Genomic DNA, 144,179 nt, shown 5'->3' with positions numbered 1-144,179 from the left:
AGAATAAAAAAAAAATGTAGATTTTATTATGAATGACTTATCAGGATATTATAGTTTGTGGTGTAGGTTTGAGACAACAACAGATTCAATAGTGGAGGATATCCGATGTTGTAGAGTCGGGGTCTTCACTTGGCGATTTCGCTAGTCATCGAGGAAGATTTGTATCGTCCCTTTCATGTGATTAAGTGCCGAATTCAGTGAAAGTGTGAAACTACAATTTCTATTGTACCTACTTTGCTGTGTAAGTACGTAATACTCATATTATAGGCCCACGCAGAAATTTGACTAAGGGGTGTGGCAAAAGTTTGTTTATACATAATAATACATCAAGTATATTTTTTGTATTTTGTAGGTACAATACAATGTCATGTAAGTCCTAATATAGTAGGTACTATAATTTTTAAATATTGATATAAATAAATAAACTACATATATGCTTTTATGTATAAACAAATAAAATGTTACCATGAAACAATGATAACCAAATATCAGTCCTCAGCAATACAAATATTATTCATAAGCATCACACCAATCTTAAATAAATATTTTAAAAATACGATCATAGTAAAATTGTAATACCACTGGACAATATCAGATTATAAATTAATTTAAATGTTCAACGTCTAAGATACAAATTTTAGGTTGAAAATAAAAATAAAATAAAACACTTGATTATTTAACACAACAAATTCCTATTCATGTTCATAAAACCACACATAATATTGTAGGTATATAAATTGTATTCTTTATATTATTGATTAGGCATACCTTTCGATACCTACATAAATATTATGTACACTTCACTATAACGAATAATCCCCATTTATATTTCTTGTTAACCATTATTTTACTAACTTGAATCCTTGATTGACCTATTTTTCTCTCCAAGTCTAACGTCTCATCATATTATAGAGGTATGTTGAATAAATCCACTCGTCGTAGGTATATAGTCGTATATCTTCAGTTCCTTACATCCTGTCCATCACCTTATTCATTGTGATTGCTGCTTCCTTCGTAATGTTTTTTTAAAAATCTTTTAAGTTTTCCTATTATTTATTACGAATCTATCTACTACTTTCTCTATAAAAATGGTAAATTTGAACAACTACGTAGGTATAAAATAAAATATTGGCGGGCTGTAGCTACTAGCTCTACGAAGCTATACAATAAAATATAAACTAATTAAATGTGGTTAAACCAAGGATGTTCACTCCCTCGTGTATCTTTTTTTAATATTGCATTTATTGAAGTTCTGATTTTTGGAATTATAAGCACCTATGCTTAAAGAACATATAAGAAATTCTTTGATTTGTTATATCGTTTAAGTTATTTAAGAATTATTCTGTAGCTATATAAACAATACCATAATACGAGTACTAAACTCATTTGGTTGACAAAATTGTGTTGCCATAACTGCATATAAATACAATGGCTAGAATTCAATGTCACATTTTAATAGTTTCAGTAATTTAATATTGCGGTTATTCACTTGGCCAAATGGTTTGGTAATTTTTTTATTGTGATTTATATCATAAAATAGACTATTAGTATAGTAGATACATAATCAACTATATATTTTTTTTTAGGTTAATCATGCCCAACTATCTATATCAATTCGACTAAATAATATATTTATTCATTAATTTATCTAGGAATGGGCGAATTTAGAAGGGCGGATATGAATTCACCCCCCCCCCCCCCTTAAAAAGTCCTCGAATTACCTTAGCACACCTTCTAGAAAAAATGTTAATACATGAACAATACATTCAATAAATAAAAAATAGTGTGACGTTATTATAATTTATATTAATTAATCGAACAATATAGGTTAAGACGGTAAGTACACAACAATTTAATATTTTCATAAAATGTATTTATATCAAATATCTATACATATTTTGTAAGTATCTATTTATAGTTGCATAGCGAAATAGTATGTAATTTGTTGACAACAATGATAAAAAAAATGTAAGCTAAAGAAATAAATATTTAATACGATTAACGTGAATTACGAAATATTCAAACATCACCTGAAGGCTGAAATACCTTCTATAAACGCTCATTCTAACATAATTTCAAAATACCGCAATCCACCCGCATCCGATACAAGTGACTCCAGAACTCCAGAAGACGTGACGTCATGGAAATGTTGTCGTGACCCAGAAGGGTGACTAAAACAACCCCTAATTCCGCATTAAAGTATCCATCAATGAATTGTTTTTTCACTCGACATTCCTGGATGTAATAATATGATATTATAATTCATCACTTGTGTTTAAATTAACCGGTAACAAATTGTATATTTTACGCATTATAACAAAATAATGTTAAACAAAAAAATATTATTTTATACACCTAAATTTTGCACCAAATTTCTGTATTACAACCGGCTCTTTCAAAATGTACCACACATACATAATATATTATTTAATATCATATTATTATCATTATAAACGGTTATTGATCATGGATTGAAATTGTTTGCACATTTTTTTTATTACTATATTATGTATAAAATGGTAAAATAAAATATAATATAGTATGACTATGGTTAGTACTATAGAGACTATAGATATTCTGTATTCATAACAACATTTGAAAAATGAAACATACTTTTTATTGGTATTTCGATTAATATTAATATTCCCTTTTGAAGTCTTTGACGTATAATACAAATGTAACACAATCGTATAGGTATGTGTATAAATTGTATTATATATTTACATAATACTTGTGCAGGCTCGTCGGTCATTCAACATAACTAATAACACGCTGTAATACACAAAAAAACCATAATTTATAGATTTATATATTCAATATTCCTCGATGTAAATGTAAAATTGTATAATTAAATTAATTACCATAACTGAATATATATGCATGTTGTCTAGTGTTGGGTGTCAAAAAAGAATTTGTGGAACTGTACTTATATAGTTTTTTTTTTTTTATATAAATCTACTCGGAGTCATTTTTTTAATAGATATACCGGCTACTATTCTTGAACGGATTAATAATAATTAAAACCTTTAATGGTGGTGTTGTTATTTGTACCTATACATTTATGTAGGACGTGGGTATACAAAAAATGCATTCGTCATACAGATATTTCATGTTTCCATTGGCTTAAGTATTTTTCAGTGGTATTCCAAGAGCTAAAATTAATTAACGTTAAGACATAAATATTAGTGCACATAACTTCGTAAGTGAAACAACAGTATTTTATAAATTAAATCAAAATTAAAATATATCAGTCATTTATTGTATGTGTTTTTAAAGAAAATGAATTTTAATTTATGAAGATAAAATAATGTGCTTATTTATTAATTTTATATTACTCATCATGATTCAGGATAAACAGAAGTATTTTTTATTAGTATAATCCACATATTTTCAACAACATAAAAATAAATATTTAATTGTAATTCTGTAAATTCGTGAAACGCAATAGAAGCGAAATAAAGGTCAACTATAAAAAACAGTTGTATATAATAAAATAATACTTAGTAATATTGTTGTTTTAATTTGACATAAAGTTCATATACTTTTAGGTTTTAAGAGTTAACATTTAAACACAATAATACGCAGCTTATATTACTACCTACCCACGTATATGCTATAACTGTATACAACACAATTTATTAAAACAATATAAAGCAATATTATTGTTGCAAAGGTGTTAATCTCACATTCTCACCACAATTTAATATTTTATGTTTCACTAATTACATTTATCATTTTACATTTATATGATCATACAAAGTTAGTTGTACCTACGTACTATATTATTATATACACTCGTTCGACATTTAGGTAATTAGGTTCACCGTGTTCATATTATCGATGTTATAACGTTATACTTTGTGTATGACATTTTTGATAAAAGTACATCGAAGAATGATACTGTTATAATTTATAACATGAGCGTAAAATTGAGTACTGTTGATAATATTGATACTACTATAATGAACTGTATGCGATGTTATGTTACAAACAATAAAATAATAATTACAAAACTTTTTATGTCGTACGGCATAATTGTAAATTTGTAAACAAATAATAATATTATTATTATTTTAGTTTGATTTGACGAAGACTTAGAAAACTTCAAAGTTCGATTGTTTGCTAAGAAACTGTGTTAATATATGTGGGTAACTATACTGCAGGTCGGTGTATGCAATATAATTTTATTGCTTTTTCTTAAAGCTGGGCAAGTTACCTATTATTTTTTTTTCATTTTAACTTGCAAAGTTAAATAGAAAAAAAAGTAACTTATTTAGGCTAAAAATTAGTTACATTTTTTTAAAAAAACTAAAAATGATTTACTATATTATCCAATAAATAAATAAAATAAATAAAATTGACAACAATGTATACATACAAAAACAAAAATATACCTATTATAGGTACCTAACTACAAAATAAAAATAATACTTAATATTAAAGAACCTAATTAACAGAAAAAATAACAAAACGGCACTATAATGATAGACTTTACTAACAGATAAGTTATTAATTAGCATGGTTTAAACCGTTTAATGTTTGGTGAGTTCATTTTTAAGAGATCACGATTCACGACGTCAACTGCAATCATTAAACGTCAGTGTTATATCTGGTACAGTGCGAATTTTGGTAATCCATTAGAAAACTCAGATTGGTAGTACTATTGTTGAGAGATTTGAAAGTAATGTGTTCGGGGAGAATACAATATTTTCAATGGATCAGTTGTATACTTGTATTTATAAATACCTAGTTAGGTTAGTTTGATCCCTATTGATATCCAGAAATAGTCCATTCAATACTTCGACAGTCTACAAATTAGTATTTTCAATATAATATTATATGTAATATTATGAAACATAATACATATTTCTGATTTTTTTTCTAAAAAAACAAAAATAATTTGTACGAAATAAAATATAATTTTAATTTACGGGGTTCACGTTGGGGAAACAAATCAACTTACCGTGACTATAAAATGTATGAACTGTATATTATCATGGAAAAATTGTAGTTCGCTGAGTTAGAAGGTACTAACATTACTCCTTAAGTAACTTAACTTCAACTTTTTGTCTGATTACCAGTCTTGCTTTTTTAGGTTTGATTTACATTATTGGTTACACTTCATCACTTGAAATACAATATTTATTTACACTATAGTAATAATATGTCGTTTAGTATATAACATTAAAAATATATATAATCCCACCACTAATGTTTGCTTATTTCCTGAGTGTTGTGTGAACACTTTACTTGGCTACTTGTACAGGCGAAATGCGTTCGAATGCATATTTGTCAAATGCATACAAGTCGTGATTGGGGGTCCACCTCAAGAGAATTATGGTGGAGGCGTATTATAATACTTCAATGTTCATGGTTTCTGTTCGTGTCAAATCGAATAGACCATAACACAATACTAATACGGCTAATACGATTCGACTTGTCCAAATATTTACATTGTTATTATTTTGTTAAATTATGCCGAAGCTGAAGGCTTTTATTAAAACGTTTTTATTTAGGTATAATGTCTATAGATAATGATTACAAAATCTAACATGAAAAAATCGGGTAAGTGGTGCTCTTGCAAGTAACGTTCAGCCATACATTAGACACCTAGCGTAGAGAAGTTACTGCCGTAATGGATATGTTAAATTTGAATTAAATTATACAAGATCATTGTAAACGAAAAAGTATTCTGAACGAAGACGGTATGTCAGCCTATAATATTACTACTTACTAGATAAGTATATTTTATGATGTCATTGTGATTAAAGTAATTTATTTTACTACCAGGCCTACTACAGAAGGTTAAATTATTTTTTGCTGAAAAAATTGCATTTTAAAATTTTATTGTGTGTATAAGTTCCAAGTATAATACTACGAATGATATTTTTAAATTACAACAAAATAACTAAAATCGTTGTTCTTCGTTTTAATATATAATTTTGTTCAAGTTTGAACTGAAAATATCTGTGAATATAAAAACTGCATTAAAATATATTTCTAAAATTTTTTTTGGTTACAGTATAAAATACTAATGTGTAACTTTGTTTTACATTTTAAATCCTTACCAATAAAATTCAAATACTTTATAAATTTTCAACTACAAAATAATTAGCAAATTTTCAATTTGAAACATTTTATCAACATTTGAACTTTATAAATGCTTATAAATACGAATAGTGCATAATGTATTTATAACATTTTTAAACTACTAATGTAACAATCTATGAGGGGCCTTGAATTACATTTTCAAGCGTTTGATCCAATACGAATAGAATTTTATTGACATTTATAGAAAAAAAATTTCAAACTTCAAATGTCTTTATCTTCAATTGCTATTTACGTACAATACGCGAATTCAGCCAATGCGAGCAAGGGCTGCAATGATATACGTAAACCCTCATCTGGTTACAGCTGAAGGTTAAATGATTCTAGTTACGTACCTATAATACCGTCGGGTGGGGATGATTATGACATTTTATTATTATACAAATAACATGGTGAACATAAGGCATTATGTTGGCTGCACCAAACATACTATAATATACGAACACAATAATAGTGAACGGTCATAGAAACGACGGTACCTATATAGAAGATATTTTAATTAACTTCAGGTCGGTAATAACCGAAGATAACTTACTATTATAGCACAGTAACAGTGCCACAATGCAAGTATCGTATTAAAGACTACCGCCACAAAATATAATAATATCATACGTTAAAAAAAAAAAAAAAAAATAAAATCACTAACGTGGTATTGGTAACGGGGTAAGGACGTAACCACGGTAACGGAATTCAGACGGGGTAGTCTACGTGCACTGATATCAATATACAACCGAGAACGTTCCGATAATCAGCTGCAGTATATAGTAGTGGAAAATGATCATCACGAAAATGATTGGTGTTATTACGGGAACATTTCAATCAACCAGTTTAAATACAGATGAGTGATCAAACACCAAAGGTTTCAAGACATTCGACTTCGATCATAATGCCTATTGGCCGAGCACAATATTCAGAGTGACTTATTTATTATGAAACCGATATAAATGATGCGTTTACACGAATTGATTAAAATTCCATTAATAATATATTATTATAATAACTGTTTCGCGTATTCGGCGATGTTACGATACATTTTCCCTCAGAATTTCAAATAAAAGTAATATGATACCTATTATGAATGAACTTCGATGCACAGCCACACACAGGTTTAACATTATACAAAACAGTATAGTTTTATGGTTAGTATGATTTATATTTTGTTTTTTTAAGAAAAAAATAATATTTGTTGAACCATACAAAATGTTACTGAATAAATCGGAAAACTGTTGAAATGGATTATTTCTTAGTCCTTTGTGTTTCTCTTTTGGTCATATTGTACCTACTGTATTATTAGAGAACAACGAAACTACGTTCAAGCTTATTGTTTTTAATACAACTTTTATTTACCTAAATTATAAGTTTTAACTATCATAAAAATATTAAAATAGGTATACGGATAATTTAAAATAGTTTGAAATTTAATTATGATCGTTTTAACTTGTACAATATACCTATACACCTATATATAGTATTTAACGAGAAAGAGATTACGGAAAGAAAATAATAATTGGAAAGTACTTTAAACTTATTATTTCAATCTTGGGTTGAACGAAAAGTTTATTTACTATATTAATATTATGATTATTTTTAATATTTGTTTATTTATAATTAACTATAAGAGATTGTATTATGGTATGATTATATTACATAACAATTAAATTCAATTATACAGTTATATAATTCAACGGTATTTCAAAGATAGATATAGAGTCCTGTTGGCATACGATAACAATATAATATTATATTATACCTACATGAACTATTGTCATGAACATTTAAAAAAAAAAAATAAAATAAACAATTTGTAATTATTGATATACCTACTAATCTAGCTCAATTTTACCCAGAAAATTTAATTTTCAACTGTCGATATTCAGTTTTTTGGTTATTCAGAATAAACTCATTATTATTTGGACCATAAAAGTAAAAAGTGAACATATTACAACATAATGACACACTAATTGTTATTATTATAGGGAGTGGATTTTTATGGAAATACATAATTTTATTGAACGCAAATTTTGGAATTCTGATTAAAATTTAGCACGTTTTATAACACATTGACTAAAATAAAAAAGTATTTAATTTTCCGTCTTATTAATTAATATTTTTGTTAAATTTTTTTTTACCATTTTCGTATATTTTGTTGTAAATTAATACTCTTTAATATTTTAATCAATAAGTGAATAATGTTTTGTCAAATATTTCGTATTTGTATACGAGCTAGTAATTTTTCTGGTTCGTTTGTTTGCTCATCTATAAAGTATTTTCTTTTTATCTATAATTTTAAAAATGAATGTTAAACAAACACTTTTTTGTTGAATACCTATTTCATGTTTTGATATTTTAATTACATAAAAATCCACGGCCCAACCATTATTAAAGTGTAATAATATATTATGTGTAAGTTATCACTTATCTATTATAACATAAGATACACAATGTTATCTTAGATAAGTGATAACTTATAACCATCCTCTAATGTTTACTTGTGTTGCATTTGTGTTCATGTCCAAACATTTCAGATTTCAAAACCAAATTCCTTAACAAGTGCCTTTTATTTTTTTTTTATTTATCGAGTCCAAATGTAATTCAGTAGGTAAGTACTACCAAAGATAATGAAAACAATTATACAAGGCACAAAAACGTACATCACTTACATCACTTACACTGGCAATTTATTTCTATTTTGTCTCGGAGTAATTTACTTTACCTTTCACGAAACACGGACTTAAAAGTATCCGAACAAATAGATACTCTGTAATGTTTTTTTTTTTTTTTAAGTACGCAGTCAATTCTATTTACGTTTGTCAATTCATGGCTAGTATTTAATGGAAATATTTTATGTGTCATGATTTATAAAATTACTCCCGAGACTACTCCCGGGGTTCACAATAACGTATGACATCACACCTCGTTGATACAATATAACATAATATTATTGTAGGGAAGGTATATTATTATGAAACATTTCTTTTCCAGTTTTCTTCATCGGTACGAATCCAACAATTATAGCTGATAAAATTATAATTTATAATTTATTAAAAAACATAATATTTAATATACCACAAAATAATGGGAAAAACATATGAATACAACTACAGTATGCCAAGAGATGAATATTTCAGAGTTTTGGACATTAAAAGCAGCGTAAGCAATATATTTTATTTGAATGCCAAGCCGAGAATAACCAAGTGGTTTTCCAATTATGATTTTCCACGACGTGAGAGAATGTTCAAAACCTTATGGCTATTTGTTTGACGTCCCATCGATATTATGGTAGCCCGTAAACGTGCTAGGGAGAGTGGATTGGTCTTTAAGTTAATGTGACATAAGCCATTTTAACGACCCTTCAGAATTTTCGGACCAGAAGATTATCATATGATTCAGGGGAATACACGTTCGGCTAATGATTAGTATTCAAACTAAGGGATATTGGAATTTGGAATCGTTTAACGAGATACACAATATTATATTTATTATGTTTGAGTTCCTTCAATCATTTGCATAACGCCAAATTCTAAATATTTATTATTATTTTTTATTGTTTTTTTTTTCATGAACAAGAAGAGAACAATAGTGTGTGCGTGCGTGCGTGTGGGGTGTTTCAATTTTTACGTTGAATAATTTAGTAAATTAAAAATAGTCAATGAGGATCAACGTACTCATAAAATAATATACTTTTGATGTAATTAAAATAGCGAGACTACTATAAAACGCTCAATATGCAAGGGCTTTTTAAATACTTACCTATACCTACTTATATTATCTAACAGAAAATTTTAACCACATTTTTGAAGAAAATGTTCTATATATGTGAATATATTAGTTAAAACTTATTTTTAAAAATATTTTCTGTGTTAAAAAGTAAAAAATTTAAAATTTACTTACTTTTTTTATTGGTAAACGTTGAATATGACATTAAAACGTTGGAACCTATTCTGTTTGGCTGATAATGTGTTATAATTAATAGGTATTTGTAATATGAGATGCAAATGGCATTATGAACAGCAACTCTCGTATTACGTATATTTTAATTAGTCGTAATTATTATTCTGGATTCTGATAAAAATTCGTATGTATTGATTTTGTTCTGGTGTTTTATTTTATATTTTAATCATATTTCGTGTTTGATATATTGAAGTACAGTGTCCTAAAAGCTTAAACCCAGTATATTTGAAACTTTAAACAAGTAGTTTATCGGTTTTATTAGTACCTAGATTTTCTATCAGCAAGGAAAAGATAAAATATGACTATAAGTATACAGCTCTATTATAATGTAGAAACGAAAACATTTTAGCAATTTTGGATTTTGAGCAATCGCGACTATTAATACATTCAAATCTGATATTATTACAAATTTATGACACAAGGCGTGTAACACACCAATCCAAATTCTATAAATAACTCACCAAACTTTTATATTATGAATTATTTTCCCTTATAATTTGTAAACAAACCGGGACGATTTTGCTTGTGTTAAGCCATCGGTACAATGGCATCGGTATAAACATATAGTACCTTATTTTTTAGAAAGTTGGATCAAGATGGTACTTTAGAGAGATCATTTTTCGATTTTATCAATAATTATTTAATGCCACGGGAAAAAACTACTGACGAATTACAAAAAACGCTTAAAATTGGATTTTAATTTCTAACGATTTGTTTATCACCGTAGCAAAGAATAAAACATTATAATATTATATTATTCATTTTACTTAAAGACTCTAATAAATAAAAAAAAATTTAAAAATTCCGACTGATAAACCGTCTCCGCTCAGAATCGTATTTCGTATGCAATGATATTATTTCATTGAATTCAAGTTTAATACAATCCATTATACATTGTCCCACTTGTAACCTACTGTACAGCATATCGACATCCACTTACCCAATTTTTGAAAATGTGTCTTTATGATCTTTTAAATGTCTACATTTATATTATGCCTATACATATCCAGTAAAGCCAATCCATTTAGCCATTCTTGATCTTACCCATGTTTTAAATCTACATAAAATAAGTGAAGTAAACTACAAAATAAGTATGAAAGATAATGTTCTTTTGGAAAAAAATCTGTAAAATATATAAGAATTTTTGAAAAAAATATATTACCTATATTACCTATATATATATAAATATATGAAAAGAAAAAATTAATTTGAGGAGATGCCTTCTCTAGAAGGCACTGGAACCTTTTGAATATATCGGTATTGGTTTTTCAAAAATAAAATAACGGTTCCGGTTCGGTTCTGGTTCTTTCACAAAAAAATAAAGGTACCAGTTCCAAATAATTTTGGTTCCGGTTACAGATAATTTCGGTACCATAAAGTATAATAATTTTAAATACTTATCCGGAATGCGCGTTTAATTCATAGTATGAGAAATATTAGAAAACTCATAATATGATCATATACATAGATTAAACAAAACAGTAAAACCTTTAAAGTATGATAAACACAATTATTTTATTTTTGAATGAAAAGTACCTTTTAATTAAAAATTCCGGTTTGGTTCTGGTACTTTATTTATTAAAATAAAGGTTTCATTTCTGGTTTTGGTTCTTAATATTTTAAAGGTTCTGGTTCCCGAACCGGTTCTTTTAGGTTAGGTTCCAGTCCCTAACTTGACTGACATTCAATTTTTTTTTAATATTTTATTTTGTTGTTGTTGTTGTTGTTGTTGCTGCTATTGATGTTGGATTGAGTCCCTAAAATTATGTCTTTTATAGGTGGATGGGAAGACGATAGAAACTATAAAAATGTTATTCGTGTAATGAATTGTTTTATGATTTTATGAAAAATTCATTAGATCTACAAATTTGAAATTATCTTTGAATTGAATACATACATTTTCATCATATTCATCTAGTTTATTAGGTTAGGACACATACAATAACAAAATGCTATCAACAAAAAATTAACTTTTTTGTGATACGACTAAGCTAAAACTAATCTAAACATGTCATCATAAAATTCCTATGCCACTGGTTAATAATGACTAAAAACCTATACTCTGGATACTAAATTTGTTTTTCTAATTTGAAAGAAAAGTGGGTTGAAATAAATACATTTATTTGATTGCGAGAATAATGTTTAGGAATTATACTACCCACCAATAATATTATATACGATTTCTTAATCATTGGAACGCTGTGCGTTATTCTATATAATATGAACAACAAAAGCCATCTTATTCAAATATTTGTGAATACGTCTGCGCGCGCCATTTAGCAGTGCAACTATGGCGCCTTAAATATTTATTGTCATAGAAACTTGAAAATTTGCGGTTAACTAGCAAAAAGGAAAAGATCATTTCAACCGTCTAGTTCGTTATTTTTAACGAGATCACTGCAGTAAAATACACGAAATGGCGTAGTGTGTCTTGCAATCCAGTAAGGTTGAGATAATGAGACAACAATATAATATATATATATATTATATATTATTATTATGAGATAACAAATAATTTGAAAAAAATTCTTTGGTGTTAGTTCTTATGACATTTTACGATGCATTTGTGTCGACTTTTAATTAATAAAGTCAGATGTATCAGTAAATTTCTTGTTTTTACGCACTAAAAGATAAAAATTATCGATTTAGGTACGTATTATATACACATATCTCCGTATTTTATGTCAAAAGATATATTTAAATACTATTAAACGAAGAAAAAATTATAACTCAATTTCATATAAGCTGTTAAAAATATTTAGTTTTGTTACTTCATCGGATATATTTATTTATAAACACTGTAGCTATATAGTTACGAGTAGTTGCTTAACGAGTTAAGTGTTTCGGAATTCGTAAAAAACTAGCCTAGAACACAGTTACACATTATAACCATAAATTGTCGTTTCTAACGAACTTTGTCACAGAAAAATCACGGTGATTAAATTAATAAAAAAAAGCACATTTATTCACCCACAGTTATGGTCCTACTTCTTATAATATGAGACATTATTCATTACCCTATCGCTGTGACTTATTTGGCGCACAGGATAATTATTACACCACTGGCACACGTTTTTAATTGGTACCAAATGTCCGTGTGACCAGAGATACACGTGCCGGAAATGTATGTTTTTTTTTTGAAAGTAAATAAATCATCATAATTGTTGTCATTCTGCTCGGTTGTGTGATAAGACTTATTATTACCAGTTGAATTCAACCACTATTCGTTTTTCTTTTTAAAGTTCAATTATTAAAATCAAAATATTTTGATAATATAGACTACTTAAATAATAACAATACGATAAAGAAGTATATAAATCGCCGATTTAGAACATAAAAAAATAAAATATATTATTTTGGAATCAGTTAAATCATTGTCATTATTGGTTCATAATAATATTACTGCACTGTTCAAACAACAAACTTTTATGTAATATTATTTTACCTTAGGATACGAACACTGAATAGTCAAATTAATTTTGGCATTTCGGTTCATAGTAAATAATAATTGTTATCTTGAAATGATTTATAAATCTCTCGGTTAGCCCATTTTATATCTTAACACCGAGTAGTACATATTTTCTCAATAACATCAAATAATCATATAGGTAGCCATTTTTCAAGGTGTGTACTTAACGAGTTAATGTTAAAGTTAAAGTTAAGTTGCATTTTTTTTTATAAGTTTCTTCTAACATCTAACTTAAAGAGTAATTTTTTTCTATTTTACGCACCCAGTAACTTAAGAGTTAATTATTTTTTTTCCTTCTATAAAACCCCATAGATTTAATAGATATTTTGTTTTGTACATTTTTATCTTAGAAAAATAAAAATTAATAATCGAAAATATCAAATATTATAAATAAATTATAATGTTATGTCTACTAAATATTCTAAATAATTACTTAAATTGTTCAGTCAAAGTGTTTCACCCTATTTCTGGAGTCGGGGGACTCTTAAATAGTGATAAAAATAACATATATAAATATAAATGTATACAATTTATGTAAATAAGGTTAGATTAGTATAATATACAATATTGTATTATATTATAATGTGTACTATAAAGTTATAAGTACTTAATAAATAATAATGTATAGTAATAGTGTAATTGCATATTCACCGAATACAATATTACAAAATATAAATACATAATCGATATTAATCAATACGTTTATAGGGCTAACCATTGTTGAGAAAAGGAAGATTTAACTCTTTTACTCAGTATCTCATAATTATATACACGTTCGTAAAATCATTATTAAATAATATTTATTATTATAATTATATTACTAAAATTAATAAAATTCATATAATTATTATTAATTATTATATCAAAAATAAGTAACTGATTTTTAACTTAGTTCACTTACTTTTAACTTTAACTTACATTTTCATATTAACTTAACTTAACGAGTCAAAAAACGAAGTTAATTTGCCCAGCTTCGTTTGTTTGTATATTATGACTATCTTTTTCAGTGCACGTTGCATTTTAAATTCTGAGCGGAGTGATATCGTATTTCTAATATACTTATTATTAATTGTAGCTATCACGTTCATTTACTATAGTATTGTCTATTATTTCGATTTTATTTATTATACGAATAAAAGTATAAATCATGTGTTTTATCTTCGCTCAATATTATACGCCTAAATAAATTATTATTTTTTTTTGTATATCTATGCAACAGACCAGTCCGGTGTCCACACGCATTCACAATCAAAATCAATGGGAATTGCACTATGTATTATGATATATTGTTACAATTGAATATAAGTATTATAATTGAAATTTATAATTATATTATTGTAAGTACTATGTTATTTGAATATTTTGAATCATTTTATCTACAAACATACACATTGTTTGTGCCATCAAAATCACTTGTTAATGTGGATATCTGAATTCATCGATAAATTACGTTTTAACTAAATAACAATATACGGATTCATATAAAGTATAGCCTTTTATCGTTTCATAGCTGCAATATAGTCGACGTCAATATAGAATATTATTAATTATTGTGTTTTTGAATTGTATAGGTTCATTGCATATAAAATGTAAATGTAAATGTTTAATTAAAATGTAAAGTCAATAGGTATAATTTTATATTGTTTCAACTACTATATTAAAAAGTCAACACGAACGCGGAGTTAATGTAACAAATACATGTACGATAATATTATTGCATAATATAAGGTGTGCAATAATTATTGCAAATTATCCTTATATATTTTATACCTAACCGTTTTCGGATCAAACAGTGTATGTTGCACTTGGAGCTCATGTTCCACGAAAATGGTTTAAAAAATCAACTTAAACTCACATTTCGTAACATTGTCGGGAAATTGATAATTCAAAACACCATCTGCGTCTGATTCCCAATTTTCATGTCTATTATTATATGAAACATTTAAAGCAAATGATAAGAAAATATAATAATATTTTAAATGTACTCGCGTGTTACGTTTCACATATAAGTGGCGTGGTAGGTATCCACTCAAAATTGTTCCACGCGGTGGTTCTTAATAAATTCGAGCAACAGTAAATTTATTTCCGCACATTGAACTCTAAGCCGTAACAACGCACTGAAATTCCCATCATTATCAATGGACCGTTCAAATACCCAGCATTTCTGTGTATAGGTACTCTGAGAGAGAAAGACCCTACCTTACGTAACAAATTAAAGTCTCAATAATGGGCGATTACTTAGCACCGCGGTTAATATCTTTAATGTTTTGTAGTTGAATCCAATTGAACCGTCAAGTGAATTTTTTTTTTCGACTACTAGAACTAATCTGTGATCAGACAACGAAATAGACACATTTTGTGATGATGTTAATGTCTATCAATGTTTATTAAAATTTATGAAAAACATCACGACGCTTAAAAAATATATCAATTGAATAATTCATTGATAATTCAAATTTACTAAAATAGTTTTAAATTTTAAAGCGTATAAGATTCAAAAAATTCAGATTCTGGATGGTATTGATGGCTCTATAATCTACAATGACATGGTTTGGTTTTTGTACCTAACCAAACATTTTGGGGTAAGAATAAATTTCAACCTTGAGGGTTACTTCTAGTTAAACGTTTGATCTAGGTGGATAATGTTGTGGGTAAAATTTAGAAGACTTCCAGTACTTTTGAATAATTGAAAATAAAATAGTAAATAATAATTTACCCAGCACCTGTTTTTGACAAAATCGACTATGGTTTTTTGTTGTAATTAAAAAAAGAATATCGGTAATTTTGTGACATATTCACCAAATACTATATTATGGTATATTATATTGGTACTTAAGCAATTTCTAGTCATGTAATTTAAAAAACATTTTAGTTATTATAGGTTATAACTTATAATATATTAACACTTAAAAACTATTTACTTTTTAGATTCTGAGTGGAGTGAGGAAGCTAGTGGTTTTACAATGGTGTTTATTTTTTTTTTTTATATCCTATATTCAAAATTTTTACCAGAAGGAATGCTTCGATTACGACATATAGTATCTTATCTTTTAGCAAATCGGATCAAGATGGTACTTTAGAGAGGTTATTTTTCGATTTTATGAATAGATATTTAATGCCACGGGAAAAACAATCGAAAAATTACAAAAAACCGCTAAAAATGGGATTTTAATTTATCACCATAGAAACGAATAAAAAATTATAATATTATAATATTAATTCAACTTACATGATATTATAATAAATAATAACAATATAAAATATCCAGACTGACAAACCGTCTCCGTTCTTTTGTTTTTCTTATACAATGATATTATATCATTGAATTCAAGTTTAATACAATCCATTATACAATGTCCCACTTGTAACCTACTGTAAAGCAGAGCGACATCCATTTACCCGCTTTTTTTATTTTTCAATTTATATTTTTAAACTATCTACTCTTTTTAGTATTTTTTCAATTTAATATGATGGTATCATTTTTGATTTTTGTATCTAGGTGAAAAAACTTCTAAATCTAATACAATATAAGTTTTTTTTTTTAAAGATGGGACCTAACTATTAATGATTAGGTATGTTATCCCCTCATATGAGGTGGTCAAACTGAAAAAAAAGTTTATTTTATAAAAATCCAAAAATATTAAAAATACACAAACCGTTTTTTTATGGGGCATTAATTGTTAACAGTATGGGAAAAATTTGATATTTAAACGAATTATAAATTCATCACAATATTATTCCTTTAATATTTTTAGTCATTTTGTTTAAATTATTAAAAATAATTAATCGCGAAGACTTGAAATTGTTGACCATTTCGTATATTATTGTTTTCTAAAAACAAAATAATTGTTTCAATATTTCGACAAAATATGTTAACCTCTATTCATATCACCAATTTTTTCACACTACTATTTGGTACATCGGCATTGACTTATAATTTTATAATTTTATAACAATAATATATGAATAGTTGAGTAATTTATAGTACAATTGTTGCGATGTTTTTGACAAAGATACAAAGGTATTGTTAATAGAAAAATAAATGACTTATATAAATATAGGTAAATTATAACATATTATATTGTACTGAGAAATAGGCTGATAGAAAGTCTCCAATCGAAATCGTTTATTGTATACAATTACTTACCATTTAATTCAAATTTAACACATTTATTACGGTGACATTCTCAATGACGAGGTACACTAGAACACCAGTTCAGCGAGTTCCTTACCGATTTTTAAACCTTTGATAAACTCAAGTTCGACATAAACGTTTGACGTGTATGTAGAATGTAGATAAATCAAGATAATTAAATTGTACAAAGTTAGAGTAATACAATTTGACAAATGTTGATTAGGTTGTCGGAAAACATTGTTAAACAGATCGCCATAATTCGTAAGGTTTACATCAAAAGATGCAATTTTGTTACTATTAGTACCTATATTGACGTGATTTCCTAAACCTGTAGCAATTGTACACTTTTGTTTTTGAGGTTGAAACGATGGCACAAGGATTTAATAAGGAGGACTAAATGGGGTACAGTGACATTAAAAAAATTAAAGGAAATTAGTAACTATACTGTAGGGTGAAAAATGTGGAGTCTTAACTCAGAGGCAATAACCCATATCTTATAAGCTTAGATACGTAATTTATTAAAAATGTTTGTATCAAAACAAATATATTTTAGTTAAACAAAGTGAACCAAACATTTATTTGGTGTATTACAGTGTCATCCTAATGTCACAAATTTAATTTGTTGAGAAATATATATTCGATATTTATAATTTATCTAAATAAAAATCGTTAGTTTACACTTACTATCGATTTATGGTTAGTTTTCAAAAGACGTAGATGAAAGAATACATTTTTATTAACTATTTTACTTTTATTCAATAATAAGAATGAAAAAAAACCCCCCAGTGCAAAATGTTTGTACAGCGTTTTGAATACAAGTATAATCGACGTCTAGGAAAGTACCTACTTACTTGTGTAAATAAAAAAAAATTCGTTCAAATAACGTTTATACATGTTATTTTTGTTTTGATGTACCATTACTAAAATTTTTTCTTACAATAAATTGCAGTTTTTTGCAGTACAAACTACAAAGCTAAAAAAACATAGTAAAGATAAAACATTCACACTTTTTCACTTTATTGAGGCACGTACCTTTTTTTTTGATTCAATCTTTTAGTATTAATTCCTGAAATTTAAATTCGATTAAATCACAACATCGCAGGTGATTTTTTATTTTTTGCGGTGTTATTAGCGTATTAGGACACGTTTGCACAATAAATGGTTATTCTAAGCGAAACGCTGAATGTATTGATTTTACAGTGATGTGTGTTTTTTTTATAAACAAAAATTAGTCGAAAAAAGTTAAATTTTTACCTTTGGGTATGGTTTTGGATTACATATAGGATATTTTTGGTACTTTTGAGAGGACAATATTCAAAATTAATTTTAGTTTTTAATAGCGTTATAAAAAACAAATAATTAAGAAAAAATGTACACAAAACAAATTTTTGACAACCTTTATTTTTTTTTTTGTAGTACCTACCTAAAACAATTAACTGTATATTACGTAAGTACTTAAAATTTTTACCAAATGTTGAAGTTTTCATATAATATAAATTGTTTTAAATACTTTGACTGTTTTTGAGCTAATTTTCAATAAATGTTGACAAAACTATCAGCAGAACGACACCCACTTGCCAGCCTTTTAATCTTTCGTATTATTATCACACAGCTTATAATGTTTTCGTAACATATTATTATATTATTATAGTAATAAATTATTGTTTTTTGTTCTTTTATTAAAGTGACACTAATAAGGTGACTATAATATTATATTATGCCGGCAGATGATGATCGGCCATCGTACCCGAAGTGCAATATAAACAATAATATAAAATATGTTTTATTTATATGTATAGGTAACTACCGGTTAAACATATATTATAATCTAACAATCATAAATTAACGTGAAGTATAGACTGGATGATATACGACGAGTCACGAGAAGTGCCGTTATTCAGTATACAAACACATAACAAAGATAAAAAAAACATCCAAACTGTTTCACATTATTGAGGCATATACTTTTCCATCTTTTAGCATTAATTTCTGAATTTCAAATTCGATTAAATCACAACGTTACAGATGGCTTCGATTTCTTTGCGATGTTAGTTATATGCGTTCGTAATAGAAGCGTTGTCACGAACAATAGGCGTTACATTTTTTATTGTTTCATAAATATTATTGTCACACAGGTAATAGTGTTGTACAGCACATGATTGGTTTTTGTTCTCTTATATATATTTGTAGTATTATGTAGTGATCGGACGCGTGTAATTCTTTTCGGCGACTATAATATTATTCTGGCAGATGATGGCCGGCCGCCGCCGTACCCGCGGTGAAATATAAATAATAACATTATAAATGTTTTATTTCTATATAATACCGATAAAACATAATATTATAATCTTGAAATCATGAGTCGTATAATAACGACGTGAAGTTGACTGGATGATTATGCAACGAGTCACGAGAAGTGCACGTGTCCCCTTGCTGTGTGTACACACGTGACTAGTAAAACGGCTGCAGATTAATATCGTACATAAATCATCGTGCAGATCCGGACAATTGATTTCAGCGGTTTTCCAACGGACAATCTGCCGTATATTATGGAGAAAATTTGGGGAAAAAACACAGCTATTGCGGCAGTTTACGCGATTCTTGCAGCGACCGGTGCCCGCCTTCCCTCTATAATTCCGTTATAGTAGGATTATTTACACGACCGTCTCTCGTGGCACCCATTCACCAGCATTATTAATGGATACTTTATTCACATGGGGTTTTAGTTATTGTCTGGTTTAAAGTGTGTGTGTGTGTGTGAGTGGATGTGTGTTTTTTGGTAGACTAAACTTCCAAAAATCATTTTTATATTACGAATATAGTATAATAATAACAATATTACACGCATTACTTGAAACAATAGATTGTTTACGTATTGTGTATTATACCTACAGGAGAAACAACTGAATAGCAGTTTAGTCTTCTCGGAATATTTATGGATTTAAATGTAATAACAATTAGTACATAGTTTTAGTTTTAGCTTGATTGATATCGATTCGAGATAATAGTTGTTGTTATAACTGTTATTGCTGCAGTAGATATGATGTCGAAAGAACATTATTCATCTTTGTTACGGTTATTTAGACAGTTATTATTTTCAAAGAACGTGTCAAAGGAGCATGTATATGTTATAGATTAAAGAGCCCAAAGTGCAATATTATACGTATAGAAATATTTAGTAAAATGTCACTTGAAAAAAAGTTATCATATTTTACTATCTTAAAACTTTTTAGTAAAAAGTACTATCAAGTGAAAAAAAAAATCTCACAATCTATAACCAATATTTATTCTTATGCAGAACATAATTTAAAAAAACATAGTCCGTGTTTTATTGTCTACAACAGTTGTCTAATTCATAAATCATAATACAAATTAATTTTATTTTTTTTGTTAAAGCCAAAAGTTTTCTTTCTTATCGCAAACTTAAGGAACTATATTATATTTCGTTTTCATTATATTATATATATATATTATTTAAACGTATTGTTATCAAAATTGTATTTTTGTTGGATTTTTAGTTTATTGTTTTAAAATAATTGTGTATCACATCGTCTAATATTACATTTTCTAAGAAAACACAAAAATCCGACAAATGTGTTGTGCGCACATTGAATTTTCCATACGGCGGCGCCTCTGTTTCAACTCTTCTTTGTCGAAGAGTTTTCCGTTGTGAACCAAAGTTTTTTTATTCTCAGATTTATACGTATTTTGACGGTTCACCGAGCAGAAGAGCAAAAAAAAAAAACACATACACACACGTATATGTAGAAACTTTTTCTCCGACCAAGGGACTCAACCCGAATGGTCATTTTTTTTCTCCGTAACAATGTGGAAAAGTAAAATATGCATACATACATACACACTTACATACTTGGATGTCTTCTTCTTCGGACCCCTATCAGCGGGACACCTATAATATTTCCCAATAAAAAGTAAATATTATAATGCACATTTATTTTATTATTCGACGGGTATATTTCTTTCTGTTCGAGTTGGTACGAGATCGTCCGGGTTTAAAACTACAAATAAAATAAATAATATTATTGTGTTGGGAACACTCTGTTTTGTCGTAAATATGTCAAGTGAAAAAGGCACCCTTCGAATATTTTATACTACGCTCCGTACGACCGTACATGGACATTTACATTTTCCCTCTCAATCTTAGCTTATCTGTAAAGCGTCATGCATAAATATTAATAATTCATTTTTTTTCGTTTTGGTATTTTGGATTAAAATAATATTATTTTCGTTCAGATGTTTTATTCACTTACAAGCTATAACGGAGATTTTTATTCAACCAATTGTAATTGCTGTATTAAACTATTTTAGGTATGCCTATCGTTTTATCGTTGCACGCATCAGTGTTAATTATAAAGGCGAATCATTTTATAAAAATTAAACATATTTTTATAAAATATATATAGTTTATAGTCAAAATAAATAATCTCTATTTCTTTGTTTATTATACAATATTTTCGTCATCAAATTAGATCCTTCACAAGTTTGGTGTGCTGACGGCATAAACATTTTCAACAACCTTCATACTAATAATTACAATTTATTATAATGCATGGTTACGTCTTACATCCATGATACGATCACAGAACACTAAAAGCATTTTTAAAATTTCTCGGAATTTCTCCTTTTAGCTACGCCACTTAGTACATGCCATTCAGATATACTAAACTATATTCTAAAAGTATAAATTGCATAAGTTTACTAAGCTTGCAATGAATTTGGATTTACGTTATTCGTCTATAGTAATATAATAGTGAATGGTAAAGACACTTCTTCGTTTCTTTATCGGGATAATATCTAAAATCTGATGGTTTAAAATAGAATTAAATTATTACCGTTGTCTAAACTTATTCAATGTTATTTGATTCATAATTTATTCAATGTTTTTTCGTTTTGTGGACAAAATATTGTCCTATAGTATAGTTGATTCTCATTTAATTTCATTACAAAGCGATTATATATATTATTATGAGATCCTTTGACATATTGTAATATTATCTCTGTTATTATTAATTCAAAGTTCAAACATAATAATATATTAACATAATATTGAGAATAATAATTTACAACAACATAATTATATAACATTAATCTATATATTTTTATAAAAATTCAAAATGTTTGTACAAAGGTCGTACTGATGATTTCATTTTCGTGTTTTAACTGGTTGCCTACTGCCTACTATATACCTACATACACTACTACCCATGTTAATTATAATATATTATAATATATACTATTATAATATACTATTATGGTGGTACATTCACACCGTGCATTATAAACATCTAAGTCGAATGCAAATGGACTCTGAATTTATATCGAATACATAATTGCAGTATTAGTAGACGTCATATTATTATCTTAAGTATTTTATGTTGCTATGCGGAGGTGTTACGAAGTTCTACAAAAGGTGAATTTTCTTTTAATAACCTATACGGTGAACAAAATGTAGTCCTAATAACATTTTTATCCATTGTCATCGTCGTAATGACAAAGCGGTATTTGTTTTGGCGTATATATATATTGTCTTGTAAATTAACATTGTATATAGTATAAATACGAACGCACAACGTCAACCCCTTCTGGAACTAATCGCGTAATGTGTTGTGTAGGGTGCACCGACGCGAATATTGGGTCGTAAAAATAAATCACAGATTTGTACGATTTTTCGGTTAATCTTTTTCTTCGATTTCATTCGTGCTTAAAAAGGGTGGATTCCAATTTGCCAGCCGCTGATTTCGTGGCAGCCACCGAATTCCCTTTGTCAAAATCTCTAGATTATGCAAATGAATCTGGAGCAAGACAAGTTTAATAAAATACGCGTAGAATTCGAAAAAAGTCAAATATGATTCGAGTTGATTTTCATTGCTAGACCGTTAAATAAAGCAAAAACATATTTTGTAATGATATTAATATTATTATTCATAAACCGTACAACTGCGTCATTAGTTTATTATTTTTTATTCGTATGGAATGTCTCGTAACACGTCGTCTCTATACTCCTCCAATAAAACACAGACATAAGAATCCATAGAAGTATTTATTATCTTATAGCGCTTTCACAGCTATAAATAATAATTTGCGTATTGTCGTTTTACATAATTGTGAAATGCTCGAGTTATGGTTCTATTTTAATTCCACATAAAACGTTGCGCAATGTACGAAAATATGTATAAAATAATAATACAACAATGTATAATTAATGTAACAGACATTTCATTATTTATTTATTTATTTACTACTCACTGTTAGCTCGAAGGGTGAATCTCAAATGCGTTAAATTAGAGTAATCGAAATTTAATTCTGTGGAAAATAATTCCTCGTGAACCTAATTAATGGAATTTTTTTTACTGATTACGTGAATCATGTATTAATCAACACGCAGAAACCTTGAAACTACCGGAAAAATTTCGGAAACAAAAGGCTTTAGTGCGTTATAAACGCTTATCTTGATTTTCCAACTATTTTTCGTGCTGTACCTACCTAACTGCGTGTAATTGGCAACTAATGTTAATATTGAAATTTAAGCACATAAAGGTACCTATTTAATGTAACAATTATGTTTTCTTTTACTTATGAATTAAGTGGGTCAGGTGAGTCGTCTGGTGTGACTTAATTTTAATTTATAATTTCAATTCAACAAAGGCACAGAATGAGTATTATTTACAAACGTATCCATCAAATTATTATAAGAAATAAAATATATTTAATATTATTGACAAGGTAAACTACTGATGTATATAACTTGACAATTGTACCTACCTATAATACATATATTTAAATTTCGCTGTGGACGTAGACGCATTTATAATATTTTTTTATATTTTATTTATACGTCTTACACGTATGCACAACGACTTGTTTTAAGTGTTATGTGTGTTTTTACTTTTTCATATAACTCTCAGTATACACATAGCAAAATAATACGTTTTCTCGTGTTCAATTTAGTGTTAACGGAAAAAAAATATTAATAATCACTATACAGTAGGTATAGCTTCTACTTTATTTAAGTATAAATTTTAATTTTGACAACATTGCTGAATATTATTATTGGGAAATGGTCTGAATAAAAAAACAATAAATGATCTATATTCACATTTCCAGAGTTTTATCGAAAATATTTCTCTACTAAATTATCATCGGTTAAAATAACACGTTAGTATCACAAATCAAGAGGGGTTTTGTACATTTTTAGTAGCAAATAAGTTAGTAACCGGAACACTTAGCAAGGCGACATCCGTGATAAATTAAGGTAATAACTAATAATTAAGTTTTTACACGTGACTTGTAATCTCCTCTCTGAGTGGTTGCTTTTTGATATAGTATATTGTATACATTATACATTATACATAATACATTTACATTATACATAGGTGCTTATATATTACAATTATTATACACATATGTATTGTGTTTTACACAATAATACACAATGACAACACTATCGTAATGATTAATTATTAATTAATGATAATAAAAATTCGCTCTTTTCGAGTTACTCATTTCGGTTTATTATATTATGTACCTAATTGATTTTAAAACATAAAAAAGCATTTACGGCTTCCTATTATCTATATTCGATTCTAATACTGAAATGTTTAATATGTTTTTATAACATTTAACTTTCTGAAAAATTAACAAGTCAAAAGTCATTTTTGTCAAAACGACCAAGATAGGTCAGCAAGCCGTTTGAATGACGTGCCAGAAAAGTTTCTAAATTGTACACAGACATAACTAAAAAAGACTATCATTAAAAACACCAATAGCTAAATCATTTTTTTTATTTTTACCCCAAACTGATAAATGTATAAGTCAAAGTTAGACCCTCATATAAAAAGCATTGTTGTTAATGTATTTTAGTTTGACGGTCGTCTAATCGTTCTTCTTCTGCTCGCATTCAATAAATCATAATATTTTACGATCAATATAACTTATTTAAAATTCACTGTTCCCCCGTTTTACTTTTTTTTTAATATTTTATTTTCATATTAGGGTGAAAAAGTAAAGAAAGTTTCCAAGTGTAGAACGACATTTCGATGTCCCCCATGATACACTGACACCAAATACACATCCGTCGTGCTTCCGGAACTGTATAATAAATAATGGGGGGTTTTTTTTTGCTGCGATATGTTTAATAGATTTCCTCAGGTCTCTTTGCCAACAAATATTACCATTGACTAACACCATAATAGTATATTCAAAATTCAATGAACAAAGAGATAACTCTCACAATAACTTGTGTATTGTTATCGTGTTTCTATGTAAGTAACATAAAATAATTAATGAACAATTATTTTTAATCAACAGCCGGACATGAGATTTTATAATAAAATTAAAATATCACAATATTTTAGATGTCTCGAAACTGAATCATTGGCAAGTTTTTCTAACAATAAATGTGGAATATAGAAATATCGTTTTATTAACAACTAATAAACTGTTGAAACTTTGTCAGCTCACAAAACGAGATGATTTTTAATAAATTTTTTTCTATGTAAGGAAAGTTGAAGTATAATTATTATATATTTTATAATGTTTTTATTCTAATTAAAATAACATAGCCATGAATACAGAGACATGCCATTTTAATTTGATATACTTGCAGTTTTATAAATTAGTTGTACTTGGATTTTGATGTAAACTGAAACGATAAAAAACAGTTTATTTTGACGAGAATAATTGATATATTTTTCATTATTTTCACTAAAATATCTAGCTTATATTAAATTCTGTCATTTTTTTTTTTGTTCAAATATATAATGAATATGGAAGCCAGGATGTACCATCAATGGAATTGTATTAAAATTCTCTTTTGAAACCAGATACAAATTATTATTATTTTGGATATTCCTCAGATATAAATTATTATTAGTGTCATTAATATTGTTTTACAAATTATTATACAATTATCAATATCGTATTATTTGGTCCTAAATACTTTTAGAAAATAGTTACTTATCCCGACAAATCCCTCTAAAAAATCAAAAAATGTTAGAAATCTAAAAAAAGGCCTTGTAGAAAGAAAATTATATTAGAAATAAGTAATAACAGATATCATTTGATACCCTATTGATTTCAATATCTCAAATTAAATTAATAGTGGATCTTAATTTATATTTATAGTTTCTTAAGTATTATTTACGTATTTAATCATAAATATCTATACTATATTATAGTTACACCATTAACTTATACCCGCACATGTTACTGTTTCTTATACAATTTTTAATATTTAAAATTATACCATTGTAAAACTGTTTAAATATACTATATGCAATGTAAATATTATGTACTTTTATTTGGATAATACATTATCATCTGTGTGTTAATTATAACGTATTATTAAATAAGGTAACGATCAAACAGAAATCGTCGTTCACCAACTACACATCACCGTCACCCATATTATCGTCCTCTCGTTCACTATATTATAGCTAACAACAATAGGCACATGATTTACAATATTTTACGATGACCCTTCTCGTTTATATGTTTAAAAATGTATCAAATTTAAATATATTAAAAAAATAATAACATAATAAAATATTATAATATTCTTTGTCAAATATATAAATATGCATAGTATTATTGTGTTGTGAATCCCTACACGAGCTGTGGTTAATGTTTACTCAGCAGGGTTTCGACAATTGATTAATGATTATTATCAATGTTTGTGATACCTAATTATTCGTAAAAAAATAAATTATATGACTGGACATCTTTTTTTTAGACATATAACTCATATAAGTCATCACAATATTATAGGTCGGTTCTTTTATACTTAAAACCAAATTAAATACCTTGTTCTATGCATATTAATTACCTACTAAGAAAACCGTGATTAAGAAAATAATATATCGCGACATTGCCTATTCAAGGACCTATTCTATGTCTTGAAGGATTTGAAAATAATTATTTAAATTTAAAAAAAAAAAAAAGTTGATAATCATGGTGTAATTATTAATAAACAACAAGTTACATTAAAATGTCAAGTTAAATTAACAATAGTTAAAATGTTTACTGCGATACAAGTTTAAAAGTAATACATTTATGCGTTATTATAAAAGTTGGACAGGTATCTGATATGCATAAAAGTAATGGCTAGCTTTTTAAATTAGATTTACAATTTTGATATTAGGATATTCTGCAGTTAATAATAATATTGTTTTTAACCTTAAGCGTTTTACTATCGATAGGTATGCATTTAGAATCACTGTGTTCATAAAATAATTTATTTTAAGTAAAAATCCATTTAATTTAGAGTTTGTCTATTTTTTTAAGTTAATAATTGTTTGGTACAATTATATTATTGTTTAAACACCAAAATGTTACAAACTTTTCCTTATTTTGTATAGATGAATGTTGGGAATATTGTCCTCATTTTTAACTCGACCAAAATAATATTGAGCTTAAGATCTAATCGATCGAATATGTACAGAACGCAAAACATTATACTATAAATGCTGGCACTACTCTATAAAAGAATTACAAAAAAAAAATAGTAAATCTCATTAAAGCGAAACTCGTAGCTTCTTTTGTATAATAAACAAGTATGGAGAGACTTCTGTTTTAAATATTGGTGGTGTCCGTATTCGATTTATCAGTTACGACGTAAATAAATACAATAATTTAAGTTTATTACCTATACTATAAAACTGAGATTTGGTCAACATAAATCATTTTTTTTTATCATTACTACGATGGTCAGATTGGTAAAATTAATATGAATTAAATTATATTAAATATTTTAAAACATATTATAATATTAAATATTTAATATGATAAAATGTACTTACCATATACAAATTCAAAATGGCGTGATGAAAATCGTACGGACTTGAGTGCCTAAATAATTCTATACGGTATAATTTGTTTTCAAAAGTCATCACCGTTATAAAACACGAATATTAACTATAAAATGTTAACAGTTAAAATATCTAAAAAGTAACCTAACTTACGATAACCAACCAAAATCGATATTATTAAAAACGACTGTGTTGTAAATTTATTTCTACTTTCTTTGGTTTTTTTTTATTTTAATAATATCAGCTACCAAGAAAAGATACTGAGAAAAAAATACCTCTTAAGCAGAAAATATGTTCAATTTCCAATTTTTAAATAGAGCTAAATAAAACTTTAGAACTGCATAAAAAAGTGTTCACTGTGAGAAAAAAAATCCGTTTTCATAATAAACCATCACTTAGAACCTTTGAACAACTCAGAATGTTATGGTCCATTATGATTAAACCTTTAAATACTTATTTTTTTTTTAAATGTATTTATCAGATTTCAAAAATGTAATATATATATTTTATAATGCTAATAAAAGTACTTATATATCAAGATATTAAATTTAGAATATGGTAGGTAGGTATGTACTGTACCTACAGAGAATATCATGATAAGTAATATCTTACATATGAAAGTGAACCTTTTGTATATGGATGAACTGAACATACTTCTTAATAATGTAATAAATATGTTTAATATAGCCAATCAAATACATTACGTTCCATATTATTATAAATTTGATGTAGGTAATGTATGAGATTATTTTCACCCTGATAACCACCGATGTGAAATATATCGTAAGTACCTAATGGTGAAATAAGAGTGTTAAATTTTAAATAATGTAATCGTATAATATTAAAATAATCGCATCAATTTAACAACCAAAATAATATAATCACGAATATTATTATACTAATATATTAAGCTAAATTTAATACTACCTACATGTCGATTCATGATTTCAATGTTGAGTTTTTCATTTGTCTTCTCTTCGAAAACATCACCTTGACAATACCAATCACTATAAATAATTAAATTATACAATATCAGTGTACCGTATTATTAATATTTAACATTTTAAAAATTATAAAAAATAAACCACTCGACTCAGATAAATGTTTTTAGAGTCAAACATTTACTAAAAACCAGAATTACCAATTGGAATTAAAAAAATAAAAATTTAATCAGATTTCAAATGTTTATTTTCAGTATTTAAAAATGAAAAAAAAATATATTATACGTGTAACTCACAAGTAAACAAATTATATGGAAAAAAATAAAAACATATTGATTAGAACAAAAGATTTATTTGCCAGGTCTTCCTGTTACACTCTGTATAATATGTCAAATTACTATCTAGCTAGTGTTAAGTATTATTAAGAATTTTTAGAGCAACGTCACTATATAAAATAAAAATAATATTTTTGTTTACAGATCAATATCATAATAAACTTTAGTTGGAAAATGATTTTTTCGCTAAGTTCAGAACCTAAAATCAAAAGTATTAATTAATATAAATGTACTATAATTTATCAAATCAGAAAATATATATTTACTGTAGTTCTGATTTAAAATATCCTTAAATTTTACTATATGTTATGTTTAAAGTTGTCGTTTTGTTACCGTGTCTTTTTTTAAAAATTCATAAAGAATAATCCACTTAACTTCAATAAATGTTTTTAAAATCAAGTTTTCTAAAAACTAAGTTTACGAGTTAGCTATTTTGAATTTTTCAAAATAAATGTAATTTATTTTTTTTGGTATTAAAAAATAAAAATAAAAATATCATATACATGTAGCGTAAATTTCAATAAATTATGTGTATAAAAAAAATTAAAAAATATTGATTAGAATAAAATTTGTTTCTTATTGTCAGGTATTCCTGTTCCACTCTGTATATGGAATTGGACATTGGTAACTGCAGTAAGTCTGTAACAGCGAAAGTTTCTATATGAGTAGACAACACGGTGGGACATGTATCTTATACTGCACTCATTTTGCACATTAGAATTATACACCAACACCACATACCGTATCTACCACAATAGACCCGCTCATATTGTCATAAATACTAAATAGACAAATAACTTTTATATCATATGGCAATGTTTCGTCTGCTATTAGTTATTTGGAAGTATACAGAAAAATGTGTGCCAACGATGTAATAAATCTGATGGTTGAAGAAAATACACGAGAATTTATCATCGCGAATTTACATTGTTCGAAAATTAAACGTAGCTACATCGATATCCGTGAAAGTTTAATCATTAGTTTGGGAATTTTTTTCGTGGATTTTGATACGATATGCTTCAAGTTTACTATTCGTCATCGACTGGGTCATAATAGTTACTTGTAACGCTCGTACAGAAAATAAAGTTCACGTAAAATATAAATGTGTAGAACATTACATTTAACTCATTCTCAAGAGACAAGAATCCTGAATACATATTATTATATAAACATACTTTAAAATAAACCAAAGCACAATATAGGTTCATGTTAGGAACGGTAAGAGATATTGCCTATACCTATTATTATTATGATTTTTTTGATATATTATACAATTATTAATATACACGTCGTTGTGTATAATATTTATAATTGTATGCCTGTAACAGCGAAAGTTTCTATACGAGCAGACAACGAGGCGGGACATGAATATTGTATAATATACTACACTAATTTTTACGTTGGAATCGTACACCACATACCGTGTACTACCATGATAGTAGACCTCATAATATTGGTAAATAGCCAAATGAACTTTTAGGTCATGTAGGATTATGGTAATGTTTCGTCTGCTATTAGTCGTTTGGGAATTGTACAGAAAAACGTGTGCAAATAATGTATTAAATCTGGTGACAGAAGAAAATACACCAGAATTTATCGTCGTGAATTTACACTGTTCGAAAATTAAACGTAGCTACATCGATATCCGTGCACGTTTATTCATTAATTTGTGCAGTTTTTTTTTATTTTTTTCCCAAAGAATTTCTATTGTAGGTACCTGTATTTAAAATAATAAAACCTTCAATGTTTGTGTAGGCAACATATATAATATGGTTGCGCTCACCAACGGTCAAATAACAACTGATGTATATAAAACTTCAATAATACAGAGTTGTGAAATATACTAAAAGAACAAACTCTGCTCGTTGACGACAATGGTCTTGAATTATGCTATTTGTCGGGAAAACGTTACACAAAACAGAGAATTTATACTAAACCGTAAGGTATTATTCCGATGTGTACAATAGTTAAGACGTATGCAGTCTACAACACTGTATATGACGTACGGTATACATTTTTGTACACGAATTGAATAGTTTCAAATAAAATATTTTCTTATATTTTAAGTCCCTAAATTAATTTTTGATTTATTTTATAAAAATGTTGTTTGCGCACAATTCTAGTAACTCTTTTGTCGAATACCTCGGTTGTAGGAACACTTAAATAATTTCTATTCGAAACGAAATTGAATTTTATGCTATGTCGTTTGACAACCAGGACAATCAGTTTGCAGGGGTTTCCTCTCTTTTTAATACATTTTTTTCTCTGATACATTTCAAACGTCCATTATGTAGTAATACACGTTTTATTTGCAAAGTTTTGTTGTTTTATTCGACCAAATTCCAATTAAAACACAACTAGGAATGAAATGTTATTGTTATAATTTATACGAATTATTTATTGCAACTGACTTTTTAGCAAATATAACTTAAACTCAATATTTTTCGACATTTTGACATTTTCAAGTATAAATTTATTATAGTAGGTGTAAATATAAAATATGTGTTAACATTATACGCTTATCACACAGTAGAAATAGTTGTAGAACTTTATGATGTTATTATATTTGATATTATTGAGATATTTTGTTATCTTTGAAGACTACTTAGGTACATATTGTTGACTATTGTCTGTCGCATTATTTATATACTTTTTTGTCTCATTAGGTTAGTCGGGTAATGATTTCACATTTTCACCAACGGATACAATAAACATCGATAATTGCTAGTGGGTAGTCTTTTTACGAGTTATTTTAAATACTGATTTAGAATATTAATTATGTAAGCAGATAATTGTTTTCTTATGATATTTTTATCTATTCAATTATTGTCATACAAATATTAAATATTCTGCATAATAATTACATCTACACATATACATTGGAAATTGTACAAAGGTTTCTCTGCTACTACGCGTTATTGTAACTATTGAATATTTTATTATGTGTTTAATCCCAAAATGAGCCACCTAGAATTCGATAGACCATAAAACGTTATTTTTCCAGAGCATTAAAAATTAACATCAGTTTTATAATTTTAACACAAATATTAAATATGACTAATAATGATTAATTTTATTTAATTGATTTTCACCATTCTCATAAGTAATAAATTATGATTTATTCTAACCGTTAATGAAACAATAAATAAATATGTATGTTTTGTAACTGATAAGCCAATTCTCCAATCCAGCAAAACAAATATAAAGTAATTTTCCTTCCCTTCAAACACAGTTTGTAAGTCTTAGATTGTAAGCCTTAGTTTTCAAATCAGTAGACAGTTTAAACTGTATCTAAAATTAACAACAGCTGATTTTATATTATATATTTTTCTTCTTTAGAAGTTTAAAAAAAAATTCTATTAAGTTTAATAATTCAACCCCCCGGTTAATAAATTACCCACAATACTAGCCTAAAAGAAACAATTTAAATATTTTTAGATCAACTGATAATATTCCTCCATAGTAAGGGTGACATCTCACCGGCCTACTGAGAGGTAGTTTTTATATCATACCAATTCATAAAAATATAATATGGGAGGGTGAAATTAAAGTGTAATTGAGGGGTGACATCTCACTACCTCCCTTCCTTCATTATATTTATAATCATTAAATTACCAGTAGAAAATAAATGGTAGTGTTATGTTGGTCATACAAATGGCGTATAGGTATACTAAATGTTGTATACAAAACACTATACATTCTCATATTAGGTGAGATACTGGGGTGGTGTGTTGTTTTTCAATCATTTAGATGTTAAGAGGACATTTTGATCAAAAAGTTACCTCACCAAGATCCTCTTTATTTGAGTTGATAATATTTTGTCATTATAAACCAAAATAAAATATATTTAAATGATGTAAGTATAATGTATATTGATTTTATAGAAATGTATTTTACTATTAGTGATAGTGGTGCTAGGTAGAATTTATGTTCACCAAAAGTATTACATTCATAAAATTATTAAAAACTAGCTAATACCGTGCGCTAAAATATGACAATACTCTTAAACAAATTGTCATTGGTCAACTCCTTTTGGGTGTAACTCGTTGTAAGTGCGACTCAGCCACTCTTGTAGTCAATCCGACTACGTCAGGTTGAGGATAATGTGCGACAGCATAGTTTCAAGTTGGCAATCCACCTGCGGTTGATTGCGGACACGGCCTAAGTGGCTATAAGTACAACTAACACTAACCTTGGTAGGCAATGTGCGAACATTTTATTTGACGCTTGCTTGGCCTAATCAATCTTGTAACCTGCCCGATTAATCAATGGCAAACGTTTCAATTTCACCGTCAGTATCAATTCTCAAATGCATTGTTTGAACTCCTCTAATTTACCTTTTTAATTTTTCTCAACAAATCTATCTACCAAATGTCATCGAAATCGGTTCAGTGGTTTAGGGCTCTAAATCGTAACAGACAGACTGATAGACATACTCTCGCATTTATATATTAGTAGGGATAAGGATTATATTTTATTATATTATTTTTATTAACTATCGAGTCAATACTGACTTGTAGAACGGTGTGAATAGGTTTGTGGTAAAAAAATGACAATAGTATAAAATAAATCTAAATGTTTTTAAAATGCTATTATAAGTTTATAAAATATTGTAATAATATAGAAAGTACCCACTAATAATATTTTTGAATTATAATAAAATAACTAAAATCATTCTTCTTCATTTAAATATCAAATATCGTCAAACTTCAATTGATGTCTAAAAAAAAGTTGTGTAAAAATATTATTTTTAGTTTTTTTGGTTTCAGAAAGAACTTTTTATAAGGAACCTTGTTGTAAATTTTAGTCTGACCTATAGATATTGAAAATTTTATTAATGTTTAACTACAAAATTGTTTGCACATTTTTGTTATTTTGACGAATGTTGTCATCATTTAAACTTTAAATACTTACAAAACCTTAGTGCATGATATATATTATTGATATTTTTAATATCTATAATAACAACTTACGAGGAATCTAAAATTACATTTTCAAGCTTTTAGACTGAGCACAAAAATCGATATTTATAGAAAAATACATAAAAAATATAACCTAACCTAAAAAATATGAAAAGTGTATAAATAGCTCAAAAAGATTCAAATATATTGAAAGTTATACCATTTACGAAAAATGCTAATACAAATATTTGGTAAAAATGTATTTACGGTTATTCAATTTCAACAAAATAAAAAAACCTATTTTGTGGAAAATTGATTTTGCGTACAAATTCCGGTTTTCCCCGAATTTGTTTTTCGTTTTTTCCAATTATTAAGTAAAGTACTGGGAATTTTTTTAACCGGGGACTATATTATTAGGTACTTATATAAGGTATATTGCTTATTGTTTAGATTATTGATAACTATGTACCGGGAAAACTGTTTGTCTATTTTTTCTCAAGAAAAATGTGTTAACAGCTAATAATATTATAACAATGCATTGGAATAGTATATTGTGTGGCAAGGGCGGGAAGTGAGCTATTTCAGTCGCGGGCAACGTGTGCGGCACGGGCCGCATTTCACCCAAGACTGAAATTGCCTTCCTGCACGAGCCACACATACTATTTGTTGTCACGCCTCTGCATTCACCAATCACCGCAAAGGTAATGCAGGGATGTATGCAACAACTAGACTATAATTCACGACAACAATATTTCATGAAAGAACGATTTGGTATTATTTATTTTAAGCGTTACGCACGGAGGTTATAATATGATTATGAGATGTAACCAAATGTTTATGTTTTGTAAGAACCATGGTATAGATTTCAGTGTCTGTTTGTGCTGGGTATACGCACGTTAAATGTTCACGCAGCACTTTCGGGCATTTCCACTTTACCACCCGGCACTTTTGGGGATTTCCACTTTACCACCGGCACTCTTAGGGATTCCCACTTTACCGCCCACTGAACGGAAAAAGGACGCTTTCCAACGCTTCAACCGCTATCAAAAACCAAACTTTCGGTGCAGGCGTGACAAAAAAAATATTGTAATACCAAAGCATATGAGATACTTAATTTTCTTAAATGTCCTAAGTAATTTTGGGTGGGGGGAGGTTGGACGTTACAGAAACCAGCTCCCACCACCACCACACTAAATGCGTCCTTGCGCGGGTTGGTCTCGCATGCCCTATCGTTAGTATGTCGATAAGTGTTTTCGTTCTTATTCAATGGATATGGTTATTAGGCCAGTGTAGAATAATAGGTTTCATTAAATTGTTCGGTTTGGTTGTCAATCATTCAATGATATAAATAACTTATAACTCCGCTTATAACTGTAATAAGTATAGCTATTGATTAGTAATTAATAATTATACAACCAAAGATGATGATATGACCAAGCCGGTACGTTACACACTTAATGAATCTATCTGGATACGCCCTATAATATGGTTTCCAATAGCTGTTTAAAAATTTAATTTAATTTAATGAATATTTTTAAACGAGTCATGAGTTGAAGTATGTAGCATTGTTTTGGATTAAACAAACAGCATAGGTAGTTATTTGAGAAAAAAAAATTGTAGGTATGGATTTAATTCGTTATAATTTATTTTTATGTTTCATTATTATTTTTATTGTGAAGGTACAAATTTGATTTTCACAAAAAATAGCAAAACACTAAAAAACCTACTAGGAATTAAACAATAATTATTGTATTATGACAAAGTAAAATTCTGTACTATATTCAGTTTTACGTATACATAGAATATAAAAAAATCCACATACACGGAATTTGTAATAATTTAATTTTAAATTTACACCATAGAACATCTAATATGTAAACCATATTTTAGTAATGTTAACACTAAATCATACGGGTCAACATATTTAAATAATTAAAACGCTGGTAACCCCACAACACCCACAAAAATATACTCATGTACTTCCAAGAAGTTTATAGTACCTATACTGATTTAAATAATTGAAAACAAGTAACGTAAATATGTATGATACAATTTTACTCACTAACCAGAACTACTACAGTAACGAGAGTTTAAAAATTAATTTTACTTTATAATAACGTTCAACACCAACAATAAAACGTATTTGACTTTTATGAGATAAAATATGAAAAAATTATATTATTTTATCTTATAAACAATTTGTTTTTTTTCTTACAAGCAACTGTATTTATAAAAATTTGTAAACAATAATGTCATTTTTTATAGTTTTCAGTTAGTAGTATACAACCATAACTGTGTTATTATAACGTATACAATAACAACAAGGCAGTAAATGGTTAAGTAATCTTGATGAAGTGATCACTATTAAAACAAACTGTAATGATAGGTAGGTGGTATTTAAAACATTTTTTTTTTCTAAAATTCTCAGAATTTACTTGTGTTTGAAATATTTTTTAATGTATAATATCAACAAAGTTTAATATACATTTTTCTTCTTAAATAATTAGAACACAATCGTCTACTTGCTTTACTTATCATTCACCATGAAAGCTTATCTATATGATTTTTAAATGGCAAACTCGATATATTTTTAATTGCAGAATGTTTTTTTTTTATTAAAAATATAATATGAGCATTTAATTAATAATAATGGAATGGTGTACCGCTCATTTCGAGCTGTACCATACTTTTAAATATTATACATTTTCTTCACACATTTTATCTAAAATATTTAAATTTAGTAGTAGATTGAGATTAAATATATACAATTATTAATACTAATTTACTAACCTACTATAGATCATCACATAAAAATCAAAATTAAAGTGTTGTTTAGCCACATATAATCGTTAGGGTAAGAAATAAAGGCAATGTCAACTATCATAATAATTGCGTGTTATCTAAATTTTCCATATAACAGTAGTTGATACCTTTTGAAATAATCAAAGAATAATCATGCTTTATGCTTATCTATATTGTGGTGAAAAAATAGAAATTAAAATCAAACCCCATATGGTACAGTAGTAGCTTATAGGACAGTGTGCAAGAGCGCACCCCCCCCCCCCCCTCCCCATGAATTTTTTTCACAACCTTGGTGACATAGAGTAACAGGCGATAAGTATAATTCTAGTTGTATAAAAACCATGATATAGAGAAAAAAATTAATCGTCATCTTCAAAAATAAAATTTTCAGGTAAAATACAGTATTGGTTCTATATAGGTATGCTACATATTTTCGAGTGGAAGTTGTCTGCGATTAAATATCAGTTGTAACTATATTTTGCAGTGACGTCAGTGCTATTGATGGAAATAGGAAAAGAAATTAAACCGCTACCATACGAAATTAATTCGTAAAATAATAATAATAATAATAATAGAAGCTACATCCGCATAAGCGATAGCGATCCCATATAGCTGCAAGCCCACGTTTCTCGGTATATTAGAACAACGCGATTCCCCGCGGATGACGGCGTATCATAATAATAATTTATTATTATCGCCGCGAATCGAAACGCGTATATGATCGTTTTATGTATAGGTAACGTACCTAGGTATGGAGTTTTAATAACAACGAAACTTACACGATGTATATATATATATAGACGCCGTTCGTCTACTCGCGGAGCATGTTGTATTAGATTGTTATAAAATATCTAAGAGAATAATATTATAATATCTAACAACTCGGAAGTCCCGTCGTACAACACCGCGGCAAATTTTCCCGGAAGTGCAGACTTTGGCTCCTCCCCCCACCCTTACACACACACACACACACACGCTTGCAGGAACCCTCGCCCCGTCAAACGTATACCCTGCGAATAATCCCACGCACCTACCTCGTATCCCAATGTTTTTGATCGACGTATTACGTATTATATAATTATTCGGCGAGTGTGTCTGGCTTAAGGTGCGGGGATGCGTAGGTACACTCGAGTCGGTGCACGACGTAGTATGACAGGTAATACAGTTAATTAAACACCGGAGGATATTATACTATTATATAATAACCGTTATAATATATACCGCGACGCATGCGCCGCAGCGTGCATGTGAGGGCGGATGTGTGTGTGTGTGAAAGAGAGAGAGAGAGAGACAAGTTTAGAAACAGAGAGACATAGATACAGAGATAGAGTGAGAGGTGCATGCTGTGGCGTTAAGACGATACGGTGCTGCGGTAAGAGGGTGGAAAAGGAAAAGCCGAGTGAGTCGTGTGTGAGAGGGAAGGGGAGAGAAATCAACGCCAAACTACTGCCGCTGCGGCCCAGCTATATACCCTGCCCGCTGTTCGAGTGACTTCTCTCGTCAAATTACATTCTTAACTATTTACCCTCGGGATGCTGCTGATAATAGACGTTTAATAAAACTTTTACCACACGCGCACGCAGTGAGAATATATACGCTAATTATTATTACGACATGTCTGAATGTACGCTAATTATTATTACAGAGCGAGACGTCTCGGTTTCTGCGGCGACGGCAGTGGCGTCGCGCCGTCACATCAAAGAGATGATCAACAAACTTCAAAGTTTTAATGGCACGACGAAAACCGTGCCACTTATATTATACGCGAAAGCCGAAGTTAAATATTCGTGGGATTGTGGAGGAAGTGGTGGAGGTGGTAGTGGTGTGACGGCGGCTTGAAATCTGACCGGGTCCTATACGCATCCTAATCACATTGAAATAATAATAACAATAGTATTATAATAATAATAATATTGTCATCGTCCGATCCGGCTGCGATGCGGTCGCGTCTTAAAACGACCGAAACACTCTCTCGATATGTACGCAAAGATATCCGTTCCGTGGTTGAAGTATAATAATATCAAACGCCAAATAACTACCCAGTGACGCAAACTTCACGGATGCAAATATAATTAATGTTTTCAATTAAAAATAATTACATTTTTTTTCCCATTCCATTCCGTCGAATTTCATACGGATCGTCCGATCTTTCGCGCATAGTGAACACAATTTTTTTTAAATTGTTGCTATATCTATACAGTTATTGTAAGTGTCAAGCAGGGACTGGAACCTTTTGAATTTATCGGTATCGGTTCCGGTACAGGTTCTTCAAAAATAAAATAATTGTTCCAGTTCGGTTCTGGTTTAAAAAAAAATAAGGGTATCGGTTCCAGATAATTTAGGTACTGAAAAGTTTAATCATTTTAAATACTTATCCGGAATACGGGTTTAGTTAATAGTATGAGAAATATTAGAAAACTCATATGATCGTACATAGTTTGTACACACTACACAATACAGTAATACATTAAATTATAATAAATTATAATAAATATAATTATTGTATATTTTTGAACCTAAAAGAACCTATTTAATTTAAAAATTTCGGTTCGGTCCTGGTACATTATTTATTAAACTAAAGGTTTAGGTTCCGGTTCCGGTTCTTAATATTTTAAAGGTTTCGGTTCCAGAACCGGTTTTTTTAGGTACGGTTCCAGTCCCTGGTTTCGAGTATACCTCGTCATTGATAAGTCACTGCGTAATGTATGTGTTAAATTTGAACTCGATAATCAATTATTGCATGTGTACGCAAAACGATTTTGATCGAAGACGGTCTGATTAATGATTAGGTACTTACAATTAAACAATAATTATCAAGTATTTATTACCTATTTATAATATATTTTTTTTATTGAACAATGTCCATTTCAACAACAAGAGTTATTAGCGTATAAACGTGTTTACATTTTTTTTTTCATTAAAATTCCTATATATTTAAATGTTTTACTATATTAAGTAGTTTATATAATGCTGAATGTTTTAAAAATGTTATTACATTGTTTGTTGTTTCTGTTGGAGGCCCTAGGACTCCGGAAATGTGCTCGGGTAAACTATTTTCTTTTCCTTCATTTTCGCATATCTGCAAAAATATGTTTATGGTGATTTAAGTTCCGCATTTGGTGCATATTGGAAGATCGTGGGTTTCCGTTGCATGGCCTATTCTTAGTTTGTTTAAAACAGATTCGTTTTATAATTTATTTTATTATTAGTAATATGGCAGGTTGAATTAATTTTTCCGGAAACATTGCAATTAAAAATATCATTCTGTAAATCAAATATAGGTAGTAATATATTTACGTTAAAAGCAACCACAAAATACGTATTATCTAACTAAAATCGTTAATTTTCGTTAAAATATCTAAATTTGTCCAAATTATAATTTAAAATATCTAATTAAAGGTTGTGTTAATATGCATATTTTATTAGATTATTTGGTAACAATATGAACTACTTATGACTTATGAGGATCTTGTATCAAATATTTTAAAATTATTTCACAATTAAAAATGTATAACATTTTAAATTGTTATAGTTAAGGCTTGAACATAAAATACTAGGAGCTCCATAAGTGGTTCTTGCTGAAACCATAATGTTGAAAATATAATATAATAAGAACACATTTTTTATGAACATTAGAAATTTGTATGTAATTGGATATTTTAAAGGAATGTTCTATTTTAGTAGGTAGGTTTTCAAAAATATTATTTTTGAGACGTTTTTAAATATTTTTTTTTTGTATCTATAATCTTCTATTTGACTAGTTGAGCTTCTTCAGTATTCAATTATGAGGTTGGTTTCTCAAGAAAATTAGAACGAGTTGATACTTTTTATTGGAGAGGAGGGGGTAAAAAGTATAAAATTCTCGGTATCTGTCACAATAAAAACTGGAAATTTCTTTGCAACATCAGTTTTCGACAAAATCAATTTTGCCTTTTGGTGTTAGTCAAAAACGAATAAGTGGAAATACTTGAATTTTAATAACACTTTATGATTGTATATGGTACGCCCCTACCACCTCCAAGCTTATATGGGTAGGTATTTCGTAATGCGGGCGTATTTTTCTTTAAATTAATACAACTATTAGTAATAACTGTACAAATTGTTTAAACCTAAAAAAAATTAGACATATAACATGTACTTGCATTTTTTTTATATTTTACAGAGAAAAATGTACGTAAATTCTGTAATTTTTGTAATTTTGATATTTTTGTTATGCTACCACAAGACACCCTTAGGAACTCGTCTCTGCCTCTTTTTCATGAACTCATAATTACGCTTATTTTTATTATTTACTGTGAATAGAAGGGTATTTATGGTATCATAATAATGTAAGCTTTATATAATGTAAACATTATAAGTACCATTCACTATATTACTTGGTGTAATATTGACTTTTACATATATTTCAAATTATTATTTTATGTGAGCATACTTATTCAAATTTTACCAATAGAATAAATTGCAATTTAATCAAACCAGATTCATTAGGTACCTACTTATAACATCAACAACTAGCCATTTTACTATCGTAGACCATTGTTATAGACGGTGGACCACAATGTCGATAATATCAAATTTATTTATTCATTTGGTGGTAATTAATAGTGAAAATCATTGGTACTATATATGTATGGTATATATTTTTTTAGTTCATATTATGTTTTTTATTTAAACTGTAACAAAAAAAAAGAACAATAAGAACAATTGATGGTTTATAGGTTAAAATAAATAAATATAAAAAGGATAGACAGACTGTAGAGGCCTCCAAGCGGAGGTACTACGACATGAGTAAATATGGTATATTTACACGGACCATTTTTGTTTTACGTTTTATATCATAGCTATTCTATTCTATTGATATATTGTGAATATTCACTTCGTTAATACGTTCAATTTTAGTTGTTACAAGCTAATAAGTTTTTCGTTAAAAATAATTATTGGTAAAAATGTAGGTACATCTCTTCAAAAAATACATTTTAAATAAATCTTTCCATTAAATGTCTGTATTGTATTCTAACCAGAATTTATAAATTTTGAATAATTTAGTTATATTTATGTATCTTGCTCATATACTTAGTGGTTGTTATGAGAACATTTACTGTAGTAAGAATAATATGATTAACACAAATTGTGAAACAGTAAACTACAAATAAACAATGATTAAGTCTACAGCAGTATTATTGAGAGTTATCATTATTGTTTTAAAGTTTGTATTAAGACTTTAAAAGTAGAATATTTAATAGATAGGTTATACATTAATGACAAGTAATACCATACATGTAACCATTAGATTAGATTGGAAAAAACGGATCGAAAATAAATAAATGTATACAGGTTCAATGGTTCATAATAGGTATACATTTAGTTATTTGGACACTAAATCAATGATAAGTAAAAACTTATATATTATTGTTAAATTTTAAATAAAACTGTAAAATGATAATAATCATATTTATAATGAACGTCGTATATTTGAATTAAATATTTCTATATTTCTATAATTGTAAAAAAAATGGTAATGCATATTATTAAACACTTTATGTGGTCTATGTTATACAGATAAAATAAGAAATCGATTCTTTGTATTGGTTTTACTGTCTTAAGAAGACTAAACTGTATTTTAATAAAATAATAAAGTATAGGTACAATGTACATAGATGCCAAATACGTAATAAATAGTTTTATTATTTTAAAATAAATGTATACATTACCAGATAAACGTAAAATAAATTTAATATTATAGGTAGGTATATTATATAAAAAAATACCTTAAGCATTTTGATATTCAACATGTTATAACGGGATTTGGTAAGTAATTTTTTGAAACAATAATATTTGATGATAGGATAAAACTGAAGCAATTCCGATTATATGAGATTTGTTGTTCCCAGTAGATTTATTAAATCCGCAGGTACTTTTTCATTTTTTAAATAACCAAAAACTCTTTGGGTTCTACAAATGCATGAATGTCCATAGAACCATAATCTAACCGTCCAATTGGAACCCATGGGAAATATTCAGGATTCAAATGCAACGTGTAGTCCGACTTAACTTACTGTTCTTTTGCGCACTTGGGAATGTGTCACTTTATTTGAAAATTTATAAATAGGGAAAATTGTAATTTCTTGTAGTTTCACATATAGGTGATATAATTCACATATTATTATATACATTTAGTATGTCTGTGACCTGTGGTAACCTCTTTAATATTATAATTTTCCTGATCTTAGGACCAGGGAAGACAGCTAATCATTAAGGCATTTATTATATTAGTTGATAAAATATTAAAATAAATTGCAACTAAACCAAATGTACTCATTTAATATTTATAACAATTAAAAATAATTATTTGAAAATAATTCCATAGCTATAAATTATGAAATGAAACTGTCACAGTCTATTGTCAAAATGTTAAATATAATTTTTTTGGGCCAAAAGTAAACTCTAGAGATCATTGTACATAGTATATTATTCTGCAATTAGAATCTAAGTGCATTAAGCAAATAAAATACTAACAAAACAAATAAATCGTAGTTAAAATATTGTGTATTTAGGTAGCAAAAAAATACAATTTTAATTATAATGAGTACCTACTTAAAACCATATCTCGTTAAAAATGTAAAAATATAATTTATTTAGGATACGATTTTGTAGAACTTTGTTGATAGTTAATTATTTTCAACAACAAGATACTTTGATAATCACGAATATTTGATATTTATTTAAATAATTTAAATCAGCTTCGAAATGAAACGTTTATTTGTCTGCATATTTTTTTATTCAAACTCAATATTGTATTAGTAAGATCATCTATTTTAAAATCCATATTCTTCAAATTTATTGATTTCACTATAATCTGGCATATTTCTAATACAAAAAAGTGGTATGTCACTCTGCCCATTGACGTATACATAATTTTTGTATGAGTGGGGGGAGGGGATCAGAAAAAAAAATTAAACTGCAGGTATCTGCACATAAAAATAATAAATAACAACATATAAGTAACATAACATTTTAATTAAAAAACACAAACAATTAAACCAGGGGCGTCATTTGAGTTTATTTGCTAAATATTATACACTATTTATATTGTACATATTATAATGTAATTCAGAATTTCTGGGCTCCCACACGAGTTCTCTCAGTGGGGAATCAGTATTTTGGAATATAAAATACAATTTTCTTTGGGACAATAGTGTTTATAATTACTCATATAATTTAAGTACAACTTAGTAGGTATACAATATTTGTAATAATATACTAGATAATTATATGGAAAATACAAAGATCCTAAGTTTCGAGTGTAGCGAGAAAACATTTTTTTTTTGTAATAACTATAGTACCTACAATATAATATATTGGCCTGCTGAAAATTTTTTTGACTATCCTAGTTGTTAGCATACATTTAACAAATTTAAATTACACCACTGAATTACACAATTATTATAGTATGAGTTTAAGTTTAATTTTTTTATCATCAATTACTTCTTCAGAACTAATAGGCATATGTATTTTATAGGTATGGCCTTTGTTCATAGTAATACAAAATTGATAATATTTTGGTATCAAACCAACCCGAGCATTATAATATTATTATTTCTTAAAACTTTTTCTAATGTAGAAAAATGTACTTCTAGCCGCACGGACATGCGGGCGTCGTCGTTGCAGAGTTTTTCCATTAACAAAAACTTGTGAGGAACCTTGTAAGTATTAATTTTTTGTATTTATAGAAAACATTTTTGTCGGCAATGAACGGTGGTCCATACACACCAAATAATGTATGAAAAAACGTAATATAAACATCCGATAAACATTTTAACTATTTACGGTTATTAGTTTTTTAGTAACACCAAACACACTAAATCAATTGTTTTTTTTTTTGTAAAAATTTAAAATCCTCGTTTTTCTTTAATCTTTTATTCGTTTTTCCTGATACTTTTGAAAACTAGGTTGTGTGTATTTTCAAATTTGACCTCTCTATAAAGAATTAACTAAATTCGCTTTTCCATCAGAATAGATAAAGTTGATAATCAAAGCATTATTTCTACTAGAAAACTTATTTTTTTAGTAACTACCTACTAATAATGTAAACAAATATATTATTATTATTTTCATTCGTTTACTATACACCCCTTGTATAATATTTGAATTATAAAACAATAGTATAATAAGTAACATTACCCACTATTTGTTCATATTAAAATTGCAGGATTATTGTTTTTTATACAATTCATAGTTTTATAATAAGTAGGTATTATGAACATGAAAACACTTATATTCTCAAAAAAATTCTAAAATTACTTTATGAAAAAACACGTATTATATATTTTAAATGTATACAACCGCAGACGTCTCTTAATAATTTCGTGAAGGATAGTATATCTAATGACCATTTATGTTTTTTTTTTACTTTTTAAACAACGCCCACTAAGCAACCAGTAATTTCAACAGACCAAATGAAATCCAAAAAAAAACCAAGTTCATGTAATCACTGTTTTATACGTGAGAAAATAATTTAAGATGACTTTTTCTTAGAGTTTGATTGAAAAATAAAAAAAAAAACTATTAGTTGTGTCGTGGTGCAGTTAAAATTTAGCAGTAAATTTTTTTACTCATGAACTCGCATAAATATTAAAAGAATAATATTTATTAAATAGTTGTTGATGGTTACTGATTATGTGTTAACACGTCCTAATAATAAGGCGTACTAACAAAAAGTATGTCTGTCGGAGTTCAGTATTATTTTATTTTTATTTACCATAAATAGTCGATGCATGAAATAACATTATTACTAATTAGTCCTTGCACTATCGAAAGCAATTTTTTTTTAACATTTACGACTTTAATAAATCATATTATAATATATTAATATGTACTAGTTTACTGTTTTGTACAGTTTAATATTAAAGAAAGGGAGCCCTTCATGGCGGGTGCGTAGGTGTCCATGTCCATTATTTTCTCGTTAAATCTATCACTGATGTTCATGCAATAGAAGTTTGTGAAAGAGATCGTTCAGTCACACAAAGCAGAGAACATGTGTGCGAAGAGGTTATATATACCTATCTCAATTGCATTAATTCTTGTGCATGCTAATCCTATATAGTAGAAATAAGTTTTCATATTAAGATATCAGATGCGTGTTATTTCGAATGAATAAACCACATTTTCAGTGAACAAACAACTATTTGTGAATTGCATTTAAGTGGTGAAAATACAACAAAACGAAGAACCTCGGAATGATGTCTGGCAACGTCATGGAGCCATGGAAATTAACTGACAATCGAGTTAATACTGATTCATATAATGTGAACAAAAATTCGTATCATGAATGTGAAGTGACTTTAGTCGGTTACACACGATGGCAGTCAAATGCGTTAGTTGCTATCGTGATAGTCTTATTGTAGGGATATAGTAAGTAATAATATAGTTGTAGTGCTGTACATTATACAAGATATTTTATTAAGTAGCTGAAACAATTGAGTGCTACAACAATTTTGGCAACGTAATATTGTGCATGATATCATAAAAAATAGACTCACTGAATAGGAACTTGTAGGTAGTATAAGGTTAATTTATGTTTTACAGAATACAAAGTCTTATTAATTCCTAGATTATAATTATTTGATATCTAACATTATAAGTTTATATTTTGTATTTGTTATTACAGTAAACTCTCGTTATGTCGAAACTCAAAAGACACAAATTAAAGTTCGAGATATTATCGAAATTTATTGTAATGATAATTATTTCGAGGGAATTTCAATTTAGTTTGACATTACGTAATATTCAATGTATCGACGTTCGACTTAACAAGAATCTACTGTATTATATAATATTTGTATTATCCACTTTAGTTGAAAAAGATTTTAAAATAATTTAAAATTGATATAACATATTCTATTTTATTATATTATTTTAAATTATATTATATTACTTGTAATTTATAGTAAATAATGATATAATATTATAAGGTTTCCATTATTTTGAAAATATGATAAATAATATTAATGATAAAATCCGTGTTGAATATGTTACGTTTAACTATTGAACATGTCATGATACCTAACAAAATAAATTGTATAGACAAAATACCAACTAAATTTTATCTCATGCCCTATAATTGGTCTAGTAAAACTTAAGAAAATTATTTTTTTACTTAAATTTCCAAAAAATGTTATACGACCATGAATATGTTTGGTCATCATGGGTCACAAAAGTCATGGGGGGGGGGGGGGGTTTATCCCGTTGAAGTTTTACTTAACACTATTTATGTTGTTTAATAACAAAACTAGACTCAACATAAAACTCAAAATAGTTTTAGAATTTTAGATTCAGTGCATAAAACGGTGACGGAGTGTGGTATAAGCGGTTAGGAATGAATACACGATAATATACGATGGTGTAATACTATAATAAAGTGATGAATTGATATATCACCGGTCCTATGAGAAAAAAACATGTTGTGTCCCACGATTAGGTTAAACTACATAATGTGAAAAAAATTAGATATTATTAGAGTTAGGATGTTGATGACCTAAAAAACACACAAAATGCCCTAAAAAAAATGCAAAAAAGCCCTAAAAAAAGTGCGAAAATGCCCTAAAAACTTCAAAAAATGACCTTAAAAATTATCTAAAATACTAATTAAGTAAGTGAAAAAACTTATTTATAAATAATAATTTTTATTAGAGTAATGGGTATAAATAAATTTCAATATTAAAAATAAATTAAAAAGTAAAATATAAATAAAAAAAAATGATATAAATTTTTACTAATAGTCCAAATCCAAAGTTAGATTTTAATAAATTAAATTTGTTTCCAAACTTGGATGTAACATTTGCCCTAAAATCTATAATTTGTGAAAAAATGCCCCACATTGTATAAAAAGTACGAAAAATGCCCTAAAAGATGAAAAAATGACTTGAAAATGTTGAAAATTGACGTTAAAAAACAAAAAAAAAAATGCATTTATAGCTAAAAATGCAAAAAATGCAAAAAAAATGCAAAATAAAATTAGAATATTCTGCATCAAGGGAGCATGAAACAAATTTTTAGCTAGGATAGCATTGTACAGAATAAAAGGAAAAAAAATGCAAAAGTCATCAACATCCTAACTCTAGATATTATTATTACTCACTCATGAGCTTGAATGTAGGTTCATTACAAAGTGTTGGAGTGACTTTGTGTTAAATTATTAAAATATCTAATTACCTATCACACTACTATAGCCGTTAAACAAAAATGTATTTTGATGAATATTTTGTTTAATATTAAACTGTAGATATTAAATTAAAACATATTATCACGATGATAAATAAGATTATTATAGATGTAGAGAGATTTTGAATCTTCTAATATTAAATTATAATAATCGATACAGATTTGATTAATACGAGATAATAAATAGTAAATACTGTCAATTGGTAAATTTGTATTTTATGATGATAACTGTTTATTGATATGAGATTATGCAAATCTAAGACATGCATGATACATAATACATAATATCATTGACAAGGTGGTATAGATATTGCACCGTGATCTTGTTAAATGTCTATAACAGTATTTGGTAGAAGGTGTATTAAAAAATATATAATTTAGATATTAGGACTAGAACAAATAATCAGTTATACAACCATAATATGTGCATTTGTTTATCTTATTTTGTTTGAAAAAACTTTTTCAATGAGATTTGGTGTTCGAAAAGCCTTTTACATAAACACTGACCATTAAAACTAATTAATATTGATGACATTAACTCAAATCGTAATTCAAATTTTACATATCTATTAACATATAATTTCGGTATATCGTGTAGGTAGCTGTAATAACAAATTATAATAATACGTTTTAATTTTTTTGACATTCTTCAACTACTTGCCAGAATCCATGATATTGAATCTCAAAATATTTATTGTAACCATGAATATTATAATGTATATCCAAAGAATCATTAATATTGTTCAACGTATTCCCGACTGATGTATTTTTTTCTCATCGCGAGCACCCCTGCCGTGCAGGTCACGTTAGAGAATTCCCAACAGTAAGCGTGCCACAACTTCGGGACACTGATAATGATAGTCCGACATATCGAAATCAAATATTGTAATCAGTTTGGTATTATAAATGATGATATATAGGTACCGTGTACATTAATAAACTGAAAAAAAATATCAACGGATTGGCAAACCACGGAAAGCTGCTCCGTAGCAACATATCCATACATAAATTATTTTCAACTAAATAGTTAAACATACAACTTTAACCCATTAATTTTAAAATGTCCTTCTCTTGAGGTCAACTACTGATCGCTGGGTTTTAGAACTATAGTGTTGACCCTATCCTTATCAGACGATGATAGTACGACATATTATAAAAATCAAATATTTTAATCAATTTGGTATTATAAAATATGATATAATCAGTGTACATCGATAAACTGAAAACATTTAAATGGATTGTCAAACCACGGAAAGCTGCTCTGTAGCCATATATCGACAAATATATATATATTTTTTTTAAACTAAATACCTAGTTAAACATATTATGGTAAATATCAATAGCTATTTGTCTGTATTTGTTTTTAAGGAAACGATTTATGTCGGTACATTGGTACAATTATTATACATAATTTTACAGTATAATATGTACTGTACCATAATATTATACACACAGTATTTTATTATTGTAAACTTGAGTAAATAAGTATACATGTATTTTTTTTGTATAATTTTTTATATTTTTTATACTTTTAAATGAATCTATATGTGTGTGCGGGGAACACATAATATCATGTAATATCAGGTGTGGGCTACAGCCCCCCCTCAACATCGTAGCCTTAGTTGCACAACTGTACTGAACAGTGATTTCTTCAACGACAAGGCACACTCAAAATGTACTGTTCAGCAGAATGGTTTTTTCACTCGAAAATATTTTACCATTTATATAAAAAAGAGCCAGGCATATACATATAAGACTTAAAACAACTTTAGTTTGGCTAAAATCCACCACAATGGTACCTACTTTTATATAAAGGATAGTTCAATTACAAAAATGTTATATATTTTACTAGGTATATAATCATTTCACTTCCTATATTGATGATCGTACAATTAATTACATTTTTTGTTCCTATAGTTGTTTATGCAGTCTAAAATCGCATATATTAATTGTAATCAGAAGTCAAAATGGATGATTACTATTTGCACAGTCTGATAGATTCTAACGACCATAAAGGGCTATGAATTTCATTAACATTGTCCTGTCACAAGTACTCACAACTATCGGTCTTGTGGCTAATATTTGAATACAAAGACCGAATACTATACGGTATCAAAATGAACAATTCTCCACGTAGTATAATTAGACAAATTCTCTGGCACAGGTCTCGTGGTAATCAACAAGATCAGTAGATCTATGTTTATTTATATTGAAGTAATACTGAATAAACAATCTTCGAAGGCTGATTAGCACTATAATGGAAATGCAAAATAGCTATATATATCTTAATAATATATACAGCATTTTAATAAAAGCACCAGATAGTATGTACCTACCCGGTAGGGGGATCTTCCGAGTTTGTCCCAAAATTATACCTAGATAATGTGTTCCGATGGGTGTTGAGCACTTGCCTTCAGGGCTTGTTTTTGGCATTTAAAATTTATACCAGTTAATCTAAACCGAAATATTGGTCTATATTTTAGAATATTATGGCCTTCAACGTTAAAATAGCGTGTAAGGCTCAAAAAGCGGAACTCGTTAAAATTCGTAATATTTTGCTACAGAATCAAATTCAATTTTTCGTTAACGAAATATTTGAGTACCTACTGTGTAAAATTGTTAACAATATACTGTGTTAAAAATTAATATTTTAATATTCTTTTAATATTTTCATTATTACCTAGCAAATCATCAATAATGTAAGAATTACTATTTAATATTTCAAAAGAACGATGCCCTAATTTTGGACTTGAATTCAATCCGTAAATATAAACTTCTTACTTATCTGATACCAAACAAAGTATTCGTGTAGCTTCCAAAGTCATTTGTCCGCAATTTCAATTGTGTAATGTAGATTTCATGGTGTCTAGATTTCACTCACTATGGTGGAAACACATACAGGGTTTAAGATTTAGGTCAATTTTGATGAATCCTAATTCACTTAATTTTTGGTCTTTTATTATTACCGTCTAGAAAAGTAGACGATGGATTGACATTTTTTTAACCACCGTGAACAACGCAATCACAGTTAATTTAATTCACCTACTATTCTTATACCACATAATATAATCACATACGCAATGAATATGAATTTTGTGCTTGTACCTTTTTATGAGCCATTTGCATGAATTTGTGTTTTTTTTTTATAATTATCAATGCAATTTTAACATTATAGTATAATATAATTTGTATTTGAATTTTGCATTAATGAGTCCACTACTTATATAGTACAAAAAAAAAAACTTCAACGACTTTGAGTTTTCTAAAATAAGTGGTTTTGTTTTAAAGGCTAAAATATATGCCTTAGGTAGTTTTTAAAATTGTGGATTTAAAACCACGATTTTGATGAGAGGGTGGCCAGAGGTAGTTTTGTCAGTGTGCGTTTAAATGCCTATCTTGTCGTATGCACTCGAGACGTTGATAGTTATTTACAATAAATTTCAGATAAGATTATCAATGTACCTACCTATGTGCTGTACTTTGTGTATCATCATCCATCCATTGTGAGTTTTTTTTTGTTATACAAACATTATATGTTGGCAGAAGAATTTCACACTATTACTCATATTGAAGAATCGGTAACTAATTATTTTATAATCAGGAAAAATCTCTAAACTGATTTTGAAAACGTGCTATTATTTGTTCAAAAACAAAGTAAACATTGAAAAAAAAAAGAGAGAAGGAATAGAAAGACAATTATTGAAGTATGAAAGAAAATGCTGTAAAACCATCCAAAGTATAAGGTAAAAACATATTTTTATGATGTTCCATTTCAATTGTACTTTTAGTAGTAAAATATAAATTACAAGTATTGTAACTTCAACTGGTATCTAGACCAGATCATACATAATTGTTATATAATAAGTAATAGTAAAAACAAAAAAAAAATTATTATATAATCTTCAATGTATACAGAATAAATCCATTTAATTGTGAAATTACTACGAAACGAACTCTGTTCAGCCAAAAAACATTTTATCACAAGACAATGTTGTTCGCCACTCCATGTTTAATAAATGGTTTATTATTTTTTTTGTAACTAATAATATTTGGTGAGCATTCTTATCTTAACTCATTATCACGAATATCTATTTTAATCCATATTACGTGACTCGATGAACTTGTGCAGCAATGTACCTATGATAATCTTTCAAAATAATGCTAAAATTGAAATATTGGGCACTCAATATCCAGTACTTATAGTGTTTGAAGTTGATAATTAATAAATACCTATCGAGTAGAATCGAGCATTTAAGTAAGTACTCTAGACTATAGCTATATTTAAAACGCGTGCAAATATTATATTCTTCAATTTTATTTTAGGTCAACTCCACCTTGCATGTTTTACCTGCTGAGAATCTTGTCTCAGGCCAACGAGGAAAAGTTTATCCTAGGAGCTAGATACTATGGAAACCGGATTATTTATATGCTTGATGGTCCATGGGTGTTCAACTTGTGTAACAAGAGCGAAAGAAGGTATCTGTTGTCCAAAAAAGGGATTAGTCCACATTTCCCGAAATTATACAGAGAGAGGTCATGTATAGTTGTGTATAGCTACGATACACTCAGATCAGTGGTGAGGCCGTGAGTGTACAATGGGATTTGGGAACATGTTCTTACATACATATCGCTGTAACCCATAGCGAACATTTCATGGATCCAGGGTAAAATGCACATACTCAGTAATTAGAATGTTTGTGGAGTTGTTTAATGTTGAAAGTTGAAATATATGTGTGGTGCAAATTCTGAAATACTTCCAAGGTTAATCAATAAGAATATTATAATAGCTATATAGTTTAACAGAATATACATCAAATATCTATATTATATTATTATATTAACTATTAAAGATATACCTATTATCGTATAGAAAAGTGGTGGAGAGGACTTAATAAAATTGACATATTATATTAATTATATTTTTAAGGGTCATGGCGCCAGTTTTTTTATATTTAAACATAATATTTTATACTTTATGTTCTATGTTTAAATTATAATTTTTGGATAAAATATTATTTACTGACGGAAATTATGATCAGACTATACTGCGATAGTTAGTATCTATTACTGTTAATATTGTTAATGTGATTTATATTTCGGTGTATTCGTATCGTAGAATCGTATAAGAATTATAAAATATAAGTATTTTAATTATGAATTGAGCACGTTTCGATTGTTTCGAGGTAAAGCGCATATTGCAATCACAACGTTGATGGTAGAGAGTTATGCTAAGATAGCCTTTAAAACTTATCATGCAAAGTAACATACAAAATAATAACAGGGAAAAATTCGAATTTTTTGTATGGTGAAAGAATGACACCCGCCCGATCTTTATACCACATGTCCACATTCATCAATCAGAAATAGTTTTGAAAACTAAGGTTTAAAAGTCATCGCAAACAATTCGGAGATATTTAAATGAGCCGAGTGTGAAATTAACATTTTTATGAGGGAGTTGGTGGGGTAACTTTTGCCAGCCCATCGTCTTTATTTTTTTTATATTACTCAATTACAAATAAAAGTTATTATAACCAACGAGCCATAGAAATGCATACTAATAGTTATAACTATACAGTTATTTCAAGCCATACCGACTTCTGTATGAATTATATTCTGAAAATCATGTATTCTTATAACTATTCATTTTTGAAATATTTGCATACCTAGTAATGTACAAACATCCCAAACAAATTATTTAAATATTTTTCCTAAATATAGTCAGTATTATCATTTATGTATATGACTCGTCGTGTGAACTTTTTTACCTATTTTTTCGCATGAAATATTCAGCGACGGCTGCACCAAAAAACATAAGACCAAAGTAATATTAATTGTTATTCCAGTCCGCAATTAACGTTAATTCTGTCGTTGCAAAATTCATGAAGCTCTCACACCGTTTGCATATTTGAATACTACAGTGACAGCGCACAGTTTATGTAAAAATTATTATTATCATCATCTTTCCTACTGGCGTCCCATTTGTAGTGATTATAATGCGTATATACCTATACGTTAGACGTGTTGTAGTTAGACAGTAGAAGTATCATTATATCCGCACACTTTTATATATATATATATCTAGTATCTACCTATATCGTTCCCGGTGACGTTACCGCATGGGTACCACAGCTTTGTTCGGATAACTTTTATATGCATGTATTATTGAAATGTGTACCTACCTATATGCGTTTAACAAAGCTGAATGCGAAGAGCTTTGAAAAGTTTAAGTTATTCCCACAACGTTCAAATTATAATAACAATAATCAGTTACGGTAAGAACACGCGAAAAGTGCAGTTTCGCCATGAAAACTTGTGGGATTAATATTTCATAATAATAATAATAAATGCGAATCTGACCCGAAATTATATTATTATATTATCATATACGTCGCGAGATAATAAATACCTTCGCATTGTTTACATATTATTATTATATTCAAGTTTCCGCATACGAATATATCGTATATATTATAATGTCAAATGTATTCTATGGTATAGACTATACCTAAATACACACAAGCGCGCACCTACACATGTCAAAAATCCGTAAATTGAACGGCGGAAGGCGGTTGCTGCAGTTGTGCTCCGATGCACATTTTGTTTGTTTTCGCATATTTGCGCATTTCCGATGTAAAATGGTTTCCGTACGTGATGTATATCCACACCGCAGCGTTAGATGCAGCTGATTGACGTGAGCACACTGATCGGAATGCGTTTTTCACCTGATTGAAATTGTTCATCAACGAAACGTGTACAGTTGAGCAGGCGGTGCACTGCTTATTTAGTAGCTAAATTTATTGTAAATTCCGTTCACCCTCACAAATGTTTGACGTTTCATTAAAAACGGGTTTAGCTACGCCGGAGTCCTATAATTTTTTTTAACGTCAACAAACGATCTGCCCCCACAATCATCATTTGATTTTAAATTCATATATAGTGCATTTTTTTTTGTTATTATTCCAACCGTTCAACATGTCCGAAAAGAAAAAAAACGTATCTTTATAGGTGTTGATAAGTGAGACGAATAGTATATAGGTTTTACAATGATGTGGGTGTGTGTAATTTTAGTCTCTCGTCATGTTTTAGAGTATATAATTTTAATTTTGAGAATGATTTCTGACAGAAAATTGGATCTAGTTGGCACATCATAGTTCAAGGAGTTATAAATAGAACACGTTTAATAAATATATAAACAATCAGAAAATCGGGAAAAAATTTAAAAATATACAAAAAATGTGCCAGTCTTTGATACAACCGATTTACTTTTTTTGATAAAATTCAAAAATGTTATTACATTGTTCACTGATTCACTCGGAATTTATAACTATATAAGGATTTTAAATTTTTAGAATATAATATAGTTTTTAGCATTTTCATAAATAATGTAATTTTTAAAATATTTTGCCTTTTTAAGCTACCTATATTAGACATTTGAAGTTTCTACTTCGTTCTGGTTTTTTTTTCAATTTGTATTAATATAATTTGTTGCAAATTTAAAATCATGAAAACGTAGGTAATTCAAGGTAATCCTAGGTAATTCAAGGTTTCTCAGAAGTTTTTCTTTCATCAACTTGAAAATAACAAAAATAGGTACACGTCAATATTTTTATTTTCCATAAACAATTATTGAAGTTTAAATTTAGGAGAAACTGGATTTTCCAACGAAAAATCTCTTAATAACGATTCTACGTTGCCGTTCTAACGTGTTAACGAATTACTGGAATACATTATTTATTTATTTAAAGATAATTTAATAAGTTATAAACATTATTAATGCTCTAAAGATTGTTTATTTGTTGATTGGTGTCCAATTGCATAAAATCTGTCTATTTAATGCACTGGAATGGAAAAAAAAACCGTAGTTTCACCACCGACGCTCATAAAGATGTTGACACATTTAACGAACCGTCGCATCAGAAGTCTCACCTTGTTATGATATTGGTGAGACAAAATGGCAATGTTATTGTGGATATTACGATCGTGAATATATGACTCAATGAATACCGCTGCGGAAACGTACCATCGTCATAATCTTGAAATTGTTATCAAGTTAACACTGTACTCAAACTGCACATAGAGCTATACAATATAATTGTCTTTACAAACTACCTACCCAAAATAACCATCACAATTAATCAAGGCTTGGCATTAACGAGTTAAAAAGTTAAAGTTTATTTTATTTTTACTTTTTAACTTAACTAGTTACTTTTGGCTTTTCATTAACTTAACTGTTAACTTATTACATTTTTTTCTTAATTAACGTGAAATGAGCGAGTTAATTTTTCATTTTAAGAAGTAAGTTAAGTTAATTTATTTTGTTTTTAATTTTATAATATTTCACTATTTTAGTTTATTTTGTTTTCATGTCAAAAAATATGTATCGTAAATTGTTCAAAGTTAAAAATGTATATCATTCGAATCTAACTTATATGGAAATACTGTATGAAGTATTAACAATATATCCTATAATTTAGTTTTGGAAAAAAATTAAGTACGCTAGCGTTATATAAACAAATTAATTTTTTTTTAACTTAATAACAAGTTAACAAAAAGTGTGTATTAAATTTTAACTTAACTGAGTTAAAAAAAATCATTAACTTATCCAGCCTTGCAATTAATGTATTCTGATAAAATAATAATATATCATGTTCAGCTTACTAGAAAACCGTCTTGACATTGTACTTATCTACTTATTTTTAACAAACACAGTAATGCGTATAAGTTTCAGCTGGGTAGTTTCAAAAATAGTTTTATGAACTGCTTACGTTGGTATATGATCGTAGGGAATTAGAGTGCTTCAAAAGTGCCCCGGAGCCTCATTAATCGAATTATTGAAAGCGGTTGGTACGTTTTACAACGATATTGTTGCGAGACTGCGAAGGTACACGTCGGGTACTACATAGTAGTTGAATAACATTTGCAGGCAAACAGATAATTATTTACCTAGCTTAAAAATTTTCTCGTTTTTTTCTGTTATTTAAATTATTTTAAAAAGTACTGAGAATGCTATTACCCCTTTAATGTATGAACTATAATACCAATTTTCAACCACAAAACACCCTGAAATTGTCTAGGTATAGAATTAAATACATTATAGACAATGTTGTTTAAATAATAATAGGTACATATTGCACATAAACATTCTACGTGGAATTTATGTTTAATTTTGTTTACACGGTATCAGATGTGTGTGATTAAACATGTTATATGCATACGCGTACTAGTTCATTCTACATGAATAGGATTTAATAGTTGTTTATTTAGATATAATCTGCATTCAGTATATTCCATTAGACAAATTGTCGTTCGATTCAAAACTAGATGCGTTTCTGCGATATATGCACTGTAATGACTATACAATATATTTTTTTAGATACGACGTTGTTGAAAATAAATAATGACTTTAATGCATAAATGAACTACCAACTCAAAAATGTAAATGTACGTGTGTCCGTATTTCAGTTATAGGATTTTTCTCCAAAAGTGTTATAAGTTCTCTGTCGATTAATAAAGCTACAAAAATCACAATTTTTTTTTAACTTCCTCAAATCGCAAAATATGTGTAATATTCTTTGAAGTTAATATTAACAAATAATATGTTAATTGATACTAGATCAACGAAAATAACACAATATGTGAGATTCAATGTTTAATTACTAACTGAAGTCATCTCACAACCGTGATGTATATCAGTTTTTATTAATCATTATCCATGCATTGACAAACATTTTAAAAATGTGGATAAGTTGTGAATAAGTGATTAATCAATATTTAGAAAATGTTACACTACGTATAAAATTATGAGTAATTACACATTTATAGAAAGTAAATTATTAAAGAGAAGAAAAATATGGATATTATTAGAAAAGACTTAAAATATTAACAGAAACGCTTCAAATATTTTCGTAGGAACTTTGAAATGATCTGGCTCTGAGAACAATTTATTATTATACTGCATTTAAAATAAGTTTCTCAAATACCGTTCATTTTAGGTTGTATATCATCATATTAAATTACTGAATATTTTTATAAAATTAATCGAACATAATAGAATTTAAAAAAAAAAGTTTTACAAATTTAAATATGGTAATGAAATAAAGGCATTCATAAAACTATAAAATTAAAAGTTTGGGTACCAATAATAATTTGAAAGAATTATTTAATATAAAAAAACAATTTTATATGCAAAATAACTATATTTATTACCTGTAGTTTTAATAATATTTTAACAGAATAAATTCAAAAATTATTTCAGTTGTAGCACATTGTAGGTACCTAGGTACTCATGTATTAAATGTATTTGTGTTATTATTTATTGTTATTGATTTTCTTTCAAAAACATTTAAAATTCGATATTATGCAATGTTTTCGGAGATTAAAATTAAACAGGGTAGTAGTATCGACTATAAATTAATCCTATCTCATTATCCCCAACTTATTTATTTGAACGTTGAAATATACAAGTGTGTCAATATACATATATATTATATGTATTTGAATAATACAATTTTAATGATTCAATTTTCAAAGGAAAAGTCAAAAGTCCATCCGATAAACTTTCTCAAACGTATATTTGAGCAATCCAAAAAATAATTGTTTTTGAAAGAATATTAACAAAAACAAAATTTTCGAGCTTATAAACAAAGTGTGACTTAATAGATAATAATATATTAATACATATAATATTATAATATAAAACTTATAAAACTAGCTCGAGTAGACAACGTCAGCAATTTATTAATGCTAACATCTTACAAATAATAATAAAATTAAAAATGAATAAAATGTTGTTGTGATATAGATACTATTATTATTATGTACCTATTTTATAATTTGTTCTCTTTGCTCTCTCATTCAGTTAAATATGAAGTCAAATTAAATAGTTTATGATTTTGAATAACATAATTTTATAATAATTGATGATAAACATAATATATTAAAAGTTACCATATTATATTGGTTTTACAATAATGTGTTTTTTTGCTACAGCGCTTCGCTACAGAAGAACAATTCATTTGACATATTAATATAAAAAAGATAATTTGTAATATTGATTTACAGGGTAGTTAGAATATATTAACCATAACAATACAATTATAATTTATCATAAAAGTAAAATGATAGATTTAACAAATTTAAATTTTAGTTTTAGGTAAATAATATTTCTTGATTAGGAGGTAATATTTGTATCTAAAAATATTTGATTTCCTATGAGAAAAACACTGTATCAAAATAACAGTTCATTAAAAATTGAATTAAAAACACTAACTAGACAAGTAGGTACCTATAGCAAATTAAAAAATTAAAGTACTGGTAAAATGTAATTAAACTCATGAAAATTGTACGGACCAAAAGTTTATTCCTAGATATTAGGTTCTCGTGTAACTACGAGTTAGTTGAATTATCGCCCAGTTGGCGAGAAAATGAAATATAATCACGACACGATTCTCCATTTAGCCCAAAGTCAAGCAGTTAACAACTTTAGTCCGGTCAACAAGGTATTACATTTTGTTTAATACCATTATCTCCAAATAATGCAAATGCACCAGGAACAAAACAACGACAAACGAAGGAGTGAAGGACATAATATTTTAATTTACCTGAAATGATGATTTATGTGACATGCGCCTACTTGCACGAAGATGCTCTTATAATTAATACAATTTACTGATAAATTACAATATACTTTTGTATTTAATTACATAAAAATAAAACAGAATTTATTTCCGTAGATGAAAATAAGTTATTTTGTGTTTTTTTAAAAATAATATACAGGGCGCTGTGTTTAGATCATAATATATACTTAAGGCGATTGTTTCTTACGCATTTTCTCGTTAAATTATTTAGAACAACAATACTTATATTTATTTTAGTTTTAAAAAAAAACAACAACTAAATAATTATTTTATTTACTGAAAATGTAATGGTTTTTAAGACGGTCAATTCCGATTAAGATGTTATCATTAAGGATTTTCAGTATAATATAAATATTTTTAGTGTGTTGCATTTTGGGATTTAGTGTAGCTACGATATAATAATAATACAATATGATAATACAATAATTTTACTATGATTCGGTAAGAATTATGTATAACTTAGGCCATTTATTATTATAGTAATTACTATGTACTGTGATGTACGTATTAGTGTATTACTAGTGTCCGAACGTTTTTTTTTTCTATTGATCTTATAAGAACTCAGCAGCAAAATACATACGTTTGTTTATAAGCTGTATACAAATGTTAACATATTGAGATACTCTTTATTGAGAGTTGAGACACATAATTAAATTATTTTTGGCAACAATAAATTATATTTTTAACTTCCTTTTCCTCAAAACTTGGCATAAAATAATTTAAAATAGTATATCACTTATGCATTGTTGTTCACAATTGAAATATGGACATTAACATTATCATATTATTATGTGCGTTATGCAATTTACGTTCTTATGTATACCTACAGTAAGAAATGTTTTGAATCTTTTACACTCCAATATTTTAACTTTTAAAACGGTATAGTTGGAGAACTTTTTTACTTTTTGATCCTAAACTGTTTCACTGTACTATTTTATTTTACTTTTCTGGGCGATAAAATTTCCAAATACATTTTAGTACATAATATATTTGACTGCCGGAAATACTGAAAATAAGAAAATACGTTTTAATAAATTTGTCAAAGTTTATTTTTTCAATATAGGTACTATCTAAAACAATTTGGAAAGAAAATGGATTTACCGATTTAAAGGAAGTTCTTTGAAAAGTTATTGGAGAAAATTAAGAAACAAAAGATTTTAAAGAACAAAAGTTCAATTTTCATATACGTGGGCAAGATAAATGCATAGGTAATGAATATTCATTGTTCATAATTAGTATCTTTTATTCATTACATGTAAAATTAAAACATAAAACCAAAAACAAAAATATTATCTAACCGGAAGAAGAACTACTCGAATTGTATAATATGGGTTCAAATATATACCTACAAAGATGCGTATATAGACTACATTTCTGAATCCAATTGGGAAACTAGAATAAATAGAACATTAGCAAAGTCACTGCGTTAGTCGCTGTTAGTTTCTATCGATAAAATGAAATGGTGTAAGAAATATTTATAGTTTGGAAGAAAAACGATTTGTGCTCTCTTAAAATGTGAATATTCTACTGAAACTGAAACACCGTATGATAATGCTAAAGGTGGACGATAGGTACTTACCTATATTTTGTTTGTGAAAACACGCACGGTTCTCAACTTTGAACGCATCTTAGAGCTGATGTTTTTATGTACGCCAAATAAAATATGTTAGCCTTAATTAATGTTAACGTTTAGGTTTGAACTCTCAATAAGCATTGATGATCGGAAAATTAGTTTGTAAATCGTCGTTAATGTGACAAGAGTAGGGAAATTCGTACGTTTTAGTATGGTATTTTGTTTTTGAAATGATTTTTGGGATCCTATAGATATAATGCGCCAAGAAAATCATAAGAAATATTTATGGCTCAATATATAGAATAATTTATGGGCTTTATAGATATTTCGACCATTTACACGCGTGTGTTCACAGCCTTTCTACCGCAGTATACCGGGGTTACCATGGCAAATCCATTGTGGTACAGTCTCTGCCGGTTCGAAGTACCTATACCTACCTATAATAATAATATGTAATATAGTAACAAATTTAATATTGAAACCCAAAATATAAAATGGCTTATTGTGAAAAGCACAAAATATTGTATTGTATACTTACACATGATTGGCGTATTATTAATACATGGCAACAAATGTGTTTGAAGTACGCAGGTCCAGCGGCGTGTACGTTTTTAACAGTTGACCAAAAAACACGTTACCCAAATAGAAACGAAAATATAATAATAATTTAATATTGCGGTGACTTTCAATCGTGATATTGTATCATTATGATTATTTCAATTTTATTTTTTCCATTATAAAAACCGTACTTACTCAATGTATATGCGACCAAAAACTCGAATGCTCCCAGTAAACATAATATTGAAATAGTGTTTCCGGTCTGAATGGCATATTTATTTTATAAACTATTTAAGATTTTTTTTTTTTTGTTTGGCATTGGGCCGCAGTAGGTATTGAAGTCACTTTAATAATATAATATTTTAAACGTCAACATCTCAGTATATTATTATTATTATTATTATTATTATTATTATTATAGTTATATAAACTGGGTATGTAAAGAAACGTTCAAAATTGACATGTCACCCGTATTCGATTGCGAATAAAAAACGAATTCATTATTTCGTTTAAATAAATATAATATTCCTGTATTATCATATTATTATAATATAACTTCTTAAATTCTAATTTATACGTTTTCGTATCCTTCCACGGCTATAGTATAACGCGTGTCCAGTCGTATGCGAGTAAACACACAGGGGCCGGCTCCCTCCTGCATCATATTTTTTTTTTTTTTTATAACCATTATATTAATGTCCAAACAGTATTCATCATAAATATCATGTTTGTATTTGTATTGTCTAAATAATAAAATATATATATACGACTCTGGGTTTATTACGTATTTCACGTTAAGGGTATGCACACTGGTTATTTATTATAAAGGATGAGCGTCGCATACTGAAGGAATTTTGTGTGTGTGTGTGTGTGTGTGTGTGTGTGTGTGTGTGTGTGTGTGTGTGAGCATACCTTCAACGACGCCAACGATGCACCTCTCACCCGCGCAGGACCATTGACTCAGATAACCGATTGTATATATATATTATGTTATCGTGGGATAGCGTGCACTAGAATATGACAAACAGCATAATAGGAGCCAGAAATAACTGCAACAGCCCTTGCAGGGTTTGACTTTTTTACATTTTGAAAACCGATCGGAAAGGTTTGTCGTTTTAACATTTCAACATTCGTGTCAGTATAGGTACTTATATAAACAACTATAATTTTCGTAGTATAGCTCGTTTATTTAACATATTAACCATCTCTCGTGTAGCTGAATCCTTGTAACAGTTGTAACGAATCCAATATTATTTTTTATTATTCCATAAAATTATCGTCACGATTGGGTTACAGAAGAGTTTTGACTGTTCAGCGTGCGAAGAACCAACGATGAATACATTTTACTACTTGTTAATGTTAACACTACATCTAACATTATAATATTTTAATTTTTTTTGTCTACTTTAATAATATTGTACACATCACATTATAGTTATATTTTACTTATAAATTATATTTATTTTACATCACCAAAATATATTAATAAGATAAATATTACTGTTTTACATTTATATCAATACAGCCAAATTACAACATTACATAACATGTACCTAATTCGAATACAATTAAAAATAAATAAATAAATAATTTATCAGCTATCAGATTTAATTTATTTTACAATCGTTAGAAGCTTATACTTTATTGGACAATTCCGAATTATTTTGATTCTAGGTCATATTGTTTAAATTTAATACTGATATTTTGTTACAAAGACTTAGTTTAAACTCATTAAATGAAATAATAATATATGATATGGATTTTCGATTTTCGATTAGTGTTTTCTTATTTAATGTAAAGTATTCAAAAGTAAAAATCACAGTAATATTTTCACGTTGTGGTGTTTTGTACAACTTAATGTATGAAAAATATGCTTAAAAATTTAATTTGGTGATATCGTTCAGAAACATACTTACTTAATACCTCGTTAATCAGTACATTAAATATAATTGTAATTTTGACTTCTTGTTTTGCAATTAAATGCAATTATACATTGTGATGTATGAATTTTGTAATTTTTAATATTCACGGGGCCTAAAGTTGGCGTGTTGCGCTGTCGTGCTAATTTATAGTAATTGAAGCTCGTTTCAACGTAGCAAAAGAGTGGGATTTCCCCTGTTCTGACTATTTATGAGTGTAACCACTAACCTTTACTATGTAAATCAAGCTGGATAAATCTTGACGGCCTAATGGGTATGAAAAAGTACGAGGGAGAAGGGTCCTAGGCAAATTAAAAATTAACCCCGTTATTTTTTTTTTATTTTTTGCTTATTACTTCTGTGTATTTTCAAACCTCATTAACCATGCAGTACGCGAGCGTTTCAATGGGATTAAGTTTTTTTCAAATTTTTTTTTTATTAATTGAAAAAAAAAATGTTTAACAGATTACCTACATAATAATACAACAAGTTTATAACCTAAAAATAATACAAATAACGATAATCATTTACCGAGTACTCGGTTAGTCAACACCATACGAGATGAAACAGATATATTGGACATAATTTTAGTTAGGTGCCTACTGATTACAAAATAATAACTTCTTATTTAAGTGCATCCATCAAACATGATGTTCTCGAATATGTTTTTCCGTGACTTGATATAAACCTTTTTGTTTTTTTTTTAAAAAAAGCCACCATATGTTATTTAAGTAATTAAAAAAAAGATTTAAACATATCGTTTATTTTCTGTTATTAATTCTTGAGTAACACCATTATACTTATAAGAAAAAAAATCATAATTTTTCTTTAGTAACTTATTTATATATATAACCTCCTAATTTAATGATATCGCTCATGAGGTGTTAACTTATTGAGATTACCTATTTGTGATATTCACGTATTATAAGACAAAAATACAATTCCAACATCCCTGGGGCCTGTACAAAATATGATGTTTTTTGCAAACCAAACGAACACATACGCACACATGACACATATTATGTAGTTTAAGCACACGTCATCCAAAATTACATTTGTCGAGTGTACGAAATATACGAGTAAATAAGATGGTTAAACAACATCACAGCCACGGATTTTCTAAAAGCCTAGGTCCAAAACGGACGTCAACGAAATTCGAACTGTTAATGTATATATAAGCGTGAGAAAAAACATTCTGTGCAAATAATGTTACTATACTCATTACTTGCAAAAATAAAAGTTGTTATTAAATAGTAAACATTATAAGAGCAATTCATGGAACCGTTAGACCAGTTCAACAAATAATAATTGCTTTTATATAAACTGTACCTAATGTAGTAAAATAATATAAGAACTCATCCGAAATAATAATAATATGTTTCGGTCATTAAAGTTATGATTTATATCACTTGAACTAAAAATGACTTAAATTTAAATCACATGACCAATTATTAAATCAAACACCAACAAATCAGGGAACTTACTCTGCTTTACAGTAGTCGTCGAGTGTGTACACATTGTCATTGAGTTGATAAAATATGTGTATAATGGGTGTGTTACATTTGTAGAGTTCAATGATAAATGTATTCCAAATTTATTATTCCAAGCGAAAAACGAGATACTGAGCGGAGATGGCTCAGTTTGTCCTATTATATTTCTATGTTATATAATATTTTTCTATTATTAATACGTTAAGTTGCACTTAATATTTCCAAAAACAAAATTAACATGATGTATTATAATAAAGTAATATATAATACTACAAGATTATAATTTATAAGCTTATAACAACTTATAAATCAATACCGATGTACCGTTCAGCGGTGTGAATAAATTCATGGTATACTTAAATAGGTTAAAATTAATTAAATATAAACATTGTGGTCATTCGATGATTCCTCAAAATTGACAATTTGGGACACAAGGCCATGTGGTCTCCTATCAGGCAAGGTTTCCAACCACGAACCGAGACCCGTATGCCCGTTTAGTTTAAAATTAATTTGGGAAAATATGGAAATAAAATATAGCAATACTAATATCAAATAAAACTCTCAATACAATTATAATACCTAGTGAGGGACAAAATCACTTATACTAAATACAAGTTAACTTAGTGCCGAGATAGTCAAACGGGCGTAAAACTTGAACAGAAAAAATAAAAACAGAGATAACGATAAATGATAATAAAATAATATACGACGACCGTACGTAAAAGACCGTCTCGTGACATTTGTAACAATATTTCATAAATATATAATAAGTATGTAATGAAAAAAACACCAACGGCTTTACACGCGGTTACCGTGAAAAAATAATAATAATAATCCATACGTCAAGTTTTATACTGAACAGATACTTAAAAACGAAAATAATGATATAACAATATACATACATTATACAATATATCAAGAGACCCAGACATCTGCCAGTACTCACCACTCGGTGGTCCCCCGCATCATCGTTCTTCCCACGGACATCGACGGGGAAGACATTAGCTGGTAGCTTCTCAACGTCGATGGACAAAGAAAATGTAAATATATTTTTAAAAAAAAATCTGTTGTCCAGGTGTTTCTGCGTGGACGGTAGAAGAGGAAAAAAAGAGAAGACGGAACAGACCAAGAGCGGATAGGTCATTTTTGGCCTGCCGGAAAAATTTTAAGAATGGCCTTTAAGAGGACGTCACACCCGCATATGTTATCTCCGTCTTACAAATGTACAACAATATAGCAAAGACTTTTTTGAGTGGAACAGTCTTTCTGTGTTTGTAGTAGTAGCTCTTAAATTTCTGTACACATAGGGTAGAAAATTTTCTATGCAACAGCGTGCCCATATTTTAGATAACATAAATACAATAAAAGTTATTTCTTTCTAAACATTTCGTTTTTTTCATTTGCTTATAAAAAACGATTGGATAGAGCTATTAAAAAAAAGCACATTGTTCCACAGATAAAGTTCTTCTTTACGTGTTGTGAAAATTTGGTAGTTCTACAACAAATAAGGTGCGAGAAAAGTTGTCCCGCGCAAAACAGTTTTTGCTATGCAATACATTTGTAAGACTGAGACGACACATGCGGGTGTGACGTCCTCTGAAATGGAAAAAAAACACGAAATATTTGGTGAACATTTCAAGTATCTGAGGTTATTCATTTTCGTATATACAACAAAATAAGAAAATGTATTTTTACAAAAACTAATTTTTCGTAAATGTCCTGTTTTTCCATATTTTCAATTCTGAGCTGAGTGATGAATGTATTAATTGTATAATGATGTGTTTGTATGGCTTTGTACCCACTAAGTAGTCAAAAAAATAATAGGTTTTCAACTTTGAAGGTATTTTCTGGTAGAAATGGATTATAGTTGGGTGAAGATTTGCAGATTCCCAATGTATTTTCAAAATAGTCAAGAAAAAAAAAGGTGGATAAGTGGATGTCGCTCTCCTGTACAGTAGGTTACAAGTGGGTCACTGTAATGGATGGTGTTAAATTTGAATTCAATGATATAATATCATTGTATAAGAAAAACGATTCTGAGCGAAAACGGTCAGTCAGCCTATGATTTTACCAAGTATATTTGATGATATTATTGTGAATAAAGTAATTTATATATAACCTATTTACTCGGAGCCTTGTTTTAAATTTTCAATCTTTAGCCATAAAAGTTAAACATTTTATACATTTTTAACCACAAAATAATTAATAAATTATAAATTTGATAAATGTTGTCAACATTTGAACTTTAAATGCTTATAAAAAAAAATTGTGCCTATGTATTTTTAATATTTTTCAACTGCTATTAGAACGATATATCAGGAGCCTTATATTAAATTTTCACGCTTTTTTACCCAACAAATAAAAATTTATTGATATTTATAGAAAAAAAAACTAAAAAAATTGAAAACTGACAATGTCCGTAAACAGCTCAAAAAGAGTCAAAATATTTTCAACATTTTATGGTGTATAGAAAATGCTAATATGAACATTCAGTGAAATTTTCAAGTATCTACAGTCATTCGTTTTTTAATTACAATAAAATAAGAAAATTGTTACATGAGAAATCGAGTAAATATCAAATGTTGTAAAAATATAAATTTCAGACGCTCATAAAAATTTAATTTAAGTTTCTTCTAGACTTTTTTGTTTTGATAAAGGTAGACAAACTTATGAGTAATCTTATATTACATTTTCAAATCTTAGATTTAAAAAGAAAAATTTTTATGAATTCTCAACTCAAAATAATTTGTTATTTTTCGTGATTTTTCCGTATTTTGTCAAAATTTGAACTTTAAATGCTTATAAATAAAAACTGTGACTAAGGATTTTTAATTTTTTTCATCTGCCTTTGAAACATTAACCTAGGAGCCTTCTTTTAATTTTTCAAGCTTTTTTACTCAACAGATAAAATTTTATTGATATTTATAGAAAAAAAAACTAAAAAAATTGAAAACTGACAATGGCCGTAAACAGCTCAAAAAGAGTCAAAATATTTTGTAAATTTTATGGTGTATAGAAAATGCTAATATAAACATTCAGTCAAAATTTCATGTCCCTACGGTCATTTGTTTTAAAAGGAACACTAAAAACCAAAATCGATTTTCTCGAATACAGATTTTGCGTAAAAATTCCCGTTTTTCCTTAATTTTTCTTTTGTTTTTCACGTCGCTTGTGAAAACTACTGGGAAATTTTTACTTTTGACCCCCCAAAGTACCAACTAGATTCACTTTCCTATCAGAAAAGTTACTATTGAAGAAAATCCAAGCACTTTTACTGTCCTAAAAGGTGATGACAGACACAAAAATAAAAAAAAATTTAAAAATTTAAAAAATAAATAAAAAAATAAAAAAAAAACACACATCATTGTAAAATCAATACATTCATCGCTTCGCTCAGAATCTAAAACATTAAAAACGGAAATTTTTACGCGAACCCAGTTTTGATAAAATCAATTTTATTTGTTTGTATAACTCAAAAATAAATGAACGCAGATATAGATCATTGACATTTTTACAAAATATTTATAATATGGCCATTTTCATACAAGTTAACATTTTCAAAATATTTGGACTCTTCTTGAACTATTTATAGACACTTGAATTTTTCAAATTGTTTTTTTTTCTATAAAAATGTTTTACTTTGAACAAAAATTTGAAATACAAGATTGTTATAAATTCTTCATAAGCCAATTAAAAACTATCGAAAACACATAATTATAATATGATTTTATAAACGTTTAATGTTAGATTTTAGTATTCTTTACAATGTTGTACTACGCAGTAGATAACTAATAAAGTGATAACACGGCATTTTATGATTTTTTCGCTAGTTGAGATTAGTTTATGGTTTAGTTTATCAATAAACTATTGTCTTATAATTTTATAATTTATAATTAAATTACTTACCTAGTTTAATTTGTATCAATGTTGAATTATGTTATAATAATATATACCTACATATTATAAAAGTATCCTTTTATTTTTAGGAATATATTATTGTTTTTATTTTCTAATAGTCGTTAGTTGTCGTTAAATGGTTAAAATAATTTAAAAATGTGTGAATTATTTAAATCAATATTCCCGGCCATTAAAAATTTGATTAAACATCAAATGGTTATTTTTAGAACCATAATTCGATAAATATTGATTCGTTCATAAAGGTACATCCACCGTTGTGATATGCTACCTAATATTTATAACTTGACAACATTTTTGAAAAATACACAATGTTTATATTTAATATTTTAAAAGGAAAACTCTTTGATTTTTCGAACATTTAAAACCATAAAAAATCAAGTAAGTATTTATTTACGCAAATGACAAATTAGCAATTTAGTATTGAGAAACAACGACATGATAGAATTAACACATAAACAGTGCTACCATAACAATATTATGTTAACATGAATTATCATATTTTAATACTATGACCCTTGGATTATTCATCTTTGATCAATCCGAGAATTGTGTCGTGTGCGTCAAACTGGCACTTACAGAGTCTGACTTACCGAAATCATCGCACAAGTGCGATTTTTTGCCAGTGTGTGTGCGACGATGCCTCTTTAAATTGCTACTTACAGAGAACGCTTTTTCGCATACATCGCACGCGTACGGCTTTTCGCCAGAGTGCGTGCGTCTATGTACCGCTAAATTGTCACTTACTGAAAACGTTTTATTGCATATATCGCATGTGTACGGGTTTTCGCCAGTGTGTGATCGACGGTGCCTCGTCAAATTGCAATTTACAGAGAACGCTTTTTCGCATATATCGCACGCGTAAGGTTTTTCGCCAGAGTGTGTTCGTCGATGTGTCGTCAAATGGCTACTTTGGCTGAAAGACTTGTCACAGACACCACACTGGTAAGGTTTCTTCTCCATGCGTCTGCTGGTGCGTGTAGTCTTGCTGTTTATATTAGTAAGTAATTTATTGTACACGTTCCTATATTTGTTTTCCATATAATGATTTTTGTTACTATGCTATTCTTTTTATAATCGATTAGAATCAATTGACTTCACCAGTACTTCAAGCCAGTATTTGTTGTATTCCTTTTTAAACTTTAAATAGAGTAGATATGCTGAATATAACACAATGAATTATATAATGGTGAATTAATTATTTTAAATTTTAAAATAATAACATTTTACCCAGCAATTGTTTCCTAATATATTTATTATTTCTTGAGAATCAATTTTGTAACACAAATAACACACCTTATCCTTCGCAGTCATAACCCCGGTTTCCTCAAACCCCTTACTCCTAGGCAGTACTGTGGTAATTTTTAATATGGGAGATTATATTTTTCGCCAATTTTATTATAATAGCACCAATAGATAGATACATTTATGTGTATTAATTGTAATCTGCACCAAAATATTTAAAAAAAAACAACATATTATATTTTGTACCACATTTAATTATTAATTTTGGTAATCTGCTCAGCTCATTTTATTTTTAATTTAAAATTTAAGAGGACGTGATACCCGCATGTGTTGTCTCCGTCTTACAAGTGCGTAATATAACAAATTCTACGCTCAGCAGAACACGTGTAGCTCCGTTAGTTTGAAAATCAGAGTGAATTGATCTCTTATAAAATCTGAAGGTAAGATTATTATCTAGACAACTTTTTGGGCTTTTTATTGTATTTTAATTTTAAAGCGAGCTATGAGTATTTTAAAATTGTAAATTGTTTGTATATCTTAAAGTATTCATAACTTGCTTAAAAATTAAAATATAATAAAAATCCCATGAAATTGTCTAAATAATAATCTTACCTTTAGATTTTATAAGAGGTCAATTCACTCTAATTTTTAAACTAACGGAGCTACACGTGTTCTGCTGAGCGTAGAATTAGGTATATTACGCACTAGTAAGATGGAGACAACACATGCGGGTATCACGTCCTCTTAATAAAGAAAATATCTGTATAGTCTTATATTATAGGTATTGATGCAAGTTTCAAATGTAAAAAAGTTTATGTTCTATGACATTACGTGTATTACGTATATATTCACAGTCGTGTGTACTACAATAATAATAATTTAATAATCAATATTAATTGGTATTAATTGGTTAGGAGATAAAGTTAAGTATAGTAGTGGCCAGAGGGTACTGTATTGATCACGCATATAATAATATCATGTGTGCCAAACGTTCTCTGATTTTCCAAGTAAATTTAGTTACGCCACTGTCTTAACGTGTATCTATTACATCCAGGGATTGGAACCGAACCTAAAAGAACCGGTTCTGGAACAGGAACCTTTAAAATATTAAGAACCGGAACCTGAACGGAAACCTTTATTTAAATAAATATAGTACCAGAACTGAACCGGAATTTTTAAGTAAATAGCTTCTTTTAGGTTCAAAAATAAAATAATAACTATATTTATCAAAACTTATTGGTATTATTGTTTTGTGTCTAAACTATGTATGATCATAATATGAGTTTTCTAATAATTCTCATACTATTAATTAAACCCGTATTCCGGGTAAGTATTTAAAATTATTATACTTTTCGGTATCTAAATTATCTGGAACCGGTACCGAAATTATTTGGAACCAAGACCCTTATTATTTTTTTTTTTTTAACAAAAAACCAGAACTTAACCGGAACAGTTATTTTATTTTTGGAGAACCAATACCAGAACCGATACCGTTAAATTCAAAAGGTTATTTTCACTGCTACAAAAAATGATGATTAAACACAAAAATATATTAAGCATAAATAAAACAGATTATTGTAAATTGTGTTTATTTTTTTATTACACAGTAAAAATAATGATTAGTACCTGGGTATTAAGTTAAACAAATAAATTGTAAATACACATACAAAAACATATTTAAAAGTATTTGTATTTTTGATAGGCCATTATTAACCTATGCGTAATACAGTTAAGATTTAAATAGGATTCGATATTGAACATAATTATTTTTTTTTTTACGAACCATATTACCTATACCTAGTAATAAGTAGCAAATAGTTAATATTTATTTAGTTCTGTTATATAAGATGTACGCTTTATCAATATCTGTAAGAATTAAACTTCCCCACTAAGACATTAAAATTTAAACTTAAAACTAGGCTCATATAGAAATATGAAATAAATAGATGTCTTTACAGAAAAGCCGTTTTGTATATAATCTATGTGAATCCATCAAACAATACAAATCCGTACAAAAAAGGGAATCTAAGTGTACGATGGAGTGTATGATGGTCTTAGGAGGTTAAGAACTGAAGACAAATCACTTTAATGGGAATCGTGATTTCAATCAGAATTTTGTACAAAAAATATTTTTTGGTATACCCATTTAATTGTTTGGTTATCAATAAAGTAACATACAACTCGACGGCTTTTTATAAAAATGTTTATGATGAAATAGAGTGAAATTTATTAGAATCTTTAATTTAGTAATAATTATTGGATTAAAAAGATACTGTTTGAAGGAAACTAAAAACATTGTATGTAGATAGCTCAAAAAATATTAATTAAATGAGAAAATATTAACTAAGTGTTCAGTTGTACCTATTACAAAAATATACAAAATAATTACTCAAATTGATTATCAACTAAGCAAAAATAATTGATAGTGGTATTTTTTTAAATAATGAATATTTTTTACAGATGACTTTTCTATTAATTGATTAGTGTTATTAAAAAAAAAATCAAAATATTTTGAGTTATTTTTCGACAATTAATTATTGAATGTCAATAATCGGTTTACTTAAAATTATTATGCTTGTGATTAATTCTTGATCTAGAAAAAAGCTATTTTATAAATCAATTTACTTTAAGAGGACGTGCTTCCCGCATGTGTTATCTCCGCCTTACAAATGTACGACATAGTCAAAAACTGTATTGCGCGTAACAACTTTACTCCCTCTATATTTATAGTAGAATTACCAAAATTCCACAAGCCATAGGGAAGAGGAAAGACCATTGTCTGTAACGTAGCGTTTTTATATTTTGGATAACATAAATGCAATTAAAATTATCAAGTTGAGAACATTAGTTTTTTTTTTCATTTAGTTATTAAAATAAATACTGAGAGAGTAAAGTTGTTACGCGCAAAACAGTTTTTGACCATGTTGTACATTTGTAAGACGGAGACAACACATGCGGGTAGCACGTCATTTAAAAAAAAATTTTATTCTCCGAAAAGTAAATAACATTATAATATAACGACCAATAGTTAATATAAGTCATGAACCTTTCGTACTTTGAATTTCAATCATTGACAATTAAATGCATATTTATTTGAATCTTATTCAACACCAAATAGTAGACAACTATAATAATTCATTACAATATTATAAGTCAGGTAAAAATTTGTATTTTATATAAGAAAAACATTTTAAAAAGCTTTAGAAGTATTTATCCTAATTTTCAGTAAAAAATGAGTTATTTCATAACTCAAAATACATTTATCATCTATTCATTTGAAATACAAATCACAACATTTGATAGCATTCATTCTACTTGTCACTATACCAATCATATTTTCCCTCGATGTGCTTATTATGAAGAAAAAGCCAAATGTGACGTTTATCACATTCGTTTCAACTGTTGACATTTTCTGTGCTTCTTCTGATATTTTTTTTATATGTACTCGAATGTTCAAGTTATTATTAATAAATACAATATTATAATTCATTTTCAACATCTTAAATGGGAATTCAGTTATAAACATATGTTATAACATATTGCTTATTTGACTACATCCACTGGATTCTTAATTCGATTTATGTATAATTTATAATGTATTAAGACGCAGTGAATAACATAACTATTATTATTATTATAACTAAAATTATTTCAACTAATAAAAAAATATCGTTGTCAAACTGACATTCAATTTGCGTTTTTACTTTTTACTTTTTATATATTTTTAGTTACATTTTCTAAAAGGCTAAAGTGAAGCTCGTAATTTATCTTATTCTTATCGCCAATTTAAAAGCAAATTACAAACACTCGAAAACTTTTAACTGAATAAGTATACCGATCATATACTATGTTCTTTGTTGCAAAAACTGTAGACTAAAATTGGAATTACGAATTTTGTTTTTAAATTACATTGTCTAAGAAAAAGGCTGGTTTTTATTTCGTGAAATCATGTTTTTTACATTTTAAAAATATTAATTATACAATATATTATTAAATATTCATTAAATATATTACATTATTATTATAAACCTAAAATAAAGTTATTTCTTAAAATATAAATTGTACCCCGATATGTATTATAATTCATATGTTTTACAATATATTATGTTATATAGATATATTATATAATAATTAGTATACGTTTCTGCTTCAAAAAAAATCTTCTCTCAGATATTTATAACTTAAATACTTAATACTAATTTTTGATTAAACCCCTTACGTAGGAATCTAATTTATAAATAGGAGATTGTGGTGACATAACGGGGTCACGGGTAGAACCATGGTTAAATTATTTGTGTCTCATAGTGGAAATAATTGTTTAAAAACTGTATATTTAGCATCGTTGGTCTTATAATATCAGGTGGTATTAATTGCATGTGCATTGTGCATATTTAATTTATTTTATCAGTAATTAAGTTAATCATCAAAAACCACTCTTTTCAGTTGTTTCGTATAATAAATTGTTAATTTATCCTTTGAATTTGCGGTTTATTTGCTTGCTGTAATTTTATTTTTTTTGTGATTTTTTGCAGATGGTTTAAACATTTTTTTTGATATTTTAAGAACTAAATAGTTTTAATCTTAAAACTTTCATAACTATACTTATGGTGTTTATCAAAAATGGTTGTAGTTGAATGTACACAACTGTATATAATGGGGTAGACCTAGTCCTATACATAGTATTAATATATAAGTTTAAATTATTTATTTCTCAATTTATTTTACAATTACTATATTAATTTACCTTAAATATATATATTTATTTTTCAATGTTTTTAGCATAGGTACCTAACATATTAACGTAGATTAAATTATAGTATCAATAATTGATACCTACCAATTGACCTTAGCTTGTAGGAATCTGAGATATGAACATAATATCTATATAAATTGTATATTATGTACAAATTATTATGTTATGTCTTTATGTGAGTATACAAGTTATTTAAATAAAAATAAGTTAAAGTTGAATAATTTAATTAAATAAAATTAAAAGGTATTTAATATTTATGTGAATTGAATAGTATGTGTTGGACTTTTTGCGGTTTTGTTTCATAGGATTTTAAAAACAATGTTATTACAATCGAGTCATTATATTAATATACATTTACATATTATTACAATATTATAATACTCTATTTGTATGTATAGACATATTAAATAATCTAGTCATAACTGTCCCACGTTCTCGGTTAAACCATTTAAATGTTTTATATTATACATGCATTATTATAGCATCACTCAGTTAACTTCAATCATAAAAATATTTTGTACAAATCATTCTAAGACAGTGTTTTATTTTTATTGACTGGAACGCCACCCAAGATTTGTAATCTTTGTTTCTTGTACGTACAAATACGCATATAGTATATCGTAATAATATTATAGCAAATACAAATTTATTGGTCACAGTCATAAATCATCGGGTTTCGATATTGTAATAGGAACCTTAGCTGTATCGTAGTCGTTTCTCAAAAATCGGTAACTGATATATTATTATGGTAACGTCGTGTCTTAGCTACGATGCATGTGTGAGACACAGAGATAACAGACCTTGGCGTGTGCGTGTAAACTATCATTTATTTATGATTGTTGTGAATTTGTATGGTATAATAATATAATGTTTACAGATACATTTGTTATTATTCATAATGGAATACTCAATGTACCCAAAAATAATGTATAATTCAAACTAATCGATGTAATATCAATATCAATACAGCTACCATAAAATTATATGTAAAAAAAAACTTTAAAGTGTAATAACTAATCCGTGCGAGCGTTTTCAATATTAAACTGTGTGATTACATAATACAAAATATATGTATAATATATACAATACATGCCATTGTAGTATAAGCATGTATATATATATATAGATATTTGACTGCATATAATTTTTGAAATTTATTAGTCCATGAAATATTTACAAATATATTTTCGGGTCCAACATCTGTTATTATTATAAATGCATGATTAAATAAAATAAACATAAACTATTTTCCAATGTAAAATACAAAATTAAGATTGCATAATATTATTTATCATTTCCCGTAATAATGTAACCCCCACTTTATTTATTTCGCTTTTTATTTTCTATATATTTTTTATTTATATGATATTCGTGACTAGTAATATAAATGTGAATGTTTTCAGACGGAAAATCGAAATTAGCAACTACAGAAAAATAAATATAACTAAAAAGTACGTGCTGTGTCGAATGAATACTTTTTGGAGTCAGTTCATACGTCACGTCTCTAGCTTCAAAAAAAATCTATTGCTAAATAAGTTTTCTTCGCTTTACTGGGAGTCCTTTGACGTTCTGACAATTTGTTTTGCAAATAATTTGTAGAAATGTGTTTTGGGACGTTAGCAGATTAAAGGGAAAAAATCAAATGTATTCTGAATAGGTATTTTTCATCATTCAGTCGAATTGCAAAAGGAACAATAAAAATAAATATACACAAAAAACAATTTAAATTTCTATTTCCGTTACCGTTTCGTAATATTGTATTCAGTTAGACATTTTCAAAGTTTTGTGCAAATCAAAAACAATAATTTTATTTTCATTTATAATTTATAATTGTGAATGAGGAACGATACATTGTATAACATTAAGGTAATTTATACAACTTTGTACTTACTATTATAAGTTTTATACGATGGAACAAGAATACTATTGTTGATTTTATTTAAATAGAAATTATACTAACTTGTTTTTAGAAATACTTTTTCAAAAACTCAGAATAATAGTACAGTTTGATACAATTATAGACGTAACAAACAATATTATATTTCCAATACTTATATTATATCTTTACAAATGGGCAAGTGGATGTTCCGATGTATTCTTATATACATTATTTTTATATTTAATATTCTTTTATTGCTTTTTTTATACTTCACGCACAGCTAGGTTTACGATAGTCGCACGAAAAATAAAGAGATTTGGTTAAATGTGGAATTTTGGAAAAAAGGAAAGTAGAATTAATGTCAAATCGACCGAACCTCATTGATGAGTAGAGGGAGTTCCTTTTAACGAGAAAAATAAAAAGATAAGGGTTTCGAGACCATTAGTATGGGCTCGAAATATTTCTTCGTATTATATATTATATACATATACTGTTAAATTATTTAGATTTTCTTTTTTCTGTTTAAAATTTATTCACACAGTTCACGCTTTGAATGACAAAACTTAAATAAATTTATGAGGTGTCGAGGTATAACCGAATCCAATTGATGAATAATTGAACCAATAAGGCACGTATATATTGATGTATAACAATAAGAAAAAAAGAAGAAGATTGTGACTAAAAAAATACGGTTAAAACGCTACAACAACCACTGATTGGTTTATTTGGATTATATTTGGTTAAATATGCGCTGACATTTGACGGTGAACCAAATTCGATTATATATTTATATTTAAATCATTCGCGGTTGCAAAGGTAGATATATATACATGTTTTTATTTATAATAATATACTCGATGGTTTATAATTCTAGAAACATAACATATTTTTGGCTAGGAAATAAAAAATAATTTAATTTTATAATAGTATAATACACGTAATTACTGTCTAATATTTATGTTTAAAATTATGTTAACCATAATTTAGATTAGTTTGAGCCGTCTCAGAAACTTTTACGACGAAAGACCACTTTAAAAGAAGATGGCGGGGCATTTAAAATTAATAAATTTAATTTTAAAAAGCCATTTTAAAATAGAACGATATAAGTACTATGTAAATCGAGATTGAAATTACTGGACTATGACTTACAATTATTAACTAAAAAAACCATAGAATTTTCCTCGATGATAAAGTCTGTGTAATATAATCAATAACAGAAGTATGTTAACGGACACTAATAAAAGTTTTAAAACTACATTAAATTGACACAATAATGAAATAAAAAACGCTGATTAAAAAGGTTATAAAATATTAAGACCATAATCAAAAATACATTTTAAAGGCTGTGAATATTGATTTAAATAATTTACACATTTACAAATGATAATAACCATTAAGTAACATTTCAAAAACAAATAATAATTACTAGAAATGAAAAATAATAAAAATTCTCAATTTTAGTACACATAAATAATTAATATTTTTACACTTGACACAGTATTATAAACGCCGTGTGCGTCATAAATAAATATAATATCAATATTGTTGAAAAGGAAAATCATTTATCAACAATAAATTATCGCAAATTACATACCTACAAAATTTCATTCAATGACAAGAATCTGCCAAGTTGGAAAAACATAATATTGTCTAATAATATAATCTTTTTTTTTTAATTGGTCTTAAGTCCAGCAACTGAGGCCATTAGTTAATAATATTATTAGCCAACAATAGAAAATTTCATGATGGAATGTAGATATTATAATATAATGTCCCAAAATTAATCAAAAGAAAAAATTGATTATAGCATGGCCGTTTCGGTTTTGATAAACATAATAGACATCATGATATAATAATATTTTATAATAACATATTAGGGGGATGGAGTAGCCGAGTGGACTAAGGTGTCGGCTGCGACGCAGCCGACCCGAGTTCGATACCTCGGCCGCGGGTGGCATATTTCTTCGGGCAAGTCATGGTGTCCGGAGAACAAGTGCCGCCATCCCCCCACCCGGGGCACGCAGAAACCTACAGGTGCCCCATTAGAAATTCTGCCGAAACACAACACTCACGTGTACCAATCTACCCAATTTAAAAACCTACAGTGCCCCCACACCCAATGGCCTATGTCACCGCGGGTTACCCAATAAAAAAAAAAAAAAAAAATAACATATTAACATTATATAATAGACTATTAACTCTATAGAAATTAAATACATCAAAGCAGAAAATTATACTTTATATCTGAATGATTTGTGTGCATTGACTTATTAGTAATAACTAATTTGAATCAGCATGCAAAAAGTTCCGTTTAAATTTAGTGAACGTTTACAACAACGTATTTTCAATCACATATTGCGCAAACTTATTTTAAAATACAACTAGGCTCTATTCACATTTAGAAATATACTCAAAATTGTATCAGAATATCAGAATACTGCAATAAGCAAACTATCGTTTATGCACCCATAAATAAAGTATGTATTAGGTATAATAGTAATATACCTAATTAAATGTTAATAATTATAACTAGCGAAACGTATAAATTGATGTACAAAATGTACATAATTTCGCAACGGTTTTTAATATTCGTATGAATTAAGTATCACAAATTAGAACAAACTTAATAAAAATGTGAATAAAACTAAAGGAAAAAGCACCGACAGTTGATTTACAAGCACATTTATAAAAAATTGGTGGGCATTAAAATGACACAAAAAATAAATGTACATTTTCCACTGCTCTGATGTTAAATTATAAAAATTCTTATGCATACAAACATACAGTGTATTTTATGATTAAATTAAAATTAAACATAACTAGAGTTCATCGCTAAAAAACATGATTTTTCTTAATTAATTATATTTTTTTTTTTATATAATTAAAAAACTAATAACATCCTCACTATAAAATATTGGTGAAGATTTTTAATTTGAACGTGACAATATTATTTTAATAAAAAAATGGAACGTGGTTTACACGAAACCATCTAGATTTTCTTAAAACTAAATTTATGCTCACATTTATTATTAATATTTATCGGCTTTGTTAATAAAATCAGAAAATTTATCTTTTGAATATTTTCTGTGTAAAATAATACAAGAATAGAGTATAATATAACAATTATAGATGTGATGCATGAGACATTCAAATTTCTCACTTCCAAAAAGTGTTTTTAAAAAATAATATAATATTGCAGTAAACCAGGAAAATCCAATGCATAGTTTGTCGAAAATGTACAACTTAAATATAAATAGTATTCTAATTACTTACGTGCATACAATAATTTTCACTCGTTATTCTATTTCGGGATATACTTACCTATATCCAAGGCTAGGCATTAACGAGTTAAAAATTAAAATTAAGTTAAAACGTTAAGTTAATTAACTCATTATTTTTTTTCAAATTAACTTTTAACTTAATATGTGACTTTTTTTCAAGATTAACGTGTAAATTTCAAATTAATTTTATTTCAAAAGTATCTAAATTAAGTTAAGTTTTGTCCAAAGTATAATGCGAATTTTTGAATGATGTTTTTACTTTGTTGTATCATTTTAAATTTCTACAGAAATTTTCTTGGGCGTAAAGAAAAACCATCTAATAAACCATAATACTATGTGTCCGGAATTTTTATTTTTGCAAATTAGCAAATTTTAACTTTACATTAAGTTAAGTTACTTTTTTTTCAAAGTTAACTTTTAACTTAACGGAACTTTATTATTTTAAAATAACTTAACTCAATGAGTTAAAAAAATCGTTAACTTGCCCAATGCCGAGCCTTGTCTATATTTACATTTTAATGAACATTATACAAAATATGTTTTACAATCACTTGACGTATTGACATATTCTTTGTTTCTATAGAAAATCTATTATATCTTTCTCAATAAATTTGGGCCTATATTTGTTCAAAATTCAGAGTGGAGCTGATTTAAATATGAAGAATGTGTTTTGTGTCTCTCATTACCTTTTGAAGCAGGGAAATTGATAAGGTTAGATATAAACTTTGAAAGTGGTTTCTGATGGAAATTCGCACAGATATACAATGTATATTATACATATTTGAATTTACATAACATGAAATAGTTTTCAAAATATGTATGCTCCGTTTAATGCTATTTATAGATATTTTACGTTTTCTATTTTTTAAACTTCAACATTATTTGAGTATTTCTATCACGAATTTTGTGTCTGATTATTTATCTCTAATATTTGTAAATATTTATATTCAAAATATATAAGAAACCTGTGAAAAATGTTTTATCGACATTAATAGAAAACAAAAGTTAAAGTAAATTGAAAAATGTCAAGTGTTTTTTGCTCTATTATTCGGCGTTAATTGATTCAAAATATTTTTAAAATTTTTATCATATACCTATAGAAAATGCTAAAATACACATTTGGCAATTTCATGTTGTTATTATAGTGTTATTCCTAACAAATTCCAACAACCCAACCTTGACAGTTTTGATGATAAACACTTTCATGTTATAATATTATCATTCCTTTCAGTAATACTACCGTCTAGTTATTTACTGTATTATTTATGAAAATGAATATCGACTTGCCGACTTAAATATATTTCGTATTTAATGCTGGTGTGTATACCGTAGTTTTATAAAACAGACGACACATAATATAAGTACTATTATTCATACTTATTTACACAAATTATACATAAAAGTTTTGTTCTCCTGACTTCTTGTGTGTTTGACATCCTTTGTATGATTTATACCCATCGTACAAGGGTAATTTAAAAAAAAAACTTCAAAGAATTAACATGTGTGAATATTAATTTTGAGTATATGTCATGATAATGTGTTATTGACGTCATAATAACATATTATAGTCGACGTGGAAATAATAATCCCGTTTGACTTAACTGAAAGCAACGAGAACAAAGGAACAGTGTTGAATATTTATTCAATAAGTTATGGTAGATAATTTATCATTGTAAAATATAATATTATCATTGTACAATAATATATATTGGTATAGGATACACGATACTACATTAGGCATAATTCCGTATTGCCGTGTTATAAGCTAATTGAATTATAATATGAGGAGATCAAAAATCCCGTGTTTGTTTACGAAACATGTTTATCGAAGTATGTCTTAAATCAATGTTCATAAATCATAAGGTAGGTATTTACAACGAATTCGTGGAAATGATTTATTTTTGAAATAACCTAATGTGTTACTCGTTTAGTTGCGATTTCATAATATAATTATGTGTGACTGATATCTGATTGATACTTTCATCGTGAATTTATAAGCACACCTATGGGTATTATAAATAAATTCTCGTATTTGATTATTTATACATCTTGCTTTCGGAAGACTTCAATAACACTCCCTAAATAAACAGTACCTACACAGCGGGCTGCCTTCCAAAATGTGTTTAATTTTTAAAGGGTTTGCAAATTTATTAGAAAACTAACCCGAGTGTTAATTAAGTAAAAGGTGTATAACCGTTTTAGCTTTCCGCCGTCAAACGATAAATTATGTAAAAGCGTACCTACCCATAGAAAGATACACAGCGACGAGGGCTTTTTGTGATGTGATATTCAGTAGGTAGGTAGGTTGTTAGGCAGATATACGCGCGTCAGGTTCTAATTATAATATTAGCGCGTGTAGTTGTTATTATTAACTATTTAAACGTTTTAAAATTCCTCGTGGATCGATAAAATGCTTCGTTCCGTGAAATTTTACTTAAAATAATATAATATGTGTAAAAATTACGGTATATTGCAGCTGCTGCAGTGAACGCGACGAGTCACTAGTTTTGAAATATTATTATTGTTATTTATTTATTTTTTTTTTTATTTGATTCATATAATCTATACAATTTTTAATATAACCAGAAAAATGTATGGTACAATATTAGATTTACAAGACATAGGAACTTGAGTGGAGAAACCACCCATTGGTGACACTCCGACGGTTGAATTGTATTAAGATTTAAGAGGTTATTCAAATAGAAGGTCGCGACACTGCTCCCTTAGGTTGCATTTCCAAAGGAGAACGAAGAGTAAGTTATCTCTATATTATTGTTAGGAGCGAAAGGAGTGGGCTTATGATTGATTTAAATTCAACAAAACAATTGTTAAGAGCTAGGGTAATGTCTGGTGATTGGTCGGAAGGAGGTGAGGAGACATAGTTTGGTTCCGGAGGAAATGTGGGCATAGGAGGTTAGGAGTTGTGCGTGAGTAGAGGGGGATTGCGGCGAGGTCGCCTGTGGGTTGGCTTTCTTAGGGGGTGGGGTTTTTTGGGGGGAGAATTTTGACGTTGAATTTCGTGTTTTTTAGAGTCGTTTGTGTGTGGGGTTTAAAATATAACATTAAAATATGTATACCTACACCTACGATCAGTTGAAAAACACTGCGCTGCCGTGTTATGATGCGTTTATCGAAAATGTATTATAAATAATTATTATAGGCACCTAATATATATTATAGTCGACTACGATACCCGCAGAGGGTTGGAGAAATCGACAGAGTAGGGGGAGGGAGGGCACTCTGTCGTCGGTGTACTAAATTGTACTGCGCGAACGTATTATAATATATATTTTAATGTCCCTCGTCGTCTGTATAAATAAGGCGCAGCAGTGCTTTTGCAAACGACCGTAAAATTGAAAAAGAAAAAAATCTCCGCGGAATTTATACACGGTAAACAAAAACCAGTCGTCGTGGTGTTTGCCGAAGATTTGCCACGATGGATTGGAGACGTCGAGCTAAGGATATATACAAGCGAAACAAAGCTACCGAGGAATATTGCGAGTGCCCTAGGCATTTTTCGCTTACCCACCGCCACCGCCACTGCCGCAGAGACAAACGGCTATTCGGCCACATAATGTAATAGCTTTTTTTTTTTTTTTTTTTCTCCGTCAAACGTTATTTGGCATTGCTTATTGAACCAATACCTAACCCGCAGCAGGAGGAACGGCGGGGACGTTATTGTATATAATATATATATATATATATATATATACAATATAAAAATAATAATGAAATATAAAAAAAAAAAAAAATGTTTAAATATAATAATAATAATATCGAACCTATGTGTGTAGGATTGTCGGGCGGGCTCCTCTTCCGGTCCGTCTGACTTATAATGTTACCGGCGTTCGGTTTGCTTTCACGTTCCAGTGCATTTTCATTAAGCGGTCTTATGGTGCAAATCGAACTTGTGCAGGATGGAAACGATGTCGGACACGATTAACAAATGCTTACGCGCGCGTTATTCCAGTGGATACGAACGACATAACTATAATATATATACTATATCTGTGTGTGTGTGTGTGTGTGTGTAGGTGCGAACGGGGAAACGTTTTGGTTAAGAGATACACAGATCGGAAAATCCATTATAACTCACTAATATGTATTAAAATACCTTCGCGAGACCCCGAAACAATTTAAATGAAATAATACCAAACGCGCGCATACCTATACGTGCATGTTATTTTGAATTATACATGAATTTCTGATTTTGACAAAAGATCAAAATATTAACAATATTGCTTGTAATGTTTTTACAATTTATAAGTTTGAATTTTTTAAAAATCGCGTAAATGCAATACAAATATACTAGTACCTCTTAAAATCAATTGCAATAATTTAAATAATCTTATTGTCGTACATTTTAAAATAATAAATTAACTTTTATCATAATGTTATTATGTCGATGTAAGATGAACAAGATAAACTATTCAATGTCAAGTCTGCTGCGGACTCTGAAAGGAAAAAGAGGGATTTTACCCCAAAACTCCCGAATGTCGTTGATCCATGTATTTAGTTATCATTGGAATGTTGTATTTATTTCGCAACAAGTGTTATTGCTTAGGTATTATAGCTTAATAAGTGATAATTAAGCGATAGTGTACCTATCTGTAAATTGTATATAATAATGGTGATAACTTAGAAGCTCATTCTAGACACCTATCATTAAGAATTTGTTGGTTCATTGAATATTTTAATAGAATGTGATCTTAGTCCAGTCTACGTTTATTACGTTTTATAAGTTATAGTAAATTCTTACATACAAAATATTTACCCAGATCATACTCAGGAAACTTTCAATATCATTACAATAATATCTTTCAATTATGTACCTATGTGTTAATATAACTCTCTATGTTGTAGCTATTCCCGTGGTGACAATATTATCACTGTGACTATGCAGGGATGATCTCAAAAAAAAAAAATCATGGACGGGGTGTAATCTTCAAAATTGTCGACTAGAATTTGAAATTAAAAATTTTTGTTAACTATTAAGTTGTTCTTAGTTACATGCTATAAATTTATAATTTCTTTACCACCTTATGTTTCAAGTTTTAGTTTGAACTAAATTTGAAGTTGAAACTTAGAAATAACTAACTTATTATTTTTTTACTATACAAAAAATATATAGAGTGTATCATTGTACGCAGGTTTATTTAAACAATTATGGATCGATGATAGGGAATTTCATTAAAACAAAAAAAGACACGTGTTTCTTTATTTTTAACAGGCAATTATTCATAACATTATCAACATTTTTCAACACTCAGTAATAAAAATAAAATAATAAAATCGACTTTTTTTTTTCAAATGGTAACCACTATATTTTTTGATGGATTCCGGTAAAGCTTTTTTTCTGAACATTTTGACCGTCAAATGATCAATTTTGGTTTGCTAGGTTATTAACTATGGTCCTTTGAAGTTTAGTATAATAATATGCATTAATACTTTTAACTGAAATACCTCATTTAGGTACAAGAGCAAAATATTTTCTTCTTATATAACTACCTTTTTATATACTTAAAAAGTTAAATCAGTAATCTAAAAAAAATTGTTGGCAACCTAACCTAACCTAACCTAACCTACTATACCTACCTACTTAAATAATTTTTTTTTTTTTGAAAACTATTGGACGTGTTAAAAAATATATTTTAGGGATAAAGATGGGACCCCAATGGACCGTTCCCCCCTTAATCCAGGCTTACAGACTGTTGTCAACAGTTGTACAGACATCAAACACCCACATTATATACGATACAAGATAATTGGTAATCATCGTCTGTTGATATTTTATATTATATATTATAATATATCCCCAAAATAAAATATTACATTTCCTAATAATATTTTGACGATAGGCAAAATATCAATATTAATAATTATTATTATTATTAGAAGTCGATTATACAAGTTTTATATATAGAAACAATATTTAAAAGATTATAAAATAAAAAATAAAAATATTTCGAATGATCGAAATGTCAAATAATCCAAATAATTATCAAATAAATAAGCAATGAATGTAGGTAGTAGGTACCTAATCTTTTAAAAAGACTATTAACATAATACATTGTTTAAAATCGTGATATAAAATAAAATAATATTATTGTTAATTTTTGAAAATTATTTATTATATTTTAATTTTTTTTTAATGAAAAGAAGGTATACTATACTACTATAATAAGTATAATATAGTTGTAATTAAATACTAATAATATGATAATTATTACACTAATAAGCTTTTAAAAATCTTTGATCAGTCAATATCATGTACCTAGTTGTCAGTAACATTGTAGTCTGGGGGATTTTTTCTCCGGGTTTATTTGTCAGAGTTTTTTTCCGGGGATTTTTATTCCGCAATTCAGTCTCTATAGTCTATACTTAAGTTCAGTGCATAATTATTAAAATTATGTATAACAATCTTACCAATAAACTGACATAAATCGTTTCCTTCAAACAAATACAGTCATACAGCTAATGATATTTACCATATTTTATCCTATAATAAAATATGGTAAATATAAAATAATTGTAAAGTTTAAATACAAATTAGATATTTACATTTTTTCCCCCCCCAAAAAAAGTAAGAAATACAGTTTAATTTTTAAAGTTTTATTTATATTTTAAGAAACAAATGAATAATTTATTTTGCAGGGGCTATTACGAGTTTTGGAGGGCTAAGCTCTCCAGCCCCCCCCCCCCCTAGTTGCGCTTATGGTTATAAGCCGTTCATTAGGTGTTTATCTTGTACCGACTGCCGATTCTAGCAGTATCGCTATACTTTTGCGAATCCACTCCATAACCCATTACGAAAATATTGAGTTAATACAATATTAACATTTAAACAATTTATTTAATTTTCCTTTCCTCGTCTTAAAAAAATTGGTTTATTTCAGGTGAATCTTAATTCCATTTTGCCGACTGAAAATCAAATATTGCCGAGTGGGGAAGGGGGGGGGGGGGTGTAACACACAAAATTTAGGTGAATATTTATTTAAAAATTGCAGCAAAGAATAGCTATTATCGAGTATAGTACTTGAATATTTGATCCATTTGAGTCCAATACGTACGTATTAATTCGTTTACAAGATCATAAATTCAAACATAACTTATATTGTAACATGTTCAGCGAGGCCCATTATCTTCTTGAAGAATAAATAAAAATAATAAAAATATTAATATGACCATGTCATATTATAAACACATAGAAAAACTTGTATTAAAATCCGAAATGAGGATTCGTAAAGCGTAAAATATGTGTCCAATTTAATTTTTCATTTTCGCTTAAGATGTCGAATCGTCTTACAATATTAAATCTTTATGATTTTGTGGCAGTCTATATTAAATTACCTTTATAAACTGCTAAAAGTTACTCCAGCTGGAATGAACCTAGGTAACATACGTCTATCAACGAACAGAGGTAGATTTTATGTTTCTTACGCAAACTCATAGGTATATCGAACCAAGTCAACACATAGTATTTTAGTTTAATTTCTGAAATAAATTTGCATATAGTGTGGGGACGCATTTTATGTATATATAATATATCACGTATGGTATAAAGAGTACGTTGTATAATATTCCATTTTATACTTCTTCTACTGAATTAAAATGTGTCACCTTATATTATAGTCTTATCCGGATGATATGTATGACCAACGAGGATAAATCAATAAGTGATTATCATAACATTATGGTACATCCCTAATGAATTCATATACTGCTCAGAGTTGGTTAAAAATAACACTATTTTTTATTAATAGTATTATAATATTTTACTATTTATACTAAAAAAGTCATAAGTTGTTTATGTCATATTTCAGGTTTACATATATAGAACGAATAAATACACGTGTTCCAATTTTTAATATACCCAGCTTTTAAAGTTAAATAAAACTAAGAATAAGGCTAAAATAAAATCAATCTATATTCATAGCAAATAATGTAGCTTAATATTCGTATTATTAAAGAAAACAAAAATCCATCCAAACGCTGAACAAGACACAAATATAGATGATGGTATTATATTATCTAGGAGGTACATATTATATGCAAATATAATAAAAGGTAAGTAAATTAAAATACGATTATTTATTATAACAAGAGTTTGATATTAAAATATATTATAGTTCGCTCATATCGCAACAATATTTATAATGAATTATTATTACATAGACTTTATTGTTCACATATAGTTTCTATAAAAAGTCCAGAAGTACAAGCCTATAGTGATATTTCAAATTCTGAGTGGAGCGATGAGTGTATTGATCTTACGATGATGTGCGTGATATTTTATTTTTCGCTTACATGTTTTATAGTAGAAAAAATACTTAGATTTTCAATCAGCAGGTTTCTGGTAGTATATTAAGTAGATCTATTTGATACTTTTTTTTTGGGGGGGGGGGGGGGGGGGAGGGGTCAATAGTAACTTTCCAGTATTTTTCAAAATAACAGTGGAAAAAACAAGATCCAAGTTATAATATTATACTTAAGTGTAATTTGATTTCTAGAAATGGAAAATGTTACACTACGTCGTATAATCCATCCACATTTACGAAAAAAAAAACATTTTTATCCGAAAACCAACTTCAAAGACGGTCTTCTGGTCTATGAATCGGAAAAAAGGAGTGATCACCAAAAATTAGCACATGATTACATTTTATAGATGCAATGTTCTAGAATATTGATGTTAGTGTATTATTTTTTAACAGATAAATTAACAATTTATAAATAAAAAATTGTTGAAACATCACAGGCACTCACAGTATGCATACGTAATATTATACATAAATATAGAAATTATCAAAATAATATATGTAGATTAATAATTATAATGGCATTGAAAAGCTTTAGGTGTAAATTTGACATCAATAAATATGGAGTACTGATATTAATGCTGTTATTAAAACTATAAATAATTCTCATCCATCAGTATACTTGTTATGGTCATATATTTAACTCCATAAAAAAAACCTACGTTTATTAAAATATTTCAAATGGAATATATTTTGTATATTATTTGATGTTCTGTTATAGTGCGATTACGTTAAAAATTTAAAATTTGAAATTTAAATTAAATTTCTATTGACTTTGTAATAACCACTATTAGCAAAAAACCTTAGCATCATCCTATGATGACCCAATAATTAAAGCTTATTTATATAATATCTACAATTTAAAGTTGATAAATGTTTATAAATATAATTCATTAAATTGTACAATGTTATGAGTTTAGGAATGAATCGATGTATTATTGATAATAAAACAAAATATATAATTAAAATATACAAAATAAAATAAAATAAACAATTATTTGTCTATGAAAAATACTAGTACATGAAACCCATATTATAATAATCTATGATTAAAAAATAAAAACGTAATCATTGACCATGATAAATTGTGTTTATCTTTCTATCTGTATAACTATCAAATTTATTTTAAAATTATTATTACTATTTTTATTTACATACTCCTCATCAACTGTGTCCTTAGGACTTTAAATTATAAGCATAATAACAATATTTTTTTTTTTTTATTATTGAATTAGGCCTCGGCAACTATAACCTTTGGCGACAAAGAGTTTAACTCTGAATTATTTACATGTTATATAAGTTACATATTAAATACTATTGATAAGGTTGGACTTAGTAATAAAGGTTATTATGCGTCTTATGTTGTCTGGGTGGAGGGCTTCTAACAGAATGTTTGAGATGATTCAAGTCTATCCATTTCATATGAAAGGCATTCAGTTATGATGTGTTTAATTGTGAGAGGTATACCGCAGCTGGCGCATAAGAGTGTCCTCTACGAATTCTGTTGATTGAGGTTTCCATTTTCCTTGAGAAGTCTGGTGGATGTGGCCATGTGTGGATGGTATTTTTAATTTCGTTTAATTTTGAGGTACCTTGTTTCCATGCCCGTTGCCATATGTTGTTTGATATTATTTTAGTTATGGCTTTGACGTCTTGTAAGGGTAAAACAATTAAGTTTGATGGCATTAGTTAAGGTTATTGCTTGGCGTGCTTTTTCGTCAGCTCTTTCGTTTCCCGGAATTTGATTGTGACTGGGTATCCATATTAAGGTAATTGAGTAGCCGGTGTGTGTGAGGTTGTAGATCTGGTTCTGGATTTTTCTGGCGATCTCATTTGAATTGGAGATGTTTTCAATACTCCTCAAGGTACTAAGTGAGTCGCTAAGGATTACTGCTTTAAGTATGCATTTTGTTTTAATGAGGTCTAAGGCAAATAAAATTGCCATTGCTTCGGCTGTGTATATTGGGCAAAAATTGGGTAGTCTCAGCATGGACACGTGGTCTTGGACTACTACAGCTGCTCCGACGTCGTTTTCCATTTTGGAGCCATCCGTGTATATTTCGGTATAATCGTGAAACTTGGAAGTGATTGAACGTAGATGTTATTTGTAAATTATGGACGAGGTGTCGTTCTTCGCATATTTACTTAGTTCTCTGTTGATGGGGTTGTTTGATAGCCAAGGGGCAGTCTGTATGATTTCGTTCTTGATACCGTCCATTTGAGAGAATGGGATGTCTTTAAGGATGTCATTGATTTGATTCATTGCCTTGACGCTGTTTTGTGAGCGTCTGGTTGCTATTAATATGGAGCTGTGGACTCTCCTGATGTCAAGTGGGGCTACTCCAGCTGTATTAAGCACGCTGGGACTCGGGCTGGAATGAAAGGCCCCAGTAACGAGTCTTAACTCTGTGTTGTGTATGGTGTCAATCATTTTAAGAGCTGATGCCTTCGCTTTTATAAACAGAAATGAGTTATATTCGAGTTTGGATAGAATGAGTGCCTTATATATTTGTAATAGACTATTGGAGTGACTTCCCCACGACCTGTGGGCGAGGCATTTTAGCATATTCATTCTTAGAAGTGAGTCCTTTCGGATATACTTGAGATGCTGTATCCACGTGTTTCTAGAATCGAACAGTATGCCTAATATTTTGATGGAGTTTTTTTATTGGTAAGGGGATATTGTTCATATATATGATTGTGTTACCAATATTTCTTTTATTAGTGAAGAAGGTACATTGTAATTTTTCGACTAAAAAAGAGAAACTTGATGCTAGCGACCAGTCTTGTAGTGTAGTTATTGCATTTTGCAGGTATTCTATAGTTCTATTTGTATTGATGCCTCTGCAGAATATATTGAAGTCGTCGGCAACTAGTGTGCACTTAACAGGAGGTTGTATAACTAGTGGTATATCATTAATCGCTAATAGGAATAGCGATACCGATAGTGTAGATCCTTGAGGTACGCCATTGTTTTGTACGTATATTTTTGACAATTTTTCGTTGCACTTCACCTGGAAGGTTCTGTCAGTAAGGAAATTCTGTATAAAGTTAAATAGATTACCTTTACAGATAATGTTTGACAATATTTTTACAATACGAGGGTGCCATGTAGTGTCATACGCTTTGGGTATGTCAAAGGCTATGAGGCCCATCATTTGTTTTGCTTCGAGTGTTGAATGTATTTCCTCTTGGATGTCATGTAGTGTGTTAGTGGTACTTCTATGTCTTTGGAAACCGTTCTGGCGAGGATCCAGAAAATTGTTTTTTTCAAGAAACTATCTAAGTCTAGAATCAATATTTTTTTCCAATATCTTTGCCATGGTATTCAAGAGAGATATTGGTCTGTATGATTTGGTTTCGAATTTGTTTTTTCCCGGTTTGAGGATTAGAAAATTATGTAGTGTTTCCAATTTCGAGGAATATGTCTGGATGACCATATATTGTTGTACACTTGGATAATTGAATTTAAGGTGGTGATAGGGAGGTTGTGGATAAATTTATAAGGTATCCCATCTGGTCCTGGGGCAAGACTATTATATTTTGATAAAACTCTGTACATATCAGTTAACTGAATTGGGGAGTTGAGTTTTTTTGTTCATTAAGGCGTGGGTTGATGTTAGAAATACAATTTTGGTTTCTCATATGAACGTTATTCTCAAAGAAGGTTGTATTGTAGTTTTCATCCGAACTGTTATGGTAAAAAAAGTCTCCTAAGAGGTTGGATATTTCGTCGGGGTTGGTGCATAATTTTGTGTCTTTCATGATGTAAATGTGGTGGTCCTTGGAGAAGCCTCGGAGTGACCCAACTCTGCGCCATATCAGAGCTGAGTCAGCTTTAGGTCCCAAACTGGAGGTGAAAGTTTTCCAAGAGTCAGTCTTACTTCTTTTGACTAGGAATCGAGTTTTCACTCTGAGTTGTTTGAGTTTTTTGAGGTCAGACATGTTTTTGAGCTTTGAAATGTTTTGAGTGTTTTGTTTTTAGTTGACTCTCTTATTTGGTCATTCCACCAAGGGACTTGGTTTCTTTTAATTGAGTTAGATGTTTTTCCAATGGTGATTTCTCCAGCTCTGATAATGGACTCTGAAATGAAAGTGGTATCGTCCTCTATTGTACTAGTGTCAGATTGGGGATTTTCTTGCATAAAAGAATCAACTAGGGTATTGAAAAAACCTAGTCCGGGTTTTTTAACTTCCATTTGTATGAGGAAGAAGGTGGCGGCGTTGTGGTGGATTGGATTGTCATTAAAATAGGTAAGTGGTCACTTTCGTATATCTCATGTAGAGTTGACCAAGATATTCTTTTAGATAGTGACGCACTTGAGAGGGATATGTCAATATTGGAAAAATGACCGTTTGACGGATTAAGTCTGGTAGGTTTGCCGTTGTTGAGTAACGTAATCAAGTCATTATCTAGGATTCTTCCAATTGATTTGCCTCGGGCGTCTGTTATGTCTGAACCCCAATATTTGCTATGGCTATTGAACACTCCTAGTAAAATAAATGGTTTGGGGAGTTGCTTGATGATGTTGTCTATATTGGCTGTGTTGAAAGGTGTTTGGTTTGGTATTTATATGTTACATATTGAAATTTTTGATTCTAATGTTATCTGAACCGCGATGACTTCTAGATTAGAATGGCTTGAAATCTGTTCGCAGGGATAGTCAATGTGTATTAGAGAGGCGACATCACCGCTAGCTCGAATACAGTTTTGTCGATTGGTGTAAAATATATTGTAATTTTTGATATTGGGTATGAAATTGTTTTTTATATTTGTTTCTTGAAGGCTGATACACATGGGTGAATATTATTGTATTATTAATTGTAGATCAGGGCGTTTTTTGATGAAGCTATTTATATTCCATTGTATTATATTTAGGTTCTTCGTGGTAGTATACTTTATTTAAAATTCAACGTATACAATAATTGGAATTTATTGTTGATGTGTTTGGAGGGGTTGGGTGGATTCGGTAAGGGGAGTCAAGCTGAGCAGTGAGGTGGTTAGTCTCGTGAGTCTGTTCTTGATGCATAGGCTTTTAATTTTAGGGCGGACTTTCTCCAAGATCTCGATCATTTCCATGGATGATATATTGAATGTCGTTAAATCACTGGTGGGGTTTTGCACACTAAGTGTGTTTTTCAATAATATGTTTTAGTTGGTTGAAGTTAATTTTTAGGTTTGGTATATTCTCAAAAACAGTTTTTGTTGGTAGTAATGCTTCATCCAGTTATCTCGTCATTAGAGAATCCGGCCTTCATAAATATAATTGGTGATACTATTATAATTGAGAGGTTATTGCGATTATGTCGTGTGGTATAACCGGTTGGACATTAGATATGATTATGCATTTAGGTTAATAAGACGGCGATAAGATATTTCGTGTTGTTTATTGTGATATACGGTTGTTTTGTGATGATTTGTTCGACTATGTTTTTGCTTGCGAAATATATGCAGAACCTATTGTTAGAAATGCGTAAAGCGAATTTTATATTATTTGGGGGAGGGGGGGGGGGGGGGTTAGTTTGCTGAATGCTTTAATATATTCGATTTGTGGCACATCTTGAACCGTGTTGAAGATTATTGCTTGATCTTTTTTTGGAAATTATGAGTTTGCTGTGGTTTCTGCGAAAGTTTTATGTGTATTTGGTTGTTGAGTGTAGGATGTAGTGTGGTGTGGATTGGTGATAATGTCGACCATCGTGATGGACGAGGATCCAACGAGGATGTTATTGTCTACTATGGATGAGGGGGGGCCGTAATTATACAACATACCTCATTGATTGCGGTGAAGTTCTTTTTTCTTTTTTTTTCTGGTTACTGCTATCGAGATAGCTCTCGATAATAAATGCGATAAGCGACAGACGGTAATACACGTGTGTATCGGTCGGCTGTAACACATGTACTGATAATAATTATTATAACATAGTTTAAATCATAATAATACATGTAACAATGGCATGACTTAAATAAATAAAAACTTTGAATAGATTCGATTTTCGTATGAACACTGTTAATAAATTATTCGGCATTGCACTGTTCGAGGAATTCGGACATGGTGTCGAAATCTAAGTTTCCCGCCCCTCCTTATAATATTATATCGACCCATATTATTATAGTTTATGACAATAAATGCAACCGAGGTATATTTCATTTTAAATTAGGTATAGATAAATGTAATCCTTACAAACTTCAATCATCAGCGTTAATCATACCGTTCTTTTGTCATACACAGGTGATAATCACCGTTGATAAAGCTATGTTGACTTTTAAATTATTTTTACAGTAAGAGAAAATCGACTTGATGCATATATGATACATCACAAGTAAGAATTCATTATATATTTTATGATACTAAGAAATATTGACCAAATATTTACTTTCGATCGATATATTATGCCACTACAGAAAGTACGTTTAAGTTAACCCTAGCTTTTTAATTTCCTCAAAAACAGTTAAATATTTATACAAACAAAACAAAAGTAAAATTAAAAATAAACAATAAAAAACAAAAATTCAAAATTTTAAAATTAATTAATTCCTTGGCCATTTAATGTTTTGAATTTGTTAAGCCTATAACGCACAAGTAGATCAGGTCAAATCTGCAGATAAAAATTGATCTTGTTAAATTACATTTATACGCCTAATATAATATTATTAAACATGACACAATATTTAATAAAAAAATATTGCAAAGTTTAAACGACATTCTCTCAGAAGTCATTATCTAAAATTGTACAGTTATACCGATGCACAGACATTTTATAACTATCTATTACTTTACTTTGTCACATTACTTTATTATAGTGTCACTCTTAGTAAGACTTTTATAAACTTATTTTTACATATTTTGTTTGATATTCAAGTTTTTCGTGAAAATAAATTTAAAACTCTAGTAATGAAATGTGTCGTTAAATGTTTTGTATTATCCTTTATATTAACTTTTGAGAGGTTTATTTAGAGAAATAAACTTGTCAACGGTAACACAAACATTTCAATTTGCTAGAGCACTTATGTGTGTATTATGGAGTAAACGTTTGATGGTGTTTCATATTTGAGTTAATTGATACGAGTTCATAGTCAGTTAAAATCACATTATCGTAACTGAAACTTTGACAGGCCAAAATATTACGTTATATTTTGTAAGTTATAATAAAATATCCCTTCCAACATATTCTGCGATAATGATGAAAACTGTTAAATTATATTTGGCTGGTTCGCGAACACCATCGTAAGAAAATAATAACCTGTTTTAATAAAAATGCAAATATAATCTTTTACGCAGGGGTCGCGAATAATAAATGTCGGTTTATCAGACCCTTTATCGGTCTTTCGTAGTCCAAACACGCATAAATAAATATTCCGCAATTGTCATTTCCTGCGAAATATTTAATTATAATCGCGATTATTATAAGATTGATTGCACCATGTGACAAGTAAGGGATTTTGAGGTATAATGTATTAAGACTCAGTGGGTTTTTATGTGCATTGTTCAAATAGCAATTAATAAACAGAAGGAGGGAAGCTATCAATCATTTATATTTTTTGTTTTTTTTTGTTTCGCGATATGAAAATTGTTTACATTGCTCAGAAAATGCATATGGTTCCTTGGAAATATATTCACACTGTCCCATACATCATTCAATACTTAAAAGCAGTTTCACACAAAAAGTAATTGACGTGAATAATAATTATTTTTATAATTGCATTTCTCATATCATGTATACGTAATTGATCGTATAATTTACCTAACCTAACCTAACATTTATTTTATAATTATTATGTGCACTCATAGGCACAGGCTGCAGCGTATACAGTATTGAATTTTAATGAAGACATTTGATCGTATACACGTAGGTACCTTAGGTACCATAGGTAAGTTCACAGGGCATTCGATAAATAAAAAATTCGCTCAAAATTCATTATTATTATACCTACATCAATTTCGAATTCGCGTTGACCTAATGATTATGCACTGTGTGATTCGTCAATATGATCATAGTAGTAATCAGAATACAATACAAATGACACTGGAAAATATTTTTTAATTTGTTAATTTTCGTCAAACTGCATAATTCTTTTAGTTGAAAAAATAGTTAATAAGTTGTTTTCGAGTTCAAATAACTATATCAAAACAATAATAATGCATTAGGTACTATGGTACTATGGTACTAGGTAAAAAGAGTTTTACACAAGATTTGTATGGAGGAAAGAGTCAATCGAATGTGTGCACGTAAACAAGATCACACGCCGCGTTTGAACGTGTTGGTAAACCCTAAAAGTATTTTACGAAAACGTTTTCGAAAACAATAATCTCCATGGCGCGAATAGCGTCGCGTCCCCTCAAAAAGAAGACCGATTGGCATTTTCGTCATACTCGCGCCAGACAATAATAATAATAATAATAATAAAAAAATAACAATAATAGTATAAAAAATCAAAATAACTTTGTTTGCAAGGGGCGGAACTGCAGCGGAAGAACCGTGTCTCGCAGTCGTCGACGCCACCGCGCCGGAAGCTTGTCACATAATATACGACGATGTCGTCGTCGTCGTCGAGCATTCGACGCGAATATGTGCGTGCACATAGGGAGTGTCAGCGTCAAGATTAATGTTTATACATCGCCGTCGGCGGATAAACGGTCAATATGGGGTGTCGAATGGGGAGAGCGAAACCACCCCGAGATGACTAGGTGATGACAAATCGAGGCCGTGGGTCTCGTGTGGGTCTCCGAACACTATTGTAGCTGTATCGTCGTCGTCAACGAGTCTGTCAACTACTGCCGTTCGCCGCCGTCGTCGCTGCAGACCCGTTTCATGTTTTATATTGTACCTATGTATATTTTGTATATATAAGTATATATATTATACGTACACATTGGAATGCACGGAGATTTCAATTAAGATATAGTTGCGTGTTGCTCTTGAAGTTTCCGTAAAATATGTGTGGCGCATATATAGATGGAAAAACACTGTATACCATTATATTATGTATATTATTATTATTATTATATACCTACCTACGACATACGTGTATAATGTTTCCTCCACTTGTGTGCGCACGAATTGTTGTTGTTGTGTGTTTTTGTGTGTGTGTGTGTGTGTTTCTTGTATAAAAAAAAAACCCCCGAGAAACGTACAAAATGCGAACACTTCACGATAGAATGATTACGATATTATTATTGTTCGTTAACGAAACGCCGTACCACGCGCGCGTGTCACATCACTCTTGGAAATAATGATTCAAATGTGGGCTGGTCAATGAAAAAACTAATTTAATTCAACGTTAAAAGTACGTTAAATTATGAGTTGATTAAAGTAAAAAAAAAAAAAAATTATGTATTTAGATACCTCCAATTTAATTTTTAGAGAATAATATGGAGAAAATGCTATAAGTTACAACAAGGTTAAGCAAAATTAAAATTACTATTTTTAATCACCGCACACATAGTGATTATGCGCAACATTCGATTTTTTAAGGTAACTGTTTTGTTAAAATAAGTATATACTGTACCCAGGTATTATCCGTTTAAGCAATTACGAGTCTTTGTGTCTGTTGAATTAATAAATCTAGAAATATGATATATATTCGCTAACTCTTAACAATTAAAACCATTGTTTAGAACGCAATTAATTTAAAATAATAATAAAATAATTTTATTATTTTAACTACATTTATAATTGTTCTGTATAAGCATGATTACTAAACGTATTATTTTTAAAACTAACTGCATGGACAATCTAAATAATTAGAATACGGATGCCAAAGTTAAGTTATAAGTTGATTTTTTTATAACTAACCTTTGTTTATTGATTGAAAGTCGATTCAGTTGGTAGTATATGAAGTTGTCATCTTTCCAATTGCTTTTGAATTTATAATAATAATAAACGTCTTATCCTGTGTTGATTTGAGCAGATTATTGTTAATTTTGATAATTTTAATTGAATTGTGTAGAATCACAAACTTTAAATCAAAATCATGGATATAATCGTTAAAGCGAATGATGAAGTTTCCGAAAATATTACAATTGTATTTTTAATGCTTTAATACTTTATACTATGAATCAGTGGCCTATTCCAAAAATAAATTTTAGGGTTCATAGTTTATACACTCATCTAATGATTCAGATTCATTGATATGTTTGACTATCTTTGAGTCCCCATAATAACAAATAACACCCACTAAATAGGCCCCGCAAAAGCATTTCGCACATAGTTCTGATATGCACTAATTCGGTATGAAGATATGGTAAGGTGATTAGTTATAACTAGACGGTATATTTGATATAAATTTAATCGTAAACTTTTGTTGAATATTGTATTGATAATTTTTGACTATTGTAAATAAAAAGAGTATTCGTTTATAATCGATATTTAAAATTTAAAATAGTTTCTCAATAAGTATAAAAATATAAAGGTACTATTGATACATTTAAATTTCAAAATACACAGCAATGTGGGAACGTATTGGGCAAAATAGGACGTTAAGGTTTGCCACATGGCTAAATTGTTTTTTTTTTTGATATTCTTCTATAAATAAAAATGTATGATTGTAATAATATTTAAATTAATATTATCATGAGTCAATTCATTGCTATAACATTATTTTTGAGTTCCTAAAAATAAAAACAGTAAAAGTAAATTTTACCCCATGTTGTCTCATATTCCCATATACGTTACAAAATGGGGACTTTCAATAAATATACACTTTACATAAATATGAATTCATCGTGTACTACATATATACTTTTATTCATAAAATTAATAAAACTGAACTTTTTTTTTGTCATAATTACAATTTACTTGTTTACCTACTCACAATATATATTTATAGAGACATTTAATATGATTTAAGTATAGTTGTAAATGAAGAAAGAAAAATAAATGTTTGAACACTTATATTTTGATGAATAAAATGTATACATTTTATGCATACACTTAATTCATAGGTAAAGCAAAAATAGGTAAAATTAAATAACAAACACTAAATAATTATAACAAACTAGGTCTATAACCAGGTTTAACCTGTTATAATAATATTATACCCCGTTGTATTTAACTGTGGATGTTGTTGATAAACACCACAAGTAGTTTTGAAAATTGTTAAAGTTGCTTTTGATAAAATTAAGAACATTTATCATACAGAGCAATAAAAAAAAATGAAAGTCAAGTGAGAAAATAACACGCAGATTTAAAAATAAGTTAACAGTTAATTACATAAAACGCAATTGAAAAGAGAGATTTGTAATTATGTTAATTCATTACTGATAATATCAATTATTTACGAACATGACATTTTTACCACATGATATTATATTAATATAAGACCAACAAATTCTATGTATAGGAATCCAGTTTTTGCCTTACATGACCCCATTATGCACCAAGTTCCCAAATTATTGAGTTAAACTAAAAAAAAATCAAGATCTATAGTTAGGTACATGCACGAGTATTACTCATACAACTATGATACAAGTGTAATCAAATGATTTTATAAATAAATTTTACATTTTTTTTTTGCATTTAAAGTAGTCGAATGAATTGAAAAATATTGCTTTTTATTTGTATAATGTACCTACTATATATGTGTATAAAAAATACAGCTTTCGAGATGTCCCTCAACTGTCTCTCACTTGTATACAATAAACATATTACACTTCAAAACATATATACATTATGATCGGATTCGTCTCCTATTTGCGAGGTCTTTTTAAATCTCACAAAAATATATAATACGAAACTTTATCCCTTTTCAAATCTATATACAGACGTGCATACAGATATATGTTGTATAAGTGATAGTGTCGTCCAATAGACAATGTCCATAATATAGCAACCCAATGCAATATAAATAATGTTGAATCGATCAACTTAAAAATCCACCTCACATAATATAATATAGTAGTATACATGCCATTACGTCATATAAATTGCACAAACAATATTATGATTAAATATATTATTATTTATCGTCATCAATGTTAAATTAATAAAGTTGAATGATACATTTAGGTAGGTAGTTAGCGTAAAAATAGTTTGGAATTTGCAAAAACCACTATGCATAATATTTTTATAATGACAAATATATTATATATTATTACAAAAGTGTGGCTTATACAAATTTTCTTGAGATCTTGATTTTATAAACATTTAAATCCACTTCATACACGTCATATTCTTTGAGTTTATCAAATTATAACATATTGTAATTAGATTTTAAAACTAATATTAAATTTCTCGATTTTATAAAATAGAGACAAGTATAAACAATTATTGAAATAAATAATAGTATCATGAATCGAAAGACTAAATATTAGATACAAATAGCGATTATTTATGTCATAGTTTTCACTATAAATTCAATAAAAGTAAAACTATAAGATAAATTGTTTCCTATAATAAACTTTTTGTAATTGTTGGTGGTAAACATAATATATTTTCAAGTTCCAGAATTAAATTTATGCCAAATTTGATCAATTATTAACTAAAAAAATATTATTATTCACTTTTTATTTCACGATTGTATAATTGGAGTGTATATTTATAGTTTATTTACTTTAAATATAAACATTTTACAAGATTATTGCATTTTAAATTTGTTAAGAAGTGTTAAACAAATTAAAAAATCTGAATTTTCTACTAAATTTAAAATATACAATATGATTTACCGACAGTGACGGTACTGAAACAAGATACAAACACGATACAACTTAACATCGTTTAGAATAATTTATAAAATATAATTTACTATTTTAATGAATAATTAAACTTGAAATTCAAATGATTGTATAATATCATGATGTTGTAACCTGTACAGGTCAGATAAGGTAGGCCAAAGCTGCTATCTACAACTAGGTACTAGACATGACTGAAAGAAAACCAGAATTAAACAATATAAAATAAAATATACTGGAAGATAAATAAATTGACTGGGAAAATTATGAAAAATATCATCACCCTTAATGGATTCTCCAATGACTAAAATTAAATTATATTATTAGGAAATATAGGTACAAATGGAAAAAATGATGTATTTCGTATTCGAATTGTGATGTATTATACGCCTGACACTAAAACGTTTATTAGACGATCATAAATATTTCGAATTACACTATTCTAGAACAAGACATCTATATAATATAGGTATCTTATACCAATGATATTTTTTTTGTCTCTATCATTTTGAGTCTAACCTACACATCCAGGGTTGGACTGGCTTATATAGCGTAGGCATGCGAATGTACAATAGGTCCCTTCACTTCTCTAAATAAAGTGGCTAATTGACGGCACATCGACGTACGCACACTGGCGAAAAACCGTACGCATGCGATGTATGCGAAATGACTTTCTCTCAAAGTGGCCAATTGACGGCACATCGACGTACGCACACTGCCAAAAAACCATACACTTGAGATGTATGTGACAAAGCGTTTTCAGTAAATGATAGTTTAATTGTTCAGCGTTCAGAACATCGTCCCAGTCAAGACGGATCCTACGTTACACTTCGTAAGTACAAACCAATCATAAATCTTTCCCCCCCCCCAACTAGACCACGAGGCAAGTCACCTGAGGGGTGACGCGGCCGGGTCGCGTACCAAAGCAGGACAGCCCAACCTTGCGAAAAAGCCAGAAATGGCCGGGAAAAACAACAAAAAGCGCACAACAACACCTCCAGCGCACAACAACACCTCCAGCGCACAACAACACCTCCAGCGCACAATACCATTAAGAAAGGTTAAGAAACCTGGTCTACTCACCACCTCAATTACGAACCAACACCATCCAAAACACTAAAACCAAATCTACCCAAAACATAAATGTTTTGACAATCAAAAATCAAGCTGCAAACGCCATGCAAAAAATGTCCACACAAAGCTCTAAATCCTCACCATCCAAACACCAAAACAAAGCCACAACTGAAGATAATGCAAATGACAATCAACCAACACCCACATCAAGTGAAGATGAAGATGACGATTACGACAACAAATCTACGCACTCCACACCGTCACAGCCACATAAAAACAACCCAAAAATCCCACCAATAATGCTCAAAGGCTCAGACTGGAGAAAAGTGGCGGGAAAACTGATGACTACAATTCCAGAAAACTCCTTGGAAGCAAAATTATTTGGCCCAGAGTCGATAAAAATACAGTGTCATGACATTGAACTTTTCAGAATAGTTCAAAAATATCTGACAACCACAGGTACCGCATTCCACACATATAGCTTACCTGAAGAAAGAACCTTAAAAATAGTTATAAAAGGTCTCCTTAAGGAAATATCAGAAGCAGAAGTATTGGAAGAACTTGTCCAACTAGGATTCACAGCAACTAATGTTAGACAATTTGGAAAAAACTACCAAAAACTACCAATTCACATGGTAGTGTTAAGAAACTCACCAGAAAACAAAGGTATTTTCAACTTGCGTTCAATGTTTTACATGGCGGTAAAAATAGAACGCTACAAGTCAAATACTCCAGTACAGTGTTATAACTGTCAAAAATTTAGCCACTCTAGTGCTCACGGCGGAGCTACGCCCAGATGCGTTAAATGCGCTGGGAACCACCAAACTAAAGACTGCATTAAACCTAATGATGAAAAGCCAAAAAAAATTGATTTTCTTATTTGATTTTAAGTAGGAAAACGATAACAGTATAGATACCTACTTAAAATATTGTTTCATGGAAGGACCCTCCTTAAAATGTTCCGACAGACCAAAAATGGCCTATCGCCTTAGTGATTAATACGGTTATATTAATATTGGATATTATATTTAGGTCATAGCCCATTCAGCTCCCGTTTCTCTAATCGGCTCCCGTTTTACAAAAAGGTTAATTCCCAAACGGCTCCCGTCCAAAAAGGTCTAACGATCAGGTAAATTCCTAAACGGCTCCGATTTTGTACACCACAAATTCCTTCCCACTTTTATTATTTTGTATTATATTAATTTTGTCTTAACTATCTTGAGATTCTTCTATTGATCTTGGTAATTTTGGTAAGGATTTGGAACGAACCTAGTATACAGATTTGCGAATAGCATTGATATCTTGTGTCGTCAACACATTTAAATCGTTCGGTTCAAGTTGAATCGAAGAAGTTTCGCGGCCTTTTCATGTAAATTTTCTTAAGCTTAACGCTTTCAATTACTACTTATTTCCCACTTCCTTATAACATTGTCATCTAATTGTAAGTGGGTGTGTTCCAGATGTTCATCAAACATTTCGCCAATACTATTTCGTTTAAAATAAGATTTACAACCACGCGTTGTACATGTCCAGTGCTCTACATGACCAGCGAGTTTTTTATGGAAAGAAAACCAAAAATGTTCTACCAATTTTTTTTCACGCATTTCATTAGACATGTTACAAAAATAATAAAATAAATGAACGCACACAACGACGGTGAATATCGTGAACAGGCTGAAATCTGAACAAACTGCACAAATTGATACAATTGTGTGCCATATCGCAAATCTGATTAAATTGTATAAGTACAATTGTTATCGACATTATATTGTCAATATTTCCAATTAGCTATCGTTTAATGTTTCGGTTTTTTCGATATTATCAATATACCTATTCTATATTTTCCTTTATATTCCGTTTTATATATTTTAAATTTAAAAATATGATACACATGAACTGTATATACTATACAACAACAGAACTACGAGGAGCGTAATAACATCAACGGTATCGTGTATGCTGTTTTGGGAGACAGGCGGGCATATGTCCAATAATTATAGTAGAGTTTACAATTATACATTTATACCTATTTGAGCATTTTTTTTGGACGGGAGCCGTTTCGGAATTTACCTGTTCGTTAGACCTTTTTGGACGGGAGCCGTTTGGGAATAAGCGAACAATAGGTGGGAGCCGTTTGGGATCCGACGTATATTTAGTACTTCATAATGGACAGTTTATGAACAACTTTTGACCTATATCTTCCAAAAATATTGATAATACTATAAACGTCTTACAGATAACGTCAAACATAATGATTATAACATTATTATAGTTGGTTTTACTTTTTTTTACTTAACAAGTAATTACCTAACTTTTGAATTGGTAAAATTGTCAATTATTAGTATTTAATATTTAATTTCGTTTCATGTTCATAACGACTTCAAGTGGTTATACAAAATCTATGTTTGATTCACTAATAAACTGTACCAATATAATTTATTTTGTACTATTATAGGTAGGTATGTACATTATATGTATTATACCTAAACTCGACGAGTAAATACTCTGGTATTCATGTGTACAATGGTAAATTACTAAATACTATTAACTAGGCATTTCAACTAGGTAAATAAAAAAATTACATTGAATAATGTATTGTACTAATTAACGTGTTCCTTTATAGTTTTATTTCGAGGTTCATCTTTTAAACTAAAATGCACGGTACATGTTTTAGAGCTAGTCAGACCCTGTACGCATCCACCCTAAATTTGTAAATTATTTGAAAATAAATTATTATGGTTTGTAAAAATGTGATATTTAATCTGTTATTTATGTTTACCTACATAATATGAAATGTGTTTTCGCTAGGTCGTCATTATTTTATTACCAATGTATCGGCAGTGAAGCAAACTGTGTATTATATTTTTAATTCTGTGCTAATTAAATACCAACTTTTTACAATAATACTCATATCGTATTATATAGGTAGGTAGTATATCATAATCGTTTTTATTTATTTTCTATACCTAGATAACGAAGTTAAACATTTTTTAAATCATTTTCGTCAACTGATAATGCTGTTAAAATATACGGTACGTATAGGTACGAAAGAAAAAAATTGTCACTACAACACATAGTCGGTGTATACTGTATATGTTTTTTTTTTCATGAATGAATGTATTCTTTTTCCAAGAAATGAACGACTCCAAGAATGTAAAAATGTCTAGGTATATTTCCCGGGGGAAAACATTCATATCTCCTTAGTAGTGGAAATAGTACCGGACACAATGGACTCAGCTATCATTCGTTTTCATGTGAATTCCTTCTCCGTGGGGAATAAATACAAATCGAAATTTTAAGTTCCTACCTACCTAATAACCAAACAACAAAATATACTGTATCATGGAGAGTTCACTGGAAGTATTTATCGATATGATTGACTGTATCATAATAACATATTATTCAATTGGTCATTTCGAGGGAAAGAAATAATAATATATACAGATAAATATTTCAGAACAAACTATATAATACAACAATTCGGTGTACCTATCCATAATTTAATTTAAAATTATTGTTGAATTTACTGTTGGTATACGTACGACTGATGGTCGTAAAATAAATTTGGCGAGTGAAATTTTAACCAACTGATTAATGTCAAACACACCTACTGCATTCAAAATGCACTTAAATTTTAATTATTGAGTATTGACGTGTATTTTGAATTATTGTAAATTGCAATACAACTGCCTTGCTCAATTAAAACACATTCTATGTTAGTCAGAGCTCTATATTATGTGCACGTAATACGTGGGACGTACGGGTTAGGTTCGATAAAATGTCAATTCAAATAATAGTATTCTACACAACAAAAAATTTGGTTGTATCATTATCGAATAAATAAACAAAAGTTGCATTGACCTGAAAATGTATATTTTTAATAAATTTTCAAAGTTCACTCGATTATTTCAAAACAAGATGTTTTTGATTGATATAATATAATATTATACGTATTATAGATATCGTATATGTCATATATATATATTATTTAAGTATGTCCCATTCATTACGTAATTCTGTGTTGAAATTGAAAATGTTTTATTCACTATCAAACAAAACATTTCACAGATGTAGTACCATAATACAATTGTTATGTTTTTTGTAACCTTAGCTGCCTCTGTTAAAAATATTAGAACACCAATCTGTTATACAAGAAAAAATAAATTAAGTCTGCAGTCTATTTTCTTAATTATGCTTAATTGAGATTTTTTTTAACTAACCAAGTAATTATTAATAATTCATACTATAGTTAAAAACGTAATTTGTAATTGTTGGAGATAGAAATTCTTTTAAAAATATAAGAAATGTATTTACTTTGTTAACAATATTGCATAACGTTGAATAAGAGAAGATATTATACTGTATTTTAGAACAAATGCGACGTAAAAGTACATAAAAAAAAATACTAAGAACATAGGTACATTTTAAATAAATTTATATTATGCATTCCAAACTATTAGGTTTTTGAATTCGGGTAATATATAACTACTGCATTCTACAATATATGATATTATAAAAACTGTCTAAAAATATTTTTTTTTGAAAAGTTTACTGAAAAAACGATATCTACTGGATTTATTGTTTACTTTATTGCTTTTTGTTTATTACGATGTCTATATCATTTGTGTATTGTATAGTTTTTTTTTAGTTATTTATCTATTTATCGATAGTATATAGTGTCTAAATAATTAAAAATATCATTATATTTCGTCAAATGACTTCAACATTTTTTAAAAATAATATAAGTAATATAAATATTTGAATAACCATTAATGCCTGTCCAGTAAAAGCCACTATAAACCAAATTAAAATTATACAATTTTAATAATTCTTATCAATTTTCAAGAATATTCTTAAAATCCTTCCAATTTAAACAGTTGAACAACAAAATAAAAATTACTCGCATTTAACAAGCTAACCTAAATTAATTATACCTAGGTACCTAACTAAATTTAAGTTCTAACAGATCGACTTTCACAGAATAATCAAATTAAAAATACCTTTTATAGACTAAATAATACCAGTTAGATTTTTTTTTATCCTAAACTACAGTCAATATAAATAATATTTATATTAATAAAAATTAATTTTTGTTAGGTATGCTTATAAGGTATATTAAATAAAAATGTAGACCTAAACTTAACTAAAGAGTAGATACATAATAAAGTTGATAAAAAAAAAATAAAATTTTAAATATTTAACACTGTAGTTGGTAAACGAATTTATCTACCTACGTCCTACTGTAAGTTGTACACGTAATTTAAAGTGTACATACGGTGAAAATAAAATACAGGTAATTGTCCAAGTCGTAAAACAAATATTAAACACGTTGTCAAGTAAATTAAAAACCGTTAAAACAATTTTCGTTTTCCCATTACATTTTGCAATTGGAAAATTAATTAAGTAAAGCTTATATAAAAGTAAAAGAAAATCCTAAAAATAAATAAGAGATGAAGACTATATTGAATTTAATTCGAAACAGAAAAAGAAAGATATGTAAGGATATTCATTATGGCACAAGGGACCAATTCAATGAGCCTCGGAATACAGTCTTTTGGATAAGCGTGGAAAAAGACAATTATGGAAGTTACTTGACATTATTATTATTTTAGGCGTATTCTTCTAGATTTATATTATATCCTTTGTGCCGCGTTTCCCGGAGACGTATAAAGTTGATATATTTTTTTATTTTTTTAAAGCAACTTACATTTTGTATTGTGTGATAGTAATACTTATCCCGAGACGTATCGGGAAATACCTGCAATAGGTGAGGTAGGTTTATAATATAGTTATTACTTATTTTCGACGTCTGTACTAAATTATTTGTCGACTATAATACCGTAAGTAGAATCATTATTCCGACAAAGGTTTCGACTACGCTAAGGTTTTGACGATATACAATGTTGTCAATATTAAATTTACTTAGACCGCTGAAGAGCATATTGTTCCGAATAACAGGTACCTACTAACTACACTATCGACGTTTCACGGGTTTAAAACATATTTCATGTCCGTGCGGTCCGTCAATCATCGTGACGAGTTTTGTTGCCATCACTTACAACAACTACTGACGTTGATTAGTAAAGTAAATAATATTTTTTTCACGAATGGGTAAAATACATTTAGATAGGTACAAACTTAATAGAAAAATGGAATAAAAAACTAATTTGAAATAACGTTAACAATAAACATTATATTATAATTAATATAAATTATAATTACAATTATTAAAATATATACAAGTAAAAAATACCTACTTATTAGATAATATGATTATAAAAAATAATTTATCGGTCAGTATTTAAATTATTTGAATTGAAAAATATTTATAATTATATTATATTCCAACTATCTGCCTATAAAAACTGTTTGTACCTATATTTTATTTTCAATAAATAATTTGCTTCTCCGTTTGGCCCGTTTATATAATTTCTTTTCGCTATACATATTAGTACAAATATGTATATACATATATTATAAGGTCGTATGGATTAAAATATTATGTTAGTTAATAGTATTTTGGTTTGTATTTTAACGACTCATTAGCCGTCACTACAATAATGTTATACCAACACCATCGCTCAGGGCTCGATAGTACCTGTCACATACCGGCTACATCATTAGGTCATTACTTGTGCCGGATTTACTATATTATAATGGGAGAGTCTTACCTTACTTTCCGTAATACTGGAATTTTTTATCAATGTGGTGGTGAATATACGAAACGGAAAAAATTTGATAAACCGTTCGAAGCAGTCTGTTGCTGTGGTCTTCAACCAGTGGGTTGTGACCCAATTCTTTGTCGCGATATGTATTTGATTTTTAAAAACACAAATAGTCAATCGCAATAATTTATTCAATTGTATAAAGTAAATACAATTAAGATAACAATAATAATATAGTATATTTTAGGTTTACTACGATCATTAAAAAATCGATCGGTTTTTACACGTATATCAGACGTATTTATATTTTATAATACCAATATCTATACTATAATATATCAATCAGCATTTTTATCTTTTGAAACACATGATATTTTATATAGTAATGGCCGATGGGTCACAAAATATAAATGGGTAATAACCAAAATATGGATCGGTAGTTATTGAACACCACCGATTGCTCTCAAATAGGTACTCGCACGTTGGCGACAAAAGTCGTGATTCGTCCTTCTCCGGCGGAGACGACGAGCAATACTTACTGTGGGTACCTATATAATATATGTATAATATATTATATATATATATATATACTTTAAGACATTGTCTGACTAGCAGCGGGTAAGGGCGCGCTAAGTCGACGCGTCGGATGTACTACTCCGGGAGTTGATTGAATTCGTTTGATTATTATTATTATTTGATAATAATAATAACGTGTGAGCGACGTACTCGCATTATATATTTGGTACGTGCCATATTATAAACGGCTCGTGTATAGATATATACGGCAGTTATACTGATTACAAGGGTAACTGCGGCGCCGCTGCGGCGTTATTGAATTATCCGCTTATATTCGTCTACCGACTATATCAGCAGCAGCTATACTCGTTGACTGTCAATTTAGGTGCTTATTCGTTAAACGAACGGTGTGTATTATAATACCGCGCACGGTAATGTGTAGGTACCTATTTATCATATGATAGGACATGATGTTTGGAAATTATTCGCTTTCGGCGCAGTCGTATAATACAATATAAACCTACTTATATTATTTAATGTTGTTGTGCGATACCAATCGACAATCATCCACGACAACAATAATATAGTATTGCGTATTACCCGTAAAATATTAACGTTACGTCTTTAAAAATCATCACATCGATACGCCACCTGTTCAGCTGCACGTGACGTACGAATAAGCGTCGGTTTATTTTATTTTATCAACGGAAAACTATTAAAGAACCTACCAATGTCGTTCACATAAATGTGCGCGGTGACGGACGAGTCACAAGGATTATAATAATGCATTTTATACGTAGGTACTAACCAGTAGAACCACTATCATAGGTATGTATATAGGCACAACTACCATAGGGTTAAAATTCTCGGGGCCCGCAGCCCACCTAACAAAACTATTGACTTAAATTAATAACCCATATATAGGGAGCTAATATATAAACCAATTCGGGATACTTTTTGTTTGGGGGGGGGGCTAAATCTTAGTCGGATGTGGCTAATCCCCCTAGTTGTGCCACTGCACCTGGTTAGGTATCAGTGCCGTGGTCAGAACATTTTATTCTCTAGTTTTTTTACAGCTATAGAACCCTTATCTTTCCGCATGTACTTAATTATCTATACTTTCTATGACACCATTGTTTATAAAAAAAATCAAGGGGGAATTTTTCCCCAATGTCACCTCCCCCTGGGTACGACACTGATAGTTATGAAATTATTGCAGTCCTTGGCCAAACATTGATTGCTCTTTGATCTACCTATTTATTTAATGATGTGTTTTGCGAAAAGCTCTTGGGTATCTCTGATATTAAAATTTCACATCCGTAAAAACCGTAAAAAACAAAAAGTGTCACAAAAACCCTGTAATATTCAACAATTTCTTCGAAAACACGATAGCATAATATACCATTATATTATTATTATACCCGCGCACAGTTGCAGTCGTAGTACCTATATATATTTGCAGCGTGCCTATAGACCTACTTCATAATTCATGCGGTTATAAAATGCAACAATTTTATTTCGCACGCAATATCAGAGTTGTTAAAGTTAAGTTTATTACGGATGTGGTCTAACGCGTTTCGTTTTCATTTGTTTACTTATGTAACTTTACCTACCTCACGCATCGACTAAATTACTATCACGTGTCGGAAGGAAGTAAATATCACGAATTTTTCTTCAATAACTGCGTTTATTTGAAATCTGATTTTTGAAATTTTTAAATAATATACTTAACGGCCATATTTGCAAATACTCGAGAAACGGGGTTCTCATTTAAACAACGGAGGTTCGTATCGCCACATGACTCTCATTAAGACTCAAGTAGTACGATTAATCAAAGAATTAAAAATATTATGGTCTTTAAGTTTATTTAAAAATTCGAAAAATCAGAATTCGAATAAAACATGCGTTATTAAATGAAAAAATGGGGGCGAGCATGGTTAAAATATGCGATTGGTGCAGGACTAGCATAATCACACTGTATACAAAATAAATAATTGGTAATAATAATATACTCTATTTAAAACAAAAAATTGGGACAAGGAATTTATAAAATAGAGTGTTTTGGTGTACCTACCTATCCCTCGTCGGTTTTCTCAAAATATGTCAAACAAAAAAAAAAAATACCGGCTGGTCGATGGTAATTACATTCTGGTTTTTTTTTATTATTATTTTTTTTTCATTTTTTTTTTTATCTCTCCCATAGCTATTATTCGGGAACGTTGATGTACCAGCTACGTTAACGCACACGGTGTTCTCAGATCTTGAATCTATAGAGGTGTTTATAATACACGACACGATAATATGGTGTAAGGTGTGGACCGTTCAACTAACAGGCTCATAAAAATAACAGCCATAGATACGTTGGTAATATCGCAGCAGTTTTGTTACGGCGCTAGGGCATAAAAAATAACTGTCGCATCGTCCTGCGTAGAATCGTAACCGCCTGGCGTTAACGGACTCGGCGCGTTAGACGCAGCGCAGACGAAAACTTTCAGAATATTATAAAACTTTAATGGCCACCGCATTCATAGATAAAGTTTATTTTTGTTTTTATTTATTTTTTTATTTTTATTTTTTTTACGATTGCTAGTAAATTCGATTTTTCGTAATGTTCGCTAATAGAAACTGATTCGTTTGCGATTTGATGAACTTTTATGGAAACGGTTGGCGGCGGCGGCGGCGGCGGCGGCGACGAAACACGAAAACGGCATTTTTATTACCCCCGGGACATTAGCACTTGAATGGCTCGGGTTTGTTTTCAATGCTTTTAATGCTGCACACACTCACTGCACCAGAGCGAGAACCGTACACGCGAGTTATACACAATTTATTCGTATATATTATTATCTCGATCGTGACGTATAACTTGCCACATTTGACACTTGAATGTAATAAACGCACTGCATAATATAATACATACATAATGTCATACCTATGTATATCGGTTGTGTCGCTGTGTTGCGGTGAATATTTCTGAAAAGCACTACCTGCCTGCTGCCGCACACAGCCGCAATGCACGTGTACACCATAATGTAAACTAATTCGATGAAGTAACAAAGCGCAAATTCATAATATTTCCATCGCTCGGAACCGACGCAAACATTTTTTCAAACTTTCACACTCGACGCGTGGTATATAGAGGTACCTACCTATATATATAATATATTTATACACCTACGTGTTATTATGTGCGGGGTGGCGATATTTACATACCGCTCTGGTTCACGTTAATGACGCCAGCGTTGTTTTGACATATTTTTACCGAGCCACGTCCGTAGAATTTATTTATTTTTTTAATTTAATTGGTTCGTGTGTTCAACGCGTAACTTCCGCCATCGCACAGGTACTACAACTCGCGTCGTCCTAAGCTTACTGTTTATTGTTTACTATATTTTATAGTCAGTAGGTGAGTTGTTGCAGAGTCTGAATAATATATAGGTCTAGAAAATGTAGTAGGTAATATAGTAGGGCATTGGTGATAGGATATTTCCGCCCCAGCATGCCTTTGGTTATGTCGTCGATATAAGAAGGTATCGATAGTGTTATCGATAAACCATTTAATTGGATAATATAATATTTATATTGTGTATTATGATACACCTACTGTGAATTTCTGGTACTATACTAACATCATTGATGCATTTTCTTATAACCCGATTGGACGTGATCACCAAGATATGAATGTACTGGAGAAAGGCATTCACAAGTTTTACACGCTGTACGAGGTATCGGAACGGACCTCCAGAAATGCTTCAGTTGTTGTACCCCGTAACTCAGTGCATCCGTGGAATGTTCAACGTCTTTTTACTCTGCCGATAAAAGTCACCAGTTTGAGAGCCGGTGCAAGAAGCAGAAGAGGTTCCGACACTCCCACGTCCCAAGCTGAAGCTCTAATATCAACTACTAGGATGATGGTAAACTGTTCTTGCTTGTTTCTGGATGACATTGTATTATATTTCTATTATTTCTATTATCATGTTGTTACTCTCATACTCTACTGCTGTTTTTTTGTATCCCTCAAAATGTTCCTATCTTACCTGATCTACGTTCATTTAAATTTAAATTGTTTCAATACTAGACCTTATTTTGACTGGAGGGTTTCTGCAACGTTCAATGTAAGTTGAGTTCATTCGTTTGTGTATAAATCAAATATCTAAATTATATGTTGTCGGGTAAAGGTAATATGCGCCACGCGTCATTGTGCGAAAGCTCCACCACACGACCGTCCGCACACTCTACCACATCTGCCTTCAATTACATATTACTATTTTAGTCGATTAATTATATTATGTATATTACCGTCCTCCCACCAATTTTTTCCACGACCGTCAGCCCGTCAGATTCCATACTCACACTATTTCATTTCTACTGCCTACGGAGATGTACCGTTTCCAATTATATATATTTAATATTCAACGGCGTGCGCTTTTCTACCCAAATATGGTGCAGGCGTGCAGCGACAGCTTAAGTTTTTCCTGGTGATATCCGCGGGAAGAACTTTGATAAAAACGACGATCAGACATCGACAGGCATCTGATCCCTTTTGACATAATTATGTACATATTATACCTATTAGTATGTACATCATTCATAATACTGACCTGTAACTGCCCAGAGGAGCCTTGGGGATCTCATTATATTATAAAAGATATCATTGTATCGTCGTCTGACTATTCTGTATTGTTGTTGTCACTAGTTATATTCTCCAAGTCCGAGTTGTACGCCCATTTAGCTTTATTTGCATCAAATTAATATATGCATATGATTGGCTAAATATTATATCATGAGTTTTTATTATTGTAATAATTACTAGTATACGTCAGTAGTATACATTTATATGTTCACAGCCAGCTTTTCCCTGGTAAAAAATGTCCCGCTTAATGCACTCTGATTTACCATGTAACACAATACGGAGATAACACACTGATTGTCTACCAAATTTCACCTCGTGCTAAAGTATTTGTCGTCTACCAAAGTTTGTCAAACCTTAATGTAAAACTGAAATAATTATTTCAAGTAAAAAACATAAATTATGAAATAATAGATTTTTTTTATTGTTATAAATTAATTCTTAGTTATATTTACGCAAGTTTTCTTATTACTCTAGTAAAAGGTACATATTCTACAATACGATCATGAATTAATAAACAGTAACCAGTCACACAATAATTCTGAAGCTTCAATTTCTAATTGAACATCCACTGCTGAGGCAGTGGCTGAATCGTTCTGTTTCGAAGTGTCGATAACTATAATTGGAGCGTTTGCCAGAAAAGTAGAAGGACTGTAATAACGTAAAAATAAGATAAAATAAAAATACAAATATAAATACGACTCCTGTCGATAGTTATATTAAAATAGTAAAAATTAAGCTATTACCTTCCTCCAGGTGGTTCGGAGGGCTCTCGAGATCATGTATTCGAGAATTAGATCAAATACACCATACAATGTAATTTTATGTAAAAAAGCACATATAGTGTATTAACGCAATAAATATAAAATATTATATTAAATGCCTTACCTGATTCGCAGTTGTTCGTAGACAATATTGTAGGAGTTTTAGGTTTTAGATAAAATAAAGTACTACTTCAAATACACAAATTGAATTAACGAACGCACTGATTATTGCTTGCATAAGAAGTCCAGTTGTCGCTCGTTGAAATCGGTTTTTTTGGTACTTGAGAGGTTGTTACTTTGGTGGTTGGTGCTCATGCACTGATTTAAGGGACGACACGGATATGCCGACCAGAAAGAGGTAGGTGGTTTTTATCAAAGGTTTTTTGTACTTCCCCGAGCTAGATTTCTCTTCGGCGGCAAGGACCTTTTTTACCATAAGTTTTCTCTGGCGACATATAAGAATTCCGCACGTCCTGCGCCCCACGGGTCGCCGGTACGTGCCGATTTCTTAATTTGTGATCGCATAATAGATATCGTGCCTATGACAACGGTTTATTAGGGAAGTCCGATTTCTACAACCGACAGTCTGGCCGTTATTTATTACTCTGTAAGATTTTATTTTATTTATTATAATGGTATGTGAGCATATCATTACAGGACTCAATATCAGACTACGAATAATTTTTTCATAGTACGATTCTTGAAACGATGCATGCATATTATATAATAAGGTGAACTTATTTTTAGTAAAATCTAAATTCAAATTATTGTATGGATAACTATTGAGTTTAGAAATACTTTAACGTTTGGTGAATTACAATAGTCAAATATACTACAATCTTTCGTTAACACACTTTTGCGTCCTATTTGTAATCAAATTATTATAAACCGTGGTTTTTCTAATTTTGAAGAAGTTTTCAAATTCCACACAACTTTTTTTAGTGGTTCCGAGCTCAGGATATTCAAAAGTTTCAAAAGATCTAAAAGGAATGAACACATATTTATCTTTTTCTATAAGTTTCAATAATTTTAACCTTTCTTCATCGTCAACAGTGATATGTGGAACCATTCAGGCTATTTTATTTAAAACGACTTTACCTTCAGAAGCAGTTATACCACTTTTAAGTTTTCAAGTATTTAAAACGGTATGACTTCGAGTTAATATTGATTCCTATCTAGAATTCACTAATATTCTTTTATAGTCTTCAAACAAACCTAACCAATATTTTAATTATTATTCTAATATTTAAATGGAAAATTAAAAACCACTTTGATTTTTTAAAACATTGAAAACCATACTAAATGTAATATTTATTTATGATATGACAAATTAGCAAATAAGTATTAAGAAAAAACTACAAGAAAGTATTAACACTTTCACAATGCAACCCTAATAATATGTTAACACGATTTATCATATTTTAAAACGTCCTTTGGATGATACATCTTTGATCAATCGGATCAGTGTTTCGTGTGTGTCCGCTTGTGAACCGTCAAACTGCCACTTACAGAGAACGACTTGTCGCATAAATCGTATGTGTACGGTTTTTCACCAGTGTGCGTGCATCGATGTGCCGTCAATTGGCCACTTTGAGAGAAATACTTGTCACATACATTGCAAGCGTATGGTTTTTCACCAGTGTGTGTGCGTCGATGTGCCGTCAAATTGCTACTCAAAGAGAACGACTTGTCGCACACGTCGCATGCGTACGGTTTTTCGCCAGTGTGCGTGCGTCGATATGCGGTCAAATTGCTACTATTATCGAACGCCTTGTCACGGATATCAGCTATGTAAGGTTTCTTCTCTGTGCTGGTCCTCTGGTATGTCGCCTGCTTCTATTAGTTAATAATTTATTTGATGCGTACCTATTTGTTTTTTATACAATTATCTGGTTACTATGCTTTTCTGTTTAAAATATATTGACTTCACCAGATTTTTAAGCCAGTACTCGTTGCATTACTTTTTAAACTTTAAATAGAACAAATTATATTGAAAACAACCAAACATCTGATAAAATCACTAATTAATTTTTAATCTTAAAATAATAACATATTACCCTGAAATGAACTCGAAGTTCCAAATGTATCAATTATTTCTTGAGAATCAATTTTGTAACACCAATAACACTCCTCACCCTTTGCAAATTCACCTATATAGAACAAAAACAAATGTACCGTTGATACCTGACGTTATGACAGCATTAACAAAATTAAATGAGATATTGGACAGGCTTGAAAATAGTATGTAGAAATTATAAAACCCATCTAGATTTATGGAATTCAACTGTGGGATTGTGCCAGTAAGTCTAACATCAATGTAATATAACGCTGTCGAAATATCACCCTTCGATCCATCATTGCAGCTTACGGGTTCGAAAGAAACAACGCAATTCACCGTGATATGATGCTACCTTATATATCAAACGATATCCAAAGGTTTACTCTCAAACACGAGACGAGGCTAGATCACCATGTCAATCCATTGGCCATTCAAATATTAGATAACTCCAAGGACATCAGACTTCTTAACCAACTTAGTTTGAGATTTCAGATTAAAGCAGGAGCCACTTCATTGGAAGTGACTCCATCAACGTGTCAAAAAATAAATAATTTATATCTAGTATGTAAAATATATATAATTGTGAAGCATATGTATAAAGACTTATGGGTAGTTTAAATAATTAAGCCCTAGGGCATTCAAAAAAAAAAAAATTTCAAACAAACTAAAAGAAGCAACTCTTTTTTCAACAGTTTTACACTGATTATTTGTCAAAATAATGGTCATAACACGTTCGGCACAAAACTATATTTTTACATGGAAATTGGGAAAACGATTGGGAACACATTTCAACGCAAGTTTAGGTACACATTTTTTTAGACATCACCAACAATTAACACAACATTTGGTACTTACATAATGTTTTTTTAAATAATTCTCGTTTAGATACGAATACGTTTAAGTACACTTTTTTCAAAAACTTTTGTAAAATTAACATTCATGATTCGTACTGTTCTGTTTAGAACTAATGAAATTTAACTAAGATACTGAGTGATTGAATGAATAAAGAAATCTATAGGCACATTCATATATTAATATGATGTGTTCCCAAACGTTCTCTGATTTTCCAAGGAAAATTTGACACGCCACTGTGTTAAAATGCAATAATTAAAATTCACTTGATTTATGTATAAAATATATAAGAATAAGTTTTAAAAAAATGACTATTGATTATTTTAAATTGGTACAAATTTTCAATTTGATTAGCTTGGTATAAGATTGTGCAGTTTACATAATGGTATAATGTAATTGTATCTAGTTATATGTGGTGCAAATTAAAACCTTAAAAAGGGGCGTACATTTTTTTTTTGTTTTCCAAAGTACATAGGTACGCCCCCTAATATTATTAAACTGAATTAAATCTCTTTTATAATTTCTATTCTCTATTCTATTTCTATGCTCATGTTGCCGTGTAGGTTTCATAGTTAGTACCATAAAGCCATTATTTTGTCAAATTATGAAAAAAGGCTTCATTTCCCAAATACGCAGGAGTTATAAGAAATTATACATACTTAAAAATACTTACAACAATAATTATTTTCAAGACCGTATAAGATATATTGACTAGACCGTAAATCAGGTATGAGGTGGTATATATACTTAATGGTTCGCGGTGAATTGGTCGCGAACATTTGATCGCCGGTGAATTGGTCGCCGGTGCATTGATCGTGGGTGAATTTATCGTGAATATAATTGGTCGCTAAGATAATTGATCGTCAAACGAACAATTTTAGTTTTATAATTATTTTATTATACTCATTACATAGTTAATATTTAATATATATTATATTCACATCCGAGTTTTATGTTTATTATTTTAGATGATTCAAATACTCTTATTTATTTTTAAATAACGTACAGTAAACCTAATTTACAATGGGATTAACAGATATAATAATCCTAAATACTATTATATGATGTAAAAATTTAGGATTCCAAAAAAGGTACATGGAAGACTCGGAATTTGCTTTGCAAATTAGAATGATGGCAGCACTTAGTTTTGTACCAGAAGAGGATGTAGAAAATGCCTGGAATGAACTACTGGACTCAGAATTTTATTCACTGAACGAAGAAATATTAACACCTTTAACAAATTATTTTGAAGATACGTGGATTGGACGTCTTGATCGAAGAAATCGAAGGAAACCGGCATTATTTCCAGTGACGCTGTGGAACTGTTTTAAATATATTTTCGAAAATATCCCCCGGACCAACAATTCTGTTGAAGGGTGGCACAATGGCTTTGCATCTAGTCTGAACGCGTGTCATCCAACTATATGGAAATGTATAGATTCGTTCAAAAAGGAGGAGAGCCTTATCAAGTTACAGACAGAACAACTAATTGCAGGAATTACGATGGGTATTAAACGGAAGTACAAAGACCATGCAGAAAAAATTATAAAAATATGTGACGACTATCATACTAGGAGTAAATTAGACTTTTTAAAAGGAATAGCCCATAATCTTCAACTCCAACTTTAAATAAATTAAAATGTATAATTATTAATATTATTATTATTATTTTATTTTTATTATTATTATTATTTATTTATGTATAATAATTTTAAATTTAATTAACTGTGAGAAATTTTAAAAGCATAAAACTCAGAAATATACCTAATATTATAATTAAATAATTAAAAAACTAAAATTGTTCATTTGACGAACAATTATCCTAGCGACCAATTATATCCACGATAAATTCACCCACGATCAATTCACCGGCGATCAATTGTTCGCGACCAATTCACCGGATACCATACTTAATACATATAATATCTGCCTTGTTTTACAATATTTTAGATTTAAATTAGTCTCATGTCGTACCTAAAATAAGTACTAAATAAAATTAGTTTATCACAAATTAATAATAATAATAAACAATACAAACATTTTATTTTTATAATATAAGGAGGAAATAGTTATTATTTAAAAGTTGTTTCCTGTACCTACATTGAAACTACAAGTAGTGGTTGCAAATATATGTAAATTATTACAGATAATTTGGATTCAGTTAGAAAAATACATTTTGGTAGTTTTCCCATGGCGTTATAAATCTATTGAAAAAATTGAAAGTTGACTACTCTAAAGTACAATCTTGATCCAATTTAATTAAATATAAGATACTATAATATGTTGAAAACATAGCGCTCCATCTGGTAGACAATTTGTTTACCGGATAAAAAAAAAATAAACATCATTCGAAAACCACTACCTTCCTCGCTCCGCTCAGAATCTAAAATTGTATTCCAAATTACAAACCTGTGGCTACTTGTTTGTTAAATCAGTAAATTAGGTACTGAAATAACTAACAATATCATTTATGTATACAATATTATTATAAAAGTATAATATTATATAAGTTCCTAGGTACTAAATTAATTTTCAATAAATAAAGAAAGAGTTCTATTATTTTATATGACTTTTAATTTAAACGATTCAGAAAATGCGAGGTCCCTCTTGATCTGAATAATAATTAACTAATATAAATAAAAATATGTCAATATCAATAATACTTTTGAACAATTGCACGTAAAAGTAAACCGTTTTAAATAAAACACCATTTGTTACAAAAACGAAAACTATATTAAACAGAAATGAAACAAATAAATCATTTGTCTTTAAAACACAAAATATAATGCTTTGGGCTGTTTATTATGGGATACATAAATTGTTTGCAAGCACGGGTTACATAATTATGTGACTTTTGGGATGGTTTCATTACATTAAATTTTAACGGAGAACGCTAAAACTTCACATAGCCACATTACAGGTACAAACATAATTTAGTATTAAATTTCTAATCTAACAATGTAAAGGTATCTATATGTAATGAACTGAATTAATTACTATCTTAAGTCGTCGTTGACACTACAAATTAATAGATTTAAATATTCTTAATTATCAATAATAAACTCAAGCAATACTTATATATTAAACAAAATTACGTTGGTTGATGATTTGACTTAAGAGTAATATTTATAATAATTATTATCAAAGTAGTGCACGTATTAAAATTGTAATTTCTGCAGCGATTTAGATATACCTGAGTTGTGTGAAATTAATAAAAAAAAAACATTCGCCATTTCAACAAAATCAAAGATATATTATGGACATACGCTGTTGAATGTGATTCAAATACATTATAAAATGTTCACAAAATATTGAAAACGTTTTTTTTTTAGAATAATATATAGGTAATAATATACTGAGAAGTGAGAATGATAGTTTAAAAATAAAACGAATTATGTATTATATCAATAATATAAAGACAGCATTCTATGACCACACGTGTAAAGTTATTTCGTGAAGTTATAACTATACTGAGCTCTTAACAAACGTCACAAAATACAACATTGTTTCGATTACAAGTTGCAACTATAATATTTTACTCTCAAACGAACGAAACGTATTGTGAAAATAGTTCACTGCAACGACAAGGTACATTTAAACCCGAATTGTCGTGGGTGTAACTAATGAAATTTCCATCCTCCAGTTTCTGTTATCTGCTGCAACGTAGGATGCGGCTGAAGCTGTAATATTATTGTTATCTCTGAGAAACGCTTTTGTAACAATATATCATGCAGGACCGCGTTTCTAGTGAAATCACTACCAGATTTGATGTTTTGATGCGCGAACCCCGTAATAATGTGATATTCAAATCCCGTAGTCGGACCAACGTTCAAAAGTTTTTATCTTTTGAACCTCCGAGTAAATAAAATTACACGTGTATCATATCATTGTCGAGGGCGGTTATAATAATATATTCGTCTGAGTGAGCTTAAAAGTAAACCGTAAATGCAGGCGATGTGCGCACCTTTTACCACAGTTTTTTTTATAATGGTTTTGGACGGTTCATCGCTTTACGTTCAAACTGTATTGTTTGAAAATATTATTTCACCATTTTTTGTCATGTGAATATCTTTGATAACGAGGTTGAAAACATATCTGAAATCGAATTCGTCATGTCCTGAGTGTATGGAGTAGGAGTCAGTGAAGTAGACAGTCATTTTCCTTTTGGGGGGGGGAGTATAATATATTCATTATTTCTAAGATAAAAAGGTCATGGGAGATCCATTCTCATATCCCCCCCCCTTAATACACACATCTTACTAGGAAAATGTATGGACCTATATCAAGTTTTTCCATGGTACAATCGATGAGGATAACTTCTGCGGTCAGATCGAAGACCACGTGTACGGACGGAAAGTTAGTCGAAATTCGTGTTATGTAACAATATATCACGAAGGACCACGTTTCTAGTGAAATCATTACCAGCAGATATTTTGATGCTCGAAGGCCGTAATAGGGTGATAATCAAATACCGTAGTCGGACCAACATTCAATTTGTTTTATCTTTTGAAGCCGAGTAAATAAAATCACACGTGTATCATCATTGTAGAGGGTTGTTATAATATATTAGTCTGATTGGGTTTAAAAGTAAAACGTAAATGGCGATGCATGTTGCAAAGTGCACGCTGTTTACCGCGGTTTTTTCATAATAATGGTTTTGGACGATTTATCGCTTTATATTAAAAAAAAAAACGATATTATCTCGCCGTTTTCCGACGCGTGTATCTGATACATATCTGAAACATACCTATCTAAAATTGAATTCACGATGAATTTTTTTTGCCTGACAATCGATAAGCTGCAACTCTGTAGGCTGGTTGAAAACTTCATCAAAACGCTTATAATATTATGTACTTATATAATATCTCATTAGCTGAGGTCTAAAATCATTGCAATAAATTTGCATATATAATATTATACTTGCGCAATATCATTATCTCGTTCAGACGTTTTAAACAATGACCCATCGCATTTCGCGGTGGATTGGGTTAAATATAGGTACCATAATTAAAACTATACGCGTGCTACAACCGGGCACTTAAAACTAAGACATCGGCAATAATTTATTTGAAACAGTAATTTCAAAAAGACCGCAAAGTTTAAGTTTCGGCAGTGGAAAAATACTGTTTTAAAACCGCAGTACTGAAAATAGATTAAAAATAATCACGGTTTAAATAAACCTCATAATATAATGACTGAAACAGGCCAGATCAGCCATTATTATATTTGGAGCATAAATAATACGAAACATAAATGTTGACTATTCGAGGAATATTATAAAAAGACATAGAAAAAAATATAAATAGAGTAAATTATTATAAAATATTAATTTTTTGATTTGACTTTTACATAATATATAACTATTCAATATTAAATTGTTCATAGATAGAAAAAGTAAACCATTTAAAAACACACAAATAAATATTTTTAGCATGACCTATTTTTATAAAAAAAATGTATTAATTATTTAAAAACTGCTAAATAGTCAGCAAATTGTTTTCTAAATGCATTTACTCATTATTGTTAATGTCTTCTTCTGGGTTTTATCGAGGGGTTCAGAAGTAGGACTGATGAAAACGATATTTTTGAATAATTTCGACTGCAGAAACGTGTTTTGACGATGCGAATAATATAATTTAAAGAGATAATATTATTGCAAATCAAATATTTAATAATGTTATCATAATAGTATATCGTCTGTGGCCCTTATATTGGCGACTACATTATTATGATTTCTAACTAATGAACGAATTTCGATCACTTGCCATGGAGACAATAATAATATAATTAAGGCCGTTTGAATTATTAACAAAACAACTTTGGCCGAAATTAGAAAATGTGCAGCAGCGGTGCTTCGGCAAACGCCGGTGCTGCTTCAGGTCGGCTAGGGCAAAATCCGGATACAAACAGACATAATACAGTCGTTTTGATTACCCTGCGTGGCAATTAGTGTATAATATAATTATAATAACGCGTTAATCGCCATTTTTATCTATATTTGGGACGCGATTATAGTGTGCAGCTGTTATAGTTAACATTATCCCCCGTCGTTGTTTTTACAAAGCTCGCTCGCAGTATCGCGAATTTAATGACATCGTTTCTGTTTACACGTTAAACGTAATAATATTATTATATTATGGCCACCGAGCGGATACATTTTTTTCCCCTCGTAACGAATCGCTCTCCTCGACGTCTGTGCGGTGTAGTACGCGTTCATGTTATTTTATATTTTTCAAACCCAGAATTTGCGTTACACTCGCGGTGGGGTACGCATTAAAATAATATTATTATTGTCAGTATGTATTTTGGTTTGGCTTTTTTTTTTAATTTCCTAAAGAGACGACAATAATTGTTGCGTGTATGTGTACCTGGCTATGGTATGTACGGGACAAAAACTAATTTCGTTTCTTAACCGTTTTGTACTGCAATTACTATTGTACAGCATTTAATCGAGGGTACACGCGCGCAGGTACTGACAGCGGCCGTACAGTTGATGGCGAAAACGGTCAACAGTTTGAAATTAATTGAAAATCAATAATTGTATTATTTTATTTTTTATCCAATTATAGATTCGGACAACTGACGACCAAATCGCATAATATGGTTGTACGAGACGTGATTTTTGATTAACGACAAATGTGGTTTCGTTATAATTGGTTTGAAAAAAAGGTTTTTTCCCGTTTCGGCCAAACACTCTGTGGTGCTCCGTCAACAACTATAATTCTAACCCACCGAAGACTTGAATGTCTGCAAGCAGTCCGTAAAATAGTAAATATCACAAAACAAGACGTTTATTTATTTAGAAATATACCTATTGTTACTGTTATGGACGATTCTGTGTAAATTGCATCTTCTTCATTTGTTAAATAAAGATGGGTACCGCGTTTAGACCGTTCGTTTTCCACCACCGTTATATATAATAATAATAATATCAACTTGCCCTATATTTTATGATTACTTTCGGAGGAAACAGACCATTCGAGAAGTCTAATAATAATAATTAAGATTGTATAACAGCAGTGTATAGTTTTAAAATTGCAATTTAGATCTTCAATGGTCTCATCAACTCGTATCAGAGAAATGATAATAATGTTAGGTAGCTATATACACGTAGTAAAAATACAATTCAGACCGTTCATTATTCGGAATAACCTAGCAGCAAATGGAATGGCCGGCGACGGTTGGTTTCCATTCAAATAATTGAATATTCACATCACGCTGATTTCAAATTAGTATAACAGAAATTAATGCGCTACGTAAACTTTTAAGTTAAAATATATAAGATTTTTTTTTTTAATTTGTAATTTAACTGATCACTTACGGTCGTCAACTCGTTTAATTAAAATAGCACTAGCCGGAAAAATAGATTACAATTGCACTTCTAATTAATTTAATTGTAAATATTTTTAAAACACTTAATTAGATCTATACAACATATGTAGACATTCAGTGGCTAATGTAATTCCTATATTTGTTAGATTTTTTTGTATTTCGTGTAAACAACAAGATACTAATATATTTAATTTTATGAACTAATTATCATGCATACATTTAGATGATTAAACATAAACTACATACTATATGTAGGTACATGCTAAAGCCAAATAGACAAGTACAACATAGAGTGTTTAGGAGTTTGAATTTAAATATTTTAAGCCTAAATAAATCGTGATATCATTTTTGTCATCAAATATGTAATACATTTTTGGGAACTAATTTTTAAAATTATTATATTTATATAGTCAACGTGATACATTTATACAAGTCTCAATGTACGAGATTATTTAGTTTGCTTTGAGATACTTCAATAATACACCACAACAAGTAGTCTCCTTATGATAGGGATTTAAAAAAAATATATAATATAATGAGAATTTCGTTCTTTTGATGAACTTTAACTACAATATACATGCTATGTCCAATCCAATTACTTTATACCTATACATGCACAAAATATATATCCAAGCACTTTTGCTTCTTATATTATGTCGTGTGTTCAGAAAAATATAAAAATAAAAAACTTCATAGGGAACCTACATTATCATCTCAAACCAAATAACTCACTCGCAATGTTCAGAACTTTGATGTGATTTAAAAATGAATTCCATGGCTTTATTATACATACTCGTAGAATGCGAATTTAAATCGCGTAATTTAAACTACCAAATAATTAATTTTCAAAGTATTTGAAATATATACCTCCACGCAATAATGATATGCACACATATTATACAACCATATGGCGATTGGTGAGTTTGTTTAACAATCCCAAGTTAAATACCGCATACAAGTTTAACATACACAATATGTATGTAAATGTCTTAACGAAAATACAACAAAATTCAAAACTTAAGTCTATACAACATTTTTTGTGTATAATTAGTGTGTTTTAAATGGGAAAATCATGGTATTATATTACCATATTATTAATTAATAGTTTTGCATTGATTTTGTAATAACGTTAGTTTGGTAGGTACATACCAAGAAGATAATGTTTTTTTTAGATTAATTGTTATACATGTATTTTACGAACGCGATGTTATATTTTCTTTTGGTTACACAAATAAGTGTTGCTCATGCGAAATTTAGTTTTATATAAATATGTCCATCCAAACACATAAATATAAAAAAGTTTAGAGTTATAAAATATAATAATATATTTGTATCAACATAAATCTTCATAAATATCTCAGAACTTTATTAAGCTATTAATAAAAGTTCTTGGCTATGAGGATTACTTTCATTCAAAAAGATATAATGATTTAAACGAATGTCTAGTGGAGTAGATGGCGTTACTTTTCGGTTATAGAGTAGTTGTAGATTGTTTAATGGGTTATCGTTGTTCAGAAATAATTTTGAATTATTGTAAAATGTCTATAAAAAAAAAAAAATAAATAAAATTTATTAGATTAAAATTAATCTTACATAAAAGTGATTCCCATATTAGTTATAGTTACAAATAAGCAATTCGAAAAGATATTATTTTAGCAGTAAAGTCATTTTTTTCGATATAATACACCCTATCAACCCCTCCCCCTAAATAGGTATCGGGTAGTAGATTAGTGGAAGTCTTATAATTGAAGTGGAAGCTAAAATATAAAATGAAATTTTCAAATTTTATTAGTATTGTGGACAGTTTGAAAAACTGTCACCGAGACCCTTAAATTCAAAAATTTATGAAATCTATCAACGCTTATGTCATAATTTATACACATTCAATTAGTTTGACACGTCATAACTAGAAATTCATTTTTCAAATTAATAAAATAAAACAATAACAATAACACACGATTAAGGAATTACTGAACTGCATAAAGGTCACATACAAAAGAGCTGAGAGTGTTTTTAACAGATAAAACAAGTAATTTTGGTTTGTGCAAATAATCGGAAAAAAATCTCAAAACTAGTTTGGACCCATTGAAAAATACCAATAAATTACAAAATCTTATAGAAGCTCATCCACACACGATGGTTTAAAAGAAAACTTGTTCGAGGAATGAAAAATGAAAAATTTCATAAGATATATTAATGTTTTCGTAAATTATAATATTAATTTAATTTATTACCTACCTATTATAGGTATTAATACTTAGGTTATGTAAAATTATAAAATGATTTAGTGAATGTATTTTTAGGAAATCGTATGAAATGCAACCGACATAGTATTTTTTCACAAAGATATCAGTGTCAGTCATTGAAGCACTGACTGATAACCAAAGTTATATTTACCAAATAGAATAATGTAGGTACAAACATCATCATACTATCATACTATTGTTCATATTTTGTGAGAAACTCTTTTAACATATTATTTTTAAAAGCACTGAGTGATATGGTGGTCATAACAATAATTATATTGTGAACACGTTGGTTACAACAACTATAATGTAACAAAAAAACCCATGTATGAGCATATAGACAGTGTACCTATACTTGCCTTATCACGCCATGAAAGGTGTTAAAAAAAGAGATGACCGCACACCGCAGGTGGGTTTCGTGGGTAAATTACTTATTTTACAGAAGCTGACCGTGTGCGTGTTTTTATTTTTTCAAAGGTCGATGAAATTTACATTTTTTTACGCGTGAGAAGCATCTGATACACGAGTGATGAGTGTGTCGTTCTATGTCAACAAACCCCTTACACCTGTCAAAGCTGTTACGAGTAGATTTTTTTCAATCTACATACATTGTGGAATAATCGCACAGCACCTTACTTGTGGGAAAATGGGAAAAAAAAGATTAGGAATCTCTAGGTATACATCGTATAATATGGTAAACCACTGAACAAACTACCACTGTGGTTACTCACACAAAGTAGCACATTACCTTATACATTTTGTTAACATAAATAAACACGATTTGTATGACAGTAATAGACTATTCTCCAGAACATCTATACCAACCACTAGGCCCAAACGTAGAAACCATTATTAGGACTCTAAGCTTCATCAAAGATATACAAATCGAAAATTTAGTGTAAAAAATGTATCATAATATGTCATGTAAAAACAAAATCATTGTAATAACAATTATAATTACTAATCTTATGTAAATCATTGTCAATTATCATATGTCAGCTAGTGACCATCTCTGCCGAGGCTTATTTCAAAAAAAATTTTTTCGGACACTACCGGGATGATTTACTAAGCATAGAAATACTAAATAGAAATACACAATGCTGTTCCTAATACAAACTACGTATTTCTTATTTTTAATACCACATATTAAGCTGAGACGGTAAATAAAGTTTAAAACTTTAAATATTTAAGTATAATAATTTAATAAGTGAACAATTATATTTTACTAGTGAGTTGATGAATTAAAATGTGAATATTTTCATTTTTTTTTTGGGGTTAATATTTAATTTAGATTATTTACAAATAATTTTTCTTAGAAATTTTTTTAAAATTTTTATGAAATTAATATTAACTGTGAATAGTTATATTTGTATTTGCATATATTATTAATGAGCTTAAATATTTTAAAGATTTATGATTACACAAATACGATATTATTCATAATATACCTGATTAAATATTTTGAATTGTGTCAGTAGGTACTTACTGAAAAATATTTCTTTACGAAAACCTACCTACTAAACATTAATTGTATAACACATTAATATTCTAATCATCTGCAGTTGCGATTTTTCGAATATATAGACCGACATATTTTAACGTTTAAAATTGTAATTGTATAGTAAATAATATATTTAGTGAATATTTATTATTTATTGTAAATATTATTTTTTGTTTTACAATTTTAATAATTTATTTCGTAAAGCATAATTTAACGAATACTTTTTAACGCCATTGGTATTGCTTCCCACTTATCTATTTAATTTTTATTGGTTTGCAACTTCATTAAATAGTAGTTAATTGTTGGACATAAAAATATATTATTAGTGTAACAAACAACGTGGATTGGATTGTTTTCCGACAACACCATGGGGTTCCGTCGATAGACGTTTATTGTAATATGGAAATGGTATTGCATACTTCGTACGTATACGGTACGCACTTCAATCTTTCACCAACATTAGGAATATATTGAACCATTTTCGTTACAAAAAAGTGAACTTTTTTCATGAATTTCACCTACGTAACACGTGGTGAGCGATAGTGTTTCACGATTTTTTTTGTTTTTGTTCGTGTGTTGTGGAAATATTTCTTTACAGTTCGCAGCTGTATTATTAAAATATGATAATCGACTCCAAATAATTTTTCATGCGACCGGAAAAGAGAAATATTGAGATAACTACGACAGTACAATATATGAATACGACGTTATGACTTGAGAGTCTAATCACTTATTTAATTGCTCATTATTGAAGTGCTTACCTGCATTCTACAAGAAACCGTAGGTAACCCATTGATTTACGCTGATATTATATTTTATGTTTCAAGGCCAAAACCCTAATTAGATGAAGTCTTAACTCATCTGCTTTTCATCCACTATCGCCGTAGTTTAATAATTGGCAAAACTTCCATAATTCTACGTACTTATTCGGGTTTTGCTTGGAAGTTGGATTAAAACACACCGATAAATATTTTTAAAGCATATACGGCGAACTTTGTGAACGATTTGAAAATAGGAGAAACGGAAACTCACTTATACCTTTTAATTGCTAGTTTTATTTGTAAGACTTCATATTTTGCTCAAAATTGGTTTGAAAACATATGATTAAATTGCGATGCAGGTTAGCTATCCTTCGCTTTCCGTTATATTATACATACAAATATTGAAACCCTTCACTCTATATGGCTAATATTAGTATTGGTGGGTACGATGATTTTTCATATTATGTGAAATGCCAAGTGAATTTTCAAATATAATTACGTATATTATCTACCTACTATAACCACATAACATCGAATCACCAACTCACTTAAATTGAGAACATTTAATCAGCGACATCAATGATTGAAATATCATCGATTAGATTCTCTAACTATGATGTATTATGATTTATGACCTATATGTAGTTTATTTTGGACTAACCCATTTAAGAAATATGATCCATTACTAATTGATTTAATGCATTCGGGTGGTATCCTAAATGTGCACAACTCTTTTCGACATGACTTCATCGGATATATTAAATTCACTAGACTCACTATGAACATAGTTTAATTTAGTTTTAATTATTTCATAATGTGTATGATATTATTCCGTTTAAATTTAAACAATATACGTCATATTCCCCGTTTCTTCAATTTCAAAATAGTGGGTCAAAGAGAATACAGCGAGGTTTACAATGTCAGTGTAGGGTTAGGCGATTTCAGTGAACGTAATTTAACAGGAATTCCTCGGAAGAAATTCCCAAGATTAATCGGGAATCATCGGTAGTATCAAAATTTCATGGTGAAGGATATTAACTTATAAATGAAAACTATAATAGGTAATTTGTAATTTAAAAAAAATATTATTATCATAATCTATTGTATTATAATAATCAAAATAAAAAATAATAATGACATTGTGGATACAAAGTTTTGAAGACGTATCATGAATATTATGATCATATTATGTAAACTAGCAAACTTGAGATATCAAAATACAACTTTAAATTTAAATGAGAGCCGAGACGAAATTCGTATTTAATTATTGATAAGTGTTTTACTACAGCAGTTTATAGGTTTGTTCGTGTGATTTGATATACATCCACGTGTTACTCATCACAGTGGTTATACCAGATAATATAAGTTATTATGTTGTACAGCGACACAGTTTTTAGTGCCATAGAGCCATAGGGGAGGATATACAATGCCTTCGCCTTGGACCCAACGCTCGCTTAATGTCACTGCGGTTTTTATAAAAAGCAATATACACAGAATACTAACTTATTTTTAACTGTGTATTTTTAAATCATAATTAAGGTATATTTTTAGCTAATTATGATTATTTAAAATTTACAAAATTACTACTAAGTAGGTACCTCCTAATTTAATTATTTGGTGTTAAAATATAATTTTGGTTATCGCATTTGCAATCACTTGTATTGGTATGGTATTATCCACATCAGTTTTCTCCGTCTTACGTTCTATGGTCTTACAAATGCATATCATAACAAATTGTACGTTGAGAATAATGTATTTTACTCAGTTATGTTTGATAATTCAAACCTATTATCATATTTTAAAGTAAAATATTACCAGGACAAATGGTCTTTTTTTGATATTTTAATTTTAAAGGTAGTTAATACAAGGAAATTTTAAAACGCTCAAAATTGCTTCAATATGAGTACGTTTATATAAGCCAATGGGGGCCTACTGGCCTAGATCATATATTTCCCTATGAATTTGATGATAGGTCAATTCAACCAGCAGACTGACAATACTACAATATAATACAATATTATTATTATATTATTATATGACAAAGTTTACAGTTTTTTATGTCGATAAATACCCTATAGTGGGTTAAATGAGTAATAACCTTATCTTAGAATTTATTTTATATTTACTAATTATAAATATACAAATCATTACAAACGTTTGAAGTTTTCACACTGCACTAAGTTTGATTACTTTTCTATTATGTCTGAACTAGTCTATAATTTAAGGTCACGTAGTTTTTTATTCACAGTGGTCTCCAAGTTTTTACTATTATAATGCCTTTCATAAAAATTAAATACGTACCTACAAGTGTAGGAGACTAACTCGGTTTAACAATAACAGATAAATCATATAATAATATTGAAACGATAAACATTACATACTGATATATTGATTAATATTGATTTCGGCACTGGCAACGTTGAACTTTTATAATAAAAAATATTACATTTTTTACAAAAAGAAAAACTCATAATCTATATTTTCTAATACATTAATTAAATAGGATGACCAACATATACATATTAATAATAAAACTTATAAACATTAGATGAGGGAAGATAACCAGTGATAAAAGTAGTGATGAAACTCTTCCGATCAGAATTTAATCAACTAATTCAATAGATCATGATTGCGTTTTTTTTTTTTGTGGTGGTGAGGTTGGTTGTCAGGAAGAGTGCGTGATGATATTTGATAGACTAAAGGGTTAAGATGGTTTTGAAGTTCTAAGTGAATTCTGTTGTAATGACTTTTGATTAGTTGATCAACTATCAACAGTTTCTATTTGTAAGTCTTTGTGTAGAGACTCATTGGATACGTAGGTACCAGGAAAAATATTATTCGACTTAAAATCATAAAGTTTATATTGTAAAGAGGTAGGGAAACCTGTCAGATATAGATAATTCAATAAGGGTTTGCAGAGCCCTTTGAGTTATATTTTTAAGCATATCTATGGGGAGCTTCAGGAAAAATAGTTTAAATAATAAGTTTTAGTTGATATATTTCATTAATATTTAATACACAATCCTAATTATTAATACTAATCCTAAATATTACATAGTATTAATAAGAAGTCTTATACGTATTATACATTATAATATAGTTATTAGAACTTCCTTAGTGTGTGGTTTCTGGCAGCTTGGCCACTTTCCTCACCGACCAGGAGTTACCTATCGGACACCCATGATTGTAGAATGTATACGAGGTATTCCAGCCTCCAGGGTCGTTTTCCTCCACAAGAATTCGTCAATGACTGGTAACGGAATGAACTATTGCCTGGTCACCATCTCAATTAGGGTTATGAGTATGAAATATTTCACTTGGCCTTTTCACTTTGATTTTTTATTTCATTGATATTATATAATTATTATAATATGTTTATTATTTATTTATATTATGCTTTTTTGCACAATATGTTTTTTGTAATGGATAAGATATCATACTACTGTTCGCTCATTTTTATCAAATCTGGACTTTCATTTCAATTCAATTAGTTAATAAGTAAATACTGATTAGTGAATACTGATCTCTCTCTGATGTAACTAATTACTCTCTTACTTTCTTGAATTGTATAACTGTGATCTTGTGTGAAAATTATATACTATTAAATTAATCGATATTGCAACCATGCGTCTAGATATAAAAAATAAATATAAATAAATTTATAAGGATACAATATTCTCCACAAGTCAGAGGGTTTCCACACTAGTGAGCCTCCCTTTCCATATAATTCATGACATAATATGTTGTTATATCTTAGTTTTAGTTACTAAATATATATATTATACATAAACTACAGATTGTAAATATACTTTTGTTTAAATAATAATAAAAAAAAGAATAGAATATATTATATATATGGGTACCTATATAGTATATATCATATATTATTATATAATTATTTTAATGGTTTAGTAAGATATAAAGCGTAAATACATACTTTTTACTCGCTGTTTCAATATTAATATTGTTCACATTATTTTTTTATATTTTATTTGTTTCGATTACTTAGCTGTATTGTTTTAACATTTTTCTTTGTAGTTATTCAACGTTGGTATTACTCATTATGTGTGCAATGTGTATTTTTTTTATTATGTAATGCACAAGTGCACAACCACAGTTTCTTCAAGGGCGATGTCCAGTAGACTGGCGAATACGCGACAAAAAAAAAAAATCATGGTGTTCTCAATCAATAAAAAAACCTTATTACTGCATAATTATTAAGCAAATTGTAAATTATATTATATACTATTATACTACATCTGCTTGATAATTTCAAACATTACCCATGTTGACCAAATACTGATTTTCACCACGGGTTCATTTCGTAAAACAGTCTTACATATTATATTATTATAATACTACCACGATTATATTGCTAATTTTTTTAATTATATAGGTGCCCCGTGATATTACACAGCCTGCAAAAAGTTAAATCAATAATAATAATCACAAATCGTTTGCATTTAGAAAAACAGTATGAACACATAATTCATTATTCTTAATTAATCCAAATTAAATGTCAGAAATAAATATCTAATAATATATAATAAGTACCTACAGTATAGGCAGATCGGCAGTAGCCAATATTCTTAAGTCATTGAACAAAATACGAAACAGCTAATCTTTTACTAAAAAAAAACTAGAATTGTATAATTTATCCTTATAGATAGGTAAGTAATGTAAATCCTGATGTAAGTCAGGTCCTAACCTTATGTCAGTACCTAGTCACTTACCCTATATTATATGATTGATGCTAAAAATGTAAATAATATAAAACATGAAACAAAAACTACAGGATACACCGATATAATTAGGATGTTGGGCACTCATAGATATCATAGATCTCATAGTGTTCTCATTGGCTTTTGATAATGATGAATAATTATTATAAATTTTATTTGTGAATACAAAATGATTATTTATAATATGGGCTTGTGGAAAAGTTATGTATATGCATGTATATAATTAGTATTATTAATGAATAATGGGATAAAGGTAAATGATATTATATATTTAATTTCTCAATAACGTTTAATGGTTACTTATATTATAACTGTTCTGTTTGGTAACCATTATCTATATACGGTATGTCCCAAAAATCCCGTATCATCCTTGGTATCTCCGTGAAAATCATGATTTTTTTTTCTTTATGTAGTAAGTATGGATATTCTAATTGAATTTCATAAGATTCAATTTTTGAAGGAATCGATTTACGTTAAGGTATTACGAGTTAATTAAGATAAGTCAATCTTAAGAACATTAAATTATATGTTAATAGTAAATATCAACACATAAATCTAGAAAAGATAAAACTACTATGGATAAATAATATATCGACTGACCTAACTCAGTTGAAAAGAAGGTATGACATTTTTTTAAACTATCTTACTGATCATTTTGTTAAAAATTCATCATAAAGGGTAGGTATTTATTTTTACTACACACATTGCTATATTTTTTTAGGTGATTACCATTTATTTATTTGTTCAATGATATTAATTAATTCATTTTTATTTAAAATCATTACCGACAGCGTAATTAAAAAAAAAATTAACTAATTACATTTTAATCGCAGATATAGCTAGATGATAATACTATTATAACGTATTGCGACATGACTTTAACTTAAATTATTTTTTTTCAAATTGTTAACTAAAATGCTAAAAAATTAACTTTTTAACTAGCATTACCCCCTCCCCACCACTCCTAATTTGTTAATCGTATTATAAAATCATTATTAATAGTTTTAAAATATTATAGTTCTTTAATTTAAATTTAAACATATAAATATTATTCGAGCATATTTACGCCGTCCTTGTTTATAATATTGTGCGTGTAATATATTTTTGAACAGCGTTCACTATGAAAAAAATATTGAAGTGGAATTTGTAAGGTTTGTCTTAAGTTAAATTACAAGAATAATTTGTAGCTGCAATTAATACAGATTACCCATAAGTCTTATACCAATTTAGCATGTTATATAAATATAAATAAATAACTAGAGTAAAAATATTTAATGGCACGGGGAAAATAATATTTATTTTATTTCACATTTTTCATACCGAAATCAGGTTACACATATTATAATCAACCCTCCAAAATAAAAATCTTTGTTTGCGTATTCAAAGTAATAATAATTGGTGTATAGTTTTCATTAAAATCATTATTTTTACAAAAGGGAGAGGAGCGTATGGAAAAGTCCCCACACCCTTCCCACGAACATATACCTGCGTGGTACGTTGCCCCTCATTATCGTGGTGTGGTTAACAGTACACATGCTTCAACTTTTAGCAGCGATTGTCAAACTCTAACCACCCTCGTGGTGATTATAATAATTGTGTTTAATTTTACTATTACAATATATAATATAAATCACTATAGTCGACGATCGGACGTTGTTCGTCGTCATAACCGCAGAGCTTCCCTCGTATCGATTTTAAGCTATAATAACACTAATATAATATATTTTAACCGTATTAGATATTACAAAGGTACTTATGAACTTTATAATAAAGTGTATTGCGCACTTTATCGTCGGCTGACTGTCTAGTGTCTAGCTATATCGTCGTGAAGGTATTTCATGAGGCTTTCAAGAGGCAGAGCAGTGGAATTTTAATATTATTCCAATCAATAGAAAATAATATAATTTATTATTTTGAATACATAATACATGTTGAATACTCAAGGGACATGTAAGTATTTAGGTGTTTTAAAACGTTTGTTAAAAATACATTTGTAAGTAAATAAATAAGTACCTACCATTTAAACATTTTAACAAACGATTGATAAATTAATGAAACTACAATGAATAATATAAAGAAAATTAATATTATGATTTTTCATGGATTTATGAATAATTAAATAAAATAAAATACATTTCACCATCACTTCATTTATATTTATTTCATAATTTAACTTAATACATTTTCAATTAAATTAGTTCAACAAGTTTTAACACTGTACCTAACACACAGTAAATATATAGATACAAAACTAGAGAAACAATAAATAATAATACATTTGATTGTAATCCTAAGTCCTACTCTAATAATTAAACTAAATAAACATTTCCATCCACTTTTTATATCTTGATGGTTTATTTTTTAGTACCTTTGTGTTTAGGTTTTATTCCGCACGTTTTCAACGTTAAAAAAATGTATTTAAGTCCTATAATGTGAAAAAACGCAGATTATTGTAAAGGTAGTTATAATTCAGTCGTTCTGAAAAAAAAATTGCCATGTAGAATGAATTATATAATATCGGATGGTAGGCTCAAAAATTAAAATTGTAGAAATAATAATAACTTAAGTATTTTTTTTTAGTTGTGTGAAATTTAATCATAATATGTTATTCTATTCTATAATAATATTTTTTATTACAAAATACGATTTTGTATTTTATTTAATATATACTGCAGGGTGAATCACTGAGCCTGCTCATCCCCTTTTTTCTTCAATAATGCAATTATTCAAAGTCTAATATTTGAATATTTTATATACTTATACCTACCATATTTTCAAAAATCTTGAGATGATTTTTTGTAATTATTAAGGAGTGTCTTATACTCCTCCAGTAGAGATTCAAACTTCTATTTCTAAATTAGAACCCTCTTAACTTTTATACTGTAAATTATCTAGTAAATAATTTTTACTGAACATTTTGACGCATCGAATTATAATTCGTACGAGTAGTTTTTACTTTTTGAGTTATTTAATTTTCTGTACTAAGGATAATGGGTTTGTAAGTTTTAGGGGCTATGGTAATTTGAAAATGTCAGCGATTAATATTAATCCATAGACATTAATAATTTGTAAAAATAGCCTAAGTAGTAGTTAAAATATGACCTTTGAATACCTACATTTAAAAATTCCAAAAATCAGAATTTGGATAAATTTGTTAGGTAGGTATTAAAGGAAAATCATAAATATGCTTGGTGAATCGCTCTGTATATATTATATACAAGACGTAATAAAAATTAAACTGAAAAAAAATTATGCTACTTACACTGAGTTACATATATGACAAAAATTGTAAAAATTATTTTTATAAATAATTTAAGAATTATACTCATGTCAGAAAATTCTCAAAAATAATGTTTTGAAAAAAGTTATTAGGTTCTAAATTAATTTACCCAAAAAATTATTAGAATTTTATAAAATTCTAAGAAATAAAATACTTGAATAAGATAAAATATGTATTTACCATAAAAGTTGTTCTTATAATCAGATTTACAAATTTACTATTATGAATTTTTCCAAAAAAACTTTAAATCAAATTTTTAGGATTAAAAAAAATGATTTTATTATATTATACGTGTAATGCAAGGGACTATATAAATTTTATTTAAAAAAAAATTAAAAAGAATGATTAGAACAAAAGTTATTTCATCTGCTAGGTCGGCCATAACCATTTTTCTCCACTGTCCATTTTCGTCCGATAAATAATAAAAAAAAAATAGTTAATATAAATAATTTATGCATAGCAAAAATAAAAAATAATATTATTTATTAGGCTTTATCAAAAGTTGATATAGATAGCCGACATTAGAATGTAATCATCAACCGATAAGCGCAAAATTTGATCGTAGCCTTACCGCGTCTTTATAATGCGGAACGTAATACTATACAACACTGGCTAAAATATTGGAGGAAAATAGACGTAATTTTAGTTGAAAATAATGTGGTGGAAAACGGTATTTCGTTTTTGGATGAAAATGGAACCGCCCGCCGGGGCTTCCCGCGTTACACCGTGCACGACGGTAACTATAAAAATAAGTTGACACCCTCCCCACCACCACTGCACTGCGTAAAAATTCTATTGCACCACCGCCGCGGAATCATTTTCGACACGACTGTGACCGATAATCGTGACGAATGCAACCGCGGTCCGCTGAAATGGTCAACCGAATCTGTTCCATCGATTCACCTCCGACAACACGACGACGTATTATTATCATGCCGTGCGTTTGTTTTAATTAACAGTCGACAGTCACACCACACACACACACACACACACACACACACACACACACGCATTTACTGAAATATCCGAGTCCATTTGAGTATAATATTATACGAAACTTGATGATGATGATGATGATAATAATGTGTTACCTATATCATTAATGTGATACTATCTGCGTATACAATATTATTATAAAGACGCGTCGATGTACCACGGTCGCGTGTTGTTCATGCAAGCGCGTTTATCGCGAATTCTCATCGAATTGATATTATACAATAATAATATCTATCTGTTACTACAACTTACTATACGTGCCATTGGAAACCGTCCAAAGTCAGATTTTTTTCCTCCGAGAAGTATTTCTATAAATCAACACGATATTATTACCTATACCTAGGTACGTGTTATAGTTATACCGCGGCCTACGCGAGTACAAATCTCCGGGAAAAAAAAAAAAAAAGGTAAGTATATGTATTACACGCGTTGTTCAGAACGAACGAATTTTTTTTTAATTTGCCAGGCATGCGAGCAGGCATCGCGCGGGTACAGACGGATTTTCGACGGATATTATAACATTTTAATGGTTTTATAATACGCGTATAATAATATTGTATTATGGTAATTAAATTATTGTGTGCATGAAAAATCGACGCCGCGCGTGTACAATAATATTATTGTGAACTACCGAGATTATATAGGTATAACTTACCATACCCGCTACCGTCATTAAAATATAATATAACTCGGTGTTGTTACGCGTGTGCGATACACGTGTACCTACAGCCGAAAAACAAGGCTAGTTTAGATTAAATCGTATTTACATCGACCGTCGACGACGATCGATATAATATTATTATATGTTAGCAGTTGTGGGTAGGTATACTATATATTATTATATATCAGTATATAACCATTACGATATACCTACTACCTCTACACGGCGTGGGTTCACTATCGTTCGTATTATTATTTTATACATTTTCATTACCTATTTTGTTGCTTACGCTCCACAAACACTATGTGAAAATAATAACATAATGGTAAAATACAATGGAAGAAAGGACTTTTCCTCGATAGATCAAAAGTGAAGAAACGGAAATGTTTGTAAACATGACTTATTTAGATACACGTCATATTGTGTGGTGGTAAATAAGAATATAATTACACATACAGTTTAGGGATTTATATGTCTCCATGGAAGTTTACTTATTTTGTTGGTGGTTAATATTTTTTTTTTAAGTTTGTAAACGACAATATTTTATTATTAATATTCCGCTATGATTGTATTATTTATTTTAAAATAACATTTTAGTGATACACTTCAATAACCAATCTATAATTTGATGAACACACTCAGCATGGAGGTTCGGCGTTTATCTTAATATGATACCCAGTATCTACCAATAATATACCAGCTCAATTGCGTAGGATATTTTAATAAAATATGAATTAGTTGTATGTTTTTAGTTTTTTATTATTTAAGACATTAAATTAAATCGAAAAACTATTAAGAAAACGGAGAGTGAGTGATACAGAACAACAACAACAACAACAGCGATTTAGAAATTGTAATAGACGCAAACAAATTGTTGTATTATAATAATTGTACGTAGTACAAGTAACGTAAAGTAGCGTGAATAACTTTTGCAAGTCTTTTGCGATTTGGTTTAGAAACATAACAATACAACGGAATACTAATTTACGATTCCAATCAAAACTCCAAAGCAATTACAGCAGTTGGTTACGCCTGTGCTTGTTTGCGATCAGGTTTTTTGTTTTCACTTCGCAGATAATTTCGAAGTTATAAGCAGAATTTCCTAATTTATCTGAAAACAACTTCTTACGCGTAGCAATAATGTGCGTTGATGATTATTATTGGGATGTGTCATCGTAGGTAAAATAATGATTCTACATCAGACAAGTGTTTGAAACAGTAAGTACTATTTGAAACAAATTTACAGTGGCTTAAGTACCCTCTAAAGCATCTTTAGAAACTATACCAAATAACAGATCGGAGGTTAAAATCGTTTCCCGGTTACATTTTCCGCAATACATATTATTTACGCAGCACCAGTTTTCAACAAAATCTTGGACATTTTTACTAAATATTTAAATTTATACTTTCTAGACTTAATAAAAAATTCGAAATATTTTTTTTTCTTTAAAAGATATTTATAGAATAATTGGCTTTTTTCGTTTTTTATTCTATTTATGTAAATAAAACTTTTAATTTAAAATGTAATAAAAATAAGTTGTTTTTACAGCAGTTAAAAAATATCGAAGAAAACAAACACGTTTTTTGTTATAATCGTTTGAAATTTAATTACTGACTAAAATTGAATATTTGAAGAAAAAATATCTTAAAACGTATTTAGTTATTTCAAAGGTAATTAAAAAAAATCTATTTTCAGAAGGTTGAAAACGTCTATCGATGTTACTTTTATTATAACTTCCCACACACAGTATGCATTCTCCAAAATGTATAAGCTAATTTTTAGCTATTTATATCATGCAGATAAATTCACACCATGGTGCTTTGGTACCGAATTATAAATTGCATGAAATGGTTTTAGCGAAAATTGGTTCAACAAAAATACGAATTGCTGACTTTGAATATATTTTAATTTTAAAGTATGATAATATTATAGGTAACATAACAAACTACTACCCTTAGGAAAAGATTCTGATCCATCCGTCTCCTTCGCTCTGAATGATTTATCATTGAATTTAAATTCAACACATCCATTTCAGAGCCTACCCAATAACGATGGTGTAACGCTCGGAGGCTACAACTAGGATATACAACAGCAAATATTATGATTTCACAGGTTTTTTTTTTCACGTTCAATCAATAATATAGTAGGTATATCCAATATTTTTTTAACGCTAATATGTTTTTGGGAAGGGAACAACTTTTATTTTCTGATCAATTTTTGTGAGGCTGATTTTCGGAACGCTTTGTTTATTGCGATTGAAACGCAAATCAACAATAGAAACAAAAAAAAACAAATTAGATTAAATTTCTAACAAAATGTAGCATGCTACTATATAGATATTTTTTCACTCCACTGTCTCCACCATACCCAAAAACATATTCATGATTCTTCAATTCTTCTGGCAGAGGAAAAAAAATCTACTAGCATGTAACTTAAAATAAAAATATAAATAAAATATACAAACGATTTTTTTTTTTTTTATATGATTTCATGATTTCACCGGTTTTTTTTTCACGTTTTATCAATATTACCTATCCTTATATAGTATCTAATATTTTTTATTTCCACTATAATTGCCTGATTTTCTAACCTATCGTTTACGCGTCGTGTAGATTTTAGAATTTAGGATAATATAATAAATGTATGTATAACGTGCTAATTGGTATAGTGAGTGTGGGAAAAACACGTGCCAATATATTATAAGTAATGTATTTACCGTACAATTTTGGTCCAAGCTTTGTATTATTATAATAATAATTGTTACAAAAAAGAAAACGGATTGCTGCGTAAAATCATCATATATAATCATATTAACGTAATTAATGCCCAGGGTGAAAATATTAGAGACGTTAGTTGCGTAATTTAATTGGGTTTGATCGCACGAGTGTTTGTTTTATATGTTTTTACTTAGAACTGCAGAAACTGCAACGAAATGCATACATAGGTACTCGTGAGGATATACGTAGTACTAAAACTAAGCACGGGTGGGGTACTAACATCGTTAGCAACTTTATATTTTTTGTTCATTTTTTTATTTCGACCAACATACTCGAATAATTTATTATTTTTACATTAATTTCCTGGACGATGTCAGTCGTAGGGTGTTACCTAACTTACCCCCCCCCCCCCTCATTTATAATCGTTGAACACGTATTGCACAATATTAATATATAACTTTATTGACCGAGTAAATGAATACTATCCAACGACCCGACTGGGTCGCGCTAAGTATAAAAAAGAAAAGAACGACTTAAAATACACTCATAGGCAATGCAACACGTTAAAACTAGCTGGGTATAATATAATAATAGGAAGCAACAAGTTCACGAAAATAATCCTCTTCAAAAAGCATAGCAAATTTTTAGTTAAATAATGATGTTTGAAAATAGTATCGTCTGAATTGAATTTTTACCTAGAAATGCATTCTGTATTTTTCAAATCATTTTTATCGATATCAATAGAGTTATAGCCTATTTAACTAGACAAAATTATTGTATTGCATCTTCAACATTGTATTAGATAATATTTCCAGCGACCAGCATTGTATAATGAGCTATCCGACACGGCGACTATTTTAGACTATTTTAACATAAATCATACCTAGAGATCAAAGACTTAGCTACAAAATGATAGCACAACTTTAAAGAGCCTTTTCTTTTAATACTTAGAGTTTTTTTTTACACAGAGTTAACGGAGTGTTTTTGTTGGAATAAATAAATGTATACTATATAACGCTTAAATTTATAATACAAAAATGACAGCAATAAACAAATAGAATCAACAACTTATCAAACAAACGTAAATGTATAATAACTAATAAGGTCATATTATTATGAACCAAATCATATTTACAGTAGATTATTATAATATCATGTCGAACGTCAATATTTCGAGTTCTCGTCATCTCAAACTGATTATTGAAATACCCCTGAAACAATAAATTACCATGACAATAAAGCTTTTTATCTCGGACCTTAGGCTATCTCAAACTTTTTTACGTTCCCCTACCGAATTTTGACGTAACGAGAGTGTATATTATGTACTGTAATTGTAAACTTAAAACGATTCAATATATTTCCAGGCTATTATTAATTTAAATTAACTGAATATACATAAAGTATATAATATATATATATACATATATATGTTTATTATATACATAAACAAATAAAAACT

The sequence above is a fragment of the Metopolophium dirhodum genome, chromosome 1 (assembly GCF_019925205.1).
Source record: "Metopolophium dirhodum isolate CAU chromosome 1, ASM1992520v1, whole genome shotgun sequence".
NCBI classification, from domain to species: domain Eukaryota; kingdom Metazoa; phylum Arthropoda; class Insecta; order Hemiptera; family Aphididae; genus Metopolophium; species Metopolophium dirhodum.
The sequence above is the reverse complement of the archived record's forward strand: the minus strand, read 5'-3'. Positions refer to the sequence as shown.